The sequence below is a fragment of the Mobula birostris genome, chromosome 3, assembly GCF_030028105.1.
Source record: "Mobula birostris isolate sMobBir1 chromosome 3, sMobBir1.hap1, whole genome shotgun sequence".
Classification (NCBI taxonomy): Eukaryota; Metazoa; Chordata; class Chondrichthyes; order Myliobatiformes; family Myliobatidae; genus Mobula; species Mobula birostris.
In genome coordinates this window covers 216,872,942-217,017,120 of record NC_092372.1, presented here as the reverse complement: position 1 = coordinate 217,017,120, position 144,179 = coordinate 216,872,942, and the positions used below count along the sequence as shown (strand labels likewise).

At 44.7% G+C, this 144,179-nt stretch overlaps 1 protein-coding gene across 1 annotated transcript; it reads right to left on the bottom strand.

Moving 5' to 3' along the window:
- Positions 1–70,046: 70,046 nt before the first annotated feature.
- Positions 70,047–138,595, bottom strand: LOC140195733 (nuclease EXOG, mitochondrial-like). The gene is made up of 6 exons (XM_072254437.1): positions 138,382–138,595; positions 132,342–132,491; positions 130,611–130,750; positions 116,363–116,439; positions 99,549–99,663; positions 70,047–75,334 (listed from the first exon to the last, which is right to left on the bottom strand). The coding sequence occupies exons 1-6, from the start codon at positions 138,593–138,595 to the stop codon at positions 74,873–74,875; spliced, it is 1,158 nt and encodes a 385-aa protein (XP_072110538.1). The 3' UTR covers positions 70,047–74,872.
- Between the last annotated feature and the right edge of the window lie 5,584 nt (positions 138,596–144,179).

The following is a 144,179-nucleotide window of genomic DNA, read 5'->3' as shown; positions in this document are numbered from 1 at the left end:
AATTAGCCCATCAAAGCTGGTTCATCATTCAATCGTGGTTAATGATTGAATGGTTAATTGGACGATGCTGTAGCATAGCAGTTAACGTGATCCTATTACAGCTCAGGGTGTCCCAGAGTTCAGAGTTCAATTCCAGTGCTGTCTACGAGGAGTCTCTGTATGTCTCCCGGTGGAGTACATGGATTTTTCTCCAGGTACTCAAGTCTCCTCCCACAGTCAAAAAGACATACCAGATTAGTTCATTGGTCATTATAAATTGTCCCGTGATTAGGTTAGGGTTAATCGGGTTTGTCGGGGTTGCTGGGCGGTGTGGCTCAAAGAGCCAGCAGGGCCTACTCTATGCTGTATCACTTAATAAATAAATAAATAAATATTTTCAACCCCTATTTTCACTGCTGCACTTCACTGTTCTTAACCCCCTCACTAATCACGGACCCACAACCTCTGCTTTAAATATACCCATTGACCTGGCCCCCACAGCCCTCTCTGGCAACAAACTCCATCAATTCACCACCCTCTGGCTGAAGAAATTCCTCATCTCAGTTTTAAAGAAGCATCCCTTTATTCTGCGGTTGTGCCCTCAGATCTATTGGAAACATCCTTTCCACATCCCCGCTATCCAGGCCTTTCAGAATCTGGTATGTATTGCTTATTACACACAGTGACCTTTCTCCTCCTTGTTTCTCAGATGTCTATCTCCCCTGCTTTAAAAGTCCCTAGTCCAGAACTAGGGGTGGGGCCATGGATGTAGGGTGAGAGAGGAAAGATTTAAAAGGGACCTGAGGGGCAATTATTTCACACAGACGTTGTTGAGTATAGGGAATAAGCCTCCAGAGGAAGTGATTGAAGCAGGTACAATATTATCACCTAAGAAGCTCTTGGATAGGTACAAGGAGGGGTGGGGCTTCAAAGGAAAGGAGCAGAACACTGGACATTGGGACAAGTTGGGTAGGGCGTGTGGTTGGCATGGACTAGTTGGGCCAAAGGGCCTATATGCATGCTGTATTGCTCCCTGGCTCTGTGACAATACTGTTGCTGATCAGTAAGGGTGTCAAAAGTTACAGGGAGAAGGCAGGCCAATCGGATTGAGCCGGGGATAATAAATCAAAGTTCAGAAGTTCAAAGTAAATGATCTAAGTACATATATATCACCATATACATCCCTGAGATTCATTTCCTTGCAGGTGCTCACAGTAAATACAAAGAGAAAAAGAATAATAATAATAAATCACCCCAAAGTCATTACACAATAGCACTAAACAATTAGGCCTACACAACAATATTTATGTAAATCTTCAGAATGCCAGAATACTAAACACCAGCAGCATAGTCCGAAAGTTTCTAGCAATTGAGAAAAGAGTGCGCTTAATTATACCCATCCCTCAGGTTTTGCCAGCTTGAGCTGAGAAAAAAAAACAAGACTAATAATAAATAAGCAATAAATATCAAGAAGATGAGATCAGTCAGCCAAGGTGGTACGGCGGAGCACAGTTCATGAGTCTAATGGCTAATTCTGCTCCCATGTCTCTGTGACCACCTTTACTGAGACCAGCTGAATGAAACAATTGACATTCCATAAAATTTGAACTCAACGCCCTGGATTGTTAATCCGAGCCTTGGCAGTTCTGCCACCAAGGGTTAGTTTAAATAATAAGTTCTTTATAAACCATACCAGATCGATTGGGAGAACGTGGTAAAGGCGCAGCCAGACCGCCAGCCGATCGATCGGCCTCCAGCGCGTGGAGGGCTCGCCCTTTCGGCGCGGGCTTTCGAGTGCGCATGCGCGCGGTTTGGGCGGGCCCGGCCTGGCTCGGCTCGGCTCGGCTCGGCTCGGCTCGCTCACGCTGTGAGTTGCCCAGCCTGTGCTAATACATACCGCTCTGTTGTTGTCCCTCTCCGCGCCTTGAGCGCCCCCCCCCCCCCCCCCCAGTCCGGTAACTTTGTCGTTTCTTTGGCATTGGTCTGTTTTTCACGAGGCTGAATCGCTGCCTCGACGCTCAACCCAGCACGGAGCTTGCAAGAACCGTGGAAGTTCGGTCCGGATGCCATTATACCCCCGGCCGGCACAACATGACTCAGTAAGAACGTTTAATCCATACTACTTCGTGGCATGAATATCGATTTCCCCTCCCGGGAAAAAGTTCCATCCCCCTCCCCTTTCTATTTCCCACTCTGGCCTCTACCCTCTTGTCATTGCCTGTCGCCTCCCCCAGGTCCCCTTCTCATCCCCTTTCTCTCCTCCCCTATCAGATTCCGTCTACTCCAGCCTTTCACCTTTCCCACGCACCTGACTTCACCTATCACCTTCTGGCTGTCCTCCTTTCCCTCTCCCCGCTTTTTTATTCTGGCGTAGTCCCCCCCCCCCCACCCTTCCTTTCCAAGCCTGAAATGTTGACTGTTTATTCATTTCCATAGATACTGCCTGACCTGCTGAGTTCCTCCAGCGTGTTGTGTGTGTTGATTTGGATTTCCAACAGCCTGCAGACCTTCTTGTGCTTATGATACTACTACATTGCTCTTGCTCCGTGCCTGCGTACCACTTCATGCCTGTTGTCTCTGCTCAAGTTCTTGGTCACCAGCCCAAAGTTCAGGGTGAGATCACATCTACGAAATGCTTTGGGTTATTTCACTATATTGAGGGAGCTATATAAATGCAGGCAGTGGCTTAGGTACTGCCACTATCAGGCTGCTCCCCAGATGGTTTATTCTACCCTGTCCACAAGGGGGACTTTTCTTTCTGTCCTCAGTGTGGTGAAATCTCAGCTGAACCTATCTGACCTTACAAAGACATCAAAATCAACTTCATATTGGATGGCATAATTGTTGGCTTTGCGGCCATACGGTATTTGGAGGTGATATGAAGATGAGTGGAGGGGCAGGTAGTTTTAAGGAAGTACAGGGGCTACAGAAGGACTTAGATTTGGAGAATGGGTAAAGAAGTGGCAGGTGGAATACAGTGCCGGGAAGTGGTATGGTCACGCACTTTGGTAGAAGACATAAAAGCGTAAAGTACTTTCTAAAGCGAGAGAAAATTCAAAAATCTGAGGTGGAAAGGGACTTGGAAGTCCTCATTCAGGATTCTCTGAAGGTTAATTTGCAGATTGGGTCTGTAGTGAGGAAGCCAAATGCAATGTTAATATTCATTTTAAGAGGACTAGAATATAAAAGTAAGGAAGTAATATTGAGGCTTTCAATGGCACTGGTGAGATCTCACTTAGAGTACTGTACTGTGAACAGTTTTGGGCCTCGTTAAATGATTCTAAGATTAAAAGGATTATCATATGAGGAGTATTTGATGGCTCTGGGTCTGTACTCACTGAAATTTAGAAGAATGGTGGGGGGTATCTCATTGAAACCAATCAAATGGTGAAAGGCCTCAATAGAGTAGATTAGATGTGGTGAGGATGTTTCCTATGGTGGGAAAGGTTAGGGCCAGAAGACACCGCCTCAGAATAGAGGGGCATCCTTTTAGAACGGAACTGAGGAGGAATTCTGAGGTGGTGGCCATTACAGAGACTTGGATGGCTCAGGGACAGGAATGGTTACGTCAAGTGCCGGGTTTTAGATGTTTTAGAAAGGACAAGGAGGGAGGCAAGAGAGGTGGGGGTGTGGCACTGTTGATCAGAGATAGTGTCACGGCTGCAGAAAAGGTGGACATCATGGAGGGATTGTCTATGGAGTCTCTGTGGGTGGAGATTAGGAACAGGAAGAGGGCAATAACTTTACTGGGTGTTTTTTATAGGCTGCCCAATAACAGGGATACCGAGGAGCAGATAAGGAAACAAATCCTGGAAAGGTGTAATAATCCGAGCGCCTTCGACCTTGCCTCGGCTTTGCTTGTTTCGTCGGCTGGGGCAAGGTCGAAGGTGCTGGGCAGAGGATGGCACGCGGGAGGCTGTATCGGAGGGGCTGGTTGGAGGCTCAAAAGTTTTCGGACGGATGGACTCAGTGTCGGCTGTGGTCGGGTGCTTCCAATGCATTGGCAGTTGTCGGTGCCTGGAGGTTTATGGCAGGGAGTTTCTCCCTTTTGCCGCCTGCTATCGGGGACTCGGGAGTCGATTGGGACTTTGAGACTTCTATTTACCATGCCCATGGTCTGCTCTTTATCAAATTATGGTATTGCTTTGCACTGCTGTAACTATATGTTACAGTTATGTGGTTCTGTCAGTGTTAGTCTTTGGTTTGTCCTGTTTTTCTGTGATATCACTCTGGAGGAACATTGTATTTTTTCTTAATGCATGCATGTACGTTTGTATTTCTAAATGACAATAAACGAGGACTGTGTGTTCTCATAATCTAATCTAATAACAGAGTTGTCGTGATGGGAGATTTTAATTTCCCAAATATCGATTGGCATCTCCCTACAGCAAGGGGTTTAGATGGGGTGGAGTTTGTTAGGTGTGTTCAGGAAGGTTTCTTGACTCAATATGTAGATAAGCCCACAAGAGGAGAGATTGTACTTGATTTCGTATTGGAAAATGAACCTGGTCAGGTGTCAGATCTCACAGTGGGAGAGCATTTTGGAGATAGTGATCATAATTCTATCTCCTTTACAATAGCATTGGAGAGAAATAGGAACAGATAAGTTAGAGAAGTGTTTAATTGGAGTAAGGGGAATTATGAGGCTATCAGGCAGGAAAATGGAAGCTTAAATTGAGAACAGATGTTCTTAGGGAAAAGTACGGAAGGAAGGTGGCAAGTGTTCAGGGAATATCTGTGTGGAGTTCTGCATAGCTACGTTCCAGTGAGATACGGAAGTTATGGTAGGATACGGGAACCGTGGTGTACAAATGCTGTAATAAATCTAGTCAAGAAGAAAAGAAAAGCTTACAAAAGGTTCAGAGAGTTAGGTTATGTTAGGGATCTAGAAGATTATAAGGCTAACAGGAAGGAGCTTAAAAAGGAAATTAAGGGAGCCAGAAGGGGCCATGAGAAGGCCTTGGTGGGCAGGATTAAGGAAAACCCCAAGGCATTCTACAAGTATGTGAAGAGCAAGAGGATAAGATGTGGAAGAATAGGACCTATCAAGGGTGACAGTGGGAAAGTGTGTATGGAACTGGAGGAAATAGCAGAAGTACTTAATGAATACTTCAGTATTCACTATGGAAAAGGATCTTGGTGATTGTAGTGCTGACTTGCAGCAGACTGAAAAGCTTGAGCATGTAGATATTAAGAAAGAGGATGTGCTGGAGCTTTTGGAAAACATCAAATTGGATAAGTTACCGTGACTGGATGAGATGTACTCCAGGCTACTGTGGGAGGCAAGGGAGGAGATTGCTGAGCCTCTGGTGATCTTTGAATCATCAATGGGGACGGGAGAGGTTCCGGAGGATTGCAAGGTTGCAGATGTTGTTCCTTTATTCAAGAAAGGGAGTAGAGATAGCCCAGGAAATTCTAGACCAGTGAGTCTTACTTCTGTGGTTGGTAAGTTGATGGAGAAGATCCTGAGAGGCAGGATTTATGAACATTTGGGTATGATTCAGAATAGTCAGCATGGCTTTGTCAAGGGCAGGTCGTGCCTTACGGGCCTGATTGAATTTTTTGAGGATGTGACTAAACACATTGATGAAGGAAGAGCAGTAGATGTAGTGTATATGGATTTCAGCAAGGCATTTGATAAAGTACCCCATGCAAGGCTTATTGAGAAAGTAAGGAAGCATGGGATCCAAGGGGACATTGCTTTGTGGATCCAGAACTGGCTTGCTCACAGAAGGCAAAGAGTGGTTGTAGACGGGTCATATTCTGCATGGAGGTCGGTGACCAGCGGTGTGCCTCAGGGATCTGTTCTGGGACCTTTACTCTTCGTGATTTTTATAAATGACCTGGATGAGGAAGTGGAGGGATGGGTTTGTAAGTTTGCTGATGACATAAAGGTTGGAGGTGTTGTGGATAGTGTGGAGGGCTGTCAGAAGTTACAGCGGGACATTGACAGGATGCAAAACTGGGCTGAGAATTGGCAAATGGAGTTGAACACAGATAAGTGTGAAGTGGTTTATTTTGGTAGGTCAAATATGATGGCAGAATAGTATTAATGGTAAGACTCTTAGCAGTATGGAGGGTCAGAGGGATCTTGGGGTCCGAGTCTATAGGACACTCAAAGCAGCTGCGCGGGTTGACTCTGTGGTTAAGAAGACGTACGGTGTATTGGCCTTCATTAATCGTGGGATTGAGTTTAAGAGCCGAAAGGTGATGTTGCAGCTATATAGGACCCCTGGTCAAACCCCACTTGGAGTACTGTGCTCAGTGTTGGTCGCCTCACTACGAGAAGGTTGTGGAAGCCATAGAAATGGTGTAGAGGAGATTTACCAGAATGTTGCCTGGATTGGAGAGCATACCTTATGAAAACAGGTTGAATGAACTTGGCCTTTTCTCCTTGGTGCAACGGAGGATGAGAGGTGACCTGATAGAGATGTATAAGATGATGAGAGGCATTGATTGTGTGAATAGTCAGAGGCTTTTTCCCAGGGCTGAAACGGTTGGCACAAGAGGACACAGGTTTAAGGTCTGGGGAGTAGGTACAGAGGTGATGTCAGGGGTAAGGTTTTTTTTTTACTCAGAAAGTAGTGAGTGCGTGGAATGGGCTGCCGGCAACGGTGGTGCAGGCGGATACGATAGGGTCTTTTAAGAGACTTTTGGATAGGTACATGGAGCTTAGAAAAATAGAGGGCTATGGGGAAGTCTAGTAATTTCTAAGGTAGGGGCATGTTCGGCACAACTTCGTGGGCCGAAGGTCCTGTATTGTGCTGTATGTTTTCTATGTTTCTATGAATTTCTTTAGCCATAAAGTGGTGAATCCAGGGCCGGACTTTAGGCGGGGCTAGGCTGGGCTGCAACCAGGGGCCTGAACTGCAGAGGGGCCCAAAATAGGTCGCTATCATCATGGTGGACAAAAAAAACGACAGTGGAGCCCAGAAAAGAAAAAAGAAACAAGAAAAAGAGGACCATGAGAAAAACTTTAAAAAAGACATTGAAAATGACAGAATTTTTTAAACCTGTTCTCGATGATGCAGCAGTACCATTGCTCTTGTCACAGTCTGAGACTGGTGGACAAACAGAGACTTGTTCAACAGCTAGCGCTAGCACCAGCGTTAGCACAGGACCACCGTCCTTGCCACAGTCAGCAGCTAACGTTGAAGAGGCAGGGAGCATGACTTTGGGATTACCAACCACAGAGGCCTCCGAATAACCAAGTCGGGCGCCATTAATGTTAACGTTACCGCTACTGAGGATCCTTACAGCACTGATCCTGCTCGCTGGGGAAAGAAGCGTAAGATGATTCAGTCCAAGCGTACTGGGCTAAGGAAGGGCCGGAGTCCTGCCAGAGTAAGGATGTGGATATCAAAGCTTTGGAATGAGTATACAAACAGCAGAGACTTTTTTCCTCCAAATTTCACTTCAAACGCAAGCTGGTAAATGGTGAGTACATATCAAGGCAATGGCTCTTATATTCCCCTTCCACCGGCCGTGTGTTTTGTTTTGCATGCCGCATCTTCAGTGATGCTAACTGTCAGTCCATCTTCGAAACTGGCTTTAGCGACTGGAAACATGCCGCTGAGCGCATAGGAGAGCATGAAAATAGCAAACACCACAGGAAAATGATACTGACCTACGTTACACTAGCGTCTGACAGCAGAAGAATAGATACAGAACTGCAAAAACAGTTCGAGTCAGAGTGTGTCTACTGGACCGACGTATTGAGAAGAGTGTTGGTGGTTGTGAAGTTTTTGGTCGAGAGGGGACTGGCTAACCGAGGCTCCAGAGACATATTTGGCAGGCCTGATAATGGCAACTACATAGTCTCAGATCCACAATGGGACAGGACAGGCTGAGTCATCTTACTCTGATGACACTTGAAAGTGATCTTGTTTGGAAACTGGATTTCAGTGATCTGATCAAGGACTTTGCTGCGAAGAAATCCAGAAGAACTAGGCTTTAATTTGGAAAAACAAGCACCTGACTTTGTAAATATCTAGGCGTGTGTGTCAGTGCTGTTCCTGTTTTTGTGGCAATAGGCTAATAGTTGACTGTTTACAAACTTAATAAGTATTAAGTGGTCTTTACTCTGCAAGCCACACAGTATAGCAATAGGTTAGTATGTGCTAGATCTCATTCTTCAAAAAGATTGTTGGAGTATTGTCAAGTTTCCTAGTTTGCCATAGTGCCATCTCTCTTGGCCTTTTTGTCTCTCATTTCCATTTTACTTTCTCAGAGCACATGGTTGAGAAAAATACCTAGATAAAAATGCTTTGGCATTGTTTCAGAAATAAGGCCTATGGTATGTGCAGCAATACTAAATAAAGATTTAAGATTGGGTACATCATACTTCGTCTCCCTCATAACTTTACTAAGCCTAGGTCAATTTTTGAGTGCTTTAGATGCTGTCCTTCAAACTAAGAATCTGCATTACTTTCTGTCCCCCCTCTTAAGGCCTGTAAGCTTATAGCCTACGTATTGTACTAAATCAATGTCTTGGTCCACAGCTTTGATATTTAGACCAGTTCGACTTTTGCTCTTGTTCTTGCCTTTTTTTTGCTTGGTACAGCAGCATTTTACGGTGTCGGCAGGGGCCCCGACCCCACTAAATCCGGCCCTGGATGAATCTGTGCAATTCATTGCCACAGGTGGTTGTGGAGACAACTGCGAAGTTTTGTACTTCGGTAGGACTAACCAGGGTAGATCTTGCACAGTGAAGGGTAGAGCGCTGAGGAGTGTGGTAGAACGAAGGGATCTGGGAATAGAGGTCCTTTATTCATTGAAAGTGGCATCACAGGTAGAAAGGACATAAAGCTTTTGGCACATTTACCATCATATATCAATGTATTAAGTACAGAAGATGGGATGTTATATTGAAGTTTTATGAGACATTGGTGAGGCCAAATTTGGAGTATTGTGTGCAGTTTTGATCACCTACCTACAGGAAAGATGTAAACAAGGTTGAAAGAGTGCAGAGAAAATTTACAAGGATGTTGCCAGGTCTGGAGGGCCTGAGCCAGCTGTATTCTTTAGAATGTAGAGGATTGAGAGGAGATTTGATAGAAGTGTACCAAATTATGAGGAGTAGAGATAGGGTAAATGCAAGCAGGCTTTTTCCACTGAAGTTGGGTGGAACTACAACGAGAGGTCATGGGTTAAAGGTGAAAGCTGAGAAGTTTAAGGGGAGCAAAAAGGGAAACTTCACTCAGAGGGTCGTTAGAGTGTGGCATAAGCTGCAAGCACAAGTGGTCCATGCGAGCTTGATTTTAATGTTTAACAGAAGTTTGGGTAGGTACGTCCATGGTAGGGATATGGAGAGCTATGGTCCCGGTTCACATTGATGGGAGTAGGCAGTTTAAATGGTTTTGGCATGAACTAGATGGTCCAAAGGCCTGTTTCTGTACTGAATGTCTCTGACTCTACGGAGGCCATGTCATTAGTTATATTTATGGCAGAGAATGATAGATTCTTGATTAGTCAGGGCATGAAGGGATACAGCGAGAAGGCAGGAGATTGGAGCTGAGAGGGAAATCCATCAATCATGATGAAATGGCAGAGCAGATGTAATAGGCAAGTGGCCTTATTCTGCTATATCATATGGTGTTGCATTCTGCTGGATTCTCATAATCACAACAAGAACGTGCAAACTACATGCAGAGCGGCTAAGAGGCATACATTAGTTTGGGAGCAGAGTCCAAAGCCACAAGGTAATGTTGTAGCTCTATAAAGCACTAGTTAGACCACACTTGGAATATTGTGTTCAGTCATCTCATGATATGAAAGATGGGGAAGCTTTAGTCAGAGGAGATTTACCAGGATGCTGCCCTGGATTGGGAAACATATGAGGATAAGTTGAGCAAGCTAGGGCTTTTCTGGTTGGGTTGAGTTGTTCTCTGATCTTGGCAATCCATTTGCAAATGTCACCATATGAAGAGATATCATAATTTTTGAAAAGTTGCTTCCGTGTAGAAGCTTGTCAGTAGGTGAAGTTCTCCCAACAGCGAACACATCTGAGTGACTGACACCCAAAGTTGTTGGAAGCAACTCGGGGGAATAACTCTGGTGTAGCTTGGGTTGTTGAATTCCCCGATCTTGGCAATCCATTTGCAAACAGTTCATCACCATACGAGGAGGCTTTTCTCTTTGGAGCGAACGGGGATGAGAGGTAAATTGATAGAGGTGTTTAAGATGATTGAATGGGCAGCCATAGACTATTTTCCAGGGTGGAAATGGCTAATATGAGGGGTCAAATTTTAAGAGGGTTGGAGGCAACTACAAGAGGGATGTCAGAGTGGTGGGTATCTGGAATGTGTTACCAGGGCTGGGGATGGAGGCAGATACATTAGGGAAATTAGGAAGAAACTCTAGGACAGGCACATGGATGAAAGAAAAATGGAGGGTACTACAGAATAGAATACTATAGAACATGACAGCACAGTACAGGCCCTTCGGCCCACAATGTTGTGCCGACCTTTTAACCTACTCCAAGATCAATCCACCCATTAAATCCCAGCTGAGATAGATTTGTGTCTTCTGTACAGATCGGGAGTTCACCCAGAAATATGGTACATGGGAGGGAAGTGCTTAGGGGCTCCCAAACTTTGTTATGCCATGGAGCACACCATTAATTGAGGGGTCTATGCAACCCAGTTTGGGAACCCCTGTGTTAGATTGACCTTGAGGTTACAAGATCAGTATAACATTGTGGACTGAAGGGTCTGTAATATTCCATGTTCAGCCAAAACTCAGACATGAAGTTGGAGGATGGTTGAGGTATCAGCCATATTTCTGGGTGAAATCCCGATCTGTAGTCTGTACAGAAGACACAAATCTATCTCAGCTGGGATTCAATGGGTGGATTGATCTTGGAGTAGGTTAAAAGGTCGGCACAACATTGTGGGCCGAAGAGCCTGTACTGCACTGTAATGTTCTATAGTAACTCACCCCAAGCATTGCATCCCCCAGGCCACCTCTTACCCATGGCTGAATGTTAAGAAACTTTGCATATTGCTGGCAAGAACTTGGAAGAAAGAAAGGCAGTTCCCCACCCACCCACCCAGCTTCTCCCTCATCTGGTTTCACCTACCACCTGCCAGCTTGTAATCCTTTCCCTCTCCCCACCTCCTTATTCTGGTTTCTTTCCCCTTCCCTTCCAGTCCTGATGAAGGGTCTTGGCTGAAACGTCAACTGCTTATTCCCTTCCTAGATGTTGGCTGACCTGTGGAGTTCCTCTGCCATTTTGTGTGTGTGGCTCTGGATTTCAGCATCTGCAGGATCTCCTGGGTTTCTGTTTTCCTGATCCTTTAAACTCATCAATTCCCACACTACCTTGAAACTCAGTCGATTCTATTTCCTGTACTCCCTTGAAACTTACTAGATTTGACAGAAAATTAGTTATAGTACTGTGAAATGTCTTTTAAAAAAAGTGAATTAAAAGCATGTTGGAGTATGGAAAAAGATCCAACAGTCCATAATCAGTATCAGGTTTATTATCACTGACATGCTGTACATCGTGTAGTTTGTTGTTTTGTGGCAGCAGTACAGTGGGATACATAAAAATTACTTTAGGTCGCAGGAAGAAATGTACATGCTTGGTGGTGGTTGTCCATTGTGTCCAATGATGACAGGGAATCTGCAGGGGAGGGATATTTCTCAGGTGGAAAAGCTGTTGCATTGAGGCAGTTCCATTCTTGACCTCGGAAGCTTGGGTCCAGTGGTACAAGTGGTCATCACAACTGGGTTCTTCCTTGTTTGCAGTGGATGACCAAGACAACTTCTGTATCTCATCATGCCCTTCGCTGTACACAGAGTGTTACAGAACTGCCTTCCTGGCTGTTAGATCTAACTAGATCTTGTCTGCCGGAGCTGTCTTGACATGCTAGGACAGGCATGTCTCTATCTCTCCAGGTATGAGATTTGCAGGCCACCCTCACCTGGTTTAGCCCTCCTGTTGAAGTAGTATGGCTGTTGTCGCATGCAAACACTCACTCATCTTTGATCCATACTGGACACTCGGGAAAGGAAGCTGTTCCCAAGGCAGAGTGTCTTCAGGCTCCTGATGGTAGTAATGAGAAGAGATATGTCCTGGATGGTGAGGATTCTTAATGATAGATGCCACTTTCTTAAGGCACCACCTTTTGAAGATGTCCTCGATGATAAGGAGGCTCGTGTCCATGATGGAGCTGGCTGACTCTACAACTCTCTGCAGCCTCTTTCATTCCTGAGCATTAGAGCCTCCATACCAGGCAATGATGCATCCTGTCAGAATTTTCAGATTTTAGTTTAAATTACTGCATAAATCAGTTGGACAGCATCTATGGAGGGGAATAAACAGTCAACATTTCAACCCAAATTGTAGCCTGAGTATTCCTCTCCATAGATGCTGCCGGACCTGCTGAGATCTTCCAGCATCACGTAAGATTTTTAGTGTCTGCAGCATCTCGTGTCAATGCCTAATTCAGAGAAATGTCTTCATCTTTGCCTTCTCCAGCACCACACTCCCCAGTGCAGTCTCAACATCAAGTTCCTTTTACTGCCCTTACCACTTACACTCTGAAGGTCATCTCTGAAATTATTGATGCAATTATAAAGAAGGCATGGCAACGGCTACTGTATATTTCATCAGGAGTTTGAGGAGATTTTGTATGTCACCAAAAACTGGCAGATGTCTCGTGAAGAGCATTCTAACTGGTTGCTTCACCACCTGGAATGGAGTGGCCACTGCACAGGATTGGAAAAAGCTGCAGAAAGTTGTAAGCTCAGCCAGCTCCATATGGGGACTAGCTTCCCCAGCATCGAGGACATCTCAAAAGGCAATGCCTCAAAAGACCAGCATCTATCATTAAAGACCTCCATCACCCAGGACATGCCCTCCTCTCAATGCTATCTTAAGGAAGGACGTACAGGAGCCTGAAGACACATACACACGTTTTAGGAACAGTTTCTTTCTCCCCACCCCACCATCAAATTTCTGAATTGAAAATGAACCCATGTGCACTACCTCACTTTTTAAAATTTTTTCTCTTTTTGCACTATATATTTAATTTAGTGTATATATACAGTGGCTTCCTTTTAATTGGGACCAGCATGTTTGGCCCAATTAAGCCGCTGCCCCAATTACCCAAAGTTTCATGGAAATAGTTTAAAAATGTATTTTTAAAAAAAGACAAACTACCATTTAACTGAATAACTATTTCTGTAATAAATAAAATACAGAACAAATTAGAACACTACCAGTACCTCTACAGTACTATAAAGCTGTGTCTTAGCTGTTAATAGTTATTGACAGAGGAATTCATTTGTCATGTTCTTTTGAGTGACAGTAAATGAACAAAATCAGAGCAGACACCTAGTGCTGATAAAAGTCTGCCTTCATGCAATGCTTTAGACGATTGTATTCTCAAATCTTCAATTTAATTGTAACATTCAAGTTGATTGTTGAAACCTTCGTAATCCCTAACTGTTGAAGTAGTGAAATCGTGTTATTTTCACTCCCGGCCATTTCTGGCATCTCCAAGCCTGAATGCCTGAAATCGCGATAAGCAAAACAGTTCCGAATTGCCTTGCTGCTTATTTCTTGCCAACTATCAGTGACTAAAATCACTGCTTTTTCAACACAAACAGGCACAACTGATGCTATTTTTAAAAACTGATTGCTCTAAGTACAGTGTAGTGTCTAACAGCCATGCAATTGCACGTGACTGACACTACTTAGAAACTGTTCGGCAACAGCCTTCTGCCCCAATGAAGTGGCACAGTGTCCCAAATAAACACTGGGAATCGTGGCTATGTTCCTGATTTAGTTTTTGTTCTGTAAGAATTGTCCCAAATAACTGATGGCTCAATTAACTTGAATCCACTGTATTTCTTGTAATGTATTGCACTGTACTGCTCCTGCAAAACAACACATATCATGATGTATGCCAGTGATATTAAACCATATTCTGATTCACTTGCAGGCACCATGTTGGTTTCCATGGGTGTGATTTGAAGTGTGTTAACAGCAATGGCTCAGCCCTTTGGTTGCAAGTCCTTCACCAGCATTGTACCAAACTGCTTGCCCTTCTGAACAAAGCAATTTGAATAAAATTGAAGAGGGCTGATGAATTTTTCAACAGGTGTTTTCCTTATCTCTCGCTGAGATTTTGAACTCCTGCCAAGAGTTTCCCAAGTAAACACCAGCTCCGTGGCAAGGGCTCCCTCTGTTGTTGCCATCCCTGCAACACGAGCAGCACACACCCTCCACCAAACACTTCCATTACCTACTGCCAGATAGATATAGACATACATGTTGCCACTGTAATATATAGCCACTATTGTCACTTCTATTAAAAAAAAATAAAAAAAGGCTTTATTTGCCATATGTACCTCCAAAACATACAGTGAAATGCGTCATTTTGTGTCAGATCAAATCAGCTAGGATTGCACTGGGCAGCTGCAAGTATCACCGCACTTTCAGTACCAGCATGGTTTGCCCACAAATCACTAACTCTAACCATACATCTTTGGAATGTAGGAGGAAATCGGAGCAGACGAAGGAAATCCACATGGTCACGGGGAGAACGTAGAAAACTGCTTACAGACAGCAGTGGGAATCAAATCCCGATCTTACTGCTGGTGCTGTAGAGTGTTGTGATGACCGCTATAAGGAGAGTAGAAGATGGCGGCGTGACACAGCGTGAAGCGGCCACTCAGGTGATGAATATCTGTTATCTGTCAAGTAGGGGGCTGTGCACATTTCTGATTTGATAGAGGTAGACGTGAAATCACGGAGGAACATCTGGTGAAGCTTCTGAAATGCCTGTTTCGCTGCCGCTGCTACTGTGTGATCCGAAATCTCTGGAGGGGAAGGCCCTGAGTCCTCGGCTTTGCTTGTTGCTTGGCGGCCAGGGTGGGGTTAAAGCGCTCGGCAGAGATGGTGCTTGGGGTCGGAGGGCTGGTCGGAGGCTCGAAGTTTTCAGACGGACTCAGAATCGGCTGCGGTCGGGTGCTTCCAGGATGCTGCATTGGCAAGTTTGTGGCGCTGGAGGCTCATGGCAGGGAGAGTTTCTCCCTTCTACCGTCTGCGTGAGATGTTGGGGCTATCGGGACTTTGAGAATTTTTTTTTACCGTGCCCATGGTCTGCTCTTTACCAAATTACGGTATTGCTTTGCACTGTTGTAACTATGTGATATAATTATGTGGTTTTTGTCAGTTTTAGTCTTGATCTGTCCTGTTTCTGTGATATCATTCTGGAGGAACGTTGTATCATTTCTTAATGCATGCATTTCTAAATGACAATAAACAAGGACTGATTGTCCTCATCTAATCTATGCTACTGTGCCACCCCTATATATAATAGAATCAACCAAAAACTACACGCAAAGATGCAGGGTCAGAATTGGATCGATTATCACTGACTTGTGAAATGTGTTGTTTCAGCAGTACACTGCAATACATAAAATATTACTATAGGTTACAATAAGAAATAAATAGATAGGTGACTAGGTGTATGGATAGATAGGGCAAAATAGTGAGGTAATGTTCATGAGTTCTGATTGTGGGGGGGTGGGGGGGGGGGGCGTTCCTGAAATATTGAATGTGAGACTTCAGGCTGCTATATCTCCTCCCTCATGAGCTCCTGGACGGTGAGGGTCCTTAATGATGGGTGTCACCTTCTTGAGGCACCGCCTTTTGAATATGACCTTGATGGTGGGGAGGCTCGTGCCCATGAAACACCAAGGAAAACATCCTATCCAGATGCATCATGGTATCACAGATGCCATATCAAGCTGTTTCAGGTAGATTCGTGTCCAGAAGAAACTGCAGAGTAGTGGACTCAGCCCAATCCGTCACACAGCCATTGACTGTGTACATTGCCCACTACCTTGGGGAACCTGCCAGCATGATCAGATTCACCACCGATCCTGGTCAGAGCTTGAAAGCACACAACACTAGCCTCTCAGTCACACTGCATCTCAAGATTAATGGACTTTTGAATGGATCTTCCACATGATGAAAGATCCACTTTTAATTTCCCAGGCTACCTCATTGTGGCTATTGGCCAACTCAAAGGTGGTAACAAATCAGCATGTAGGAGGGAGATTGGAAATCTGGTTGAATGGTGTCACAATAACAGCCTTTCACTTAACGTCAGCAAAACCAAATAGCTGATTATTGACTACAGGAGGAGGAAACCGAACCAGTCCTAATTGGGGCATCGGAGGTGGAGAGGGTCTGTAACTTCAAACTGCTTGGCATTGCCATATCAGTGGATCTGTCCTGGGACCAACATATAAGTGCTATCACAAGGCAATGCAGCACCTCTATTTTCTTAGAAGTTTGTGTAGATTTACTATATCATCTAAAACTTGACAAACTTCTACAGATACACAGTGGAGAGTAAACGGACTGGTTGTATCACAGCCTGGTATAGAAAAGTCTACAGAAAGTAGACACAGCTCTGTCAATCACAGATAAAGCCCTCCTTACAATTGAGTACATTTTCATGGGAGTGCTGCCACACAAAAGCAGAATCTCTATCAGCACAGGTGCATGACAAGGCTGTGTGCTTAGACTCCTGCTCTACTCGCTTTATACTTATGTCTGTGAGGTTAAGCACAGCTCCAGTGCTGTATTTAAGTTTGCTGATGAGACCACCCTGGTTGGCCAGACCAAAGGTAGTGACAAATCAGCATATAGGAGGGAGGTTGAAAATCTGGCAGAGTGGTGCCATAGCAACAACATCTTACTCAATGTCAGCAAGACTAAGGAGTTGATTTTTGACTTCTGGAGGACGAAACTGGAGGTCCGTGAGCCAGTCCTCACTGGGGGATCAGAGTTGGCGAGGGTCAGCAACTTTAAATTCCTCAGTGTTATTGCAGAGGATTTGTCCCGGGCCCAGCATGCAAGTGCAATTAGGAAGAATGCGCAGTAGCGCCTCAACTTCTTTAGAAGTTTGTGAAGTTTCAGCATGACATCTAAAACTTTGATAAACTTCTTTAGATGTGTGGTGGAGAATACATTGGCTGCATTATAGCCTGGTATGCAAACACCAATGCGCTTGAGTGGAAAATCCTACTAAAAGTAGTGGATACACCCCAGTTCATTTTAAAAACATAGAAAACCTACAGCACAATACAGGCCCTTCGACCCAGTTACAGAGTTGTGCCGAACATGTCCCTACCTTAGAAATTACTAGGCTTATATATAGCCCTCTATTTTACTAAGCTCCATGTCCCTATCTAAAAGTCTCTTAAAAGACCCTATCGTATCCGCCTCCACCACCTTTGCCAGCAGCCCATTCCACGCACTCACCATTCTCTGAGAAAAAAACCTACCCCTGACATCTCTGTACCTACTCCCCAGCATCTTAAACCTGTGTCCTCTTGTTGTAACCGTTTCAGCCCTGGGAAAAAGCCTCTGACTATCCACACGGTCAATGCCTCTCATCATCTTATACACCTCTATCAGGTCAACTGTCATCCTCCATCGCTCCAAGGAGAAAAGGCCGAGTTCACTCAACCTATTCCTGGCCTTTAACATTATCATGGAAAAGGTCAGAATCAGAGAGGACAGGAGAATTTTTAATTGGGGAAGGGCAAATTATGAGGCTATAAGGCTTGAACTTGCGGTTGTGAATTGGGATGATGTTTTTGCAGGGAAATGTACTATGGACATGTGGTCGATGTTTAGGGATCTCTTGCAGGATGTTAGGGATAAATTTATCCCGGTGAGGAAGATAAAGAATGGTAGGGTGAAGGAATCATGGGTGACAATTGAGGTGGAGAATCTCGTCAGGTGGAAGAAGGCAGCATACATGACGTTTAGGAAGGAAGGATCAGATAGGTCTATTGAAGAATATAGGGTAGCAAGAAAGGAGCTTAAGAAGGGGCAGAGGAGAGCAAGAAGGGGGCATGAGAAGGCCTTGGCGAGTAGGGTAAAGGAAAACCCAAAGGCATTCTTCAATTATGTGAAGAACAAAAGGATGACAGGAGGTAGGACCGATCAGAGATAAAGGTGGGAAGATGTGCCTGGAGGCTGTGGAAGTGAGCGAGGTCCTCAATGAATACTTCACTTCGGTATTCACCAATGAGAGGGAACTTGATGACGGTGAGGATAATATGAGTGAGGTTGATGTTCTAGAGCATGTTGATATTAAGGGAGAGGAGGTGTTGGGAGTTGTTAAAATACATTAGGACGGATAAGTCCCCGAGGCCTGACGGAATATTCCCCAGGCTGCTCCACAAGGCGAGGGAAGAGATTGCTGAGCCTCTGGCTAGGATCTTTATGTCCTCGTTGTCTACGGGAATAGTACCGGAGGATTGGAGGGAGGCGAATGTTGTCCCCTTGTTCAAAAAAGGTAGTCAGAAGGCATTGGATCCAGGGAAGTTTGGCCAGGTGGATTCAGAATTGGCTTGCCTGCAGAAGGCAGAGGGTGGTGGTGGAGGGAGTACATTCAGATTGGAGGATTGTGACTAGTGGTGTCTCACAAGGATCGGTTCTGGGACCTCTACTTTTTGTGATTTTTATTAACGACCTGGATGTGGAGGTGGAAGGGTGGGCTGGCAAGTTTACAGATGACACAAAGGTTGGTGGTGGTGTGGATAGTGTAGAGGATTGTCGAAGATTGCAGAGAGACATTGATAAGATGCTGAAGTGGGCTGAGAAGTGGCAGATGGAGTTCAACCCGGAGAAGTGTGAGGTGGTACAGTTTGGAAGGACAAACTCCAAGGCGGAGTACAAAGTAAATGGCAGGATACTTGGTAGTGTGGAGGAGCAGAGGGATCTGGGGTACATGTCCACAGATCCCTAAGAGTTGTCTCATAGTCAGATAGGGTAGTTAAGAAAGCTTAGGGAGTGTTAGCTTCCATAAGTCGAGGGATAGAGTTTAAGAGTTGCGGGGTAATGATGCAGCTCTATAAAACTCTGGTGAGGCCACACTTGGAGTACTGTGTCCATTTCTGGTCGCCTCACTGTAGGAAGGATGTGGAAGCATTGGAAAGGGTACAGAGATTTACCAGGAAGCTGCCTTGTTTAGAGAGTATGCATTATGATCAGAAATTAAGGGAGCTAGGGCTTTACTCTCTAGAGAGAATGAGAATGAGAGAAGACATGATAGAGGTATACTGTACAAGATATTAGGAGGAATAGATAGAGTGGACAGCCAGCGCCTCTTCCCCACGGCACCACTGTTCAATACAAGAGGACATGGCTTTAAGGTAAGGGGTGGGAAGTTCAAGGGGGATATTAGAGGAAGATTTTTTTACTCAGAGAGTGCTTGGTGTGTGGAATGCACTGCCTGAGTCAGTGGTGGAGGCAGATACACTAGTGAAACTTAAGAGACTACTAGACAGGTATATGGAGGAATTTAAGCCGGGGGGGTTATATGGGAGGCAGGGTTTAAGGGTTGGCACAACATTGTGGGCTGAAGGGCCTGTACTGTGCTGTACTATTCTATGTTCTATTCTTATAAGGCATGCTCCCCAATCCAGGCAACATCCTTGTAAATCTCATCTGCACCCTTTCCATGGCTTCCACATCCTTCCTGTAGTGAGGCGACCAGAACTGATCACAGTACTCCCAAGTGTGGTCTGACCAGGGTCCTAAATTCAATCCCACGATTGATGAAGGCCAATACAGCATACGCCTCCTTAACCACAGAGCCAACCTGCGCCGCTTCTTTGAGTGTCCTATGGACTCGGACCCTAAGATCCCTCTGATCCTCCACACTGCCAAGAGTCTTACCATTAATACTATATTCTACTATCATATTTGACCTACCAAAATGAACCACTTCACATTTATCTCGGTTGAACTCCATCTGCCACTTCTCAGCCCAGTTTTGCATCCTATCAATGTCCTGCTGTAAACTCTGACAGCCCTCCATACTATCCACAACACCGCCAACCTTTCTATCATCAGCAAACTTACTAACCCATCCCTCCACTTCCTCATCCAGGTCATTTATAAAAATCCCAAAGAGTAAAGGTCCCAGAACAGATCCCTGAGGCACTCCACTGGTCACCAGCGTCCATGCAGAATATGACCCGTCAACAACCGTTCTTTGCCTTCTGTGGGCAAGCCAGTTCTGGATCCGCAAAGCAGTGTCCCTTTGGATCCCATGCCTCCTTACTTTCTCAATAAGCCTGGCATGGGGTACCTTATCAAATGCCTTGCTGAAATCCATATACACTACATCTACTGCTCTTCCTTCATCAATGTGTTTAGTCACATCCTCAAAAACTTCAATCAGGCCCGTAAGGCATGACCTGCCCTTGACAAAGCCATGCTGACTACTGCTAATCATATTATACCTCTCCAAATGTTCATAAATCCTGCCTCTCGGGATCTTCTCTATCAACTTACCAACCACTGAGGTAAGACTCACTGGTCTGTAATTTCCTGGGCTATCTCTACTCCCTTTCTTGAATAAAGGAACAACATCTGCAATTCTCCAATAATCCAGAACCTCTCTCGTCCACATTGATGTTTCAAAAATCATCACCAGATGCTTAGCAATCTCCTCCCTTGCCTCCCACAGTAGCGTTAAAATAGACACATCTCAAACCTTCAGTCTGAGTGAGTCCCTTCTCTATCACCTGCCTATCCTCCCTCTTGCACTGTCTACAAGCTTTCTCTATGTGTGAGTCAACCTTCTCTTCCCCAGTCTCTTCAGTTCGGTTCCCACCCCCCAACAACCTCCCCGCCAAGATATTGGTCCCTCTGGGACTCAAGTGCAACCAGTCCTTTTTATACAGGTCACACCTGCCCCAGAAGAGGTCCCAGTGATCCAGAAATCTGAATCCCTGCCCCCTGCTCCAATCCCCCAGCCACGCATTTATCCTCCACCTCATTCTATTCCTATACTCACTGTCACAAGGCACAGGAAGAAATCCCGAGATTATTACCTTTGCGGTCCTGCTTCTCAACTTCCTTCCTAACTCCCTGTAGTCTTTTTTCAGGACCTCTTCCCTTTTCCTACCTATGTCATTGGTACCAATATGTACCACGACCTCTGGCAGTTCTCCCTCCCACTGCAGGATATCGTGGACGCGATCTGAAACATCTCGGACCCTGGCACCTGGGAGGCAAACTACCATCCGAGTTTCTTTCCTGCATCCAGAGAATCGCCTGTCTGACCCCCTAACTATAGAGTCCTCTATCACTACTGCCTCCCTCTTCCTTTCCCTACCCTTCTGAGCCACAGGGCCAGACTCTGTGCCAGAGGCATGGCCACTGTTGCTTTCCCCGAGTAGGCTGTCTCCCCACCCAACAGTACTCAAACAGGAGTACTTATTGTCAAGGGGTACAGCCACAGGGGTACTGTCTAGTACCTGACTCTTCCCATTCCTTCTCCTGACTGTGACCCACTTGTCTGTCTCCCGTGGCCCCGGTGTGCCCACCTGCCTATAACTCCTTGCTATCACCTCCTCGCTCTCCCTGACCAGGCGAAGGTCATCGAGCTGCATCTCCAGTTCCCTAACGCGGTCTCAGGAGCTAAGAGGTAAATCCCTCCCCAGCATTGAGCTCATCTATGTGAAATGTTGTTTCAGGAAAGCAGCATGCATTATCAGGGACCCTCACCATCCAGGCCATGCTCCCTTCTCGCTGCTGCCGTCAGGAAGGTGCTACAGGAGCTTCAGGACCTGCACCACCAGGTTCAGAAACAGGTATCACCCCTCACTCAGCAGGCGCTTGAGCCTGTGGAGATAACTTCTCTTGCCCCATCACTGAAATGTTCCCATAGCGTACGGATTCTCTTTCAAGAACTTTTTATATTATGCTCTTGATATTTACTGCTTATTTATTTACTATTATTACTACTTTTGTATTTGCACAGTTTGTGCCTTATGCACACTGGTTACCCATCCTGTTGGGTGCAGTCTTTCATTGATTATTTTATAGCTTTTGGATTTATTGAGTATACCCACAAGAAAACAAATGTCAGGGTTTCGAATGGTGACATATATGCACTTTGATAATAAATTTACTCTGAACTTTGATCCATCATCAAAAATCCCAAAATCCAGACCATGTTCTCTTCTGCTACTACTTCACTGATAAGTTCATCGCCTGGAGGACAGATTCACCCAAATTCTGTGCTTAAAATGATATCCTCACAAGTGTGATTGAGAGGGAATTATTGAGCCATTCCAATGGGATGGTAGCATTGCAGTAGTGTAACACTTTACTGCACCAGTGATCAACGATTGGATCAATTGCAGCCACAGTTTGTTAGGAGTTAACAGCAGATAAGACTGAAGAAACCAAAGTAGAAAGAAACTAAATCTAACCTATCTGCTGGCGAGTTCATCTAACACCCTGCAACACAGAAGTTCAACACAAACCCCATTCAGGCAGCTCATGACATGGTGGCACAGTGATGTGGCGGTTAGCCTAATGCTTTAGGGTGCCAGTGACCACTCTTCAATCCCTGCTGCTGCCTGGAAGGAGTTTGTACGTTCTTTCCATGACCATATGGGTTTCCTCCTGGAGCTCTGGTTTCCTCCTACATTCCAAAGGCGTACGGATATGGGTTACTAAATTGTGGGCAGAGTCGGCTGGTGCCAGAAGCGTGGCAACAGTTGCGAGCTTCCCCCAGCACGTATTTGGACTGTGTTGGTAGTTGACACATTTCACTGTATGTTTCAATGTTTTGATGTACATGTGTCATATAATCTTAAGGCCATAAGACATAGGAGCAGAATTAGGCCCTTCGGCCCATCAAGTCTACTCTGCTACAGATCATAATCTGTAGTGATGTCTTTACGGATAGCATATATTAAAAAAAAATTATGGACCTACTGTGAAGCCTCATTTCTTTATGCCGGCTAATATTCTGAGCCCTTTGTAGCTTGGCTGAGGTTACCGGTAGTTGACGGAGTTAACAGCTGCCCTTAATCAACAGCAGCCAACTCTGCCCCTGACTGATTTATTATATTGCTCTGCCGTGAGTGGTTTGAATTAAAATATTCACAATATTTAATGCCACGGCACTTAGAGCAAGGCCGAGCTTATAAAATCTGCACTGTGTTTACCAGCTTTGACAGGAGCTATGTTGTTCCCAGAGATGAATGCTCACAGTCTGTATGAACAATACACATGCTAACCTAACAAAGAATTTGATACGTTGACGCCTCTGAGAAGGATGTAATTTGGGGAAAATTATCCTGATCCACACCCTAAACTTCAATTGCATGCCCTGCCCATATTGATAAAGTGATAGATCCAGAGAGATACAGCATGGAAACGGGTCCTTTAGCACAAATTGTTCAAGCTGACCAAAATGCCCACCTTCGTTGATCACATATGCCTGTATTTGGGCCCATATCCATGTACATGCGTTAGACGGAGAGCTGCCACAAGAAAGCAGAATGCATCATCCAGACCTTGCTCTCTTCTTGCTACTACCGTTGGGAAGGAGGTACAGGAACCTTGGGTTCACAGCACCAGGTTCAGGAACAGTTATTACCCTTCAACTATCAGGCCTCTGAACTGGCGTGGATAAATTAATTCACCTCTACTCTGAGCTGATTCTACACCTATAGACTCACTTTCAAGGACTCTTTACACAACTCAAGTTCTTGGTATTATTTTTATATGCATAATTTATCTTTTGCACATCGGTTGATTTTTCAGTCCTTGTCTGTTTATGTATAGTTTTTCATTATATTTTGCTGTAATTTTTTCCTGTGACTATTTGCAAAAAACTATCTCAAGGCAAGAATATGGTAACATATATGTACTTTGATAATAAATTTACTTTGTACTTTGTCCAAATATCTTTTAAACATAGTTAGATTAGATTATGAGAACACTCAGTCCTCTTTTATTGTCATTTAGAAATGCATACATGCATTAAGAAATGATACAATGTTTCTCTGGAGTGATAACAGACCAAGACTAACACTGACAGAACCACATAATTATAACATATAGTTACAGCAGTGCAAAACAATACCATAATTTGATAAATAACAGACCATAGGCACAGTAAAAAAAGTTCTCAAAGTCCCGAGTCGATCGACTCCCGAGTCCCTGATAGCAGGCGGCAAAAGGGAGAAACTCCCTGCCATAATCCTCCAGGCACCGTCAACTTGGAAGCATCCGTCTGAAAACTCCGAGCTGTCTCCATCAAATCAGGATTATGTACGGTCCCCTACTTGACAAATAACAGATATTCATCACCGAAGAGGCCGCGGGTGCTGTCGTCGTGCTGCCATCTTCTCCCCCCTCCGTAGCCGCCTCTGCTACCTCTTTTGGCGGCTCGCTCCATATAGCCCCCACCTCCTGAGGGAAAAGCTTGCTCCCCAGGTCTCATTTTAAACTTTCCCCTTTCACCTTAATGAATGGCGGGGTGGAGATACATCTCTATCAAAGGAGGTGCAAGGTGCTCCTTCCCTCCACTAGCCTGCAGGTCACCCTTGGGCAAGGTGTAGGACCTGCTTAGGGCCACGTGAAGCCATGGGAGCAGGTGGTGTATATCACAAATCTTGGTTTTGCAACCACTGATACCAAGCAGACAATCTCAAAAGTGTATTGATAATGGCTGGGGTCACCCATATTGTAAGGAAACTGCCCAGGAGAAGGCAATGGTAAACTAGAAAAATTTGCCAGGAACCATCATGGTCATAGACAGATGGAAGACCACGACCATCAATGTTATACAACATGGCGCATAATGATGTTTTACCTTAAATCTATGCTCTCTAGTTTGGCTTGGAGAAAAAGACTGTGACTATCTCCTCATGTCTCTCGGGATTTTATGTTCTCTGTAATGACACCTATCCGCCTCCTTCACTCTAATTTTGTGGCTCTGGAAGTGTGGTGACACTTGCGGGCTGCCCTGCACAATCCTGGCTGGTTTGATTTGATGCAGCAACACATTTTTCTGTATGTTTTGATGTTTCGATGGGACAAATAAAACTAATCTTTAGTTTAGTCTTGACGAAAGGTCTTGGACCAAATGTCAACTGTTTAGATAGATGCTGAGTTCCTCCAGCATTTTGTACAGTGTGTTTTAAATTATAATCTTTTTAGAAAATAATCCCAGCCTATCCACTTTCTCCTTTTAACTCCAGTCAGGCAACATTCCTGTAAAACTTCTCTGCACCCTCATCAGCTCCGTCACATCCTTCTCATAGCTGGGCGACCAGAATGGCACACAATACTCCAACTGTGGCCCAGCCATCCATTTGTACATTGTAACTTCTGAACCGGTTACCTCTCTCATATCCCCTTTCTGGTGGTGCTGCCATGTTCTTAGACTCTGTTATTTATACTTCTGTTATTTACTGCATTGTTGTCACTTTGGTCTTGGTTTATCCTTGTCATGTGTACCAAGATCAGTGAAAACTTGTCTTGCATACTGTTCATACAGTTCAAATATTACACAGTGCACTGCGGTCGAACATGTTCAATAACAGATTGCAGAATAAAGTGTAACAGCTGTAGAGTAAGTGCAATGCAGGTAAATGATAATGAGGTAGATTGTGCAGTCAAGAGTCTAACCTATTGTACTAGGGAGCCATTCAATGGTCTTATAACGGTGGGATAAAAGCTGTCTTGAGCCTGGTGGTATGTGCTTTCAGGTTTTTGTATCTTCTGCACAATGGGAGAGGGAGGGGTGGGTGGGGTATTTGATTATGATGGCTGCTTCACTAATGCTGTGAGAAGTAGAGACAGTCAGAATCAGAGTCCTTGATTATCGCCAAGTATGTGGACACATACAGGGAATTTGATGCCAGTTTCCCTGAGCTCTCCCGTGCAGAATCAAAAAGCAAACAAAATAATAGTGCAAATAATCGTGAACTATATACAATGAGGTATACCTGTGTATGTACAAGTGGACTTGGTTTATAATAGACTAAAATTCAAGTGTTCATAAGACTGATGGCATACGGAAAGAAACTGTTCTTGTACCTATTTGTCCTGGCATACAGTGATCTAAAGCGCCTACCAGAAGGAAGGAGTTGGAACAGGTGATGTCCAGGGTGTGATGGGTCTACAATGATGCTGCTTGCTTGCTTCCTGACTCTAGATGCATACAAGTCCTAGATCGAGGGCAGCTTCACACCACTAATCCTTTCCTCAGCTCTGACGGTCCTTTGGAGTCTATTCTTGTCTTGTTTGGTAGCTGATCCAAACCAGACAGTGATGGACGAACAGAGAACAGACTGGATTATTCCTGAATAGAATTGAATCAGCAGCTCCTGAGGCAGGTTGTACTTCCTGAGTTGACGTAGGAAATACAACCTCTGGTGAGCCTTTTTGATAAGAGTGTCCGCGTTGGGTGTCCACTTCAGGTCCTGGGGGATTGTGACACCCAGAAACCTGAAGGTCTCCACAGCAGACACAATACTGTTACAGTGAGTATAGTGAGTGGGGGGAGTATTGGGGGGCTCCTCCTGAAGTCCACTGTCATCTCCACAGTCTTGAGCGTATTTAGCTCCAGATTGTTCTGACCACACCAGAGGGCCAGCTGTTCCACCACCCGTCTGTGTGCAGACTCATCACTGTCTATAGAGGGAAGGCTGATTTGCTGAGATATATTCACAACATTCTGCAGTTTCTTGCGTCACGGCAGAGCAATTGTTGTACCAAGCTGTGGAGCATCCAGATAGGATGGTTTCTAAGCTGAGGGATAAAAATCAGTGCGGGTTAACAAGAACATACCAAATTGATTGCCATTCTTGCCCATGCGCCACTGATTGTTAAAACTACACATCACAACCTTCCCTACCTCAGCGACACCTCTTGCCAACCCTGACCAACTTCTCAACCATGTCTCCTTACAAAGAGCCTCACAGACAATATGGAAAATGGTCATCTTAATCAGCAGAGTGAGTAGGGGTGAAGAATTGGATTCCATGACTCTGTGTCTGGGGAAGGAAAGAAGAAAGTATGAATTAGCTGCATATGGTGATAGCACCAAAGAGTCATAGAGTTTTACAGCACAGAAACAGGCCCTTCAGCCCATCTGCCCATGCCAACCGTTCTGCCCATTGTTGGATTAGGGTGTAGAATTGTTATTTTTCTGGCAATTCCCTTCTAGTTTAACTTTCCTATGCTTGTTTCTATTTTTATGTATATACATATGTGTAAATGTTCAGTGTATTTTCCAACTATTACAGTATAGTTGCTTCTGTATTTTTCCAGGAGTTGCTTTGATTTCTGTAGCAGGTGTCATACTGACTATGTTATAGATTAAGTGTTATCACAGGAATTTTTATTAAATCTCGTCTGAGTTTGAGATGACCTCAACAGCTTTTTCCTTTGTCTTTTCTTTATTCTGTCGGCTCTTTCTTTGTTCATTGTTCTTTGTTTTGTAACACTGAATAAATCAGCTGTAAGCAGCAAGTTTTTTGCCTCATTCTTGACTTCCGAAGAAACTTTGAATCACAAAACCATCAGCATCCAACACCATCTACATCATCCCATTTGCCTCTATAGCCGGTCGGAAGGTGAGTGATTATATAACTTGGTATCAGAATCAGGTTTAGTATCTTTGGCATATGTTGTGAAATTTGTTGTCTTTATGGCAGCAGTACATGCAATATATAATAATAGAAAAAAACTGAATTATATTAGGTGTGCGTGTATATATGTATATATATTTTTTAAAGAGTTAAATGAGCAAAAATAGAAATAAAAAAGAAGTGAGGTAGTGTTCATGGGTTCACTGTCTATTCAGAAATTGTATGGCAGAGGAGAGCTGTTCCTGACTCGTTGAGTATGTGCTTTCACGCTTCTATATTTTCGTCCTGATGGTAGCAATGAAAACAAGGCATGACCTGGATGATGGAAAATCTTAATGATGGATGCTGCCTTGTTTAAGGCATCGCTCTTTGAAGATGTCCTCAATACTATGGAGGCTGGTGCCTATGATAGAACTGATCAATCTAGCTTGTTGAGCACATGGATGGATATGACCAAGTAAACGTCATGTGCATATAACTATCATCCAATTTCTACTTTGTCACCCCCCCCCCCCACATCCGTCCTTGCCCTCTTCCTACTTTGAATAGTAAGAGAGAGGGAGTTTGTGCTGCTGTCTGTACCACTGCAGGCCAAGAGCGCCCTCTGTGCCCTAAATCTAGAACTGCCTCAACCTCTCTGTCTTCTCCTCCCCACAGTGCACCTATAAACCTGCCTCTGAGGACCACACTTATGATCCTCTGCTTCAGCATCTTCTTGCATTGCTCAGTGTCAAATTTGGTTTCATAAATTCCTGAGAAGCACTTCATGTGGATTTTCCTCTAATGCTGTTTGTAGTTCGCCTACGCTGAGAAGTGGCAAATGGAGTTCAATCCAGAAAAGTGTGAAGTGATTCACTTTGGAAGATCAAACTTGAAGGCAGAGTGTGGGGTTATTGGCAGAATTCTTAGCAGTGTGGGATCTTGTGGTCCAAGTCCACAGAGCCCTCAAAGTTGCCGTACAAGATGAATTCCTGTGTGAGTGATGATTGAGGCTGCTGTCAGTCGGCATTGACTGTGGACGTTGTGTCCCAGCTGTCTAGATATGCAAGTCTGGGCAGTATGATATGGAGAGCAAGCTGTTGCCTATGTAGCAAGCTCCCCCTCTCCATGCATCGGATGGTCCCAGAGGAACGGAAGAGACCAATACAGTTTGGAACCAGCAGCATTGCAGGAGTTGCCAGTCAGGGGTGAATTGAACATAGGACAGCCTTAGGGACTCCAGCTCCAGAGTTTTCCCTTGGAGTGTAGTTCCGAAGACTTCCTCATGAGTGGGTTTAGCCGCAAGGCAGCAGAGATTTAAGATCAGAGTTTTCCTTCTACAAGATGAGCTGTCAACCATGACTAACAAACCCCACCTGCACGAAATGACTGGTTGTAAGGTGCCAGTAACCCGCCTTTGCCCCTTCTCTTGTCAGTAGAAATAGTTCCACCTGGCTTAGTAGCTAAGCCACACGTAAAGGCCAGGAACTGGACTTGGTTGTATGAGGCTATTTGAAGCGCCATTGGGAGCATTAATAAGTAGCGGGAGCTTGTCCCCATTACCCCCCCCACCCCCGGCTATAACAACCTTAAGGAACTCTCCCGTGTGCAATTCAATCTTATCCATTCGCCGTGCATAAGGGCGGCATTGTGTAGCAGTTAGCGTAATCTCTTTACAGCGTCAACTGTCACCAATTGTGCATCAATTCCTGCCACTGTAAGGCGTTTGTATGTTCTCCCCGTCACCGCTGGCGCTTCAGTTTCCTCCCACACATCAAAGACGTGCTATGTTGGTACTGGAACTGTGGTGACACTTTTGGGCTTTCTTCAGCATAATTGTGTTGGTCCTTGTTGCAGAACGACACATTTTACATGTGATAAAGCTACTCTAGAATTCCAGTGTGAATCCATTCCCATTCTTTCCCAGTATGTGGAACTCCAGTGTGAAATCCCTTCGTGTTGTTTCCCAGTGGGTAAAATTCTAGTGCGTAATTCCATCCTTTTTTTTTACCCAGTAGGTAAAATATCAATGTAAAATCCCTTGCCATTCTTCCCCAGTGTTTGGAATCCCGATGTGAAATCCATTCCTGTTGTTTCCCAGTGGGTAGAATTCCAGTGAGAAATTGCTTCCCAGTCATGCTCTTCAATAAAATCCTAAACCATAAAAACACATAAAAAGACTGCTGTTTTGGAGACTCAAGCTCTCAGTGCAGTAAATTATATTTTGTTCCTCAAGTGTAATGTTGCCCAGAAACCATAGCATTTTCCAGGATCCAATCTATTGGTGTAAAGTAGTTGATAAGAGGTTTCTTCTTGTTTTGATTTAATTGCTGAATGAAGACTGACATTGCTTAGCCCTGAGTTACGGCAATCCTGTTCCAGTTTGTGTGCTGATGAATTAAGGCATGAAGCCAATTTAGGCAATTATGAGGGCTGGATTCTAATAATTTTAATTATTAACTGTACAGGGTGTGATTATAACCAGGAGGAGGTTAATTACACACTTACACAAACTGGTGGAAGTCCGGGAGAAGGGAGGGTTGCGCATAGCACAGTTGATAACTGAACAGAGTCTATGCTTGCAGAGCCTTCCTGTAGCAGTCAGTGTCTGGCTTATTACTCTTAATGGTGTAATCAATAGGTCCCAGGATCCCAGCAAACTCCAAGGCAGCAAGCAAACCTAAATGAGAGAGGGAGAGAGAGGAGCATATAAACTAACGGCAGTTGCAAAGCAATTGATTGCAGGCTTCAGAAAGGGGAAGTCGGGAGAGAATTAGAATCAGAATCAGGTTTAGTATCACTGACATAGGTGCCCTAGATTTTTTTAATGGTTTCATATGGTATGGCCTCCAACATCTTCAAAGCTGTCTGGGGTTATCTGTAGAGACAAAAGCAAGCGAGACAGCCAAAGTCTGCAGAAGAACGGTGGCAAGTTCTCCAAGATGCTTGGGACAACCTACCAGCCAATTTTCTTATAAAATTGCATGAGGGTATATCTAAAAGAGTTGATGCAGTTTTAAAGGCAAAAGGGGGGTCACACCAATTATTGATTTGATTTAGTTTTTTACCGTTTACTGCTCTTTATAATACACTTTTGTGACATTTAGAAACTTATCATTACTTTTGAAAGCATCTTCACTTTACAGATTAATTTTACAAGTGTATAAGACTTATGCACATTACTGTATGTCATGAAATTTGTTTTGCGGCTGCAGTGCAATACATAAAAATCTATAAATTACAATAAGAAATATTAATATATATTTTTTTAAATTGATTAAGACCATAGGATATAGGAGCAGAAGTAGGCCATTCAACCCATTGAGTCTGCTCTGCCATTCAATCATGGGCTGATCCAATTCTTCCAGTCATCCCCACTCCTCTGCTTTCACCCCATACCCTTAGATGCCCTAGCTAATCAAGAACCTATCTATCTCTGCCTTAAATACACCCAATGACTTGGCCTCCACAGCCGCTCATGGCAACAAATTCCACAGATTTACCACCCTCTGACTAAAGTAATTTCTCCGCATCTCAGTTCTAAATGGACATCCTTCAATCCTGAAGTCGTGTCCTCTTGTCCTAGAATCCCCTACCATGGGAAATAACTTTGCCATATCTAATTTGTTCAGGCCTTTTAACATGTTTCTATGAGATCCCCTCCTCATTCTCCTGAACTCCAGGGAATACAGCCCAAGAGCTACCAGGCGTTCCTCATACGGTATCCCTTCCATTCCTGGAATCATTCTTGTGAATCTTCTCTGAACCCTCTCCAATGTCAGTATATCCTTTGTAAAATAAGGAGCCCAGAACTGCACACAATACTCCGTGTGGTCTCACGAGTGCCTTATAGAGCCTCAATATCACATCCCTGCTCTTATATTCTATATCTCTAGAAATGAATGCCAACATTGCATTTGCCTTCTTCACAACTGACTCAACCTGGAGGTTAACCTTTAGGGTATCTTGCACAAGGACTCCTAAGTCCCTTTATATCTCTGCATTTTCGGTTCTCTACCCATCAAAATAATAGTCTGCCTATTTATTTCCTCCATCAAAGTGCATGACCATACACTTTCCAACATTGTATTTTATTTGCCACTTCTTTGCCCATTCCCCTAAACTATCTAAGTCTCTCTGCAGGCTCTCTGTTTCCTCAATAATACCCACTCCTCCACCTACCTTTGTGTCATCGGCAAATTTAGCCACAAATCCATTAATACCGTAGTCCAAATCATTGACGTACATTGTAAAAAGCAGCGGTCCCAACACCGACCCCTGTGGAACTCCACTGGTAACTGGCAGCCAGCCAGAATAGGATCCCTTTATTCCCAATCTCTGTTTTCTGCCAACCAGCCAATGCTCCACCCATGCTATTAACTCCCCTGTAATTTCATGGACTCTTATCTTGCTAAGCAGCCTCATGTGTGGCACTTTATCAAAGGCCTTCTGAAAATCGAAGTACACCACGTCTACTGCATCTCCTTTGTCTACCCTGCTTGTAATTTCATCAAAGAATTGCAGTAGGTTTGAAAGGCAGGATTTTCCTTTCAGGAAACCCTGCTGGCTTTGGCTTATCTTGTCATGTGCCTCCAGGTACTCAGTAATCTCATCCCTAACAATCGATTCCAACAACTTCCCAACCACTGATGTCAGGCTAACAAGTCCATAGTTTCCTTTCTGCTGCCTCCCACCCTTCTTAAATAGCGGAGTAACATTTGCAATTTTCCAGTCATTCAGTGCAATGCCAGAGTCTGTCAGTTCTTGAAAGATCATTGTTAATGCCTCCGCAATCTCTCCAGCTACTTCCTTCAGAACCCAAGGGTGCACGCCATCAGGTCCAGGAGGTTTATCTACCCTCAGACCATTAAGCTTCCTGAGCACCTTCTCAGTTGTAATTTTCCCTGCACAAACTTCACTTCCCTGACACTCTTAAATAACTGGTATACTGTAGGCATCTACCACTGTGAAGACAGATGCAAAATACTCATTCAGTTCCTCTGCCATCTCTGCATCTCTCATTACAATATCTCCAGCGTCATTTTGTATTGGTCCTATATCTACCCTCAACTCTCTTTTACCATTTATATACTTAAAAAAGCTTTTAGTAACACACATAAACATTGCTGGTGAATGCAGCAGGCCAGGCAGCATCTCTAAGAAGAGGTGCAGTCGATGTTTCGGGTCGAGACCCTTCACGAATGCCTGCTGCATTCACCAACAACTTTTACGTGTGTTGCTTGAATTTCCAGCATCTGCAGATTTCCTCGTGTAAAGCTTTTAGTATCTTCTTTGATATTAGTCGCCAGCTTGCTTTCCTTCCTAATGACCACCTTAGTTTCCTTCTGCAAGTTTTTAAAAGCTTCCCAATCCTCTATCTTCCCACTAGCTCTGGCTTCCTTGTATGCCGTCTCTTTTGCTTTTGCTTTGGCTCTAACTTCACTTGTCAGCCACAGTAGTGTCTTTCTTCCCTTTGAAAATTTCTTCTTATTTGGAATATAAGAAGATATAAGTCTTGCACTTCCCTCATTTTTCGCAGAAACTCCAGCCATTGTTGCCCTGCAAATGTCCCTTTCCTGTCAACTTCAGCTAGTTCCCCTCTCATGCCATTGTAATTTCCTTTATTCCACTGAAATACCGACACATTGGCACATTGGATTTTATTTTTTCCCTCTCAAATTTCAATCTGAACTGGATCATATTGTGATCGCTGTTCCCTAAGTGTTCCTTAACCTCTCTTATCACCTCCGGATCATTGTACGACACCCAATCCAGCACAGCCGATCCCCTAGTGGGCTCAACAACAAGCTGTTCTAAAAAGCCATCCTTTACACATTCTACAAATTCTCTCTCTTGAGGTCCAGTACTGACCTGGTTTTCCCAATCTACTTTCATGTTAAAATCCCCAACGATTATCATGACATTGCCCTTCTGACACGCCTTTTATATCTCCTGCTGTAATTTGTAATCCACATCCCAGCTGCTGTTTGGAGGCCCGTATACAATTGCCATTAAGGACCTTTTACCCTTGCCATTCCTTAACTCAACCCATAAAGTACGCCTTCCAATCCTATGTCATCTATTTCTAATGATTTAGTATTATTTCTTATACAGAGAACCACACCACCCCCTCCGCTAACTAACCTATCTTTCCAATATACCGTATATCCTTGGATGTTCAGCTCCCAATGGCAGCCTTCCTTTAGCCAAGTTTCAGAAGTGGCCACAACGTCATATTTGCCAATCTGTAGCTGAATTTCAAGATCGTCCATTTTATTCCTTATGCTGCGTGCATTCAAATATAACACTTCCAGTCCACTATTTGTTGCTTTCTGTTTTAACTGTACCACACCTCTATTGCCCTGTAACTCATGCTACTGGCTGTGATTAAGCCTCAAAAGTTCGTCTGTTTGACGAGGTAAGTAGGTGAGTACACTTATTTTTCCTGTTTCATTCCTGTAGAATTAGATAGCATGCCTGCAGGGTTAGTGCTTTGTTCGGGGTGTCAGATGTGGGAATCCTGGGAGACTTCCAGCCTCCCTGATGGCCGCATCTGCGCCAGGTGCACCGAGTTGCAGCTCCTCAGAGATCGTGTTAGGGATCTGGAGCTGCAGCTTGATGACCTACTGCTTATCAGGGAAAGTGAAGAGGTGATAGACAGGAGCTACAGGGAGGTAGTCATCCCTAGGCTACAGGGGTCAGAAAACTGGGTCACTGTCAAGAGAGGGAAGGGAAATGCCTGGATAGTGGAGAGCACCCCTGTGGCTGTCCCCTTCAGCAACAAATATCTTGTTCTGGATGCTGTTGAGGGGGATGACCTGACGGGGGATGCCCACGGTGACCGGGTCTCTGGCACTGAGCCTAGTGCTGTTGTGCAGGAGAGAAGGAGGGAGAAGAGAAATGCGGTAGTCGTGGGGGATTCCATAGTCAGGGGAACAGACAGGAGATTCTGTGAGCCTGGCAGAGATACCCGCATGGTGTGTTGCCTCCCAGGTGCCAGGGTACGGGATGTCTCGGATTGGGTCCTGAATATTCTAAAGGGGGAGGGTGAGCAGCCAGTTGTCTTGGTACATGTTGGTACCAATGACATAGATAAGACAAAAGAGGAGGTCCTGAAGAGAGATTTCCAGGAGTTAGGAAGGAAGCTGAGAAGCAGGACCTCCAGGGTAGTAATCTCGGGATTGCTACCTGTGCCACGTGCTAGCGAGGGCAAGAGTAGTCGGATCAGGCAGATGAATGCGTGGCTGAGAGGCTGGTGTAGGGGGCAGGGCTTCAGATTCTTGGATAATTGAGATCTCTTCTGGGGGAAGTATGACCTGTTCAAAAAGGACAGGTTACACCTGAACCCGAAGGGGACCAATATCCTAGTGGGAAAGTTTAATAGAGCTGTTACGGAGGGTTTAAACTAATTTGGCAGGGGGTTGGGAACCGGAATGATAGAGCGGAGGAAGGGGAAAACAGAAATAAATCTAAGATAGTGAGCAGTAAAGATGTTAGGAAAGACAGGCAGGTGATGGGGCAAATTTGTAGCCATTGGGATGAGTTGCAGTGCAATAAAGTTGCAGTGAAATCAAAGCAAAAAGTATCAAATACTGGTCTTAAGGTGTTGTAGTTAAATGCACGCAGCATAAGGAATAAGGTGGTTGATCTTGTTGTACAGCTACAGATTGACAGGTATGATATTGTGGCCATCACTGAGACCTGGCTAAAGGATGCATGTCTCTGGGAGCTGAACGTCCAAGGATACACGGTGTATTGGAAGGATAGGAAGGTAGGCAGAGGGGGAGGCGTGGCTTTATTGGTAAGAAATGATATTAAATCATTAGAAAGAGGTGATATAGGATTGGAAGGTGCAGAATCTTTATGGGTTGAGCTAAGAAATAGCAGGGGTAAAAGGACCCTGATGGCAGTTATTTATAGGCCTCTAAACAGCTGCAGGGATGTGGACTACAAATTACAACTGGAAATAGAAAAGCCTTGTCAGAAGGGCAGTGTTATGATAATTGTGGGGGATTTTAACATGCGAGTAGATTGGGAAAATCAGGTCTCAAGAGAGAGAATTTGTAGAATGTCTGCAAGATGGCTTTTTAGAACAGCTTGTTGTTGAGCCTGCTAGGGGATCGGCTGTACTGGATTGGGTATTGTGTAATGAACTGAAGGTGATTGGAGAGATTGAGGTGAAGGAACCCTTAGGAGGCAGTGATCATAACATGATTGAGTTCACTGTGAAATTAGAAAAAGAGAAGCCGAAATCTGATGTGTCGGTATTTCAGTGGAGTAAAGGAAATTACAGTGACATGAGAGAGGAACTAGCCAAAGTTGACTGGAAAGAGACACTGGCGGGAAAGACAGCAGAGCAGCAGTGGCTGGAGTTTATGCGAGAAATGAGGAATGTGCAAGACAGGTATATTCCAAAAAAGAAGAAATTTTCGAGTGGAAAAAGGATGCAACCGTGGTTGACAAGAGAAGTCAAAGCCAAAGTTAAAGCAAAAGAGAGGGCATACAAGGAAGCAAAAATTAGTGGGAAGGGAGAGGATTGGGAAGTTTTTAAAACCTTACAAAAGGAAACCAAGAAGGTCATTAAGAGAGAAAAGATTAACTATGAAAGGAAGCTAGCAAATAATATTGAAGAGGATACTAAAAGCTTTTTCAAGTATATAAAGAGTAAAAGGCAGGTGAGAGTAGATATAGGACCAATAGAAAATGATGCTGGAGAAATTGTAATGGGAGATGAGGAGATGGCAGAGGAACTGAACAAGTATTTTGCATCAGTCTTCACTGAGGAAGACAGCAGGTTACCGGACACTCAGGGGTGGCAGGGAAGAGAAGTGTGCGCCGTCACAATTACGACAGAGAAAGTACTCAGGAAGCTGAATAGGATAAAGGTAGATAAATCTCCTGGACCAGATGGAATGCACCCTCTTGTTCTGAAGGAAGTAGCTGTGGAGATTGCGGAGGCATTAGCGATGATCTTTCAAAAGTTGATAGATTCTGGCGTGGTTCCAGAGGACTGGAAGATTGCAAATGTCACTCCGCTATTTAAGAAGGGGGCAAGGAAGCAAAAAGGAAATTATAGACCTGTTAGCTTGACATCCGTGGTTGAGAAGTTGTTGGAGTCGATTGTCAAGGATGAGGTTACAGAGTACCTGGAGGCATATGACAAGATAGGCAGAACTCAGCATGGATTCCTTAAAGGAAAATCCTGCCTGACAAACCTATTACAATTTTTTGAGGAAATTACCAGTAGGCTAGACAAGGGAGATGCAGTGGATGTTGTATATTTGGATTTTCAGAAGGCCTTTGACAAGGTGCCACACATGAGGCTACTTAACAAGATAAGAGCCCATGGAATTATGGGAAAGTTACATACGTGGATAGAGCGTTGGCTGATTGGCAGGAAACAGAGAGTGGGAATAAAGGGATCCTATTCTGGTTGGCTGCCGGTTACCAGTGATGTTCCGCAGAGATCAGTGTTGGGGCCGCTTCTTTTTACATTGTACATCAACGATTTAGATTATGGAATAGATGGCTTTGTGGCTAAGTTTGCTGACGATACGAAGATAGGTGGAGGGGCCGGTAGTGCTGAGGAAACGGAGAGTCTGCAGAGAGACTTGGATAGATTGGAAGAATGGGCAGAGAAGTGGCAAATGAAGTACAATGTTGGAAAATGTATGGTTATGCACTTTGGCAGAAAAAATAAATGGGGAAAGAATTCAAAGTTCTGAGATGCAACGGGACTTGGGAGTCCTCGTACAGGTTACCCTTAAAGTTAACCTCCAGGTTGAGTCAGTAGTGAAGAAGGCGAATGCAATGTTGGCATTCATTTCTAGAGGAATAGAGTATAGGAGCAGGGATGTGATGTTGAGGCTCTATAAGGCGCTGATGAGACCTCACTTGAAGTGCTGTGGGCAGTTTTGGTCTCCTTATTTAAGAAAAGATGTGCTGACGTTGGAGAGGGTACAGAGAAGATTCACTAGAATGATTCTGGGAATGAGAGGGTTAACATATGAGGAACGTTTGTCTGCTCTTGGACTGTATTCCTTGGAGTTTAGAAGAATGAGGAGAGACCTCATAGAAACATTTCGAATGTTAAAAGGCATGGACAGAGTGGATGTGGCAAAGTTGTTTCCCATGATGGGGGAGTCTAGTACGAGAGGGCATGACTTAAGGATTGAAGGGCGCCCTTTCAGAACAGAAATGCGAAGAAATTTTTTTAGTCAGAGGGTGGTGAATCTATGGAATTTGTTGCCACGGGCAGCAGTGGAGGCCAAGTCATTGGGTGTATTTAAGGCAGAGATTGATAGGTATCTGAGTAGCCAGGGCATCAAAGGTTATGGTGAGAAGGTGGGGGAGTGGGACTAAATAGGAGAAAATGGATCAGCTCATGATAAAATGGCAGAGCAGACTCGATGGGCTGAATGGCCTACTTCTGCTCCTTTGTCTTATGGTCTTATCTCCTGCCTATTCTTTCTACAATCTCTGTTGCACACTATTTTGATTTATTTCTGTTTTCCGTTTCCTCAACCCTATCACTCCGGTTGATGGATGCTACCCTTTCAAGGCATTCACTTTTGAAGATATCATCGAAGTTGGGGAGGCTAGTACCCATAATGGAGTGCCCCGCAGTCCTCATTAAGGGGTCAGCAGTGGGAAGGGTGAGCAGCTTCAAGTTCCTGGGTGTCAACATCTCAGAGGATCTACCCCAGGCCCAATACAATTGCAAGGAAGGCATACCAGCAGCGAGCAGCTAGACTTTCTAGAACAGCGGTCCCCAACCACTGGGCTGCAAAGCATGTGCTACCGGGCCACGAGGAAACAATATGATTTGGCGATATGAAATGATATGAGTCAGCTGCACCTTTCCTCATTCCCTGTCACGCACTGTTGAACTTGTACATAGGGTTGCCAACTGTCCCGTATTTACCGGGACATCCCATATATTGGGCTAAATTGGTTTGTCCCATACGGGGCTGCCCTTGTCCCGTATTTCCCCCGCTAAGGTAGAGCGTTCCTATGAAACCTTTCGTAAGCCAAAAAGGCGTAAAGCGAAGGAGCAATTACCATTAATTTATATGGGAAAAAGTTTTGAGCGTTCCCAGACCCAAAAAATAACTTACCAAATCATACCAAATAACACATAAAACCTAAAATAACACTTAACATATAATAAAAGCAGGAATGATATGATAAACACACAGCCTATATAAAGTAGAAATAATGTATGTACAGTGTAGTCCGGAAGATTAAGCCAAAACCAACTTGTAAAAAAAAAATCGGCACGTACACGTATGCGCACATCACACATGCGCACACAGGTGCCTGCGCAATGCTTCATGGTCATGGTAGTCTTTCTCGGGGTAAACACAAGTGTCCCGTATTTGACTGCTACTTTTGTCCCTTATTTGGGAGTGAGAAAGTTGGCAACTCTACTTGAACACCACCCCCCTCCCCCTGTCGGCCGATCCGCAAGAATATTGTCAATATTAAACTGATCCGCAGTGCAAATAAGGTTGGGGACCCCTGTTTTAGAACACAGTAGATGGCAGGATTTACAGAAGTCATAAAAGGTCATATTTGCAGTGGAAGACCATGACTACTTCTGTGCCTTGTCATGCTCTTCACCCTCCACAAGGCGTTACAGAACCGCCTTCCTGGCCGTTGGATCTCACTGTTGATCGTATCTGCTCGGAGCTGACTTCACATTCAAGGACAGGCAAGTCTCTCTCTCACTGAGGTATATGGCCCTCTCGCCTCATGGTTTAGGGTTTAAGGGTTGTCGGGTGTAAACAGCTACTTGGAGCCACAGGTGAGAGCTGAGCAGGGACCAAAGGAGAGTGAGCTGCCCCACAGTGGATACAAGTCCCTTCACTAGAGGACCTGCCTCTCCCTGGACACCCCATACACCCCTAAGAGACAATTAGGAATGTACTACATTGCCATAAATATTAATCATCAGATTGGTTTCAGTTCAGCTGAAAGAAAAGTCAGCTTGTTTGGACCGATTAAGGATGGTCAGCATGGCTTCGTGCATGGTAGGTCATGCTTAACCAATCTTAGAGTTTTTTTGAGGAAGTTACCAGGAAGGTGGATGAAGGCAAGACAGTGGATGTTGTCTACATGGACTCTAGTAAGGCATTTGACAGGGTCTGGCATGGGAGGCTGGTCAAGATTCAGTCACTCGGCATTCAGGATGAGGTAGTAAATTGGATTAGACTTCGGTTTTGTGGGAGAAGCCAGAGAGTGGTAGTAGAGGGTTACCTCGCTGATTGGAGGCCTTTGACTAGTGGTGTGCGCCAGGGATAGATTTCAAGGGTACATTTAATGTCAGAAATGTATACAATATATATCCTGAAATGCTTTTTCTTCACGACCATCCATGAAATCAGAGTGCCCCCAAAGAATAAATGACAGTTCAATGTTAGAACCCCAAAGTTCCCCCCCAGCTCCCCCATCCCACGCGAAAACAGCACCAAAGCAATGATTCCCCCTCCCCCACCAGCAAAAAAAAAGCACTGACACTTGCCACCAAGCACTCTAGCATGCAGCAAAGACACAGACTTGCAGTACTCCAAAGACTACTCGTTCACTTGGTATTTGACATACCACAGGCTCTCTCTCCCTAATAAGGGAGAAAGGGGTGTCTCTGTTTCACAGTGAGAAGGGAGACATAACAAACAACTCGCTGATTTACAATGTTAAAAGTCCATTGCATCACTCTTTCCAAGCTCTGTGCCCAAAGATTTCTGGTCTCTGGGTGCATGGCCAGAGATCTTCTGTCTCCCACGACACACTGATTTCCTGCCGAGACACTGACCTTCGGTCCGCCCATCTCCAGAGCCATGAGGTCCCGAACTCCGAAGGTGAGCTAATCTCCTAGATCACATCCTTGGCATATTGAATAACGGCCAGTCGTGAAAGCCGGAGAGCTGGTCCCATTCCTGCAAAGAACGGAAGTCAGCATGTAACTCCAGGTCACGGGTCTTCAAAAGAACCCTGAAGGGGAAAAATAGAAATATTAAAGATGGAAATAGAGCTGTTTCCGAAGATGCAAGCAAAGGAGTAGTTGTTAGGCGCCATTGTCTCCCCCTAAGCTCCTCTGGGTCCTTTGTTATCTATATCAATGATCTGGATGATAATGTGGTTAACTGGGTCAGCAAATTTGCATAAGGCACTAAGATTGGGGGTGTGGTGGACAGTAAGGAAATCTGTCATGGCTTGCAGAGGGATTGGAATCAGCTGGAAAGATGGGCTAGAAATTGGCAGATGGAATTTAATGCAGACAAATGTGAGGTTTTGCACTTGGGTGGGTCTTAGACAGTGAAAGGTAGGGCACTGAGGAGTGTGCTAGAACAAAGGGATCTTGGAATACAGGTACATAATTCATTGAAAGTGGCGTCACAGGTAGACAGGGTCGTAAAGAAAGCTCTTGGCACATTCGCCTTCATGTAGCAGTGCATTGAGAACAGAAGATGGGATGAATAAACTCTTCTCAGGCTTCCAGCTGGGTACAGGTATCGATGAGAACCAACATTTCGGTAACAAACCCTGTCATCTTCAGCGATGATGCCTGGGCTTGTATAGTCTAATGGTATTTATAACCCTGTAGTCCTTCCCTCCTGATTGGTTAGTCCTCATCCAATCAGGTTTCCTTTCTCCCCCCTTGTTTACAATCAACTTCCAGTTCTTACTTAGAGCGAGACCTTCGTCTTTGTTAAAATTCTTTTCCTCTAGTTTTATTTCAGTGGCTTCTTTTACCAGGCAGACCTAAAAGCCTTTGGCGCAGCACAGTAGTTTTGTGCCATCAATGTCAACCCTTTGGCCATTGTGAATGCAGTGTTTTGCTACTACCAATTCCTTCAGGTAATGGATACACCTCCTCAGCTCCTTGATGTGGGTTTGCACCATGACTCCCGTCTGGCCGATATACACTGCTCCGCATTCACAGGGAATCCTGTAAACACCAGCTGACCTGAGTCCCAGGTCAGCTTTGACCTGTAGAAGCTGTGATATTATGTTGAAGTTGTGTAAGACGTTGGTGAGGCCTAATTTGGAGTGTTGTGTGCAGTTTTGGTCACCTACCTACAGGAAAGATGTAAACAAGGTTGAAAGAGTGCAGGGAAAATTTATTGAGAGATAGAGTATTGCCGGGTCTGGAGGACCAGAGTTACAGGGAAAGATTGTAAAGGCTAGGACTGTATTCTTTAGAATGTAGAAGATTGTGAGGAGGTTTGATAGAGGTATACAAAATTGAGGGTTTAGATAAGGTAAATGCAAGCAGGCTTTTTCCACTCAGGTTGGGTGGGACTACAACCAGAGATCATGAGTTAGGGGTGAAGTGAAAAGTTGAAGGGGAACATGAGGGAAACTTCTTCACTCAGAGGGTCGTGAGCATGTGGAATGAGCTAGCTAGCTTGATTTCAATGTTTAAGGGAAATTTTGATAGATACATAGATGGTAGGGATAGGTAGGGCTATGGTCCCAGTGCAGGTCGATGGGAGTAGATAGTTTAATTGGTTTCAGCATGGACTAGATAGGCCAAAGGGCTTGTTTCTGTGCTGTACTTCTCTATGACTCTGACTCTAGGATAGAATTTTCCCAGGAGTACTGTGTTTCTGCCTTGAATCTCAGGGTTGTATCTTGTGACATTAATGTTCCTTGTTAATAAATTTACTTTGAACTTGGGGTCTTTTGAGTCCATCTGAGAATGGAGAAGGTGCCTCAGTTCAGTGTCTCGTTATCTGGACTGTACCTCTGTCTACAGAGCACCTCTCTGCTGTGAAGCATTCTTACGCTTGGATGCCAAGAGCCATGTGTATTTTCAATAGAGGATTAAGCATAAACACAAGAGATTCTGATGAAGGGTCTCATCCCAAAACGTTGTCTCTTTATTCCCCTCCATAGATGCTGCCTAACTTGCTGAGTTCCTCCAGCATTTTGTGTGTGGTGTCAGGATGCTGGAGGAACTGAGGATAGGATAGGATAGGGGGACATATCCAGTAAGGAGAGGCTGGACAAACTGGGTTGTTTTCTCTGGAGATTTGGAGGCTGAGGAGAGACCTGATAAAAGTTTATAAAATTATGAGAACAATAAACAGAATGGTTGGCAGTACAGTATTTATTCATTGAGATACTGGTGAAAAAGGCCCTTCTGGCCTTTCAAGCTGTGTCACCCATGCAATCCTATACTAATCACAGGACAATTTACCATGGCCAATTAACCCAATTTTCCTCGGGATCAATAAAGTATATCTATCTATCTATCTATCTATCTACCAACCGGTACAGCTTGTTGGAAGAAACTGGAGCATCGGGAGAAAACCCACACATTCAGAATCAGATTTAATATCACGGCATATGTCATGAAATTTAATTTTACAGTAGTGGTGCAATGAAATACATGATAAATATAGAGGAGAAGTAGTTACATTAAGTGTGTGTATATATGTGTGTGTATATATTTATTTATCTATTAAATAGTTAAGTTAAAATAAGTGGTGCAAATAAAGTGTTCAGTAGTGCTCATGGGTTCAGTGTCCTGGGTGGTGGGGATCCTTAATGCCTTCCTAAGGCACTGCTCCTTGAAGATGGACTGGATACTATGGAGACTAATACCTGTGATGGAGCTGACTAGTATTACAAGTATCTGCAACTTATTTCAGTCTTGTGCACTAGCCCCCGTAGCCCCCCCCCATATCAGAATCAGGTTTATTATCACTGGCATGTGACGTGAAATTTGCTAACTTAGCAGCAGCAGTTCATTGCAATACATTAACCTAGCAGAGAAAAAGTAATAACTTTTTAAGAATAATTAATAAAATAGAAATAATAATAAATCAATCAATTACAGTATACATATATTGAATAGGTTTTTAAAACGTGCAAAAAACAGAAATACTGTATATTTAAAAAAAAAAGTGAGGTAGTGTCCCAAGAGTTCAATGTCCATTTAGGAATCGAATGGCAGAGGGGAAGAAGCTGTTCCTGAATCGCTGAGTGTGTGCCTTCAGGCTTCTGTACTTCCTACCTGATGGTAACAGTGAGAAAAGGGCATGCCCTGGGTGCTGGAGGTCCTTAATAATGGACGCTGCCTTTCTGAGACACCGCTCCCTGAAGATGTCCTGGGTACTTTGTAGGCTAGTACCCAAGATGGAGCTGACTAGATTTACAACCTTCTGCAGCTTCTTTTGGTCCTGTGCAGTAGCCCCCCCACCCCCCCCCCCATACCAGATAGTGATGCAGCCTGTCAGAATGCTCTCCACAGTACAACTATAGAAGTTCTGAGTGTATTTGTTGACATGCCAAATCTCTTCAAACTCTTAATGAAGTATATCTGCTATCTTACATCAATATGTTGGGACCAGGTTAGATCCTCAGAGATCTTGACACCCAGGAACTTGAAACTGCTCACTCTCTCCACTTCTGATCCCTCTATGAGGATTGGTATGAGTTCCTTCATCTTACCTTTCCTGAAGTCCACAATCAGCTCTTTCGTCTTACTGCCATTGAGTACCAGGTTGATGCTGCGGCACCATTCTACTAGTTGGCATATCTCACTCCCGTGTCTCGTCACTACCTGAGATTCTACCAACAATGGTTGTATCGTCAGCAAATTTATAGATGGTGTTTGAGCTATGCCTAGCCACACAGTCATGTGTATATAGAGAGTAGAGCAGTGGTTTAAGCACACACCCCTGAGGTGCCCCAGTGTTGATCGTCAGCGAAGAGGATATGTTATCACCAATCCGCATAGATTGTGGTCTTCTGGTTAGGAAGTCAAGGATCCAATTGTGGAGGGAGGTACAGAGGCTCAGGTTCTGCAACGTCTCAATCGGGATTGTGGGAATGATGGTATTAAATGCTGAGCTACAGTTGATGAACAGTATCCTGATGTATGTGTTTATGTTGTCCAGGTGGTCTAAAGCTGTGTGAAGAGCCATTGAGATTGTGTCTGCCGTTGACCTATTGTGGCAATAGGCAAATTGCAATGGGTCCAGGTCCTTGCTGAGGCAGGAGTTCAGTCTAGTCATGACCAACCTCTCAAAGCGTTTCATCACTAGATGTGAGTGCTACTGGGTGATAGTCATTAAGGCAGCTCACATTATTCTTCTTAGGCACTGGTATAATTGTTGATTTTTTGAAGCAAGTGGGAACTTCCGCCCATAGCAGTGAGAAGTTGAACATGTCTTTGAATACTCCTGCTAGTTGGTCGGCACAGATCTTCAGAGCCTTATCAGGTACACTAGCGGGACCTTCCACCTTGCAAGGGTTCACTCTCTTTAAAGACAGCCTAACATCAGCCTCTGAGATGGAGATCACAGGGTCATCAGATGTAGCAGGGATCTTCAGAGCGGTAGTTGTGTTCTCCCTTTTAAAGTGGGCATAGAAGGTGTTGAGTTCATGTGGTAGTGAAGCATCACTGCCATTCATGCTATTGGGTTTCACTTTGTAGGAGGTAATGTCTTGCAAACCCTACCAGAGTTGCCGTGCATCCGATGTCGCCTCCAACCTCGTTGGAAATTGTCTCTTCGCCCTTCAGATAGCCCTCCACAAATCATACCTGGTTTTCTGGTACAGGCCTGGGTTACCAGACTTGAATGCCACAGATCTAGCCTTCAGCAGGCGACGTATCTCCTGATTCATCCACAGCTTTTGGTTTGGGAATGTACAGTAAGTCTTTGTAGGCACTCACTCATCCACACAGGTTTTAATGAAGCTTAACAACTGCAGCATACTCATCCAGGTTCAAAGATGAATCCTTGAATACAGTCCAGTCCACCAATTCAATGCAGTCCTGTAGGCGCTCCTGTGCTTCCCTTGTCCATACCTTCTTGGTCTTCACTACTGGTGCTGCAGTCTTCAGTCTCTGCCTATACTCAGGGAGCAGAAACACAGCCAGGTGATCAGACTTCCCAAAGTGAGGGCGTGGAATAGCATGGTAGGCATTCTTGATGGTGGTGTAGCAATGGTCCAGCACGTTGTTTCCTGATTGCAAGTGATCTGTTGATGGTAATTGCTTAGGGATTGACCTGGTTAAAATCTCCCAAAACAATGGAAAGCATTAGGGTGCGCTGTTTCATGCATGTTGATCCCATTGCTCAGATCATCTAAAACCTGCTTGACATTGTCCTGAGATGGAATATAAACTGCTACAAAATGACCCTGGAGAACTCCCGTGGTAGGTAAAAAGGACAGCACTTAACTGCTAGATATTCCAGGTCTGGTGAGCAGAGTTGGGACAGCTATGATATATTTGTGCACTAAGAAGAGTTGATCATGAGGCAAACTCCTCCACCTCTGCTTTTGAGAGATTCTGTAGATCTATCCTGACAGTGTATAGTAAACCCATCAATCTGAATCACTGCATCCAGTACAGAAGGGGTTAACCAGGATTCCGTGAAACAAAGGACACATGCGGTCAGACGGTGATGCAGCCAGTCAGAACGCTGTCCACTGTACAGTTGTCGAAGTTTTCGAGTGTTTTAGTTGACAAACCAAATCTCCTCAAACTCCCAATGAAATATAGCCACTGTCTTGCCTTCTTTATAGCTGCATCAATATGTTGCATCCAGGTCAGGTCCTCAGAGATATTGACATCCAGATGCTTGAAGTTTCTCTCTCTCCACTTCTGATCCCTCTTTGAGGATTGTGTTCCCTCGTCTTACCCTTCCTGAAGTTCACAAACAGCTCTTTGGTCTGGCTGATGTTGAGTGCAATATTGTTGCTGCAGCACCACTCCACTAGCTGGCGTATCTCGTTCCTGTACACCCTCTCGTCTCCATCTGAACTTCTGCCAACAATCATCAGCCAACTTATAGATGGCACTCGAGGTGTGCCTAGCCACACAGTCATGGGTGTAGAGAGAGCAGAGCACATATCCCTGAGGTGGTCCAGTGTTCATGTTCACGGGGAGAATGTACAAACTTGCAGGCAGCCGCGGGAATTGAACTGGGGTCACTGGTTGTGTTAACTGCTGTACAGCATTGTGCTAACCACTATGCTACTGTATCTTTTACCCAGGGTAGAAACGCCACATACTAGAGAATGAGTAAGGTGAAAGGGGAAAAATTGAAAGGCAAAGCACAGGGCGGGTTTTTTTTTTTACAGAGTATATTGAGTGCCTGGAATGTACTGTCAGGAGTGATGGTGGAGGCAGATATGATCAAGCAGGGGTTCCCAACCTTTTTTAGGCCATGGACAAATACCTTTAGGCAAGGGGTCTGTGGAGCCCAGGTTGGTAACTCCTGTGATAGAGAAACAGCCACATGAATGTGCAGAGAATGGAAGGTATATGGGCCATGTACAGACAGAAGGGATTAGGGGTCATAAACAGAAAACTGATTCTGCCGATGCTGAAAATGCAAAGCAACACACAAAATGCTGGAGGAACTCAACAGGTCAGGCAGCATCCATGGAAATGAATAAATAGCCCACATTTTGGGCCGGGACCCTTCATCAGGGATTAGGGGTCATTAGTTCAGCAGAACATCATGGGCCAAATGGCCTGTTTGTTTGCTGCACTGTTCTACACTCCTTTGTTTCTGCCTTGGGTCTTTTGTGTCCAGCTGAGAATGAAGTCGGGGCCTCAGTTCGATATCTCATCATGTAGACGGTACCTCTAACAACAGAGCACTCCCGCTGCAGTGAAGCAACGGAAACACTGCCGAGAGCAGTGTGTATTTTCAATAGAGGGTTAAGGATAAACACGAGATTCTGATGGAGGGTATCAACCTGAAACGTTCACTGTTAATTCCCCTACGTAGATGCTGCCTGATCTGCTGAGTTCCTCCAGCATTTTGTGTGTCATGCCCAGTTAAGAGCCTTTTCACAGATGTCCATTGGTCAGTTTTGTCCGTAAGTTGCAAAATACAAAAGATTACTGGATTGATAACCACACAACGATACTCTACAGGTCAGTAAAGAGTCCTCATGAAGGGTCTCAGCCCAAACGTCGACTGTACCCTTTTCCATAGATGCTGCCTGGCCTGCTGAGTTCCTCCAGCATTTTATGTGTGTTGCTCGGATTTCCAGCATCTGCAGATTTTCTTTTGTTAGTATTATTTTTATATGCAGAGTTTATCTTCTTTTGCACATTGATTGTTGTCATTCTTTGTTTATGCATAGTTTTTCATAAAAGTCTATTGTATTTTCCCTGTAAATGCCTGTGAGAAAATGAATCTCTGGGTAGTATTTGGTGCCTGTGACTGCACCTCTTCCAATAGATGCTGCCTAGCCTGCTGCATTCACCAGCAACTTTGATGTGTGTTGCCTGTGAGCATCTGTGCTTTATGTCGATTTATTTTGAGCATCCGTTTGCAAGATGAGTTCTAAGGTATCGGAAAAGCCTGAAAGAGCTCGTAAGGGTGTTACCCAGCGTAAAACTAGACATAATTAGCGTTTCAATCGTGGTGAACGAAGTAAGGACAAAGTAAGTTTGGCTTGTGGAAGTTGACAAAGATGATGTTGAAGAGGTTTTGGCATCCCGTGACCAAGAACTGATAGATGAAGAGCTGATGCAATTGGAAGAGGAAAGGATAACAATTGAAACTGAATGCAGTAGCAAACGGACCGAAAGGAAAGTCATCCAGGAACTGAACGTGAAGCAACTGTGTGAGATTTTCGCTGCAATGATTACAGAAAAGTATGGCTTTAATTTTGAAAGGGTATGTCGGTTTAGGGCATATTTGCAGGATGGTATGAGTGCTTACAAAGAACTGTATGATAGAAAAATGTGCGAGGCTAAACAGTCAAGCATACTGTCATTTTTCAAGCCTTCCACATCAGCCACAGCAGACGACGAACCTCAACCTTCGACAATGAGGCAGGCAGACATAGAAGAAGGTGACCTGCCTGCTCTGATGGAAACAGAGGACGATGAGATGACACCCCAGTGGTCCCAACCTCCGGGCCGCGGACCGATACATTGCTGCGAAGCATACAGTGGTAGCCAGGACGTACCCAGCACACCTTTAAGAAAAAAAGCCCAAATAAACAAGCTAATTCATTAGGTGCTGCCGACAGGTAAACATCGGCCCAGGTCAGAGGTGATTGCCGATTGCATTGCCTCTGATCTGGGCCGACATTTACGTGCTGGGTGGCACCTAATTATTTAGCTTGTTTATTTTGGCTTTTTTCTTAAAGATGTGCTGGGTGCGTCCTGGCTACCGCTGCACCACTGCACCACCCCAACCTCCGATGACTCAGCCTAACACACTATCATCAGTGTGCTCGGTGCTGTCTTCCCGATTCCAGTAAGTGATACTACACTGTACATACATTATTTCTACTTTATATAGGCTGTGTATTTTTATGTGTTATTTGGTATGATTTGGCAGCTTCATAGCTTAAAGGTTACTGGAGAGAGTGTTTCTGCTGAGAGTGCTTGCGCTGTGTTTCTGCTGAAAGCGCTTGTGTGAGATTTTTGCTATGGTGGACAGTGCAGCAATGATTGTAGAAAAGTATTTCTACTTTATATAGGCTGTGTATTTATCATATCATTCCTGCTTTTACTATATATTACTGTTATTTTAGGTTTTATGTGTTACCTGGGATGATTTGGTAGGTTATTTTTTTGGGTCTGCAAACGCTCACAAATTTTTCCCGTATTAATAAATGGTAATTGCTTCTTCACATTACGACATTCCGGCTTACGAACCGTTTCATAGGAATGCTCTACCTTCGGATGGCGGGGGAAACCTGTAATAGATTTTCACATTACAATGGAATACAATTCCATATGACGTAGAAGGAAGCTATTTTGGTTCATCAAGCTGATACTGGCTCACAGCGTAATCCTATTCCCCAGTAATTTTGCCTGAAACTTATTGTTCGCCCATTCCCATCAACTCTTCACATACTTACCACACCATATCCACTCACCTACATGCTCAAGATCATTTTGACCAATAAACCAACCAACACACACATCTGGGATGTGGTCACAAAGAGAATGTGCAAACATCCACACAGACAGCAGCTGAGTTTAAGATTGAGGCTGGATTGTTGAATTTGTGAGATAGCATCTCTGCCTGCTGTGCCACCAATCTACCCTTAAGGATTCCTGCTCAAGAGAGTAGGGAAATAATATTCTCACAGGGTAGTGACAGATTCTCAGGTGTGAAGAAGGGCTGGTTATGTTATACAGTACCAGTCCATAAAGTTATTTTTAAATAATTTGATATAAGTATCATTTTTAATGTATGGCATTTTTCATTCTAACAACTAATCACTCTGTAATGACTTATTAGGTTATGTGGTAATAATCCATCACTCTAGGCTATAATAGTATTTTGATTGGTACTTTAAGAATCTTTCCTTTTCTACTGTAATACAGGTGTCCCCCGCTTTTCGAGCATTTGCTTTACGAAACCTCACTGTTACAAAAGACCTACATTAGTACCCTGTTTCCGCTTTCAGAAGGTGTTTTCACTGTTACGAAAAAAATTCAGCGCGCGATAAAAGGCAGTGCGCGCCCCGAGCAGCTGCTCTTTCTGGATTCGGAACTGCATTCTCGCCGGCATTGCTTAAGCACATGCCTGTGAGCAGCCGTTTGCAAGATGAGTTCTAAGGTATCGGAAAAGCCTAAAAGAGCTCGTAAGGGTGTTACACTTAGCGTAAAACTAGACATAATTAAGCGTTTCAATCGTGGTGAACGAAGTAAGGACTAAGTGAGTTTGGCTTGTGGAAGCAGGCAAAGATGATATTGAAGAGGTTTTGGCATCCCATGACCAAGAACTGATAGGTGAAGAGCTGATGCAATTGGAAGAAAAAAGGATAACAATCGAAACCGAATGAGTAATGATAAAGTACGACTTTAATTTTGAAAGGGTACGTAGATTATGGGGATATTTGCAAGATGGTTTCAGTCCTTACAAAGAACTATATGATAGAAAAATGCGCGAGGCTCAGCAGTCAAGCAAGCCTTCCACATCAGCCACAGCAGACGAACGTCGACCTTCGACATCGAGGAGGGCACTCATAGGAGAGGATGAGCTGCCTGCTCTAATGGAAGCAGACAACGAGATAACACCCCAGTGTCCCACCACTCCAACACCCAGGCCACGGACAGATACTGTACCGATTCGCGGAGAATGCAGCAGTAGCCGGGAGGCACACAGCACATCTTTAAGAAAAAAGCCGAAATAAACATGCTAATTAATTAGGTGCCGCCCCACACGTAAATGTCGACCCAGATCAAAGGCGATGCAATCGGCACTGATCTGGGCCGACAATTATGTGCCGGGCAGCACCTAATTAATTAGCATGTTTATTTCGGCTTTTTTCTTAAAGATATGCTGTGTGCGTCCCGGCTACCGCTGGACCCCTGCATGCCTCGCGGCAATGTATCGCTCGGCAGCCTGGAGGGTGGGGGGCCACTGCACCACCCAAACTCCGACTCAGCCTAACACATCAGTGTGCTCGCTGTTTTCCCAATTCCGGTAAGTGATACTACACTGTACATACATTATTTCTACTTTATATAGGCTGTGTATTTTTACGTGTTATTTGGTATGATTTGGCAGCTTCATAATTTAAAGGTTACTGGAGAGAGTGTTTTTGCCAACAGTGCTTGCGTGAGATTTTCTGCCGATGGCGCTTGCATGAGATTTTCGCTACAGAGAACAGTTCAGTAATGATTGTGGAAAAGTATTTCTACTTTATATAGGCTGTGTATTTATCATATCATTCCTGCTTTTACTATATGTTACTGTTATTTTAGGTTTTATGTGTTATTTGGCATGATTTAGTAGGTTATTTTTGGGTCTGTGAATGCTCACAAAATTTTCCCATATAAATAAATGGTAATTGCTTCCTTACTTTACAACATTTCGGCTTACGAACCGTTTCATAGAAACGCTCTACCTTCGGATGGCAGGGGAAACCTGTAATTCAAAATTATACTGCAATAATCTGTACTGAGAATCCCTCCACAACTCTCATTTCCTTCAACATCCACTCTCTCATTTTCCCATGTAACTTCAGGAGTCATGGAGCTAAACAGCATGAAAGGAGGCCCTTCAGCCCAACTTATCTATGCCGACCAAGCTTTCTACCTCAACTAGTTAGACAACTTGGCAGGAGAACGGGGTTGAGAGGGATAATAAATCAGCCCTGATGGAATGACGGAGCAGACTTAATTGGCCGAATGGCTTAATTCTGCTCCGATGTCTTATGATCTTCTAGTCTAAGTGTTACTGTACCTACTGTCTCCTGGAAGCTGATTCCAAACAACCCTCTGTATGGAAAAAGTTACCCTTTCCCTCACCTTAAACCTCTGCCATCTAGTTTTAAGCTTCCCTGCTCTGGGAAAAAGACTGTGGCTATCCAGCTTATCTAAAATACCTCTAGAAAGAACAAGTTGCTCCTCATCTCAGTTCTAAAAGGCTACCAGACTCTCCTACCAATGGAAACATTCTCTCTACACCACTCCTTTCAGTATGTAGTGGGTTTCAGTAAGATCCCCCATCCTTCTGAACTTGGGCGGCATGGTATCGTAGTGGTTAGCGTTTACAGTGCCAGCAACCTGGATTTATTTCTTGCTGCTATCTGTAAGAAGTCTGCATGTCCTCCCTGTGACTGCATGTGTTTCCTCCCACATTCCAAAGGCTTAGTAGGTTAACTGCTTACATGGGTGTAATTGGGTGGCAATGGACAGGAAGGGCCTGTTACCACATTGTATGTCTAAATAAATAAACTCCATCAAAGACGGGTCAGAGACACCAAAAGTTAAACAAGAATATGGATGGCCAGTATGGATATAGTGGGCAGAAAGGTCTGTTTCTGTTCTCTCTTGTTCTTTCTCTTTTTTGTCTTTAGCTACACAGTGATTTGGCCTAAGAAAACAGAGAGGGCAATGAGCGGTGGGTTGAAATGCTTCTATAAGTTCAGTGGTGGTGTTGGTGACGGAGTAGTTACGTGATTGTCAGATTTGTCTGCTGTGTGGGTGAGGAATGAATGGGAGAGAGGAGGAGAGGGTGTGGGGGATGGGGGGGAAGATTGCTTTCCAAGACACCTGCTGAAACGGCAGGCCAGGGAAGAGTCCACACTTGTCCTGCACAATGCACGCTATGCCAGAGCCAAAGGTCACACAGTCTCAAGGCCTGGCGGAGGCCACGGGTAGGGGTGGCGTGCATTGCAGTGCAGACTCCCAGGCACGTGAGTGTTTGGAGTGGCGTGTGCAGGGGTTTCTGCCTCAGCAGGAATGGTCACTGAGCTTATCACATCATCCGGAAGACTCAGAACCCTCACAAACAAAGGAAGGCAAAACACTGTCTTAATTCACCGTGCTTTAGTTAGGCTGAGAAACATTAATTTACTGCAACACAATAGATTCTACAGATGCTGAAAATCTTGAGCAACACACTGATGAAGGCCCGTTCCATCAACAATTAAATTTCCCTCCATAGATGGTTCCTCGCCTGAAGTCCTCCAGCATTTTTGTGTATTAGTTTACAACTGTTTACTCCCTGAGTTCAAAGTGCGGAAGTGCAGCAATTAGTGCTGCTACCTCACAGATCCAGTGACCCACCTGGTTCCATCTATCACCTTCCAGCCTCTAACCAACACTCTGCTTCCCGTCCTTGTTTGATCTGCCCATCTTTGTCCCTAACCAATTTTTATCTGTTTACCATAGAAAACTTCCAGCGCAGCTGCATCACCGCTAGCAGTGTGATGCATATAGGAAATGAGCTGCCAGAGGAAGTGGTTCAGGCAAGTACAATAACAACATATTAAAAATGTTTGAATAAGTACATTGACAAGTAGAGGTTCAGAATGATATGTGTCAGACATGGGGAAATGAGAACATGAGGAATTCTGCAGATGCTGGAAATTCAAGCAACACACATCAAAGTTGCTGGTGAACGCAGCAGGCCAGGCAGCATCTCTAGGAAGAGGTACAGTCGACGTTTTGGGCTGAGGATGTGCCCTAATGGGCACAGGATCTCCCAGTGGCCACACATTTTAATTCCACATCCCATTCCCATTCTGACATGTCTATCCACGGCCTCCTCTACTGTAAAGATGAAGCCACACTCAGGTTGGAGGAACAACACCTTATATTCCGTCTGGGTAGCCTCCAACCTGATGGCATGAACATTGACTTCTCTAACTTCCGCTAATGCCCCACCTCCCCCTCGTACCCCATCCGTTATTTATATACACACATTCTTTCTCTCTCTCCTTTTTCTCCCTCTGTCCCTCTGACTCTACCCCTTGCCCATCTTCTGGGTTTTTTCCCCTCCTCCCCCTTTTCCTTCTTCCTGGGCCTCCTGTCCCATGATCCTCTCATATCCCTTTTGCCAATCACCTGTCCAGCTCTTGGCTCCATCCCTCCCCCTCCTGTCTTCTCCTATCATTTTGGATCTCCCCCTCCCACTCCCACTTTCAATTCTCCTACTAGCCCTTCCTTCAGTTAGTCCTGATGAAGGGTCTCGGCCCGAAACGTCGACTGTACCTCTTCCTAGAGATGCTGCCTGGCCTGCTGCGTTCACCAGCAACTTTGGTGGGGAAACGAGACTAGTTTAGTCAGCACAGATGAGCTGGGCTGAATGGCCACTTTCCATGCTTGATGGGATTTGAGGTGTCAGATCTCTCAGTGGGAGAGCATTTTGGAGATAGTGATCACCTTTCTATCTCTTTTACCATAGCATTGGAGAGGGATAGGAACAGACAAATTAGGAAAGCGTTTAATTGGAGTAAGGGGAAATATGAGACTATCAGGCAGGAACTTGGAAGCATAAATTGGAAACAGATGTTCTCAGGAAAATGTACGGAAGAATGTGGCAAATGTTTAGGGATATTTGTGTGGGGTTCTGCATAGGTATGTTCCAATGAGACGGAAAGGATGGTAGGGTACAGGAACCATGGTGAACAAAGGCTGTTGTAAGTCTAGTCAAGAAGGAAAGAAGAGCTTACGAAAGGTTCAAAAAACTAGGTAGTGATAGAGATCAAGAAGATTTTAAGGCTAGCAGGAAGGAGCTTAAGAATGAAATTAGGAGAGCCAGAAGGGACCATGAGAAGGCCTTGGTTGACAGGATTAAGGAAAACCCCAAGTATGTGAAGAGCAAGAGGATAAGATGTGAGAGAATAGGTCCAATCAAGTGTGACAATGGAAAAGTGTGTATGGAACTGAAGGAGACAGCAGAGGTAATTAATGAGTACTTTGCTTCAGTATTCATTATGGAAAAGGATCTTGGTGATTGTAGGGATGACTTACGGTGGACTGAAAAGCTTGGACATGTAGATACTAAGGAAGAGGATGTGCTGGAGCTTTTGGAAAGCATCACGTTGGATAAGTCACCTGGACTAGACGAAATGTACCCCAGGCTACTGTGGGAGGAGAGGGAGGAGATTGCAGAGCCTCTAGTGATGATCTTTGCCTGATGAATGGGGACGGGAAAGGTTCCAGAGAATTAGACAGTTGCGAATGTTGTTCCCTTATTCAAGAAAGGGAGTGGAGGTAGCCCAGGAAATTATAGAACAGTGAGCCTTACTTCAGTGGTTGGTAAGTTGATGGAGAAGATCCTGAGAGGCAGGATTTTTGAACATTTGGAGAGGCATAATATGATTAGGAATAGTCAGCATGGCTTTGTCAAAGGCAGGTCGTGCCTTACGAGCCTGATTGAATTTTTTGAGGATGTGACTAAACATATTGAAGGTATAGCAGTAGATATACTATATATGGATTTCAGCAAGGCATTTGATAAGGTACCCCATTGCAAGGCTTATTGAGAAAGTAAGGAAGCGTGGGATCCAAGGGGACATTGCTTTGTGGATCTAGAACTGGCTTGCCCACAGAAGGCAAAGAGTGGTTGTAGACGGGTCATATTCTGCCTGGAGGCCGGTGACCAGTGGTGTTCCTCAGGGATCTGTTCTGGGACCCCTACTCTTCATTATTTTTATGAATGACCTGGATGAGGAAGTGGAGGGATGGGTTAGTAAATATGCTGACGACACGAAGGTTGGAGGTATTGTGGATAGTGTGGAGGGCTGTCAGAGGTTGCAGCGGGACATTGATGGGATGCAAAACTGGGCTGAGAAGTGGCAGGTGGAGTTCAACCCAGAAAAGTATGAGGTGTCTCATTTTGGTAGGTCAAATATGATGGCAGAATATAGTATTAATGGTTAGACTCTTGGCAGTGTGGAGGATCAGAGGGATCTTGGGGTCCGGGTCCATAGGACACTTGAAGCTGCTACACAGGTTGACTCTGTGGATAAGAAGGCATATGGTGCATTAGCCTTCATCAATCGTGGGATTGAGTTTAAGAGCCCAGAGGTAATGTTGCAGCTATATCGGACCCTGGTCAGACCCCACTTGGAGTAGTATGCTCAGTTCTCGTCGCCTCACTACAGGAAGGATGTGGAAATCATAGAAAGGGTGCAGCGGAGATTTACAAGGATGTTGCCTGGATTGGGGAGCATGCCCTATGAGAATAGGTTGAGTGAACTTGGCCATTTCTCCTTGGAGCGATGGAAGATGAGAGGTGACTTGATAGAGGTGTACAAGATGAGGGGCATTGATCGTGTGGATAGTCAGAGGCTTTTTCCCAGGGCTGAAATGGCTAGCACGAGAGGGCACAGTTTTAAGGTACAGAGGAGATGTCAGTGGTAAGTTTTTTTTACGCAGAGAGTGGTAAGAATGTGGAATGGGCTGCCGGCGACAGTGGTGGAGGTGGAAATGATAGGGTCTTTTTAAGAGACTCCTGGATAGGTACATGGAGCTTAGAAAACTAGAGGGTTATGGGTAACCCTAGGTAATTTCTAAGGCACAGACATGTTCGGCACAGCTTTGTGGCCGAAGGACCTGTATTGTGCTGTAGGTTTTCTGTGTTTCTCTGATCTATCTCCTGGTCTCCTAAGCTTGTGAAGTTTAATTGTGGTTGGTAGGCCAACATAAGGTGCATTATCACCACCTACTGAGTTGGACCATGGAACAAAGAGGCAGGAAGTATACCCATGAAATTCTACCCCCTCCCAATAAAAGCTCAAATAAAATCAAAAAGTCTATTCAGAGAATCAAATACACACTTATGTACAGTATTTACATTACGATGGCAATGATATCCTCACAAACTTTCCATATTAACCGGCATTAGCTCCAAAGATCTCAATTTAGCAAATAGATGTTCATTCAACTAATACATGCTGCACCATTTCTTGACAATGCACTCTATAGGTGTCTGTATTATGCATATTAATTCTGAGCAAGGAATTATTCAACCCTGTATGTCCAATATGCAAGTAACTACAACTTCTTCTCTCCTTTTATACCCATCTCCCAGTTGAATTCCATGAAAATGATTCTAGGATTGAAAGGCTTGTCATGCTTGAAGGTTCTAGGCTTGTTCTCACTGGAATTCAGAAGAATGAGGGGTGACCTCATTAAAACCTATTGAATATTCCACACATAATACACACCATACTGTAAAAGGGCTGGATGGTTTAGGGTTTGTAAAATTTGTGCAGGATAGTTTTTTGCAGCAATACATAGAGGTACCAAGAAGGGGCAGTGTTGGATCTCCTGTTCGGGAATGAGATAGGTCAGGTGACGGAGGTATGTGTTGTGGAGCACTTCGGGTCCAGTGATCACAATGCCATTAGTTTCAATATAATTATGGAGAAGAATTGGTCTGGACCCAGGGTTGAGATTTTTGATCGGAAAAAGGCTAACTTTAAGGAGATGCGAAAGGATTTAGAAGGAGTGGATTGGGACAAATTGTTTTATGGGACGGATGTAATAGAGAAATGGAGGTCATTTAAAGGTGAAATTTTGAGGGTACAGAATCTTTATGTTCCTGTTAGGTTGAAAGGAAAGGTTAAAAGTTTGAGAGAGCCATGGTTTTCAAGGGATATTGGAAACTTGGTTCGGAAAAAGAGAGATATCATCTACAATAAATATAGGCAGCATGGAGTAAATGAGGTGTTCGAGGAATAGAAAGAATGTAAAAAGAATCTTAAGAAAGAAATTAGAAAAGCTAAAAGAAGATACAAGGTTACTTTGTTAAGTAAGGTGAAAATAAATCCAAAGGGTTTCTACAGTTATATTAATAGCAAAAGGATAGTGAGGGATAAAATTGGTCCCTTAGAGAATCAGAGTGGATAGCTATCTGTGGAGCCAAAAGAGATGGGGGAGATTTTGAACAATTTATTTTCTTCAGTATTCACTAAGGAGAAGGATATTGAATTGTGTAAGGAAAGGGAAACAGATAGGGAAGTTATGGAAACTATGATGATTAAAGAAGAAGAAGTATTGGTGCTTTTAAAGAATATAAAAGTGGATAAGTCTCCGGGTCCTGACAAGATATTCCCTAGGACCTTGAGGGAAGTTAGTGTAGAAATAGCAGGGGCTCTGACAGAAATATTTCAAATGTCATTAGAAACGGGGATGGTGCTGGAGGATTGGTGTATTGCTCATGTTGTTTCATTGTTCAAAAAGGGTTCTTAAGAGTAAACTTAGCAATTATTGGCCTGTGAGTTTGACGACAGTGGTGGGTAAATTAATGGAAAGTATTCTTAGAGATGGTATATATAATTATCTCGATAGACAGGGTCTGATTAGGAACAATCAACGTAGAATTGTGCGTGGAAGGTCATGTTTGACAAATCTTGTTGAAGTTTTTGAAGAGGTTACTAGGAAAGTTGACGAGGGTAAAGCAGTGGATGTTGTCTATATGGACTTCAGTAAGGCCTTTGACAAAGTTCCACATGGAAGGTTCAATTGTTAAGTATTAATATTGAAGTAGTAAAATGGACTCAACAGTGGCTGGATGGGAGACGCCAGAGAGTAGTGGTGGATAACTGTTTGTCAGGTTGGAGGCCGGTGACTAGTGGTGTGCCTCAGGATCTGTATTGGGTCCATTGTTGTTTGTCATGTATATTAATGATCTGGATGATGGGGTGGTAAATTGGATTAGTAAGTATGCAGATGATACTAAGATAGGTGGCATTGTGGATAATGAAGTAGGCTTTCAAAGCTTGCAGAGAGATTTAGGCCAGTTAGAAGAGTGGGCTGAAAGATGGCAAATGGAGTTTAATGCTGATAAGTGTGAGGTGCTACATTTTGGTAGGACTAATCAAAATAGGACATACATGGTAAATGGTAGGGCATTGAAGAATGCAGTAGAACAGAGGGATCTAGGAATAATGGTGCATAGTTCCCTGAAGGTGGACTCTCATGTGGATAGGGTGGTGAAGAAAGCTTTTGATATGCTGGCCTTTATAAATCAGAGCATTGAGTATAGGAGTTGGAATGTAATGTTAAAATTGTACAAGGCATTGGTAAGGCCAAATTTGGAGTATTGTGTACAGTTCTGGTCACTGATTTATAGGAAAGATATCAACAAAATAGAGAGTACACAGAGAAGATTTACTAGAATGTTACCTGGGTTTCAGCACCTAAGTTACAGGGGAAGGTTGAACAAGTTAAGTCTTTACTCTTTGGAGCGTAGAAGGTTGAGGGGGGACTTGACAGAGGTACTTAAAATTATGGGGGGATAGATAGAGTTGACGTGGATAGGCTTTTTCCATTGAGAGCAGGGGAGATTCAAACAAGAGGGCATGAGTTGAAAGTTAGGGGGCAAAAGTTTAGGGGTAACACAAGGGGAAACTTCTTTACTCAGAGAGTGGTAACTGTGTGGAATGAGCTTTCAGTAGAAGTGGTAGAGGCAGGCTCGATATTGTCATTTAAAGTAAAATTGGATAGCTATATGGACAGGAAAGGAATGGAGGCTTATGGGCTGAGTGCGGGTCGGTGGGACTAGGTGAGAGTAAGCATTCGGCACGGACTAGAAGGGCCAAGATGGCCTGTTTACGTGCTGTAATTGTTATATGGTTATATTGAAAGCCCTCAGTGATGTTTCCTATGGTGGGGGAGTCTAAGACCAGATGACACAGCCTTAGAATAGAGGGATGTATTTTCAGAACGGGGATGAGGAATAATTTCTTTAGCCAGAGACTGGTGATTCTATGGAATGCGTTGCTACACGTGTCTGTTAAGGCCAAGTCATTGAGTATATTTATGGCAGAGGTTGATAGATACTTTGATCCCACAGGAAATTACAGTGCCACAGTAGCATTTCTAGTGCACAGATAAAATATGAGAAAAGAAGTAGAAAGAATAAAAATAAATTACCACAAACAGTCTAACAGGAGGGGGTCGTCACTTCCCCAGCTAAAGGTTGACTCATTATAGAACCTAATGGTCAAAGGTAAGAATGACCCCATATAGCGCTCTTTGGAGCAGTCTTAGTCTATTACTAAAAGTGCTGCTCTGTTCAGCCAAGGTGGCATGCAGACGGTGAGAAGCATTTTCCAAAATTGCCAGGATTTTCTGTGGCATCCTTTGTTCTACACAGCCTCCAGTGTGTCCAGTTTGACAACTATTACAGAGCCAGTCTTTCCAATCAGATTGATATATTGATAGATTCTTGATTATTCAGGGATTGAGGGGATATGAGGAGAAAGCAAGAGTTTGGGACTGAGAGGAAGAATGAATCATCCATGATGAAATGACAGAACAACTCAATCGGCCAAATGGGCTAGTTTTGCTCCAATATCTTATGCACCCAGAGGAAACCTTCCGCAAGCTTTGATGAGGAGATAACAGAAGCCTCAGCTAGGGATCGAAATCCTCAGATACAAAAGCCTGAAAGCACATACCACTAGACTCAAGGGGAGCTTCTATCTTGCTGTTACAAGACTATTAAATGCTCCTCCTTGGACTCCTGCCCTCTCAATATACCTCATTATGACCTTGCCCCATATTGTCTGCCTGCACTGCACTTCCTCTGTAACACTTTATTCTACATCCTGTTACTGTTTTTCCTTGTACGCCCTTGATGTACTGATGTAATGAAATGACCTTGATACATGTGACAATATATCAGTTTACCAAGAGCTGTGTAACTAGGTTTAAAAACTTCAAAGTCAATTTTTTTTATCGAAGTACCTATACTGCATGTTGCCATATACTTTCTTGAGATTTATTTTCTTGTGGGTATTTACAGGAAAATAGTGTTTATGAAGAACTCTCCATAAAAACTGGCAAACATCCAACGTGCAAAAGAGGACAAATCATGCAAATTTTTTTTTTAAATAGTAAATAAATAATACTGAGAACATGAGTTGTGGAGTCCTTGAAAGTGAGTCCATAGGTTGTGGAATCAGGTCAAGGTTGAGGCGAATGAAGTTATCCACACTGGTTCAGGAACCAGTAGGTTGTAGAGTAGAAACTGTTCCTGAACCTGGTGGTGTGGGACCAGAGGAAAGCTGATAGGAAACTCCCAGCATTGCTCACAGCACTGTTGGCAAACTCAACAATTCCTGTCCATTCCCAGCACCCTGATATAATGTGAGTGCCTTGCTAAGCCCCAGTAATGAACTTATCACATTACTAAGGAACTAGAATCATGCATTAGCCAAACTGGAAAGATCAGCTGTTTGCATCCCTGAATAAACTGGTCAATGAGAATAGCTTTTAAACTGTAATTTGTGGCTGCATGTTACTCTACTGTTATCAACTTCATCAATTCTAGAGAGCTTTAAACAGAATTTTAATTTCTCCACCAGCTGCTTCAGGACTTGAACTCCAGTTCTCTGGATTATTAGCACCATAGGACATTGTAGTGTAGCGATGTGCTGCACACAGAGCTAGAAATAACGACGCAGTCTCTAAGTCGCACTCGAGACTCGTTTATTTAAACTTCGTGGCACTGGCTTTTAAGCAGTTCCATTCCAGCCCTCTCCAGGCGGAAATGCCATCAGAGGTGCATTACAAAAGTCTCTCCCCGCGTGTGGGCTATTTTGTGAGCTGGTTCGCTTGTGTAGAAAGTGGATCGCCACATAACCCCGCCCCCCCAGAACCTGCGATACACCCCCAATGTCCATAGTCTGGATCAGTCTCTGTTTGGGCGGTCTACCTCTGCGCCGCGGTGCCTGAACCTCGACCGGCTACGCCAGGTCCACATGGGCCGGTTTGAGTCGGTCCACCGTGAAAACCTCCTCTTTCCCCCCAATGTCCAGAACGTATGTGGACCCGTTGTTACTGATCACCTTGAACGGCCCCTCGTATGGCCGCTGTAGCGGTGCCCGGTGTGCGCCCCTTCGTACGAATACAAACTTACAGTTCTGCAGGTCTTTGGGTACGCAGGTCGGGATCTGTCTGTGCTGTGAAGTTGGTACGGGGGCCAAGTTGCCGAGCCTTTCGCGTAGTCTGTCCAGGACTGCTGCGGGTTCTTCCTCTTGCTCCCTTGAGGCTGGTATGAACTCTCCTGGGACGACCAGGGGCGTGCCGTACACCAGCTCGGCTGACGAGGTGTGCAGATCCTCTTTGGGTGCTGTGCGGATTCCAAGCAGGACCCAGGGAAGCTCGTCCACCCAGTTAGGCCCTTTCAGGCGGGCCATGACAGCCGACTTTAAGTGATGGTGGAAGCGTTCCACTAGTCCGTCCGACTGTGGGTGGTAGGCAGTTGTGTGGTGTAATTGTGTTCCCAACAGGCTGGCCACAGCCGACCACAGGCTGGAGGTGAACTGGGCGCCTCTGTCGGAGGTAATGTGGGCCGGTATCCCCAAGCATGCTACCCAGGTTGCAATCAGCGTTCAGGCACAGGAATCGGTGGTGGTGTCGTTGAGCGGGACCACCTCTGGCCATCTCGTGAATCGGTCTACCATAGTTAGGAGGTACCATGCTCCTCACGACACTGGCGGGGGCCCCACGATATCCACATGAATGTGGTCGAACCTCTGGCGGATGGGTTCGAACTGCTGCAGCGGGGTTTTGGTGTGCCGCTGCACCTTGGCTGTTTGGCACTGCATGCACGTTTTGGCCCATCCGCTGACCTGTTTGCGAAGTCCGTGCCACATGAACTTGCTGGAGACCATCCGGACGGTTGTCCTGATAGATGGGTGCGCCAAGCCGTGTATGGAGTTGAAAACTCACCGCTGCCAGGCTGCCGGGACGATGGGGCGCGGTTGGCCGGTAGCCACGTCACACAGGAGGGTCCTCTCACCTGGGCCTAAGAGGAAGTCTTGCAGCTGCAAACCCAAGACTGCAGTCCTGTAGCTGGGCATCTCGTCGTCTGCCTGCTGCGCCTCTGCCAGTGCTGCATAGTCCACCCCCTGGGACAGGGCCTGGATAGCTGGTCTGGAGAGTGCATCCGCCACGACGTTGTCCTTTCCCGAGACATGCTGGGTGTCCGTCATGTACTCGGAGATATAGGACAGATGTTGCTGCTGGCGGGCCGACCAGGGATCAGATACCTTTGTGAACGCGAAGTTCAATGGTTTGTGGTCCGTGGACGTGGTGAACGGCCTGCCTTCTAAGAAGTACCTGAAATGCCGGATTGCCAGATATAGTGCCAACAGCTCCCGGTCGAGGGCACTGTACTTGAGTTCGGGCGGCCGTAGGTGCCTGCTGAAGAACGCCAGGGGTTGCCAGCACCCCTCGATGAGTTGCTCCAGCACCCCACCGACTGCTGTGTTAGATGCATCCACTGTGAGGGCGGTTGGAACGTCCATTCTGGGGTGCACCAGCATTGCGGCGTCAGCCAAGGCTTCCTTGGCTTTAACGAAAGCGGCCGCAGCCTCTTCGTCCCAAGGAATGTCCTTGCCTTTACCCGACGTCAGGGTGAACAAAGGGCGCATGATACGGGCTGCTGAGGGGAGGAAGCGGTAGTCGAAGTTCACCATACCAACGAACTCCTTCAGGCCTTTGACTGTGTTGGCCGGGCGAAGTGGCGGATCGTGTCTACCTTGGCGGGCAGAGGTGTTGCCCCGTCTTTGGTAATCTTGTTGCCCAGGAAGTCGATGGTGTCGAGTTCGAACTGGCATTTGGCTGGGTTGATCGTGAGGCCGAAATCACTCAGACGGGAGTATAGCTGGTGGAGGTGGGACAGATGCTCCTGACGACTACTGCTGGCTATGAGGATGTCGTCTAAATAGATGAACGCAAAGTCCAGGTCATGTCCCACCGCATCCATTAGCTGCTGGAACGTCTGTGCGGCATTCTTCAGGCCGAACGGCATTCGGAGGAATTCAAACAGGCCAAACAGGGTGATGAGTGCTGTTTTGGGGATGTCTTCAGGGTGTACCGGGATTTGATGGTACCCCCGGACGAGGTCTACTTTGGAAAAGATGCTTGCCCCGTGCAGGTTTGCTACAAAGTCCTGTATGTGCGGCACGGGGTAGCGGTCTGGAGTTGTAGCCTCGTTCAGTCTGTGGTAGTCGTCGCATGGTTTCCAGCCCCCCCCGGCTGCTTTGGGCACCATGTGCAGGGAAGAGGCCTATGGGCTGTCGGACTGTCGTATGATCCCCAATTCTTCCATCCTCTTCAACTCCTCCTTCGCCAGGCAGAGCTTGTCCAGGGGAAGCCTTCGTGTGCGGGCGTGGAGGGATGGTCCCTGGGTCGGAATGTGGTGCTGTACTCCGTGTCTGGGCATGGCTGCCGTGAACTACAGTGCCAGAACCGATGGAAAGTCCGCCAGGATTCTGGTGAATTCGTTGTCAGACAGTGTGATGGAGTCCAGGTGTGGGGCCGACAACTTGGCTTCACCCAGGGAGAACGTCTGGAAAGTCTTGGCATGGACCAGTCTTTTCCCTTGCAAGTCGACCAGCAGACTGTGAGCTCGCAAGAAGTCCACTCCCAGGAGTGGTTGGGCCACGACAGCCAGTGTGAAGTCCCATGTGAACCGGCCGGCGCCGAACTGTACCTGCACTGTGCAGGTGCCGTAGGTCTGTATCGTGCCGCCGTTTGCAGCCCTCAGGGTGGGTCCCGTCTTCTTGTTGCGGGTGTCGTACCCTGTCGGGGGTAAGACGCTGATCTCCGCTCCGGTGTCGACCAAGAAGCGGCGTCCTGACTGTTTGTCCCAGACGTACAGGAGGCTGTCCTGGTGGCCAGCCGCTGTAGCCATTAACGGCGGCTGGCCCTGACATTTCCCGGGAACTTGCAGGGCGGGCGACAACGGCGGGCTTCTGTGCCCCACCACCGGTGGTAGAAACACCACTGTTCATTGGCCTCCTCACTCCTGCCTCTGGGTTGTGTGCGCTCCATTGCCCGGCCTGGTCTGGCCTGCTGTTGGGTGCGTGGCTTAGTAATCTGTCCGGTGGACGCCCCTCCCTCCCTCTTGGCTTTCCACAGCACGTCTGCCCAGGCCTCCACCTTCCAGGGGTCACTGAAATCTGCATCGGCCAGCAGCAGATGTATGTCCTTGGGCAGTTGCTCTAGGAATGCCTGCTCAAACATGAGGCAAGGCTTGTGTCCTTCAGCCAGGGCCAGCATCTCATTCATTAATGCTGACAGCGGCCTGTCTCCCAAACCGTCCAGGTGCAGCAAGCGGGCACCTCGCTCACACCGTGAGATGCCAAAGGTCCCTATGAGCAGCGCTTTGAATGCTGCATATTTGCCGCCTTCGGGGGGTGACTGTATGAAATCCCCAACCTGTGTGGCTGTCTCCTGGTCAAGGGAGCTCACCATGTAATAGTAACGTGGAATCTGAAGATATCTGCCGAATCTGGAACCGGGCTTCTGCTTGGTCAAACCACACGCGTGGTCACTGCGTCCTGAAAGTTGGCAGTTTTATTAAAACTGCGTGAACAGATGAAGAGTCGATCATCTTTGGTCCAAATCCCGTTTGGACCATCGGGGTCACCAATGTAGCGATGTGCTACACACAGAGCTGGAAATAACGACACAGTCTGTAAGTCGCACTCAAGACTCGTTTATTCAAACTTCGCAGCACTGGCTTTTAAGCAGGCCCTCTCCGGGCGGAAATGACGTCAGAGGTGCATTACAAAAGTTTCACCCTGCACTCGGGCTGTTTTGTGAGCTGGTTCGCTTGTGTAGAAAGTGGGTCGCCACAGTAGCAGAACTATGCCATTTGGCCCATCACGGCTGATTTATTATCCCTCTCAACCCCATTCTCCTGCCTTCTCTCCATGTAACCTTTGATGCCCTTACTAATCAAGAACCTATCAATCTCTGCTTTAAATATACCCAATGACTTGACCTTCACAGCTGCCTGTGGCAATGAATTCCATTAATTCACCACACTCTGGCTGAAGAAATTCCTCATCTCTAAAGGGATATCCTCGTATTCCGAGGCTGTACCCCATGATCCCACTACAGGAAACATCCTGAGCTAGGACTGGGACTTTATTGGCTGACTTCCATGCTAAGCACTACATTCATGAAGAGGGTCCAAAGCACTGATTATTTTTAAGCTTTGTCTGAATCCCGAATGCCGTGTGAAGTTCACTTCAGGGGAGGCAGCTGTCACTGCGGAAGGTGTCAGCCAACCAACTCCACGTCGATGATGCAAGTCAGCAGGTTGTATGTGACTCCTGGTTCAGCCTTTCTTGTGCATTCATCAAGTGCCCACCAAAGCTCAAAGTTCATATGCTATGCTGAGATTCATTTTCTTGCAGGCTTTCACAGTAGATACAAAGAAATACAATAGAATCAATGAAAAGCGACACACAAGTGTGGACAAACAACAGTGTGCATAAGAAGACGAGTTGTGCAATTGCAAAAATAATTAACAAAATAATAATAAATAATGTTGAGAACATTAGTTGCAGTCTTGGGAAATGAATCCATAGGTTGTGGAACAGTGTTGAAGTGAGTGAAGTCATCTACTGACCTTAAGAGCTGTTTGCTAATAAGCAAATTATTAACACGAGCTATTATGCGGATGCTGGAAATCCAAAGGTCTTGGCCTGAAATATCGACTATTTATTGCTCTTCATAGATGCTACCTGATTTGCTGAGTTCCTTCAGCATTTTGTTTGTGTTGCTAATAGTGATATGCACTGTATGGAGGACACACACTGGAGTGCTTGTGAGTTCTGTTACCCTCTACCATTTGTCACACAGATCTGCTCATTTCTTTGCAGGACTCCGCCAAGGTACCGTAATTCTGGAGCCGGAGGATTAATTAAATAAGAGAGATCACTTGTATCCAGTGTCAGTTTCAGGGTCTCCACAGTAGCGTATTGGATAATGTGACACTACTATAGCTCAGGGCGTCAGAGTTTGGAGTTCAGTTTCAGCACCGTTTGTGAAGGGTTTGTACGCCCTCCAGGTGACCCAGTTTCCTCCCACAGTCTCAGTGCAAAGGTGTACCAGTTGGTAGGTTAATTAGTCATTGTAAATTAGCCCATAATTAGGCTAGGATTAAATCGGGAGATTGTTGGGCAGTGCAGCTCAAAGGGCTAGAAGGGCCTCCACTGTGCTGTACCTTAAATAAATAATGACTAGGCTCGGGTTAAATAGGTGGGTTACTGGACAGTGCGGCTTGGTGGGCTGGAAGGACCTGTTCTGTGCTGTATCTCTAGATGAGTAAATAAACAAATAAGGGATCTGAGAATGGCAATGCCTTTCACCAGCCGAGATGTGCTGAAGCACAAATGCCTCTGATTCTGTTGAGTGATAGTGAGGTAGAGCATATGAAGAGGTTCTTCAGTCCAGCGAGTATATATGGTACATCAAGCACATTCACTCTCAATGAGGTCCTGATAAAGGGGCTTCATCTGCTTATGTCCCTCCATGGATGCCGCCTGACCCACTGAGTTCCCTCAGCATTTTCCGTGTGTCACAATTTAATGACAAATGACAATAAGTCTGATTCTAACTCTTTATTATGCTCAGTTCTAGCAGCATCATTATAGAAAGGATGTGGAATCTTTAGTGAGGGTGCTGAGGAGATTTACCAGGATGCTGTCTGGATTAGAGAACGTCTTATGAGGAAAGATTGAGCGAGCTAGAGCTTTTCTCTTTGGAGTAGGAGGCAACTTTATAAAGGTGTATGAAGTGATAAGAGATAGAGTGGACAGTCAGTTCCTTTTTTCCCAGAATGGCAAAGGCTAATAACCGAGGACATCTGTTTAAGGTGAGTGGAGGAAAGTTTGAAAGATGTCAGGGGTATATTTTTTTCACACAGTGGTAAGTGCCTGGAATGCACTACTGGGGGTGGTGGGGGGGGGGGGGTGAAGTGGTGGTGAAGAGGCATGGAATTTAAGAGACTGTTAGGCAGATACATGGATGTAATAAAAATGGAGGGAAATTTGCTATCAGGAGGGAAAGGTTTGATTGATCGTGGAGCAGGTTAAAATTTCAGCACAACATCATGGGCTGAAAAGCCCCTACGGTGCTGTACTGCCCTATGGCTCTGTATTGATCTAGATTTCTAGCATCTGTAGTCCCTCATGTCAACATTAATTCTCTTTTTTCTATATATGCTCTCCATATTCCCTTCACATTCCAGGAACTGTACTTCATTAGAAGTTTAAGGAGATTTGATATGTCACCAAAGACTCTTACAAATATCTTTAGATGTACCATGGAGAGCAATGGTATGGAACGCCCAATGCACAGGATTTCAAACTGCTGCCAAGGGTTGTAGACTTGGACAACTCCATCACAAGCACACGCATCAAGAAAACAGCATCCACCACTAAGGACAGTCACTATCCCTCTTCTCATTACTACCATCGAGGAAGAGGTAATGAGCCAGGAGATCCATGCTTAATGATACGGGAACAGTTTCTTCCCCTTCACTGTTATTTTCTCTTGGTAAGTTGTGCTGTAGGACCTTGTGTGTCATCTGAAAGGGTTGGTGGGGTCTTGGCTTAAACCTCATCCGTAAGAAATTGCCCCCCTTATTTACCTTGTCATGTTGCTCAATCTGTACATTGGTTGTACTCTAACTTCTGAGGCTGGATTTGAACTCACAACCCAGACTGGTAAGTAGGCTGGAGAACTACCCATCGAGCCTTGTACCACACAGGCAACTGTTGCAATCCCTTTACATTGATACAGTAATAATCCAGTAACAGCACTGCAGTGGATGATCAGCTCTTGATGGAACTATGAACCAGGGCAGGAGTTTGTTTTAATGTTTCTCGTGAGCAAAAGAACAGAATACTTTGCTTTGTTGCCCCCTCTAGATAAAGTCAAATTCAGGTTTATTGTCAAATGTGCATGTGGGCACAGGTGCAATGAAAATCTTACTTGCAGCAGCATCAGAGGCATATGTGATGTGAGGGGACTCAGGATAGGACAGGTGGTAAAAAAGTAAAGATAGTGTGCAGTGAGACTGTCAGGGAGGGCAGGCTCACAGGGGTCAGTGTTGGGACCACTTCTTTTTATGCTGTATATAAATGAATTAGATGATGGAATAGATGGCTTTGTTGCCAAGTTTGCAGATGATAAAAAGATTGGTGGAGGAAACAGGTAGGATGCGGAAGGACGTAGACAGATTAGGAGAATGGGCAAGAAAGTGGCAAATAAAATATAATGTTGGAAAATGCATGGTAATGCACTTTGGTAGTAGAAATAAGTATGTGGACTATTTTCTAAAAGGGGAGATAATCCAAAAATCTGAGATGCAAAGGGATTTGGGAGACCTTGTGCAGAACACCCTAAAGCTTAACCTGCAGGTCATTGAAACCTTCTGAATGTTGAAAGGCCTGGACAGAGTATATGTGGAAAGGATGTTTCCCATGGTGGGAGAGTCTAGGAGAAGAGGGCACAGCCTCAGGATAGAGGGGCGCCCTTTCAAAACAGAGATGCGGAGAAATTTATTTGGCCCAAGGGTGGTGAATTTGTTGCCATATGCAGCTGTGGAGGCCAGGTTGTTGGGTATATTTAAGGCAGAGATTGATAGTTTCTTGATTGGATATAGCATCAAAGGTTACGGGGAGAAGGCCAGGAACTGGGGTTGAGGAGGAGAGAAAAAAGGATCAGTCATGATTGAATAGTGGAGCAGACTCAATGGGCCAGATGGCCTAATTTTGCTCCTGTGTCTTATGGTCTTAAGCTGTGGCCAAGAAAGTCAGCAGCACCTCGGGAGTGGAGGCTAACGAAATTCGGCATGTCTGCTTTCATCCTTACCAATTTTTATTGATGCATCATTAAAAGCATCTAATCCAGACGCATCAGAGCTTGGTACTGGCAACTGCTCTTCACAGAGTTGCAAGAAACTGCAGAGTTGTGGACATAACTCAGTCCATCACAGAAACCAGCCACCTCTCCAAGGACTCTGTCTACACTCCCCGATGTCTTTGTGAGGCAAACAACATAATCGAAAATGCATTCCATTTCCCCCCCAACATACTCTTCCCTTCGTATAAGACAGAAGATACAGAAGCCTGAATGCACCTATCCCAGGCTCAGAGAGTTTCTATCCTGCTGTTTGTTGAGCCCACCTCTTGTACATTACAAACTCTTGCTGTAACAGTCTACCTCATTGTGGCCTTGCGCCTTATTGTCACTGAACTTTACCTGTAACACTGTATTGTGCCTCCTGTCACTGTTTATCCCCAGTATTACCTCAAAGTACTTATGCCCTGAAATGACCTGCATGGGCTGCATGCAAAACCAAGCTTCTCATGACACCTCAGTAAAATTTCAAATCTTTCCCGCCCCCCTCCCACCTCTAGTTTTGATTCCCTTTCCCTGGGGAAAAAGACCATGCGTATTCATCCTATCTCTATCGCTCGTGATCCTATACACCTCTTTGTGGCTGAGCAAGGGAAACAACAAAACAGAGTGACTAAAAGGTAGTTGTCATCTGCTGAATGAATGTCAGTAAGATGAGCCATTCCCATGAATTTCAAACTCAAAAGTTCAAATGTCCTTTTTAAATCTTTTTATTGAATTAGTACACAAAAGGTAAACCATATAGGCACTGATACACTGTTGCAATATAACTTTACAAGACATATTAATACACAAAAAGAAATCAGTACAAACAGTGCAATTTAAATATAAAATAAGAAGGTAATATAATAGTACCCTAATTTTCATACAAGTGAATAAGGAAAAGAAAAAAAAACAAAAAAAAAACCCTCCAAAAAAACCCACTGTGCAACTAAACTAAAAAGCAAAGCAAAGCAATGGGCTAACTAGGTATCAAGTAGAGTTAAACAACTTAAAACAATCACGTCCTCAAACCCGACCTCCATTAAAAATGGTCAAAAAATCAAGAAGGGAATGTAAATATGGACAGAGAGAGAAGAAAAGTTACATTAAATGAAAATGTTGAATAAAAGATCTCCAGGTCTGTTCAAATTTAACTGAAGAATCATAAAGATTACTTCTAATTTTCTCCAAATTTAAACATAGTATCGTCTGGGAAAACCAAAAGAACGTAGTTGGGGCATTAATCTCCTTCCAATGTTGTAAAATACATCTTTTCGCCATTAAAGTAAGAAATGCAATCAATCTACGGGCTGAAGGGGGAAGATTACTGAAAATTTTAGGTAATCCAAAGATAGCAGTAATAGGATGGGGAGAAATATCTATATTCAATACCTTTGAAATAATATTAAAAATGTCTTTCCAAAAAGTTTCCAGAGTAGGACAGGAGCAAAACATATGAGTTAAGGAAGCAATCTCCCCATGACATCTGTCACAAAGAGAGTTAATATGAGAATAAAAACGGGCTAATTTATCTTTAGATGTATGTGCTCTATGGACAACTTTAAATTGAATTAGGGAGTATTTAGAACAGATAGAGGAAATATTGACTAGTTGTAAAATATGCGCCCAGTCATCAGCCGGGATAGTAAGGCCCAATTCCTTTTCCCAATCTGACCTAATGTTATCGAATGGAGCTTTCCTAAGTTTCATAATAATGTTATAAATAATAGCCGTTACACCTTTCTGACATGGATTAAGGTTGATTATAGTATCTAAAATATATGTAGGAGGTAGCGTCAGAAAGGAAGAGAGTATAGTACTTAGGAAATGTTTAGTTCAAATGTCAAACTGCAGAAAACAAAGGGCACCATAACTTAGGTCAGTAAGGGCAAAATTTATTCTCCTCAGCCTATTCCAAATTTTGAATAATTCATCCAGCACAGTAGACAACATTGGGACATTAGTAAGACATTGCAACACTGCTATTCACAATCCTTTTCGAGTGTCCGTAAGGAGCTGGTGGGTTGTCATCTGGAATTGTTGCAGTTCATTTGATTCTCCATTCACTTTACAGGTTTTCCAAAAGCACTGTTCAAATGGGAGTTTCTGGACTCAGACAGTGACAATGGCCATGTATTCCCAAAATGGGATGATGAGTGACTTGAAACATCTGGAGATCCACCAACAGGAGTGGGCAAAAAATGCAGTGAGTATGAGTTCTTGAAACTGGAAAACTCAATGCTCATCCCATTGGGTTGGTAGTGTACCCAAGTGGAATATGAGTGATTGTTCTTCTAATGTGTGTTTAGCCTTGCTGTGGCAGTGGAGAAGGCCAAAGACAGATCAGTGGGGGAGATGAAATGACATCCAGCCAGAAGCACAAGATAGCCGTTGCAGACAGACTGCAGGTGCAAAATGGTCATCCAGTACATTCTTCTCCATACCCACTCCTCCATCAATTCTAGCTGCCCATTATCCCTCCCTTACCTGGTCCCAGACCTTCCAGCCTTAACTCCCACCTTCTGCCTGGCTCCATCTGGCATCATAGCTCACCTGGTTCCACTTATCACCTATCAGCCATTTTCATCCCACCCTCTCACCTCTTATACTGGCTTTCTCAGTGCTGATGCAGGGTTATCCTTTTGCCTCCAATGTCGTGCAAGAGACTGTTTACTGCTCCAAACTACAGCATCTCCAGTGCTACATTCGTCCACTGTTCTAACACTTTTTGACGATTGATAATCAGAAGGCTGGCTTGAAACTCCCTTTAGAATGTTACATAACAATATCACAAGTTTTTTTTTTGAAAAGGTTGTAAATGTGTACATGTAACTAGTCAATAGCTGTAAAAATATAATTCAAATAATTAAGTAAAATGCTTTCCATTTGATGCATAGATGCACTTGAAGAAAAAGTTTTAATACCATCTTTCTCTGTACATAACCAAATTAACGCAGAACAGGACATAAGCTAGAGCTTCCTGGTACAAATCAGATACAATACTGCACACATTGTACTATAAACAACATATTTAACACCATTTGACAAGCCCTAAAATATATATATATATATATATATATATATATATATATATATATATATATATACAGTGCCTATAAAAATTATTCACCCCTCCCCCCGGAAGTTTTCATGTTTTACAACATTCAATCACAGTGGATTTAATTTGGGATTTTTTGCACTGATCAACAGAAAAAGACATTTTTGTGTCAGTGAAAACAGAACTCTACATAGTGATCTAAATTAATTACAAATATAAAATGCAAAATAATTGATTGCATGAGTATTCACCCCCTTTAACATGACACACCAAATCATCACTGGTGCAGCCAAATGGTTTTAGAAGTCACATAATTAGTTAAATGGAGATCTGTTTTTGGAGACCTGTGTGCAGTAAAGGTGTTTCAATTGATTGTTGTAAAAATACACCTGTATCTGTAAGGTCCAACTGCTGATGAGTCAGTATCTCGGCAAAAACTACACCATGATGACAAAAGAACACTCCAAGCAACTCCATGAAAGAGTTATTGAAAAGCACAAGTCCAGGAGATGGATACAAGAAAATTTCCAAGTCACCTGGAGTACAGTTGTCAATCATCAAGAAGTAGAAAGAATATGACTGTCAAGTCAAACTAGAGTTTCTAGAAAGAAAATAAAATTTAGAAGGAATAGCAAGAATCCACTGATAGAGCGGATGGAACTCACTGCCTGAGTGCTGCCTCTGCCCGGAACATCGGGAGGACCCGGCAGCATCACAGCGGCAGTCTGGGAGCAGCGTTGGAATCTGCGGTAAGATGCTGAACTTTAAATAACTTGAGAGACTGTTTCATAGAAAAGAGCACTGCTGTCACTGAGTTTTGGGTTTGCGCTAGCTTCACGTCAAGACGATCATCGCGCACAGGCGCTTTGGGAAATGGCGTGAGGTTTAAGAAGAGCTTGGGAACCTTCAGGAAGGGTCGCCCGGTTTGAAAACATAACGGTCTATAAGGGAGCGGGGAGTCTGCAGGTCGGGATCCGTCTACGAAGTCCGGAGAGGCAGCCAGTTTTTTCACCTAATGACTAATGGCTAATGGTTGATGGAACTATCAAACTGTCACACTTGCGAAAAATAAAAGGAGGAAAAAGGAAAAGTTGTTTGGTCATTGAGTGGAATCCAGTTAAGAGACCTTCGGGAAGACGCATTCAGTCTCTTTCAAGTGGGGAAGCTGCACATGTTCAAAGAAGAAAAAGGAATTCTTCTTGACAATGACACAGCTGTAAATCTGCCTAGAACAAGCCGTCCTCAAAAACTGACTGACTGTGCAAGAAGGGGACTAGTGAGGGGGGCCACCAAGAGACCCATATCAACTCTGTAGGAGTTACAAGCTTCTGTGGCTGAGATGGGAGAGACTGTGCATACAACTGTTGCCCAGGTGCTTCACCAGGCACAGCTTTATGGGAGAGTGGCAAAGAGAAAGCCACTGTTGAAAAAACTCTCTCAAATCTCAGCTAGTTTGCCAGAAGGCATGTAGGAAACTCTGAAATTGGCTGGAAGAAGGTTCTATGGTCTGATGAAACCAAAATTGAGCTTTTTGGCTATCAGACTAAATGCTATGTTTGGTGTAAGCCGAACACCGCACATCATCAAAAACACACCATCCCTACTGTGAAGCATGGTGGTGGTTGCATCATGCTGTGGGGATGCTTCACTGCAGCAGGACCGGGAAGGCTTGAGAAGGTAGAGGGTAAAGTGAATGCAGGGAAATCCTGATACAGTCTGCAAGAGAACTACGACTTCGGAGATTTGTTTTCTGGCAAGACAATGACCTCGAGCATAAAGCCAAAGATATACAGGAATTGTTTAAAAACAACATAATTAATGTCCTGGAGTGGCTGAGTCAGAGTCCAGACCTCAGACCAATTGAGAATTTGTGGCTGGACTTGAAAAGGGCTGTTCACCAGATCCCCATGCAAACCGATAACAGTCTGAGCAGTTTTTGGGAGAAAGTTGCAATGTCCAAATGTGCAAAGCTAATAGAGACCTATCCACACAGGCTCAAGGCTGTAATTGCCGCCAAAGGTGCATCTACTATATACGGACTTGAAGGAGTTGAGTAGTTATACAATAAATTATTTTGTGTTTAATAATTATAATAAATTTAGACCAATTTGTAGAAATCTGTTTTCACTTTGACACGAAAGAGTTTTTCTGTTGATCAGTGTCAAAAAAGCCAAATTAAATCTATTGTGACACAATGTTATAAAACAATAAAACATGAAAACTTCCTTGGTGGGGGTGAATACTTGTTATAGACACTGTATGTTTTTAAAGAAATATGGAACTCGCTGCTGGGGATATAGTGGATTCAAATATAATTACATAGGAACATAGAAAAAACTACACTCAAGGTATTTAGATGGACAGTTATTGAAGGATATGGGAGCAAATGGGATCATTATGGGTTTGCAAAATGATTCAGCCTGGACGTGATGGGCCAAAGGGTCTGTTTCTGTGTGGTATGACATAAAACACACTCGAGACTTTGACGTGGCTTATCCACCCTTGGCTGCTTGGTTTTCGCTTGGTTCCTTCAGTTCCACCTCCTGCTTTTTCTGCTGGTACAGATCCGCCAGGTATTTGTCCGGCTGAATCCCATTTTCCCGGAGTTCGCCCATGACCGTCTCCAATCTGTGTAAAGTCCTGGCACTTCTAACTTTTCGTGCAGCAACATATAGAGTGAACTCCCTGGCGTCGAGCAACCGGCAAGTGTCTGCTTCACAGAGGTCACAGCACTGGCTGGTCTTGTCCAGGACTGGAAAAAACGTGAGCCCAGCCATTTTCTCCAGCGTCTGTAGATTCACTTGGTACTCAGCCAACTGATGATCAAAGCCGATTGGTTCGTTGGGTACGACAAAGGCTCCCAGTGACAATGGTGCAGATGACGCACTATCCTTTTGTGCGAGGATAACTTTGTAAAGGTGTGTTGGTACAGCAACCTCATTTGACCCGATTACCTGAATTGAGAAAGAGAGAGGGGCAATGATAAGACCAAGCAAACAACCAAAATGAGACATTGCAGATACTTAAGCGGAGGCTGAGATTTCCAGACACTAAGCAGATTGTGACCCCAATGAGCCGCAAATAGTTTAGGCCTGCAGACAGACTGCAAATTCCGAATTTAATTTGTAAACTGAAATTGGAGCAGCTGGTTGGATTTCTAATTGTCAATGAGCTAAAGAAATTTGGCATGTCCCCATTGACCCTTACTACTTTTTATCAATGCACTATAGAAAGCATTCTGTCTGAATGCAGAACGGCTTTGCAAATGACCACAAAAAACTGCAGTGTGGTGGACATGTCTCAGGAACCAGCCTCCCCTCTATGGACTCCGTCTACACTTCTCACCACCTCAGTAAAGCACCATCATAATCAACGATGCTACCCACCCCAGCCATTTTCTCTTCTCCCTCTCCCAACAGGTAAAAGATAAAAAAGACTGAAAGCACTTGACTTCAGGACAGCTTCTGCCCCACTGTTATCAGACTCTTGACTGGACCTCTTGTAAGATAAGATGGATGCTTGGCCTCAATATCTACCTCAATATGATCTTGCACTTTTTCAGTGCCTTAGATGCCTATTCTGTATTGTTATTGTTTTACCTTATTCTAGCTTAATGCACTATGTAATGATTTGATCTGGGAACTGTATGTAAGGCAAGCTCTTCACTTTATTGTAGTACGTGACAGTAATAAACCAATACCAATTACAACAGTCCAGACTGCAATTAAGGCAAGAGTATACAAGAGGAAGAGAAGAGTTAATTATTTCTTTCCTTGTCATCTGCTGGGTAAATGTCATTGCTTTTTTTTTGAGGATTTATATTTTATTTTGCACCATTATTTTTCCTGTATTGCTGAAGGTTGGCCACACTTTGGAATGAAAAGGCCAATTAGGAAATACAAGTTTCACTCTGTGCATTGTAGTTGAATTTTTTGTTTGAGTCTTTAAATTTTGCTTGATACCAGTGGTTTGCTTCTTTGTGATGAAAAAAAAAATCATTTTCTGTATCTATATATAAACACCTGATGTTAGGTCTCTATATAACACAACTACAGTATATAAATCTGTAATTTTTTTTAACAGAATACTTCACACCGAAGATTCAAACTACATTTATTATCGAAGTATGTACAGTGGCATGCAAAAGTTTGGGTACCTCGGTCAAAATTTCTGTACTGTGAATAGCTAAGCGAGTCTCTGTTCATGTGTCCAGTATAAGAAAAACACTGAACAAGAATGCTGCTCATGGAAGGACACTATGGAGGAAACCACTGCTCTCCAAAAATAAAATATTGCTGCATGTCTCAAGTTTGCACCTGAATGTTCCACAATGCTTCCGGGACAATATTTGGACAGATGAGACAAAAGCTGAACTTTTTGGCAGAAATGCACACTGCTATGTGTGGAGGGAAAAGGGCACTGCACAACAACACCAAAACCTCATTCCAGTGGTGAAGCATGGTTGGAAGGAGCATCATGGTTTGGGACTGCTTTGCTGCCTCAGGGCCTGGACAGCTTGCAATTGCTGAGGAAACAACGGATTCAAAATTGTATCAAGACATTTTACAGGAGAATGACAGGGTAGCTGTCCGTCACCTAAAGCATAATAGCAGTTGGGTGATACAACAAGACAATGATCGGAAACACAAGAGTAAATCAACAACAGGATGGTTTAAAAAGAAAAAAATTTGTGTTTTGAAATGGCCAAGTTAGAGTCCAGAGCTTAGATCAATTGAGATGCTGTGGCATGATCTGAAGAGGGCTGTTCATGCAAGGTATCCTAGAAATATTGATGAACTGAAATAGTTTTGTAAAGAGGAATGGCCAAAAATTCCTCCAAGCCGATGTGCAGGACTGATCAACGGTTACCAGAAACGTTTGGTTGAAGCTATTGCTGTACATGGGGGGGGTCACACCAGTCACTGAAAGCAAATGCTCACATACATTTTCCAACAAATATATATTATTGGATCATTCTCCTCAATAAATAAATGAACAAGTATAATGTTTTTGTGCTATTTAATTGGGTTTTTGTTACCTAGATTTAGGACTTGCATGAACATCTGACCACATTTTAGGTTATATTTATGCAGAAATAGAGAAAATTCTATCACCCATGTAGATAGGTAGTTTATTGATCCCAAAGGAAATTACCGTTGCACAGATATACAAGTATTAGGAGAAGTAAGAAAGAATAAAAAATAAGTAACCTCAAACATCTAACAGGAGGGGGTCATAGGTTGACTTATTATAGAGCCTTATAGCCAACAGTAAGAATGACCTCATATAGTGCTCTTTGAAGCAAATGATGTATTTCACTGTATGCTTTGATGTACCCATGACTAATAAAGCTAATCTTTAATTATCATTGAACATGTACATTCTGCATGGTTAAAGTGTTGCCAAAACATAGCTTTAATATAGGCCTATGGAGATTGCTTTTTCTTTATTGATTACAATAAAAATGACCAAGAGTGGGTGTATTGACTGTATTTCCTGCCATCCTGACAGCATTACAGCCTGGTCTGGAGGCTCCAATGCACAGGATTGCAAGAGAAAGAGACTTAGCCAGCTCCATCACAGGCAGTGCCTCAAGAAGGAAGCATCCATCACCAACTATGATCTACGGAAAGTAATCAAGGCGGCAAAATGACAATACAGGGACAAGATCCAGACACAACTCTCCACCAACAGCACATACAGCTTATGGCAAGATCTGCACACCATCGCAGACTTCAAAGCTAAGCACAGGTGCTGCTAACAACACTGCCCCTCTCCCAGATGAGCCAAATCTTTTTTACATTCTTTTCAATATCACCAACACTGAGACCCCAAGAACAGCCTCTGAAGCAACCTGCACCTTGGTCATCTCTGAAGCTGAAGTACGCAGGTGTTTCCAACAAGTGGACAGTCGCAAGGCTGTGGGACCAGTCAGCCTCCCAGAGCGGATACTCAGGATGTGCGCAGCACAAGTGGCAGGTATGTTTACAGACATTTTTAATTTCTCCCTCTCCCAATGTAGAGTACCCTCCTGCTTCAAAACATCCACCATTGTTCTTGCACCTAAAAAGACAAAGGCAATATGTCTGAATAACTGGTGTCCTGTCACACTCACCTCAATAATAAGCAAATGCTTTGAGAGGCTGGTCAAGGACAACATTTGCAGCACGCTACCATCCACACTGGACCTCCTACAATTTGCCTACTGACACAACCGATCGACAGATGATGCAATAGCCACAGCTCTGCACACCGTCCTCACACATCTGGAGAAGAGGGATGCTTATGTGAGAATGCTGTTCAGCATTCAATACCATAATTCCCTCCAGGCTTGACAAGAAACTCAGAGACCTTGGCCTTCACCCTACTTTGTGCGGCTGGATCCTGTACTTCCTGTCAGATCGCCAGCAGGTGATAAGAATGGACTCCCTCACCTCTGCCCCTCAGGGCTGTATACTAAGCCCCCTCATTTACTCTCTCTATACACATCACCAAGGATCTCACATGGTCTGTGCATACTGGCTGTGTGGTGAAAAAGGCACAACAGCGCCTCTTTCACCTCAGACAGTTGACGAAGTTTGGCATGAATCCCCGAATCCTAAGGACTTTCTACAGGGGCACAATTGAGAGCATCCTGACTGGCTGCATCACTGCCTGGTATGGGAACTGTACTTCCCTCAAATCGCAGGACTCTGCAGAGAGTGGTGTGGACAGCCCAGTGCATCTGTAGATGTGAACTTCCCATGATTCAGGGCATTTTCAGAGATAGGTGCATAAAGAGGGCCCAAAGTATCATTGGGGACCTGAGTCACCCCAACCACAAACTGTTCCATCTGGGACAGCATCTTACACCAGGCCATCAGACTGATTAATTCACGCTGATACAACTGTATTTCTATGCTATACTGACTGTCCTGTTGCACATACTATTTATTACAAACTACTATAAATTGCACATTTAGACAGATGTAACGGAAAAATTTTTACTCTTCATGTGAAGGATGTAAGAAATAAAGTCAATTCAATATTTAATTCAATCAAGAACCCTCAGCATCTGGGACATGCTCTCTTCTCATTACTGCCATTGAGAAGTAAGTACAGTAGCCTGAAGACTGACACTCACTGATTCAGGAACAGCTTTTCTCCTCCCCTGCCATCAGATTTTTTTAACAGTCCATGAACATTATCTTGTTATTCCTTTCTCCCCCTACATTATTTTTTGGTCTTGTAACTTATAGCAATTGTATGCCTTTGCACTGTACTGCCACTGCAAAACAACAAATTACATATGATCTACTGTATGTCAGTGATAATAAATTTGATTCTGGTTGCTAGGTTAAGGTGCAGGGCTGTAGCTGCCACTCCAAGATGATGCATGCACCCTGCATAATTTTTACCTCCCTCACACATTAAACATTCATTCTCGGCAGACACTCCCTGTTAACCAGGTCGCTCACTAAACATTAGAATCACCTGGGCAGCCGTGGTCTCACCCTATCAGAGATATTCCCTTTGTACTATATGCCACTCCCTGCTTTCTCTGAAATTTGAAACATTAACTCTTATAATGCCACCTCCTGAGTATTTCACAGCAGGTTTATTATCAAAGTACATACGTATCATTATTTTCTTCGTTCATTTTCTTGCAGACAATCACAGTAGAACAGAAATCTCACTCACTTTCAAGAACTCTACAGCTCACGTTCTCAGTCTATTTATTATTATTGTTAATTGTTCTTTTTGTGCTTGCACAGTTTGCCTTCCTTAGCACACTGGTTGTTTGTCAGTCTTTATGTACAGTTTTCATTAAAAGAATCTCAGGGTAATATGGTAACATTGATTATAAATTTACTTTAAACTAGAATCAATGAAAAGCTACTGACAAACAACCAATGTGCAAAAGAAGGGAAACCGCCGGCCAGCTGGTGGCGCAATGACATCGGTGCCGGACCCGGGAGCGGAGGTTCCCGGGTTCAAAACCAGTCGGGTCCGCTCCCGAGTACGCTTTCCATCCGTGCTGGGTTGAGTGTCTAGACCGCAACTCGAACTCGTAAAATAAAGGGAAAAATACTGCGAAAAAGTCTGTGTGAGGAGTGGTGCGCCACACAGTCTCTCTCTCTCTCTCTCTCTCTCTCAGCACCTTTTAAAAAAGCCATGAAAAATCCATCATGGATGCACGCATTGATACGCACACCCACACGCACAGGCACACGCCAAAAAGGGAAACTGCAAATTTTAAAATATAAGTAAATACAAACTGTGCAAAAGTCTTAAGGTACAGATGTATACCGTAGCTAGCGTGCATGAGAATTTTGCACAGTACTGTGGTAATTTTATTGTACTGCTGCCACAAAAGGAAGAACAAATTTCATGACATATGTGAGTGATGATAAACCTGATTCTGATTTGTGTCTCTATTGTCGACTGAGAGTGGGAAGGGGTAGGGAGAAGGGAATCATGGTTGGGAAAAGAGGAAAGCACCAGAGAGACATCCTGTAATGATCAATAAACCAATTGTTTGGAATCAAGTGACCTTGCCTGGTGTCTCAGGGCTGGGTGTGTCTGCACCCACACCACCCACCACGCGTCACTCATCTCTCACACCACTCCTGCGACACTCCACTCTCGCCTTTCCCAACATACTTCATCCCATCAGATTTACAGGCTTGCTCTCCGCTCCACATTGACAAGTACTGTGCAAAAGTCTTAGCACCTTAGTTATTTATATATGTATCAAAGACTTGCACAGTACTGTAAATAATACTGAGAATATGGGTTGTAGAGTCCTTGAAAGTAAGTCCATGGGTTGCGGAATCAGTTCAGATTTAAGGTGAGTAAAGTTATCCCCACTAGTTCAGGAGCCTTAGAAGGGTAGCTGTTACCGAACCTGGCAGCGTGGGACTTTGGGCTCCTGTGCCTTCTGTCTGATGGCAGCAGCGAGAAGAGAGCATTACCTAGAAAAACTTCCATTTCAGATTTCCAGCATCTACAGAGTTTTTTTCTAATTTTGAAATCTATGTAACTTTGGTTTCACAAAGAGATTGGGGTCCTATCCAAGTGTTAAAAGTCCTTAAAACACTACACTATAATCTGTCCTTTTTCAAAAAAAATCTTATTCTACAGAAACTTTCTATTTTAATATTAAGTGGACCAGTTACAATAAACTCACTGCTTTCTGATGCCGCTACACTTGAAATCTGAGTTGATCTGAATGACAGCTAAATAGCATTTGATAATTGGATCACTTGTCCTGTGGTGAGGGGTGGCCAAAGCTGGTAATATCATCTTTACATCAGTCTAAAAGGCATTTCAATGTTGTATGGTCACAGGAGATGGCGACAGGTGGCCTCCAGAAGAGTTGTCCTCTGCTGGTGCAGAAACCAACTGCAACATCAATCATCATCAAGCTGTCAGAGCTGACACAATCTTCGTTCAACACCGTGGACTCAATACATGGCTCTTTTCAAAACACAGACAGCACAGTACAGGAGGGAAGGATACAGTTACAATGCCAGGATCTCATATGTAAAAGTCTGATGTAACCAGCTTGTCTTGATGAAAGAAAAGGATTGACACAATCCAGCATCACTATGGGTTACTGTCCACTACTACTGCAGCCCATTTACCACCAGGTTTACAAACTTGCTCTCCACGCCACATTGACAAATATATTATTGTGCAAAAGGCTAAGGCACCCTAGCTTAAGATCCCTGCCTAAGACTTTTGCACAATAATTTTTATATATAGTAACCTGTAAATTTTTTTTGTATTGCATTGCACTGTACTGCTGCCATAGAATAAACAAATTCCATGACATATGCCAGTGATATTAAACCTGATTCTGTTTGTACTAGGCTCAGTGTATCTATGTAATACACACAAATGGTGGGAGAAACTCAGCAGGTCAGGCAGCATCTATGGAAATGAATAAATAGTCAACATGTTGAACCAAGACCCTTCTTCAGGACTTCAAAGTACCTGTGTGCTGAAATGATCTATATGGGCGCACGCAAAGCAAAGTTTTTCCACGGTACTTCAGTACATGTTACAATAATAAATCAATTCTAATTATTAAATGAATTCCAAGAAGTAGTAGATGTTGTCAGACTGGATGGGTTAGGACCAGTAGAAAGACTAGGCACAGTGGATGCTATTTCTCTGAATTAAAGACTAAGGGATCAGATGGAAATCTTTAAGATTTCAGAAATGATTCATACAGCTAGTGTTTCTATTTGGGAAGGCACCAGGTCATAAATATAAAATAGCCACTAAAATAAATGTAAGGAATTGGAAAGCTCCTTTCCCCAGGGCGGAGTTTCAGAATGGATCTCACCAATGTAAAGATTTGAGAACAACATCAGCAGCATTAGAGGGAAGGTTAAACTAACATATTGGGGTTGCGCAGGGGCCTAGAACACAACAGTAGCATAGATGAAAGAGTCTGTTTCTGCTCTGGAAATGCTGAGGCTTTATAATTCATTGGTCGGACCACATTTAGAGCATTGTGAACAGTTTTGCACCCCATATCTAAGAAACAATGTACAGATAGTGGACAGGGTCCAGTGGGGGTTTATGAGAATAATCCTGGAAATTAAAGGGTTAATATTCTGAGGAACATTTGATGGATCTGCAGCTGTACTCACTGGTGTTTAGAAGAATGAGGGAGGATTTAATTAAAATACCAAATACCAAAAAGCCTACATAGAGAGGATGTCCCCCTAGAACAGATATGAGAAAGAATTTCTTTAGCCAGAGAGTGGTGAATTTGTTGAATTCATTGCCACGGCTGTGAATTTAAAGCGAAGGTTGATAGATTCTTGATTAGTAAAGGCGTCAAAGGTTACAGGGAGAAGTGAGGAGGATGGGGTTGAGAGATAATAAATGAGCCATGATCAAACGGCGAAGCAGACTGCACAGACGGCATCTAAGGTCAAGATCAAACCAGGAGCTGTGAGGTGGAAGCCCTAATAACAACTCTATTTTGTTAGCTATAAATTGTGTTGGGGGACACTGAAGTCTGAACAACACCACAGTAATGCAACTTTCTTTCGATATAGCCCACTCTAACATCTCAGGAACTGCTCTTTGCTCTTCTGCAGGAATGGCAGCGAATTACTGCACACATTAAAAATTTTAAACAGTGGAAACAGAATTTCCTTTTTCCAAAGTTGGAATGGGGGGTCCACCAGGAATGTGCTGATAGACGCAGGGGATTCCCCCCCCCCATATAGGAAACTTGAAAGTCATTCATAAAGCAGATGAAACTGGCAATCAAGTAGCCAGACATGCAAATACCATTTGCCTTCACAAGTATAGCAACAGAGCAAGTGTGCTTCAGTTGTGATTTGTGTGCAATACATTAAGTACTATTTTAGAGCTTGCAAGCTATTTTGAATGAACATTTGTTGCTGCGAAACATTCAAACCATGTTGAAAAAAAAGTTTAAAACAAATCCAGCATCTGACAAGAGGAGCAATTAAAACTACAAAACATAGGGCAAAACAACACAAATCTTTTAACACAAGAACTTCTGCATATCCTGGAAATCCAGAGCAATGCGCACAAAATGCTGGAGGAAATCAGCAGGTCAGGCAGAATCCATGTAAATGAATGAACAGTCAATGTTTCAGGCTGAGACCCTTCTTCAGTACTGGAAAGGAAGGGGGAAGATGACAGAATAAAAGCTGGGGGAAGGGAAGAGGGATAGCTGGAAGGTGATAGGTGAAGCCAGGTGGGTGGGAAAGATGAAGGAATCTGACAAGAGAGGGACTGTACACCTTTTAAGACACTTCACAGCAGAATGTGACTTTGACCCACTGGGCTGGATTGCACTCGATCTGAAAGACTTCCTCACTCTCTCAAGATGGCCCCACAGCCAAATGAACCCTTTGCCTCCACCTGACACCTAACCACCTCCAGGGCTTGGTTCTACTGCCGCCTAGTGGCTGGGAGGATAACAAGACCTCTGGATGACCAGTGAAAATCAAAGAAACTGCAGATGCTGGAAATTTGAAATAAAAATACAAAATGCAAAAGAAATGAAAGGGCTAACTCTTGAGGAGTATTTGATGGCTTTGGGCATATTCACTGGAATTTAGAAAAATGGTGGTTGGGGGGGGGGTTGGAGAATCTCATTGAAATCTGTCCCAAATATTGAAAGGCCTAGATAGAGTAAATGTGCAGAGGATGTTTACTATAGTAGGAGAGTCTAGGACCAGAGGGCACAACCTCAGAAAAGAGATGAGGAGGAAGTTCTTTAGCCATAGGGTGGTGAATCTTTGGAATTCATAGCTACAGATGGCTGTAGAGGCCAAGTCATTGGGTATATGTAAGGTGGCGGCTGGTAGGTTCTTCATTTGAAAGGATGTCAAAGGTTACAAGGCAGGACAATGCAGTTGAGAGAGAAGATAAATCAGCCATGATCAAATGGTGAAGCACACTTGATAGGCCAAATAGCTAATTCTGCTCCTATGTCTTATGGTCTAAACTCAACCAATTAGACAGACAGCAGTTAACTAACTGGTAGGTTCTCTCCAACCTTCTCATCGTTCCACTGAATAGTTGCAGAGTCAGTCGTACAGCACAGATAAAGGCCATTCATTCCCACTTGCCCATACCAACCAAATTGTCTAACTAACCAGTTGAGATTTGTAACTCAAAATATTCATTGTTTCTCTTTCCACAGATGCTGCCCGACCCACCAGGTATTTCCTGCATTTTCTGTTTTTACTCTGGATGTCACCATGTCCCTAACGATTGATTACTTGTGCCTTCAAAGGCCTGTCACACTATTTTTAAATGTCTCTGCTAATCAGAGGCATTTAAAAATTAGGAACTTAAAAAGAAATTTTAAAATAATTCAACTATTTAAAAACACATCAATGTATAAGATGTATTTTAAATGACAGGCAAGTGACTTTCTAGTGCTATTCACAATATAACTACAAAATCCATATATCCAAAGGAACAGAACGATGGATCATCTTAAGATAATGGCGGAAACTTAAACCTCGGTTAGACCACATCTGCAGTATTACGTTATTTCTGGTCATCTCATTGTAGAGCATAAGATATAGGAGCAGAAATAGGCTATTCAACCAATCAAGTCTGCTCTGCCATTTCATCATGGCTGATTTATTATCCCTCTTAATCCCATTTCCCTCACTCCTCCCCATAACCTTTGACAACCTGACAAACTAAGAACCTATCAACCTCCACTTTAAATATACTCATTGGCTTGACCTCCACAGCAGTCTATGGCAATGAATTAAACAGATTCACCACCCTCTGGCTAAAGAAATTCCTTCTCATCTCAGTTTTAAATGGGCATTCCTCTATTGAGGCTGTGCTCTCTGTCCTAGACTCACCCATTATTATTCATCCGCTGCACATCCACTCTATCTAGACCTTCCAATAATTAATAGGTTTCACTGAGATCTCCCCTCATTCTTCTAAACCAGGGGTCCCCAACCTCTTTTGCGCTGCGGACCGGTTTATTATTGACAATATTCTTACGGACCGGCTGACCCCCGGGGCGAGGGGGGTGGTGGTGAGGTGGGATTGCCAACGGACAAGAGTAGCAGTCAAATACGTTGTGTTTACCCAGAGAGACTACAATGACCATGAAGCCTTGCGCTGGCACCAGTGCACATGCGTGTACTTGCCGATTTTTTTTTCTACAAATCGTTTTTGGTGATTCTGTTCGGGGGCAGGGGTGTTAATCACGACCGGAATATCAGTGATAAGTGGCTAATACACTTCAATTTCATTTCTAAAAGGGTTTATCTAACGAATTTAATATTAAACATACAGTGCATATTTTCCTCACATTAATATACTGATAAGTCAATTATCAGAGGAGGACAGGGGAGATTGAAGAAAGTGTTGAACGAACTTCCAGTAGAAGTGGTAGAGGCAGGTTCGATATTATCATTTAAAGAAAAATTGGATAGGTATATGGACAGGAAAGGAATGGAGGGTTATGGGCTGAGTGCAGGTCGGTGGGACTAGGTGAGAGTAGCGTTCGGCACGGACTAGAAGGGCAGAGATGGCCTGTTTCCGTGCTGTAATTGTTAAGTGGTTATATAAATCACTTATAAGCCAATAGCATCATAACATTTTAAGTAACATTTGGATATTAAACACAGAGCACATATTTTCCCCATATAAACATATAAAATAATTGCATCACACCAATATCACTGAATCAGTGGGAGCCCTGGGCTTGTTTCCCTGCAACAACAACAAGGGGTGATGGGAGACAGCAATACTGGAAGGGGGTTCCTTATGTCCAGTCTATTCAGCAATTTAGTTTTCATTGCGTTCATTGCAGAGATGTGTTGGAAATGGAAGCAACGTTTTCAGTGCTTTCATGGCTATCTCAGGATATTTAGCCTTGACTTTAATCCAGAATGCCAGCAGAGATGTTATGTCAAACATACTTTTCAGCCCGCTGTCATTTGCAAGCTCGAGGAGTTGATCTCCTTCCCGCGCTGACATGGATGACGTGCGGGTAATGACCTCGCGTGCGTTCAAGCTCAACAGTGCGTGACAAGGAAAGGAGCAGCTGACTCATATCGTTTCATATTGCCGAATCATATTGTTTCCTCGCGGCCCGGTGGTTGGGGACTGCTGTTCTAAACTCCAGAGCCATCAAACACTCATGTTAACCCTTTCATTCCCAGAATCATTCTTGCGAACGTCCTCCAGACTCTCTCCAATGCTTGCACATTTTTTTCTTAAATAAGGGGCCCTAAACAGCTCACAATACTCCGAGTGTGGTCTGACCAAGGCCTTATGAAGCCTCCGCATCACATCCTTGCTCTTATATTCTAGTCCTCTCAAAATGAATGCTAATGTTGCATTTGCTTTCCTCACCACTGACTCAACTTGCAAGTTAACCTTTGGGGAATCCTGATTTTTGAATTTTCTGCCCATTTAGAACATAGTCTATGCCTTTATGTCTTCTACCATACACTTCCTGACACAATATTCTATCCGCCATCTTTTGCTCATTGCTCCTTTTGCAGACTCCCTGCTTCCTCAACACTACCTGTCCACCCACCCATCTTTGTACTGCCAGCAAACTTGGCCACAAAGCCATCAAATCCATCTTCCAAACCATTGACCATAATGTGAAAAAAGACTCCTGCAGAACACAAGGCACCAGCAGCCAACCAGAAAAGGCCCCCTTTATTCCCACTCTGCCTCCTGTCACTCAGAGAATCTTCTATCCATGCTAGTATCTTTCTTGTAATAAGACGGGCTCTTATTTTGTTAAGCAGCCTCATGTGCAGCACATTCACTCACTCTCCTTTGTCTATCCTGTCTGCTATTTCCTCAAAGAATTCTAACAGATTTATCAGGCACATGCTGGAAATCCAAAGCAACACACAAAATGCTGAAGGAACTCAGCAGGTCAGGCAGAATCCATGGAAATGAATGAACAGTCAATGTTTTGGGCTGAGGCCCTTCTTCAGAACTGGAAAGAAAGGGGAAAGACGCCAGAATAAAAGCTGGGGGTGGGGGGAGGGAAGAGGGATAGCTAGAGGGTGAGAGGTGAAGCCAGGTGAATAGGAAAGACGAAGGGCTGGAGAGGAAGGAATCTAATAGGAGAGGAGAGGATACCATGGGAGAAAGGGAAGGAGGAGGGAACCCAGGGGAGGTGAGAAGAGGTAAGAGGCCAGAGCAGGGAATAGAAGGGGGGGGGGAATTTTTTTTTTTACCAGAAGGAGAAATGCAGATGGAATATAATGTGTTGCTTTCATGCCATCAGGTCAGAGGTAACCCGAATGTGTTGGCTGCTCTAAGACATCCTGGACCCTAGCACCTAGGAGGCAACGCACCACCCAGGTGTCTCTTTTGCAGCCACAAAATCTGATACCCATCTCCCTTAACTACCGCATCTCCTATCATTACCGCTCCGCCAGATTTTACCCATCCCTGCTGAGCCTCAGAGTTGGCCAAAGTGCCAATGGCCTGGTTACTGATCTTGCATCGCAAATGGCCATCCATCCAGCAGGATCTAGAGGGGTACACTTGTCGCTGAGGGAAATATCCACATGGAAAGCCTGCACTGACCGCTTACTCCCCTTACTTTTCCCGGTGGTCACCCACCTACCGTCTGAAACCTGCACTTTGAGTGTGACCACCTCAGTTAACATCTCACCAATGAGGTTTTCAGCCTCCTGGATGATTCAGTTCCAATTCCTTGACCTCGTCAGTCAGCATGCACTTCCCACAGATATAGTCATCAGGAAGACTGCTTGCTATCCTGAAATCCCACACCTCACTGGAGGCGCATTCCACGCTGCCTGAACTATCCAGAGACCGACACTTGTTACACTGCTAACTTCTCAAGTTTAAGTTCTAGCCTGTAGGCTAATAAAGGAAAGATGTTGAAGCTTTATATGTGAAGAGACTGACCAGGATACTGCCTGGAGGTACAGTAGCATAGTGGTTAGCACAATGCTTTATAGTACAAGCGACCTGGGTTCAATTCCCGCCACTGCCTGCCTGTAAGGAGTTTGTACATTCTTCCACCGTGACCGCACGCATTTTCTCCGGATGCTCTGGTTTCCTCTCGCAGTCCAAAGGCGTACCAGTTGATAGGTTAATTGGTCATCGTAAACTGTCTGTGACTAGGCTTGGGGGTTGCTAGGTGGCACCACTCAAAGGGCTGAAAGGACCTACTCTGCGCTGTATCTCAATCAATCAATCAATAAGAGGATGTCTTAAAAGGAAAGCTTGAGCCAGCTAGGACTTTTCTCTGTGGAGTGAATGATCAGAGGTGATTTGATTGAGGTGTATAGATTACGAGTCATAGATAGAGCAGACAGTCAGAACTTCTTGCCCCAGAGTATAATAGCAGAGGACATCTGTTTAAGGTGAATGAAGGAAGTTTAAGGGAGATATCAAAGGTAATTTTTTTTTTTTTTACATAGTAATTGGTAGGTACCTGGAACTCATTACTAGGGTAGTGGTAGAAGCTGGTACAGTAGAGAATCTTAAGATAGGCACGTGGATGTGAGGAAAAAATGAAGGGTTATGTGCTATGTAAGAGGAAAGGGTTAGATTGATGGTCAATTAGATTCATATAGGTTGGCACAACATTGTGGGCTGAAGTGACCACATTGTGCTGTACTTTTCTGTGTTAACAATGCTAATGCAGCTCTACTGTGCTATGAAGTGCATTGGTAGCAACTGAGGTAAGCATGAAGTGACTAAACTCTTCTCCAAAGCAGTACTCTCTGTAAATACAGCTGGGTCTTCTGAGAGAAAATATCTCTCCTCCAAACATAAATATCACACCCTCTAAACTCTTAGTCTGAGACCCATTGTCTAAGATGGCACAAAGTCATCTGATCAGCGTAGCCACTGGGTTCTAACAAGAGTGGCTACTGACGCTAGATCTACAAGAATAAAGGGTGATCTTACTGAAACACAAGACCTGGGGCATAATGGAGCAGATGTTGAGATGCTTCCACTCATGAGAGAACCTTGAATGAAGGGTCACAATTATTGCATAAACCATGGTCATTAGCGTAACTGTTAGACCTGGGTTCAATTTTCAATTCCCATTACTGCCTGTAGTGAGTTTGTACGCCCTCCCCATGGCCATGTGGGTTACTCCGGCTGCTCTGGTTTCTCCTGCAGTCTAAGTACGTACAGGCCAGTAAATTAATTGGTCACATGGATGCAACTGGGCATGCAAGAACTTGGATATTCTGTTTGGTAGCCTCCAGCCTGATGGCATGATCATCGATTTCTCAAACTCCTGGTAATGCCCCCCACCCCCCTCTCCTTCTCCAGTTCCCATCCCCTTTTCCCTCTCTCACCTTATCTCCTTGCCTGACCATCGCCTCCCTCTGGTGCTCCTTCCCCCTTTTCTTTCTTCCCGTGGTCTTCTTTCACCAATCAACTTCCTAGCTCTTTTCTTTATCCCTCCCCCTCCAAGTTTCACCTATTATCCGGGGGTGTTCCTCTCTCCCCTCTCCCCAACCTTTAAATTTAGTCCTCAGCTTTTTTTTCCTCCAGTCCTGCCAAAGGGTTTCGTCCCGAAACGCCTTTTCCATAGATGCTGCCTGACCTGCTGAGCTCCTCCAGCATTTTGTGTGTGTGGCTTGGACCAGAAGGGCCTGTTACTGTGCTCCATCTCTAAAAACAAAACTGAGGCACAAAGGGACATCTCACATGGGGTGGAGAGTCTCTAAAACTCTCCATCCTGGAGAGTTTGGCAGCCTAGATAATTGGCAATATTTAAAGTACATACAGTTTTGAAAGATCAAGGATTGAGAGTCATGAGAAATTAAGAGAAAAGATAGGCTGTGGTTACACTGAATAGTGGGACAGGCTTGAGAGGCTGGGAGGCCTACTCCTGTTCTCTTTTTTATATTCAATCACAGCTCAGTCTGATAGATACACACGGCTGGATTACAGGCTGAAAACACAACTGGTGCTATTCTTCCTCAGTACAAGGGGAGAGGCTTGCCATGGATCCCTGTCACTCCAGATGGAAGGTGCTGAGTAAATTTACAGCATCGGGCTCAGCTGTGATGTTTAAATAGCCTTGGTGTATTAGCAGTGGGGGAGTGGAAATCAGGGGAGGCCGTGTATTTTTTTATATTTGAAAGTGGTCCCCTTGGTAGGTTTGGGGCTCTTGCACTGACTTCGTTGCGAGTCAAGAACAAAATGCAGTCCAATTTATATTCCCATGACAGAAAAAAAATAAGATTTCATTTTGCTGGCTGCTGCCAATTATTCTGTTTGATCCTTTAAACAGTAAAATCATAAGAGATAGATGTAGGTTTAAGCCATTCGGCCTATTGAATCGCCTCCGCCATTTCATCATGGCCGATCTATCTTACCTCTCAACCACGTTCTCCTGCCTTCTCCCCATGACTAATCAATAACCTATCAACCTCTGCCTTAAATACACCTCATGACTTGGCCACCACAGCTGCCTGTGGTAGCAAATTCCACAGATTCACCATCCTCTGGCTAAAGAAATTCCTCCCCATCTGCTTTCTAAATGGAGATCCCTCAATCCTGAGGCTCTGCCCTCTGGTCCTAGACTCCCCTACTAAAGGAAACATCCTCTCCACATCCACTCTATCTAGGCCTTTCAATATTCAATAGCTTTCAGTGAAATCCACCCTCTTTCTTCTAAATTCCAGTAAGTACAGGCCCAGAGCCAAACTCTCCTCATACAATAACCCTTTCAATCCTGGAATCATTCTCATCAACCTCCTCTGAACCCTCCCCAATGTCAGCACACCCTTTCTTAGATAAGGGTCACAAACTGCTCACAACACTCCAAGTGAGGCCTCACCAGCCTTAGCATTACATCCTTGCTTTTATATTCTAGTCCTCTTGAAATGAATGCTGACATTGTATTTGCCTTCCTCACCACAGACTCAACCTGCAAGCTGCACGAGAGCTCCCAAGTCCCTGAGCACCTCGAATTTCTTTTCGAATTTTCTGCCCACTTCGAAAGTAGTCTACCAAAGTGCATGACCATACACATCCCAACACTGTATTCCATCTGCCACTTCTTTGCCCATTTTCTTATCACTTGGAAATTTGGCCACAGAGATATCAATTCCGTCATCCAAATAATTGACATACAACATATTAAATTAGAATTACTGGGGAGTGGGAACTGAACTGAAGTGACGGAGGAAAGGGAGGTTGGCTCACAAATAGAAAAGCTTGGAGACAGTGCGAAAGGGAGGATAGGCAGGTGATAGAAAAGGGACGCACTCAGACCGATGGTTTGTGATGTGTCTATTTTAATGCGAGGAGTATTACGAATAAAGCGGATGAGCTTAGAGCGTGGATCAGCACTTGGAGTTATGTTGTTGTAGCCATTACACAGACTTGGATAGTGCAGGGGCAGGAAGGGCTACTTCAAGTGCCATGTTTCATGTTTTTAGATGTTTCAGAAAGGACAGGGAGGGAGGCAAAAGAGGTGGGGGCATGGAACTGTTGATCAGAGATAATGTCATGGCTGCAGAAAAGGAGCAAGTCATGGAGGGGTTGTCTGCAGAGTCTCTGTGGGTGGAAGTTAGGAATAGGAAGGGGTCAATAACTCTACTGGGTGTTTTTTATAGACCACCCAAGAGTAACAGGGACATTGAGGAGCAGATAGGGAGACAGATTCTGGAAAGGAGTAACAATAACAGGGTTGTTGTGGTGGGAGATTTAAATTTCCAAAATATTGATTGGCATCTCCCTAGAGTGAGGGGTTTAGATGGGGTGGAGTTTGTTAGGTGTGTTCAGAAAGATTTCTTGACACAATATGTAGATAAGCCTACAAAGAGGAGAGGCTGTGCTTGATCTGGTATTGAGAATTGAACCTGGTCAGGTGTCGGGTCTCTCAGTGGGAGAGCATTTTGGAGAGAGTGATCACCTTTCTATCTCCTTTATCATAGCATTGGAGAGGGATAGGAACAGACAAGTTAGGGCTGACAAAGGAAGTCAAAGCTGATGTGAAAACAAAAGAGAAGGCATACAACAAAGCAAAAATTAGTGGGAAGATAGAGGATTGGGAAGTTTTTAAAAACATACAGGGAGTAACTAAAAGAATCAATAGAAGGGAAGAGATGAAATATGAAAGCAAGCTGACCTCCGTGGTTGGGAAGATGTTAGAGTCAATTGTTAAGGATGAGGTGATGCAGTGCTTCGTGACACAGGACAAGATAGGACAAAGTCAGCATGGTTTCCATAAGGGAAAATCCTGCCTGACGAACCTGTTGGAATTCTTTGAGGAGATTACAAATAGGATAGATAAAGGGGATGCAGTGGATGTTGTATATTTGGACTTTCAGAAAGTCTTTGACAAGGTGCCACACGAGGCTGCTTACCGTGTTAAGAACCCGTGGTATTACAGGAAAGTTACTAACATGGTTAGAGCATTGGCTGATTGGAAGAAAGCAGCGAGTGGGAATGAAAGGATCCTTGTCTGGTTGGCTGCCAGTGACTAGTGGTGTTCCGCAAGGGTCGTGTTGGGATCATTTCTTTTTATGCTGTATATAAATGATTTAGATGATGGAATAGATGGCTTTGTTGCCAAGTTTGCAGATGATACAAAGATTGGTGGAGGGGTAGGTAGTGTTGAGGAAACAGGTAAGATGCAGAAGGAGTTAGACAGATTAGGAGAATGGGCAAGGAAGTGGCAAATGAAATATAATGTTGGAAAATGAATGGTCACGCACATTGGTAGTAGAAATAAATGTGCGGACTATTTTCCAAATGGGGAGAAAATCCAAAAATCCTGAGATGCAAAGGCACTTGGGAGTCCTTGTGCAGAACACCCTAAAGATTAACTTGCAGGTTGAGTTGGTGGTGAGGAAGGCAAATGCAATGTTAGCATTCATTTCAAGAGGTCCAGAATACAAGAGCAGGGATGTGATGCTGAGGCTTTATAAGGCACTGGTGAGGCTTCACCTTGAGTATTGTGTACAATCTTGGCCTCCTCATCTTAGAAGAGATGTGCTGGCATTGGACAGGAAGTTCACATGGATGATTCCAGGAATGAAAAGGTTATGATACGAGGAATGTTTGATGGCTCTGGGTCTGTACTCGCAGGAATTCAGAAGGATTGGGGGGGTGGGGGGGAATCTCATTGAAACCTTTCGAATATTGAAAGGCCTAGACAGAGTAGATGTGGAAAGGATGTTTCCCATAGTGGGGGAGTCTAGGACAAAGAGGGCACAGCCTCAGGATAGAGAGGTGTCCATTCAAAACAGAGATACGGAGAAATTTCTTTAGCCAGAGTGTGGTGAATTTGTGGAATTTGTTGCCATGTGCAGCTGTGGAGGCCAGGTCACCGTGTGTATTTAAGGCAGAGATCGATAGGTTCTTGATTGGACATGGCATCAAGGTTACGGGGAGAAGGCTGGGAAATGGGGTTGAGGAGGAGAGAAAAAAAAGGATCAGCCATGATTGAATGGCAAAGCAGACTCAATGGGCCAAAAGACTTACTTCTGTTCCTGTGTCTTATTGTAAACACCCCTCTCAGTAACTGGACCTTGGACTTCTTAATGGAAAGACCCAAATCAGTCTGAGTTGGCAGCAATCCATCACACTGAGCACTGATGCACTTCAGGGTTGTGTGCTTAGTCCACTGTTCACGCTGCTGACTCACAAATGCACTGCGAATTTCAGCTCAAACCGCATCATCTTCACTAATGACACCACAGTGGTTGGCCTCATCAGCAACAATAGTGATTCAGCATACAGAGAGGAGGTAGAGAAGTTTGTCAAATGTTGTGAGACAAAGACCTGAGTCTGAAAGTGGACAAAAGAGATGATTGTGGACTTCAGGAAGGCACAGGTTGACCACTCTCCATTGAACGTTAATGGCTCTGCCATGGAGAGAGTGAAGAGCACAACATTCCTTGAGTGCGCATATAACAGATGATCTAACCTGGATCCACAGCACTCCTCGTAGTCAAGGAGGCACAGCAGAGTCTACACTTCAGAGGAGATTGAGGCATGCAAGCTTCCCTGCCCTCATTCTAACAACTTTCTATAGGAGCACCATCAAGAGAATCCATCTGGCTGCATCACTGAGGTAAGGAAGCTGTAAGATCCTACAACAAAGATGCATACAATGTCATCAAGACCAAGGAGTGGATTATAGACTTCAGGAGAAGGAAACCAAAGGTTCATCAGCCAGTCCTTATTGGAGAATCAGAGGTGGAAAAAGGTAGCAATTTTAAATTCCTGGGTGTTATTTTTTCCAGAGCATCTATCGTGGGCGCAGCACGCAAATGCAATTACAAAGAAAGCACAGCAGCATTTCTACTTCATTAGGAGTTTGCAGAGATTTGGCGTGACATCTAAAACTTTGACAAACTTCTATAGATGTGTAGTGGAGAGTATATTGACTGGCTGCATCACAGCCTGGTATGAAAATACTAATGCTCTTGAACTGAAAATCCTACAAAAAGTAATGGATACAGCCCAGTCCATCATGGGTAAAGCCCACCCCACCATAGAGCACATCTGCATGAAACACTGTCACAGGAAAACAGCATCCATCATCAGGGACCCCACCACCCAGGACATGCTCTCCTCTCAGAAAGAAGGTACAAGAGGCTCAGGACTCACACTACCAAGTTCAGGAACAGTTATTACTCCTCAGCCATCAGGCTCTTGAAACAAAGGGGATAACATCACTCAACTTCATTGTTCCTACAACCGATGGGCACACTCTCAAGGACTCTTTGTTTCATGTTCTGGATATTTATTGTTTATTTATTTATTATCATTGTTTCCTCTTTTGTATTTGCACAATTGGTTATCTTCAACTGCAGTCTAGTTGAATGCCCTAGTTAGGCGCCCTAGGTTGATTCTGTTATAGTTATTATTCTATTGATTTGTTGAGTATACCCACAAGAAAATGAATCTCAAGGTTATATATGGTAACAAAGATGTACTTTGATAATAAAATTTACCTTGAATTGTGAACATGGTCAAGAGGTTCAGATCAAACATCAGAATAGGAAAGAAATGTAATCTAAGCGACTTTGACCTTGAAATAATAACTCAATAGGTTTGAGCATCTCAGAAACTGCTGATCTCCTGGGATTTTAATGCACAATGGTCTCTAGAATTTACAGAGAATAGTGTGAAAACAACAAAAAAAAATCAAGTGAGTGGCAGTTCTATGGGTGAAAGCACCTTGTTAATGAGAGAGTTCAGAGGAGAATGGCCAGACTGGTTCATGCTAACAGGAAGGCGACAGTAACTCAACTACATGTTACATCAGTGGTGGGCAGAAGAACATTTCTGAATGCACAATATGTTGAATCTTGAACTGGATGGAGCTGGATACAGCAGCAGGAGACCGCACTAGGTTCCACCCACGTACCTAATAAAGTGGCCACTGAGTGTTCCTTCACCGTCACTGGGCCAAAGTCCAGGCTGGCACAATAGTATAGTGGTTAGCACAACGCTTTACATTACAGGTGATCCAGGTTCACTTCCTACCACTGCCTGGAAATTGTTAGTATGTTCTCCCCTCGACCATGTGGGTTTCCTCCAGGTACTTCTCAGTTCTTAGATTAATTGGTCATTGTAAACTGTCCCACCATGAGGCTAGGATTAAATCAGGTGATTGCAGGGCAGTGTGGCAGGAAGGGCCTATTCTGTGCTGTATCTCAATAAACAAAAATCCTGGAGCTTTGTCCCTCACAGCACTCTGGATATACCCACACCTTAAAGACTGCAGTTAAAGAAGGCAGCCCACCACCACCTTCTCAAGGCCATCTACGGACAGCTCATCTAATGCTGGCCTTGCAGTCACATCTTAAAATAGAATTTTTTTTGGTATTTAAAAAAATATTATTAGAGTATTTATTAGAGGGCATCAAAGGTTATAGTGAGAAGGCAGGGGAGTGGGACTAAATGGGAGAATGGATCAGCTCATGATAAAATGGCGGAGCAGACTCAATGGGCCAAATGGCCGACTTCCGCTCCTTTGTCTTATGGTCTTATGGTCTTATTTGTGTATATTCCCCAGTTGCTGCTGTAGAATTTGAGTAGTTTTCTTTAGGGAAAGTTGGCATGGCTTTGCGAGGGGCAGTCAGGTTCATGAACCTGAGTGATTTTTTTTGAGGAAGTGACAAAACAAATTGATGAAGCTACAGCAGCAGGTGTGGTGTTCGTTGTTTTTACATTAAGTGTTTGACAAGGTTCCCCATGGAAGGCTCATCCTGAAAACCACGAGACATGGGATCTATGGAAACTTGGCAGAGTGGATTCGTAATTGGCTAGCCGTTGACTAGTCGTGTTTCAAAGGGATCTGTTCTGGGACACCTGCTCATTGTGATTTTTATAAATGACCTGGATGAGGAAATGGAAGAGTGAGTTAGTAAGTTTGCAGATGACACAAAAATTTGATGGTGTTGTCGTAGGTTACAACAGAACATTGTCAGGATGCAGAGCTGAGCTGAGAAATGTGTAAAGTGATACATTTAGAAGGTCAAACTTGAAGGCACAGTACAAGGTTAATGGCAGGATCCTTAGCAGTGTGGAGGACCAGAGGGATTTTGTGATCCACATTCATAGTTCCCTCAAAGTTGATATGGTGATTAAGAAGGCATACATACGTGTGATGTCTTTCAATGGTTAAGGAATTGAGTTCAAGAGCTGTGACATAACGTTGCAGCTCTATAAGACTGGTTGGACCACACCTGAAGTCCGGTCATCTCCTTATAGGAAAGATTTGGAAGCTTTAGAGAGGCGCAGAGGAGATTTACCAGCACATAGCCTGGATTAGAGAGCATGTCTTAGCAAGCAAGGGCTATTCTCTTTGGAGCAAAGGAGGATGAGAGTCGACTTGATTGAGGTATATAAGATTATAAGAGATACAGGTAGAGGGGACAACCAGTGTCTTTTTCCCCAAGGCGCCAATAGCTAATACTAATAACCATCTTTTTAAAGCTGAGTGGAAGAAAGTATAGGGGTGATATCACAGGTAGTTTTTTTTAAACTTTTTTTTTTTATTAACACAGAGGTGGTACGTATTTGGAATGCCCTGCCTGTGTTAGTAAAGGTAGATACATTAGGGACATTTAAGAGGCCCATAGATAGGTACGTGGATGAAAAAAAATGGAGGGCTATGTGGGAGGGAAGGGTTAGATTGTTCTTGGAGTAGGTTAACAGGTCAGCACAATATTCTGGGCCAAATGGAGCATACTGTGCTGTACAGTCCCATGAACCCACCCAACATTACTCTTCCCTCTAAGCTGTACGGGTGCATGGCCACGCAGTTAACTGAAACACTCCCGCACATGCTACCTTTGTTGATGTGCAGCTGGAATTTTCTTTTATAATGTTAATATAATACTAAAATCTATGTTAGCATAATTGTGAAATACCTTGTAATTAATGTTAATGAATATAATCCATAAATTTTATAAATGAACACACAACCTTTACTTTGAAACATTTTAGAGCTTCACTGTATTTATATTGTCAGTGTTTCAAGTTACAACAATGTTACAAATTGTAACAGTAAACACAGAATGGAAGTCGGTAGCTCATTGTTAATAAACCGTGGCCCATATCTTTCATCTGGATATAAAATCATAGACAGTGCTTATAGACAATATACAGCATTTGCAGTGTTTATAGATTTGTGATAAAGACAGATGAGGAAAAACCTTAGGAAACATAAAAGATTCTTTGTTATACTGTATTTCATTACACCCAATTAATAAATAAAATCAAAAGTATGCAATTTGTAAATTACAAAAAAAAATATAAAGTGCCTTGCAGTTTTCAGGCCATGTAAAAATTTCCTGCTCTGAGCACAGCTGTTAAAAAAGAATGTTACCCATCACCAACCCAGACCTCTGGGTACAAATGCAGGAACCTAACCAGAACCAAGAGTGAGACAAACAAAAAGCAATGGTTGAAAAGAAAAATCATAAATAATTAAGATAGAGTACAAAATGATGCAGTGATGGATCCTGCGGTCAGAAGTGACTTGGGCTTTAAAATAATCGTTTTAGGTTCGATGAACGTGCACTTATCTTCGATGATTGAAAAGTGGCCAGTAATGTGACATCTGTGAGGAAAAATTAGCGAATATGGATAATTCCAAGTCAATTAGCTTAACATTTGCAGAGGGGAAAATTATTCATCAGTTAATTGAAAGTGAAATGAGCAAGTGCCTGACAAAAGAACAGGTGCAGAAAATCTCGAAAAGGACAATCTCGCTTGAGAAGCAGTGTAGACCGTAACAAGACACATAAAAGGCAAAGAATAAATAATTTGTTGAAACAATCTGAGAATGGCACAAGACAGAACTATCTGGCTCAGGTTAAATAGATGGGTGGCCTGGCATCGCGGCTCATTGAGCTGGAAGGGCCTGTTCTGCACCAATTTTGAAATAAATAAATAAATCTGGAAGAGGTTTTAATGTATTTTAGTTCAATATCTTTGACAATATCAGGCTACTTTCATTCTCTTTATGCCTTCAATAGTGCCTCAAAACCCTACCCTAATTGAATTAATGCTCAAGGCTCTGGTCTCTAATTTCTCTTTTCCCATGATTATTTATCTCTCAGAAGGGGTGACTCCTCTGTTTTCTGAGTGGTAGTGAGGAAAATATTCACAAAGCTGTTATACATAGATTCTCTCGTCTCATCTCACCTCATAGGTAACGGTTTTCTTTCCATCAGCTCCTGTTGTTGGTAGAGTCAGAGGGCCTGAAATGACCCAAATGTCTTTGTACCGCTGGGTCAAATCTCGGCAGTATATCTCCAACCTGCCGAAAACAATGTGAATACCTTGCTTTAATTAATAGCTTCACGGGTTTTCTTTACTAAGTCATTGCTGGCCATGCCATTGGCTGGCTAGGTCCTCAGCTCCAACCACTGTGGCTTGTCAAAGTTCACAAGCCGTTCTACCTCCTTTCTGTATGAAAACTCATCATTGTCGTTGATGAGACCATCCACTGTTGTATCATTTGCATACTTAATGATGTGGCTTAGAGCTGAATACAGCAGTAGAGTTGTGCGTCAGCAGTGGACTGAGGATGCAGCTCTGAACAGCACCACTGCTCAGTGTGAAGGAGCTAGACATGTTGCCTCCAAAATGGATGTCTGAGATCTCTCTGTCAAGAAGTCCAAGATCCAGTTACAGAGGGGAGTACTGAGACCCAACAAGGACAGCTTGCACACAAGCTTGAAAGTGAAACTTCAAAGTTCTCAACAAACCTCTCAGCATACCATGCAAGGTCATTTATTCATTCTTTCTCAAAATGCCCAGGCTAGGATCAGAGCTGAAGGAGCACCCATGCTTAACAAATAGCTAACCAGCATATCCATGTGACCAGTCTATACTGGATAACCAAACTTTTAGCATGCGGAAATCATGTAAATGATGACTTATTATCAGTCACCCGATGTAGCTAAGCACTAACAGTTTATTGATATTGCTTCCACACGGTATTAAGGATTCAAATTTATCACATGTACATTGAAACATACAGTGGAGTGCATCATCTGTGTTAACAACCAACACACTCAAGGATGCGCTGGGACAGCCTACAAGTGTTGCCACACATTCCAGCTCTAACACGGAATGGCCACAATGTTCAGCAGAACAACACAACAAGACAATAACAGCAATACAAGCCCCTTCCCCATCCCACACATCCACCCACATGTGGAGAGAGGCCTCTAACCCCAGGATAGGCATTATGTTATACAAATGCAAACTGTTCTACTTCTGCAGATTCTTTTTTCTCTTTCCGACTTTCTCATATTTCCATTAGCCTTCAATGGAGTAATTTCACAGGGGCAAGCAGGTAACTCAACTAAGTGTCCATCCTACATGTGAGACCCATGTAATATTCTTCAGAATCAGAATTACTCTCACTGACATACATCATGAAATTTGTTGCTTTGTGGCAGCAATACAGTACAAGACAAAAATAACTACAAGTTACAATAAAAAATAAATAGTGCAATTCAATATTCCTGCACTTGACCATAGAAACCATAGAAAAACTACAGCACAGAAACAGGCCTTTTGGCCCTTCTTGGCTGTGCCGAACCATTTTCTGCCTAGTCCCACTGACCTGCACACGGACCATATCCCTCCATACACCTCCCATCCATGTATCTGTCCAATTTATTCTTAAATGTTAAAAAAGAACCCGCATTTTCCACCTCGTCTGGCAGCTCATTCCATACTCCCACCACTCTCTGTGTGAAGAAGCCCCCCTTAATGTTCCCTTTAAACTTTTCCCCCCTCACCCTTAACCCATGTCCTCTGGTTTTTTTCTCCCCTTGCCTCAGTGGAAAAAGCCTGCTTGCATTCACTCTATCTATACCCATCATAATTTTATATACCTCTATCAAATCTCCCCTCATTCTTCTACGCTCCAGGGAATAAAGTCCTAACCTATTCAACCTTTCTCTGTAACTGAGTTTCTCAAGTCCCGGCAACATCCTTGTAAACTTTCTCTGCACTCTTTCAACCTTATTTATGTCCTTCCTGTAATTTGGTGACCAAAACTGAACACAATGCTCCAGATTCAGCCTCACCAATGCCTTATACAACCTCATCATAACATTCCAGATCTTATACTCAATACTTTGATTAATAAAGGCCAATGTACCAAAAGCTCTCTTTACGACCCTATCTACCTGTGACGCCACTCTTAGGGAATTTTGTATCTGTATTCCCAGATCCCTCTGTTCTACTGCACTCCTCAGTGCCTTACCATTAACCCTGTATGTTCTACCCTGGTTTGTCCTTCCAACGTGCAATACCTCACACTTGTCAGTATTAAACTCCATCTGCCATTTTTCAGCCCATTTTTCCAGCTGGTCCAAGTCCCTCTGAAGGCTCTGAAAACCTTCTTCACTGTCTACTACACCTCCAATCTTTGTATCATCAGCAAATTTGCTGATCCAATTTACCACATTATCATCCAGATCATTGATATAGATGACAAATAACAATGGACCCAACACTGATCCCTGTGGCACACCACTAGTCACAGGCCTCCACTCGGAGAAGCAATTCTCTACTACCACTCTTCGGCTTCTACCATTGAGCCAATGTCTAATCCAATTTACCACCTCTCCATGTACACCTAGCGACTGAATTTTCCTAACCTCCCATGTGGGACCTTGTCAAAGGCCTTACTGAAGTCCATGTAGACAATATCCACTGCCTTCCCTTGATTCACTTTCCTGGTAACCTCCGCGAAAAACTCCAATAGATTGGTCAAACATGACCTACCACGCACAAAGCCATGTTAACTCTCCCTAATAAGTCCCTGTCTATCCAAAGGCTTGTAGATTCTGTCTCTTAGTACTCCCTCCAATAACTTACCTACTACCAACGTTAAACTTACCGGTCCATAATTTCCCAGGTTACTTTTCGATCCTTTTTTAAACAACGGAACAACATGAGCCACTCTCCAATCCTCCGGCACCTCACCTGTAGACAGTGACATTTGAAATATTTCTGCCAGGGCCCCTGCAATTTCAACACTAGTCTCCTTCAAGGTCCGAGGGAACACCCTGTCAGGTCCCGGGGATTTATCCACTTTAATTTTCCTCAAGACAGCAAGCACCTCCTCCTTTTCAATCTGTACAGTTTCCATGATCTCATTACTTGTTTCCCTTAACTCCATAGACTTCATGCCAGTTTCCTTAGTAAATACAGACGCAAAAAATCTCCCCCATTTCCTTTGGTTCCGCACATAGCCGACCACTCTGATCTTCAAGAGGACCAATTTTATCCCTTACAATTCTTCTGCTCTTAATATACCTGTAAAAGCTCTTTGGATTATTCTTCACTTTGACTGCCAAGGCAACCTCATGTCTTCTTTTAGCCCTCCTGATTTCTTTCTTAAGTATTTTCTTGCACTTCTTATACTCCTCAAGCACCTTATTTACTCCCTGTTTCCTATACATGTCATATAACTCCCTCTTCTTCTTTATCAGAGTTGCAATATCCCTTGAGAACCAAGGTTCCTTATTCCTATTCACCTTGCCTTTAATCCTGACAGGAACATACAAACTCTGCACTCTCAAAATTTCTCCTTTGAAGGCTTCCCATCTACCAATCACACCTTTGCCAGAGAACAACCTGTCCCAATCCACGCTTTTTAGATCCTTTCTCATTTCTTCAAATTTGGCCTTCTTCCAGTTCAGAACCTCAACCCTAGAACCAGATCTATCCGTGTCCGTGATCAAGTTGAAACTAATGGTGTTATGATCACTGGAACCAAAGTGCTCCCCTACACAGACTTCCGTCACTTGTTCTAACTCATTTCCTAACAGGAGATCCAATATTGCATCCCCTGTAGTTGGTCCCTCTATATATTGATTTAGAAAACTTTCCTGAACACATTTTACAAACTCTAAACCATCTAGACCCCTAACAGTATGGGAGTCCCAATCAATATATGGAAAATTAAAATCCCCTACCACCACAACTTTATGTTTCCTGCAGTTGCCTGCTACCTCTCTGCAGATTTGCTCTTCCAATTCTCGTTGACTATTGGGTGGTCTGTAATACAATCCCACTAATGTGGCCATACCTTTCCTGTTTCTCAGCTCCACCCATAAGGACTCAGTAGACAAGCCCTCTAATCTGTCCTGCCTGAGCACTGCTGTAATATTTTCCCTAACAAGCAATGCTACTCCCCCATCTTTCATTCCTCTGCCTCGATCACATCTGAAACATCGGAACCCTGGAATATTAAGCTGCCAGTCCTGCCCCTCCTGTAGCCAAGTTTCACTAATTGCTATAACGTCATAATTCCACGTGTCAATCCACGCCCTCAACTCACCCGCCTTCCCCGCAATACTCCTAGCATTGAAATATATACACCTCAGAAGATTTTTACCACCACTCACAACCTTTCTATTAGCAGATTTGCTTGAACTTTTAACATCATTTATTTTCACCCCAGCCACACTGTCAGCTCTGGCACTCTGTTTCCCATCCCCCTGCAAATCTAGTTTAAAGCCTCCCCAATAGCACTAACAAACCTCCTTGAAAGGATATTGGTCCCCCTGTAGTTCAAGTGTAACCCGTCTCTCTTGTACAGGTCCCACCTGCCCCAGAAAAGGTCCCAAATATAGAGAGCTGAAAGAGAGATTAGCTTTATTTGCCATATACACTAAAACAATCAAATACGTCATTTTGCATCAATGACTAACACATTCCGAGGGTCGTGCTGGGGGCAGCTTGCAAGTGTCGCCACACTCCAGCACCAAAGTAGCATGCCCACAATTCACTAACCCTATGTGAGAGCACCAGGAGGTCCACACACTCACAGACAGAACGTACAATCTCCTTACAGACAGCGGCAGAAATTGAACCTTCATTTGTGCTGGCTGGCACTGTAAAGTGATTGTGCTGAACACTCAGCTACCGTATTGCAATACAGCAAGATGTGAATGCTGAAAATATGAAATGCCGTAAATGCTTCAGCTCACATAGCAACAATGCAGAGAGGTAAAGTGAACTACCCAGATCCCACTGGAAAATGCTGGCAGTGTACTACCTATTTAATTGCAGGCGTGTCACATCTAAACTCCTCTTGGCTGCATTGGTCTATCACACCCTCCTGCCTTACCCCCTCCCTCACCTCTTTATCTGGCTCCCTTGGCGCTCTTAATCCCAATGAAGGGGCTCGGCCTGAAATACCAACAATCCCTATGCTTCCACATACACAGCCTGACCTGCTGAGTTTCTTTAGCATCATGCTTTTGGCTCCAGACCCCAGCACCTGCAGTCTCTCGTGGCTCAGGCCCAGACCTTCCACACCTGCCCGACCAAACCTATCAGTTTACTGCACAGCAGAGTTCCTCAGATGCAGTGCTTCCCAAAGCAGAGTTGCAAGAGAGTCCTGCAAACAGAATACACAAATGCTGGAATCTTGAGCAATGTACACAAAATGCTAGAGGAACTCAGCAGGTCAGGTAGTGTCTACAGAGGTAAATAAATGATCAATGTTTCATAAAACCATAACACATACATATAGGCATCCGTTAGTCTCGTGAGACCATGGATTTGCGCCTTGGAAGGTTTCCAGGGCGCAGGCCTGGGCAAGGTTATATGGAAGACCGGCAGTTGCCCATACTGCAAGTCTCCCCTCTCCACGCCACTGATGTTGTCCAGGGGAAGGGCATTAGGACCCATACAGCTTAGCACTGGTGTCGTCGCACAGCAATGTGTGGTTAAGTGCCTTGCTCAAGGACACACACACTGCCTCAGCCAAGGCTCGAACTAGCAACCTTCAGATCACTAACCACTTGGCCACGCGCCAACACCATAACACATAAAACCATAATTAAACCAGTCAGCCCATTGAGTCTGCTCCATCATGGCAGATTTATGATTCCTCTCAACCTCATACGCTTGCCTTCTCCCTATAACCTATGATGCCCTGACTAATCAAGACCCTATCAATCCTCGCTTTAAATATACACAATGGCCTGGCCTCACAGCCATCTGTGCCAATGAATTCCAGCCTCTGGCTGAAGAAATTCCTCAACTCTGTTCTAAAGGGACATCCTTGTAATCTGAGGCTGGTCCTAGACTACCCAGTTTAAGGAAATATTCTCTCCACATATTTGACAGGTTTCACTGAGATTTCTCTCCTCCACCCCCCAGTTCTTCTAAACCCCAGTGTGTACAGTCCCAGAGCCATCAAACACCTTTTCATTTATTGGATTATATGGGTGCTTCTGCTTGCTGTAAATTCCCAGCACTGAGACTGAGGAATTGCTTTTACTGTCTTGCATCAGATCATTTCCCAATGACACATCACAGCATTGTAGCACAGGAAGCCACTTGAGAATGTGCAAGTTCCACAGAGTAATCAGCTGAGAATGGGGTCACTGAAGCTGTGACATAGCAGCTCTAATCACTGCACCACCCACAGATCTACACTCAGTAGCCACTTTATTAGGTACACCTGCACACTTACTCATTAATGCATGTATCTAATTAGCCAATTATGTGGCAGCACCTCAATGCATAAAAGCATTCAGACATGTTCAAGAGGTTCAGACCAAACATCATAATAGGAAAGAAATGTGATCTAAGTGACATTGATCATAAAATAACTGTTGGTGCCAGATGGGGTGGTCTGAGTATCTCAGAAACTGCTGATCTCCTCAGATTTTCATGAACAACAGTCTTTAGAGTTACACAGAACAGTGTGAAAACCATAAAATATCCAGTGAGTGGCAGTTTTGTGGGCAAAAAACGCCTTGCTAATGAAAGAGATCAGTGGAGAATGGCCAGACTGGTTCAAGCTGACAGGAAAGTGACAGTAACTCAAGTAACGACACATTACAACAGTGATGTGCAGAAGAGCATTTCTGAATACATAACACGTTGAACCGTGAAGTGGATGGGCTACAGTAGCAGAATACCACACCAGGTTCCTCTCCCGGACCTAATAAGGTGCCGTTTCAAGGGCCAATAAAGAGAGGATGGAGATGGTTGTCTTTCTATCATGTACTTCAAATCAAATTAAAATTAACCCATGCAGGAAATGGTATAAAAACCTTCGCTATATAAAGGTACCCAAGACTTTTGTACAATACAATATTTGTGGAAGAATCTAGAATTGTGAATAAACATTCATTCATTCATTCTGATTATAGGGATTGCAAGCTACTAATTAACATTTTAGTTATTAATTACTAAATAGCCTACCAAGGGTGGTAGTGGGGTTGCTGATGGATACACGAGGGACATTTTAAAAACTCTTAGATAGGCACATGGATGAAAGAAAAATGGAGGGCTATGTAGGAGGGACGGGGTAGATTGATCTTGGAATAGATTAAAAATAGGTTAGACGGTTAGAATAGGTTAAAACTGGTTGCATCAGTGTCTGGTATGGAGGGGCCACTGCACAGGATAGGAAACAACTGCAGAGGGTTGCAAACTCAGCCATCTCCATCATGAGCACTGGCTTCCCCAATATCAAGGACATCTTCAAAAGGTGATGTCTCAAAAAGGCAGCATTCATCATTAAGGGCCCTCAGTACCCAGGATATACCCTCTTCTGCCATCAAGGTGGTACAGGAGCCTGAAGACACACACTCACCATTCTAGGAACAGCTTCTTTCTCTCCACCATCAGATTGAATCCATGTTGACCACCTCAATATCTTTTGTGCTTTTTGCATGACATCTCATTGCTAGCAGCGAGGAGGTTTGGGAGCCCAAAGACACACACTCAATGTTTTAGGAACAGCTTCGGCAGTTTGAACGGGGCACGACTGCGCAAGCGCGTGGAGGTCAGCCAGGGAGAACAGCATCAAGAATTTAAAAGGAAGTCAGATTTACAGAGGGCGTCAGAGTAAAGGGAGACAGAGTAGGAAGGCTTTGGTGATAGAGGGTCGAGGCCAGGTAGGTTATCTCCTTAAAATAAAGACAGAGAGTATGTGTGTAAGGCCGGTTTTCTGTGCTCGGTGTCAGATGTGGGAAGTCCTAGAGACTCCCGGCCTCCCGGATGACCACATCTGCACCAGGTGTGTCGAGCTGCAGCTCCTTAGAGACCGCATTAGGGAAATAGAGCTGCAGCTCGATGACCTTCGTCTGGTCAGGGAGAGTGAGGAGGTGATAGAGAGGAGTTATAGGCAGGTAGTCACCCCGGGACCACAGGAGACAAAGAAGTAGGTCACAGTCAGGAGAGGGAAGGGCAAGAAGCAGGTGCCAGAGAGTACCCCAGTGGCTGTCCCCCTTAACAATAAGTATTCCTATTTGAATACTGCTGGGAGGGAGATGGCCTACCTGGGGGAAGCAACAGTGGCTGTACCTCTGGCACAGAGTCTGGTCCTGTGGCTCAGATGGGTAGGGAAAGGAGGAGGATGGCAGCAGTGATAGGGGACTCTATAGTTAGGGGGTCAGACAGGTGATTCTGTGGACGCAGGGAAGAAACGCGGATGCTAGTTTGTCTCCCAGGTACCAGGGTCCAGGATGTTTCTGATCGCATCCACAATATCTTGAAGTGGGATGAAGAACAGCCAGAGGTCGTGGTACATATTGGTACCAACAACGTAAGTAGGAAAAGGGAGGAGGTCCTGAAAAAAGACTACAGGGAGTTAGGAAAGTTGAGAAGCAGGACCTTAAAGGTAGTAATCTTGGGATTACTGCCTGTGCAACGTGACAGTGAGGAATAGAATGAGGTGGATGATAAATGTGTGGCTGAGGGATTGGAGCAGGGGCAGGGATTCAGATTTCTGGATCATTGGGACCTCTTCTGGGGCAGGTGTGACTCGTACAAAAAGGACGGGTTGCACTTGAATCTGAGGGGGACGAATATCCTGGCGGGAAGGTTTGCTAAGGCTATTGGGGAGAGTTTAATCTAGAATTGCTAGGGGATGGGAACCGAACTGAAGTGGCGGAGGAAAGGAAGGTTGGCTCACAAATAGACAAAGTTTGGAGACAGTACGAAGGGAGGTTAGGCAGGTGATAGAGAAGGGACACGTTCAGTCCAATGGTTTGAGATGTGTCTATTTTAATACGAGGAGTATCATGAATAAAGCGGATGAGCTTAAGAGTGTGGATCAGCACTTGGAGCTATGACGTTGTGGCCATTACAGAGACTTGGATGGTGCAAGGGCAGGAATGGCTACTTCAAGTGCCAGGCTTTAGATGTTTCAGAAAGGATAGGGAGGAAGGCAAAAGAGGTGGGGGCGTGACACTGTTGATCAGAGATAGTGTCACGGCTGCAGAAAAGGAGGAAGTCATGGAAGGGTTGTCCACGGAGTCTCTGTGGGTGGAAGTTAGGAATAGGAAGGGGTCAATAACTCCACTGGGTGTTTTTTTATAGACCACCCAATAGTAACAGGGACATTGAGGAGCAGATAGGGAGACAGATTCTGGAAAGGAGTAATAATAATAGGGTTGTTGCAGTAGCAGATTTTAATTTCCCAAATATTGATTGGCATCTCCCTAGAGTGAGGGGTTTAGATGGGCTGGCACTTGTTAGGTGTGTTCAGGAAGGTTTCTTAACACAATATGTAGATAAGCCTACAAGAGGAGAGGCTGTACTGGATCTGGTATTTGGAAATTAACTGGTCAGGTGTCAGATCTCTCAGTGGGAGAGCATTTTGGAGATAGTGATCACAATTCTATCTCCTTTACCATAACATTGGAGAGGGAAAGGAACAGACAAGTTAGGGAAATGTTTAATTGGAGTAAGAGGAAATATGAGGCTATCAGGCAGGAACTTGGAAGCATAAATTAGAAAGATGTTCTCAGGGAAATGTACCGAAGAAATGTGGCAAATGTTCAGGGGATACTTGCGTGGGGTTCTGAGTAGGTACGTTCCAATAAAACATGGAAAGGGTGGTAGGGTACAAGATCCGTGGTGCTGTTGTAAATCTAGTCAAGTAGAAAAGAAGAGCTTACGAAAGGTTCAATAAACTAGGTAATGATATGAATCTAGAAGAGTATAAGGCTAGCAGGAAGGAGCTTAAGAATGAAATTAGGAGAGCCAGAAGGAGCCATGAGAAGGCCTTGGCAGACAGGATTAAGGAAAACCACAAGGCATTCTACAAGGATGTGAAAAGCAAGAGGATAAGACATGAGAGAATAGGACCAATCAAGTGTGACAATGGAAAAGTGTGTATGGAACCGGAGGAAATAGCAGAGGTACTTAATGAATACTTTGCTTCAGTATTCACTACGGAAAAGGATCTTGGCGATTGTAGGGATGACTTGCGGTGGACTGAAAAGCTTGAGCATGTAGATATTAAGAAAGAGGATGTGCTGGAGCTTTTGGAAAGCATCAAGTTGGATAAGTCACCGGGACTGGACGGGATGTACCCCAGGCTACTGTGGGAAGCGAGGGAGGAGATTGCTAAGCCTCTGGCAACGATCTTTGCATCATCAATGAGGACGGGAGAGGTTCCGGAGAATTGGAGGGTTGCGGATGTTGTTCCCTTATTCAAGAAAAGGAGTAGGGATATCCCAGGAAATTATACACCAGTAAGTCTTACTTCAGTGGTTGGTAAGCTGATGGAGAAGATCCTGATAGGCAGGATTTATGAACATTTCGAGAGGCATAATATGATTAGGAATGGTCAGCATGGCCTTGTCAGAGGCAGGTTGTGCCTTACGAGCCTGATTAAATTTTTTGAGGATGTGACTAAGCACATTGATGAAGGTAAAGCCATAGATTTAGTGTATATGGATTTTAGCAAGGCATTTGATAAGGCACCCCATGCAAGGCTTATTGAGAAAGTAAGGAAGCATGGGATCCAAGGGGACATTGCTTTGTGGATCCAGAACTGGCTTGCCCATAGAAGGCAAAGAGTGGTTGTCGACAGGTCATATTCTGCATGGAGGCTGGTGACCAGTGGTGTGACTCAGGGGTCTCTTCTGGGACCCCTACTCATTTATAAATGACCTGGATGAGGAAATGGAGGGATGGGTTAGTAAGTTTGCTGATGACACAAGGTTGGGGGTGTTGTGGATAGTGTGGAGGGCTGTCAGAGGTTACAGCGGGACATTGATAGGATGCAAAACTGGGCTGAGAAGTGGCAGATGGAGTTCAACCCAGGTAAGTGTGAGGTGGTTCAATGGCAAAATATACTATTAATGGTAAGACTCTTGGCAGTGTGGAGGATCAGAGGGATCTTGGGGTCCGTGTCCATAGGACACTCAAAGCTGCTACGCAGGTTGACTCTGTGGTTAACAAGGTATTCGATGCATTGGCCTTCATCAGTCGTAGGATTGAGTTTAAGAGCTGAGAGGTAATGTTGCAGCTATACAGGACCCTGGTCAGACCCCACTTGGAGTATTGTGCTCATTTCTGGTTGCCTCACTACAGGAAGGACATGGAAACCATAGAAAGGGTGCAGAGGAGATTTACAAGGATGTCGCTTGGACTGGGGAGCATGCCGTATGAGAATACGTTGACTGAAGTCGGCCTCTTCTCCTTGGAGCCACAGAGAATGAGAGGTGACTTGATAGGTCTACAAGATAATGAGAGGCATTGATCATGTGGATAGTCAGAGGTTTTTCCCCAGGGTTGAAATGGCTAGCACGAGAGGGCATAGTTTTAAGGTAGGTACAGAGGAAATGTCAGGGGTAAGTTTTTTTTTTATTAACGCAGAGAGTGGTGAGTGTGTGGAATGGGCTGCCGGCGGCGGTGGAGGCGGAAACGATAGGGTCTTTTTAGAGACTCCAGGATGGCTACATGGAGCTTAGAAAGATAGAGGGCTATGGGTAAAGCCTAGGTAGTTCTAAGGTAAGGACATGTTCGGCACAGCTTTGTGGGCCGAAGGGCCTGTATTGTGCTGTAGGTTTTCTATGTTTCTAGCTTCTTCCCCTCCACCATCAGATTTCTGAATGGACAGTGAACTCTACCTCACTACTTCTTGCACTACTTATTTAATATATTTCTTATTTAATGTATATGTCATTATTTTTAAACATTTATTTTTTAATTAACCTGCTGCTCAAAAAACAAATTTCACAACATATGTCAGTAATATTAAAACTGATCCTGATAAGGTTGGCACCACAGAGGGCCAACTAGCCTACACTGCGCTGTAATGTTCCATGATACTGTTAAAAGAAGGAATGAATGGGTTCTCTTTAGTTACAAGAGCATAGTTTAAAAAAACAAATCCAGACATGATCTTGGGATTTTCCAGGCCAATGTGATTCATGATTTGGTGCCATATCAGTCCAATCTTATTTTTCCTGTCCTGATAACAAAAAAAAATGGCCCCATTCCTTCATTTAGCAGTGTGGTGTGCAAATTAGTAGCTTGCAGTCCCTATTATCAGTAAGACTGAATTAACTCAGTTATATTTGTGTTAACTAACCATTGCCCCTGTAAAAGTTGGGACAACGCACCTGACTCAAGCTGAAATAGTTTCATTTCTTATTAACCGTTCTCTTGGCCTCTGTGAAAGTGTGATGACCTTGGGGCGTCAGCATCAGACTTGCCTGAGATGCCCTGTCAGGTCAAAGGGGCTGCTGACGGTCAAGGCCCAGGCCGAATAGGGCTACAGTGTTGAAAAGCAGGTCCCCATCACTCAGGATGCAACTGTTGTGATGAGAAATACAGAATGGAGCTGACATTTAACTGTCATCTCCTTGCAATGACTTTTCCTGAGGCAGAAAGAGACCCTCTGTAGTTGTAGCAATCTGACTTGTCATCTTTTTGGGATACCTCAGAAGATTCCTGGCACATCCTCCACCTTTCAGATGTGAGAAACGAGGCTACTGAATGCATACAATTCTTAAGTGGCTTGACATGGTAAATGTAGCGTTAATGCTTCTCCACGTCTGAGTTCTGAGGGTACCAGTGAAGGGATGCTAATCCAGCTGGGTGTCCGTGACCAGTGGTATTCCTGGGGCTTCTGTTGTTTGTGATTTATACACTCAGTGGCCACTTTATTAGTTACACCTGTATACTTGCTCATTAATACAAATATCTAATCAGTCAATCATGTGGCAGCACCTCAATGCATAAAAGCATGCAGACATGGTCAAGAGGTTCGGTTGCTGTTCAGACCAAACAGCAGAATGAGGAAGAAATGTGATCTAAGTAACTTTGACTGTAGAATGATAGTTGGTGCCAGACGGGGTGGTTTGAGTATATCAGAAACTACTGATTTCCTGGGATTTTCACAACAGTCTCTAGAATTTATAGAGAATGGTGTGGTAAGCAAAAAATATCCATGACCAACAGTTCTTCGGGCAAAAATACCTTGATAATGAAACAGGAGCAGTAGACTACAGTGGATTCCATTCCTGTACCTAATTAAGTGGCCACTGTTTTAATAATTGGATGAAAATATAGATGGGTGTGTTAGCATATCAGTTAGCATGTTTGTATGACTAGTGGAATTGTGAAGAGTTAAGAAGATTGTCGCAGGATACAGCAAAATACAGGATATGGGCAGATAAATGACAGATGAAATTACCCTGAGCAAGTGCGAAGGGCAACGGGAAAGTCTACAGTTAACGGCAGGAGCCTAAAAGGGCAGGGGCTCCCTTACTTTTTTAAGCCATGGACCAACACCATTAAGCAAGAGTTCCGTGGACCCCAGGTTGAGACCCCTGGTGTAGAGTGATCTTGGGGTCCAAGTCCACAGCTCCCCAAAAGTGGCCACGTAGGTAGACAGGGTAGTAAACAATGCCTGCCTTCATTGCTTTGAATGTAAGAATAAGGGAGACATGTTGCACTGAGATAAAACTTTGGTTAGATCACAGTTGGGAGTATTGTGTGCAATTCTGGTCACCCATTACAGGAAGGACTTTAGAAAGGGTGCAGAGGATATTTATCAGGATGCTGCCTCGATCAGAGTATGAGCTATAAGGAGAGGTTAGGCAAACCTGGGTTACTTCCTCTGGAACAGCAGAAGCCAAAGGGAAACCTGATGGCAGTACATACAATTATAAGAGGTGTACATAGGGTAGACAAAATTTTTCTCCTTGGGGGAAATGTCACATGCTCTTGAGGATTCGCATTTAATGTGAGAGGAGGAACACTTAAATGAAGTGTGCAGGGCAGGTTTTCTTTACGTAGAAGCCAGTGGGTGCCTGGATATGATAATGGCATTTGATAGGCACATATCAATATGCAGAGAACAGAGCATGTAAAGGCAGAAGTGTTTAGCATTGTATTTGGTGCAGACATTGTGGGCTGAAGGACCTATTGCTTTTCAGTTTTGCTCCATGTTCTGTATGTATCCAGAATCTAGGTTACAGTCTTAAAATGAAGGGCTGATCATTAATAAGGGAGTGACATGAAGAAGCTTCACTTTATTCTTCCAATATGCAACTAGAGGTTCCTTAGAGACCTTGCTCTGTGAAGCCTGTGTGGTAGCTGGTGGACAACGACTACCCCGGGTTAAGAGAGACAACTACCACTCCTAAGGGTTGGTTAATGGGATTATTATGGATAGATAGGCGTTGACCTGGAGGATTTATGGAGATGCTTCTGTGCTGTGTGACCGTATTTCTCTTTGAGCCCAACACACAAGCAGAGCTGGAGCCAGGAACATACGGTGCTGTGTGGATGGAGGATTGGGCCCAGTAATAGGGCCCGATATGTGGCAGGGCTCAGGAGCTGGGGGCTGGATGAGAAGAAAGGAGGGAAGCAATGGGCAAGGAGTATGTACCCTAGCCCATGCGAGTGAATTTGCACTTGCCAAGGGGCACCTGTGTGTATACACACGAATGGTTATGTGCGAGCATTAATAACCACGCAGCAGTATTCACCAGTAAATATGTTACCATTGCCACTGGACAGCAACCTTGATCTGTGAAGGCTGCAATGCCTACCCCATTTTAAAAGATCAGCAACTTCTACGGCTCAACATGAAGATAGGGATCTGGAATGGCAGGGCCTTCATAGACAATCCTGTTGGGGCAGATCTGAATACCACTCTGCTATGACAGCCTGAGAAATTGGAAGCTTTGACTGACACTGTCACACTGAATGAGGAATGCTGAGCAGCAGATTGCCAGTTTAATGAGCAAGCCTATGCAGCATCAATCCCGAATGATCGATTCCCCCAGCGGAATTAGCAAATGGCTCACGACCCTTCAGCTTACTAACACGGAACCAGTTTGCCATCATGATCAATGGAAGTTTCAGATGTGGCAAAGGATGTCTATATTAAAGAAGACTGAAAGATTGCAAAGAAAATTTACAAGGATGTTGCCAGGAATTTAGGACGTAAGTTATAGTGAAAGACTGAATAGGTTAGGACTTTATTCCCTGGAGTTCAAGAGAATGGGGGGGGGGGGGGTCTTCAAAATTATGAGGGTTATAGTTAGGATGAACGCACACCAGCTTTTCCCACTCAGATTGGGTGAGAAGAGTACTACAGGTCATAGGTTTAGGGTGAAAGATGAAATATTTAAGGGGAATCTGAGGAGAAACTTCTTCACACAGAAGGTGGGGCAAGTGTGAAATAAGCAGCAGCTGTAGTGGTGGATGTGGGTTCAATTATAACATTAAGAAAAGTTTGGATATGTACGTGGATGAGATGGACCGGGTGCAGGTAGATGGGATGATCAAGATCTTCATTTTTCACTTTATGCAGTATTTTTCTATTTTTTAAATTTTCTGGTCATATCTCAGAACCGTCTGCAATGCAGAGAGACCTGTGCATCTTTTGAAATTTTCATTTGTGACATCGTATAGTCAAAAAAAAAATGTGGATTTTGGAGATTTTCGGATAAGGGGTACTCAACCTGTACTATGACTATAGCACAAGTGATTCCCTTCATGTTGCGCACCATCAATTTGGAAACATCATCATTCCTTCAAATCCTGGAACTCTCTACCCGATAGCACTGCGGCAATACCTTCACCAGAAAAACTGCAACAGTTCGAGGCAGAGGGTCACCACCAGCTTCTCAAAGGCAGTTAGGAGTGGCCAACAAATGCCTTCCCAGTGATGCACATATCACACAAAAAAATCCATGTCACTCTCGTACTCAACATCAGCTTCCCGAAACAATCACTTCTCTTGAGTTCTGTTACAACAAGACAAAAAGAATGCAGGAGTTGGGACCTCATGTTGAAGTTATATCAGACGTTGGTGAGGCTGAATTTGGAGTACTGTGAGCAGTTCTGGTCACCTACCGACAGGAAAGGTATCAATAAAATTGAAAGAGAATATTTACAAGGATGTTACTGGGACTTAAGGACCTGAGTTATAGGGAAAGTTTGAATAGGTTAGATCTTTATTCTCTGAAGCACAAAGGAATGAGAGGAGACTTTATAAATGTATACAAAATCTTGAGGCGTATAGATAGGATAAAAGCAAGCAGGCTTTTTCCCCTGAGGTTGGGTGTGAGTATAACTAGAAATCATAGAGGAAGGGTGAAAGGTAAAAGTTTTAAGGGGAACCTGCGGAGGAATTTATTCACTCAGCAGGTGGTGCAAATGTGGAACAAGCTGCTCGTGGAAACGACGGTTATGGGTTCGATTGCAACATTTAGGAGAAGTTTGGATAGAGAATGAATGGGTAGGATATGGAGGGCTATAGTCCAGGTACATGTCGATGGGACTAGGCAGAACAACAGTTTGGCATGGATTAAATGGACTAAGAGGTCTATTTCTGAATTGTAGTCTCTATAACTCTATGATGTTACCAAATCCTCCTTGAAGTGGAACACCCTGATTAACTTGTGGGAGATCCTGGCATATGATCAGTCAGTATGGAAAAGCATATTCAGGGTGGCACCGAGAAAGCTGGATATTATTGGGAGGAGAAGGAAGTCCAACACTAACAGAACAGATTCTCCTCCTTTCTAATTATCCACCCCTCTTCCCAGATTATCAAGCAACTCCTGTCACACTTGCAGTAGAAGCACCAATGTTGCATCACTGCAGAACTGGAGAGGAAGCAAGTGACCCTTAAACCAAAGGTCTACCTAAGAAAATAATGGTCACATGATTGAAGTATAAATTTAGGAAATTTTGATGCTCACCGGTTCCAGAAGCCAGCATTGTTTTCATAATTTTGAGGTACAATGTTGGACAGATAGAAGGTTTCTGCCATAGCTTTCTGCAAAGGAGAACAAAACACGCCACAGATTCAGCTAACATAATTAATCTTTGTAATCAAAATGGCAAAGCAATGATAATGTGAGACTACCATTGTACATTCTTTCTAACGTGCACATGCTGAACTTTAGCCATTGTTTGCACATTAAATGTAGATATATTTTAAATCAACAAGTACTGATTGTATCAAGACTCACTCTTCAATACCATATACAAATTTCAATCTGACACTAAATATGGTCTGTAATATCCATTCAGTAAATCAATCAAGTCCAGGCACTAACTCTCTTTGAGTTGTGGACATGCAGAGAAAGACACAAACGTAACATGTAGCCCTCGTCAATCTTAATCTCTGATTGCCAAGGGAAGGCTCAAGATTTCGGAATTTATTCCCTGGAACATGAGGAAATGCGGAGAGATTTGATACAGGTATTCAAAATGATGTGGGGCATAGATAGGGTAAATGCAAGTAGGCTTTTTTCCCCTCAGTTAAGGCCAGATTAGAACTAGACGTTATACGTTAAGGGTGAAAAGTGAAATATTTAAGAGGAAGCTGGGGGGAACTTCTTCACTCAGATGGTGTGAGTGTGAATCGAGCGGCAATGGAAATTGTAGATGCTGGTTCAACTGGACCATTTGAGGGAAGTTTGGAGAGGTGTATGGATGAGAGGAGTACGAAGAGCATTGGTCTGGGTGCGGGTCTATGGGACTAGCTAGAATAACAGTTCTTCTGAACTAGATGGGCTGAAGGGCCAGTTTCTGTTCTGTACTGGTCTGTGACTCTAAGATTTTTAAAAGTCATCTTTCAATACCATGCTTGCGAATTCAATGTGCTATAAGTGTTTTATTGGTGAAGAAGGTCTCCCCAACATCAGGCTGTTTCAGTATAAATCTGTACCTTACCTAACAAAGTACTCTACATGTCTTTTTTAGGAGCACTGTCCTTGCAGAGCCATTAACATTGTCAATGATCCTTCACAACTGTCCAACAATCTCTTTGACCCCCTAAAATATATTAATTTATGCATTTTGTGTGTGAGTTATGTATATGTACTGTGTTGTGCACCTTAGTTCGGAAGAACACCGCTCCATTTGGCGGTATATATATGCATAGTTGAATGACAATAAACTTGAACTTTTTCAGAACCCCATACACTTGTCCCACTACTTCAAGTACTCCAAGGTCTCGCTTCCTGTTCACTGCTCAATATTCTCCAACGTAATGTATGTTGCCTTACCTTGCTGCGTCATCCCAAAAGGATCACCTGCTTTCTAGTTACCTGTCATTTTATCCCATTACCTACGTCAAACATTCTGCAGGATATGGTGGAAAGGCAGGTAGCAGGGAGTCTACAGAAGTGCTTGGACAGATTAGGAGAATGGGCAAAGAAGTGGCAGATTGAATACAATGTTGGGAAGTGTATGGTCATGCACTTTGGGAGGAAGAATAATGGCATAGACTATCTTTTCAATGGGGAGCAAATTCAGAAATCAGAGGTGCAAGGGGACTTTGGAGTCTAGTGCAGGATTCACTAAAAGGTTAACTTGCAGATTGAGTTGGTAGTAAGGATGGCAAATGTAATGCTAGCATTTGCTTTGAGAGGACTAGAATATAAAAGCAACAATATAATGCTGCAGCTTTATAAGGTGAACGACAGTCCAAATTTGGAGAATTGTGAGCAGTTTTGAGCCCCATATCTAAGGAGGAATCTAAGGAGATGGTCCAGAAGAGGTTTACAAGTATGATCCCAGGAATGAAAGGGTTAACATATGAGGAGTGTTTTATAGCACTGGGCTTTTTCTCACTTGAGTTTAGAAGAATGAGGGAGTTCTCACTGAAACCAAATGAATTTTAAAAGACCTGGATGAAATGGAAATGGAGAACATGTTTTCAATAGTAGGAGAGTCCAGGTCCAGAGGGCACTAGAACACTAGAACACCACAGCACAGTACAGGCCCTTCGGCCCTCGATGTTGTGCCGACCCATATATTCCTTACGTAACCCACACTATCCTGTAACCCTCATCCATGTGCCTGTCCAAGAGGCTCTTAAATACTTAAATATTTTAGCCTCCACCACCATCCCTGGCAAGTCATTCCAGGCACTCACAACCCTCTGTGTAAAAAACTTACTCCTGATGTCTCCCCTAAACTTCCCTCCCTTGACTTTGTACATATGCCCTCTGGTGTCTGCTATTCATGCCCTGGGAAATGGTACTGGCTATCCACCCCTCTATGCCTCTCATAATCTTGTAGACCTCTATCAAGTCCCTTCTCATCCTTCTACGCTCCAAAGAGAAAAGTTGCAGCTCTGCTAACCTTGCCTCCTAAGACTTGTTTTCCAATCCGGGCAACATCCTGGTAAATCTCCTCTGCACTCTCTCCATAGCTTCCACATCCTTCCTATAATGAGGTACCCAGAAATGAACACAATACAGACGTCCCCCGCTTTTTGAACGTTCGCTTTACGACACCTCACTGTTACAAAAGACCTACATTAGTTACCCATTTTTGCTAACAAAAGGTGTTTTCACTGTTATGAAAAAAGGCAGCGCGCGCCCCGAGCAGCCGAGCTCCTCCCCCGGAACCGCATTCTAGCTGGCATTGCTTAAGCACGTGCCTGTGAGCATCTGTGCTTTATGTCAATTTATTTTGAGCATCCCTTCGCAAGACGAGTTCTAAGGTATCCGAAAAGCTTAGAAGAGCTTGTAAGGGTGTTACACTTAGCGTTAAACTAGACATAATTAAGCATTTCGATTGTGGTGAACGAAGTAAGGACAAAGTGAGTTTGGCTTGTGGAAGCTGACAAAGATGATGTTGAAGAGGTTTTGGCGTCCCATGACCAAGAACTGACAGATGAAGAGCTGATGCAATTGGAAGAGGAAAGGGTAACAATCAAAACTGAATGCAGTAGCGAACGGACCGAAAGTGAAGTCGTCCAGCAACTGAACATGAAGCAACTGCATGAGATTTTCACTGCAATTGCCAACAATGATTGCAGAAAAGTACGACTTTAATTTTGAAAGGGTACGTAGATTTAGGGTATACTTGCAGGATGGTTTGAGTGCTTACAAAGAACTGTATGATAGAAAAATGCGCGAGGCTAAGCAGTCAAGCATACTGTCGTTTTTCAAGCCTTCCACATCAGCCACAGCAAACGACGAACCTCGACCTTCAACATCAAGGCAGGCAGACATAGAAGATGACTTGCCTGTCCTGATAGAAACAGATGACGATGAGATGACACCCCAGTGTCCCACCACCCCAACTCCAACGACTCAGCCTAACACACCATCATCAGTGTGCTCGCTGTCTTCCCGATTCCAGTAAGTGATACTACACTGTACATACATTATTTCCACTTTATATAGGCTGTGTATTTTTATGTGTTATTTGGTATGATTTGGCAGCTTCATAGCTTAAAGGTTACTGGAGAGAGTGTTTCTGCTGAGAGTGCTTGCGCTGTGTTTCTGCCGAGAGCACTTGCGTAAGATTTTCGCTACGGTGGACAGTGCAGCAATGATTGCAGAAAAGAATTTCTACTTTATATAGGCTGTGTATTTATCATATCATTCCTGCTTTTACTATATGTTACTGTTATTTTAGGTTTTATATGTTACCTGGGATGATTTGGTAGGTTATTTTTTGGGTCTGCGAACGCTCACAAATTTTTCCCATATAAATAAATGGTAATTGCTTCTTCACTTTACGACATTCCGGCTTACGAACCATTTCATAGGAACGCTGTACCTTCAGATGGCGGGGAAAACCTATACTCTAAGTGTGGTCTCACCAGAGATTTGTAGAGTTGCAACATGACCTCTCTACTCTTGAACTCAATCCCCCTGTTAATGAAGCCTAGCATCCCACAGGCCTTCTTAACTATCCTTCAACCTGTGCAGCAACCATGAGGGATGTATGGATTTGAACCCAAGGTCCTTCTGTTCATCCACACTCTTAAGTAACCGAGATTAACAGAGATTAACTCTGTACTCAGCCTTCTGGTTTTCCTTCCAAAATGCATCACCTCACACTTATCCAGATTGAACTCCATCTGCCACTTTTCTGCCCAACTCTGCATCCTGTCTATATCCTCTTGTAACCTTTGACAACCGACAGCTCCATCCACAACCCCTCCAATCTTCATGTCATCCACAAACTTACTCACCCATCCTTCTGCCTCTTCATCCAGTCATTTATAAAGATCACAAAGAGCAGGGGTCCACTCCACTAGTCACCGACCTCCAAGCAGAATACTTTCCTTCCACTACTACCCTCTGCTTTCTTCCTGCAAACCAATTTTTTATCCAAACAGCTAAAGTTCCACTGATCCCATGCCTCATGACTTTCTGGTTGAGTTTCTCATGGGGGATCTTGTCAAATGCCTTGCTAAAATCCATGTAGACCACATCTACTGCCTTACCCTCATCAATTTCTTTTGTTACCTCTTCAAAAAACTCAATTAGGTTCGTGAGGCACGACCTTCCCTTCACAAAGCTATGTTGACTATCCTTGAGTAGACTGTACTTCTCCAAATGTTCGTAGATCCTATCCTTAAGAATCCTTTCCAATAGTTTGCAGACCACTGATGTAAGACTCACCGGTCTATAGTTTCCAGGATTCTCCCTATTACCTTTTTTAAACAAAGGAACTACATTTGCCATTCTCCAATCCTCCAGCACCTCCCCTGCAGTCAAAGAGGATTCAAAGATCATAGCTACTGCTCCAGCGATCTCTTCTCTCACTTCCCACAGCAACCTGGGGGTATATCACGTCCGGCCCTGGGGACTTATCAATCTTGACGTTTTTAAGAAGATCCAACACTTCTTCCTTAATCTCCACATTGTCCAGCACACAGGCCTGTTCTATTTCGACCTCATCCTGATCAAGGTCCTTTTCTCTTGTGAATACTGAAGCAAAGTATTCATTTAGGACCTCCCCAACCTCCTCCGCCTCCAGGCACATGTTGCCTTCTTTATCCTTTAGTGGCCCCACCTTCATTCTTGTCATCCTTCTGTTCTTCACATACGCATAGAACGCCTTGGGCTTCTCCTTAATCCTACATGCCAAGGCCTTCTCATGCCCCCTTCGAGCTCTCCTAAGTCCTTTCTTAAGCTCCTTCCTGGCTACCCTATAATTCTCATGAGACCCTCCTGCACAGCCTCAGAATCATAGGGTTTCCCCTTAGAATAGAGGTGAGGAGGAATCTCTTTAGTCAGAGGGTGGTGAATATGTGGAATTCATTACCAAAGATGGCTGTGGAGGCCAAATCATTGGTTATATTTAAAGCAGAGGTCGATATATTCTCTATTAGTAAGGACATCAAAGATTACGGGAAGAAAGCCGAAGAATAGAAGGTTGAAGAGGGAAAATAAATCAGCCATGATTGATGGGCAGAATGCCTATTTCTGGTTTTTTGGGTCTTTATCCAAGGGTATAGGAAACCAAAAAAGCAAACGGGGGGAGCAGAGGTATAGGGTGAGAGGGGAAAGGTTTAAAGGGGTCTCGGGGCAACTTCTTCATACAGAGTGGTGAGCATCTGGGATGAGTAAGCGGTTGAGCAGATACAATAGCATCATTTGACAAGAACTTCAATAGATACTTGGAGGAGAGCAGCTGGAGGGAAATGAGCAGAAATTAGTCAGCATGGACTCATTGAGTTGAAGAGCTTGTATCGTACTTTATTGCTCTATGACTACATGAGGGATTAGCCTGAAACACAGGGAACCAATACAGCAATATTAAACCCATGCACACATGTCCTATCTCTCAAAGTGCCCGGTTTCAATGAGACACACTTTAGGCAGTCAAACTACTGAGTGTGTTGGAATGGTAGAATCACCTGTGCTTAACTGTACAACACTGCCATCTTCTGGCTATTAAGTGGAGCAACATCTCACAATCTCAGTCCATGATAAAGGCATAGAAGTACCTGGCATAAACAAATTATATCTCAAAGCACATTACAGCCAATTAATAATTTTTTTCATAAGTAGTCCTTCAAATAATATAACAAATGTAAATTTTAACACCAGTGCTGATTGAATTATTTTTAAGTCAATGGGGTAGGTAAGTACTGACGACTACAAGGATAACATTTTAAACTTGTGGTCCATAAAAGCCAAGTGGAATTGTGAGTTGTGCGGAGGCAGCAAAGAGGCTTCAGACATTTAGACAATTTGAGTGAGTGAGCAGCAAGTACACAACCCTGTCATGGGCGGTCCCCAGCCCGACTGCGAAAGGAGGAGGGTTGGGCTTGGGTCTAGCAACCCCATCCCATTAAAAACCCAGAGCTACAGAAATGCCAACGGAAGCTCCAAAGAGCTCATCCCTGGGAGAAGAAGGATCTCCAACGATGGGCTACACTGGGGGCAACTAAAAAGACTGGCCCAGCATAGAGGGCAGTGATGACCTGCTGTCGGCAGCCTATGCCACAGTAGGGGTGATGGGCTTGCGAAGTGAGGGAAGTAGATACAGTACAATGGGAATAAATTATAACCTTTTGGTAGGAGAAACAGAAAGGCAGAAAACGATGTACAAAGTGATCAGGTTGGCAGGGGGAGTCCTCAAACACCTGTCCCTCAAAGCCAATACGCGGACAGAGTAGCAGTTAAGGTAACATACGGTGTATTGGTTTCTACTGCAAGAAGTTTTGAACACAGCCACAAGGATTTTAGTTCTACTAAAAGTTGTGTGCAGTATTTGGCAAGCACTGCAAGCAATTTTTAGAAACATAGAAAACTTACAGCACAATACAGGCCCTTCGGCCCTCAAAGTTGTGCCGAACATGTCCCTACCTTAGAAATTACTAGGCTTACCCATAGCCTTCTATTTTTCTAAGCTCCATGTACCGATCTAAAAGTCTCTTAAAAGACCCTATCATGTCCACCTCCACCACTGTTGCCAGCAGCCCATTCCACACACTCACCACTCTCTGAGTAAAAAACTTACCCCTGACATCTCCTCTGTACCTACTCCCCAGCACCTTAAACCTGTGTCCTCTTATGGCAACCATTTCAGCCCTGCGAAAAAGCCTCTGACTATCCACACGATCAATGCCTCTCATCATCTTATACATCTATATCAGGTCACCTCTCATTCTCTGCTGCTCCAAGGAGAAAAGACTAAGTTCACTCAACCTATTCTCATAAGGCATGCTGCCCAATCCAGGCAACATCCTTGTAAATCTCCTCTGCACTCTTACTATGGCTTCCACATCCTTCCTGTAGTGAGGCGACCAGAACTGAGCACAGTACTCCAAGTGGGGTCTGATCAGGGTCCTATATAGCTGCAACATTACCTCTCGGCTCCTAAATTTAATTCCACGATTAATGAAGGCCTATACACCGTAATCCTTCTTAACCACAGAGTCAACTGTGCAGCTGCTTTGAGCGTCCTATGGTCTCAGACCCCAAGATCCCTCTGATCCTCCACACTGCCAAGAGTCTTACCATTAAATACTATATTCTGCCATCATATTTGACCTATCAAAATGAACCACCTCACACTTACCTGGGTTGAACTCCATCTGCCACTTCTCAGCCCAGTTTTGCATCCTATCAATGTCCCGCTGTAACCTCTGACAGTCCTCCACACTATCCACAACACCCCCAACCTTTGTGTCACCAGCAAACTTACTAACCCATCCCCCCCACTTCCTCATCCAGGTCATTTATAAAAATCACAAAGAGTAAGGGTCCCGGAACAGATCCCTGAGGCACAGCACTGGTCACCGGCCTCCATGCAGAATATGACCCGTCCACAACCACTCTTTGCCTTCTGTGGGCAAGCCAGTTCTGGATCCACAAAGCAATGTCCCCTTGGATCTCATGCCTCCTTACTTTCTCAATAAGCTTTGCATGGGGTACCTTATCAAATGCCTTGCTGAAATCAATATACACTACACCCACTGCTCTTCCTTCATCAATGTGTTTAGTCACATCCTCAAAAAATTCAATCAGGCTTGTAAGGCAGAACCTGCCCTTGACAAAGCCATGCTGACTATTCCTAATCATATTATACTTCTCCAAATGTTCATAAATCCTGCCTCTCAGGATCTTCTCCATCAACTTACCAACCACTGAGGTAAGACTCACTGGTCTATAATTTCCTGGGCTATCTCCACTCCCTTTCTTGAATAAAGGAACAACATCCGCAACCCTCCAATCCTCCAGAACCTCTCCTATCCCCAATAATGATTCAAAGATCATTGCCAGAGGCTCAGCAACCTCCTCCTTCCCTACCCACAGTAGCCTGGGGTACATCTCGTCGGGTCTCGGCGACTTGTCCAACTTGATGCTTTCCAAAAGCTCCAGCACATCCTCTTTCTTAATATCTACATGCTCAAGCTTTTCAGTCTGCTGCAAGTCAACACTACAATCACCAAGATCCTTTTCCATAGTGAATACTGAAGTCAAGTATTCATTAAGTACCTCTGCTATTTCCTCTGGTTCCATACACACTTTCCCACTATCACACTTGATAGGTCCTATTCTTTCATGCCTTATCCTCCTGCTCTTCACATACTTGTAGAATGCCTTGGTTTTCTTTAATCCTGCCTGCCAAGGCCTTCTCATGGCCCCTTCTGGCTCTCCTAATTTCATTCTTAAGCTCCTTCCTGTTAGCCTTATAATCTTCTAGATCTCTAACATTACCCAGCTCTCTGAACCTCTTGTAAGCTTTTCTTTTCTTCTTGACTAGATTTATTACAGCCTTTGTACACCACGGTTCCCGTATCCTACCATAACTTCCCTATCTCATTGGAACATACCTATGCAAACTCCACACAAATATCTCCTGAACATTTGCCACATTTCTTCCGTACTTCTGAGAACATCTGTTCCCAATTTAAGCTGCCAATTTCCTGCCTGATAGCCTCATAATTCCCCTTACTCCAATTAAACGCTTTCCTAACTTGTCTGTTCCTATCTCTCTCCAATACTATTGTAAAGGAGATAGAATTATAATCACTATCTCCAAAAAGCTCTCCCTCTGAGAGACCTGACACCTGACCAGGTTCATTTCCCAATACCAGATCAAGTACAGTCTCTCCTCTTGTGGGCTTATCTGCATATTGTGTCAAGAAACCCTCCTGAACACACCTAACAAACTCCACCCCATCTAAACCCCTTCCTCTAGGGAGATGCCAATCGATATTTGGGAAATTAAAATCTCCCATCACGACAACTCCGTTATTATTACACCTTTCCAGGATCTGTTTCTCTATCTGCTCCTCGGTATCCCAGTTACTATTGGGCGGCCTATAAAAAACACCCAGTAAAGTTATTGACCCCTTCCTGTTCCTAACCTCCACCCACAGAGACTCCGTAGACAATCCCTCCATGATGTCCACCTTTTCTGCAGCTGTGACGCTATCTCTGATCAACAGTGCCACGCCCCCACCTCTTTTGCCTCCCTCCCTGTCCTTTCTGAAACATCTAAAACCCGGCACTTGAAGTAACCATTCCTGTCCCTGAGCCAACTAAGTCTCTGTAATGGCCACCACATCATAGCTCCAAGTACTGATCCACGCTCTAAGTTCATCCGCTTTGTTCACAATACTCCTTGCGTTAAGATAGACACATCTCAAGCCATCCGTCTGAGCGCATCCCTGCTCTATCACCTGCCTATCCTCCCTCACACACCATCTCCAAGCTTTCTCTATTTGTGAGTCAACCGCCTCTTCCCCAGTCTCTTCAGTTCGGTTCCCACCCCCCAACAATTCTAGTTTAAACTCCCCCCAGTAGCCTTAGCAAACCTCTCCGCCAGGATATTGGTCCCCCCGGGATTCAAGTGCAACCCGTCCTTTTTGTACAGGTCACACCTGCCCCAAAAGAGGTCCCAATGATCCAGAAATCTGAATCCTTGCCCCCGCTCCAATCCCTCAGCCACGCATTTATCCTCCACCTCATTCTATTCCTATACTCACTGTCACGAGGCACAGGCAGTAATCCCGAGATTACTACCTTTGCGGTCCTGCTTCTCAACTTCCTTCCTAACTCCCTGTAGTCTTTTTTCAGGACCTCTTCCCTTTTCCTACCTATGTCATTGGTACCAATATGTACCACGACCTCTGGCCGCTCTCCATCCCACTGCAGGATATCTTTGACGCGATCTGAAACATCCCGGACCCTGGCACCTGGGAGGCAAACCGCCATCTGAGTTTCCTTCCTGCGTCCACAGAATCGCCTGTCTGACCCCCTAACTACAGAGTCCCCTATCACTACTGCCATCCCCTTCCTTTCCCTACCTTTCTGAGCCACAGGGCCAGACTTTGTGCCATAGGCACAGCCACTGTTGCTTCCCCCAGGTCAACTGTCCCCACAACAGTACTCAAACAGGAGTACTTATTGTCAAGGGGTACAGCCGCAGGGGTACTCTCTAGTACCTGACCCTTCCCCTTCCCCCTCCTGTTACCCACTTGTCTGTCTCCTGTGGCCCCGGTGTGACCACCTGCCTATAACTCCTTGCTATCACCTCCTCGCTCTCCCTGATCAAACAAAGGTCATCGAGCTGCAACTCCAGTTCCCTAACGTGGTCCCTTAGGAGCTGCAGCTCGACACACCGGGTGCAGATATGGCCGTCCAGGAGGCTGGGAGACTCCAGGACCTCCCACATCTGACACCGAGCGCAGGAAACCGGCCTCACACACATACTACTTCCTTTCTGCAATTAACACAGGTAAACCTACCTCGCCTCGTAATCGCCTAAACCGGTGGAGCCAAAGCCCTATCACTCTGCCACCTCTCACTCCGTGGCCCGCTGGATATGGCAGTCTTCTTTTTAAACTTTTTCTGCTCTACTGGCTGACGTCATGCGCCTGCGCCTCCTTACTCATGAAAGGAGATTTCTGCCATAGAGAAAAGTTCGCAGCAAAAATTCAGGATGGTTGCAAGAGGAGAGATTTGGTTGATGGCGACTGAATTCATTAGCTTATAAGATTTAGGGATGTCATTGAAATGCACAAAATTCTTACAGGGTTCAGCAGATGGGATGCAAGATGGATGTGTTCTTTGGCTGGAGGAGGCGCCGGAAACGGGCATCACAGTCTAGAGGGGCAAAGTACCTAGGACAGAAATGCCCTTGCAGAGAGTGGGAAGCCTGCGGAATGCTCACCACATATGCTGTGAAGACCAGATCATAGAACACGCAGCTCAAAATAGGCCCTTCGGCTCACTATGTCTGTGCCAAAGATGATGCCAATTTAAAACTAACCTCATCAGCTATATAGCCCCATTCCCATATTACTGAAAACATTTTAGAAGGGGCAGATAACTCAGCACAAAATGTTTGTGGAACATAGGGTGAGGTAGTAAGCTGTAAGCTTTGGAACCCTTTTTGTTTACCAGTGGGAGGTGCTACGACAGTTTAACATCTGGTTTAAAAGGCAGCACCTCTGGCAGTTATTCACATATCTTGTGTGCCTCTCTTCCATAACTTTGGGACTAAATCCATTACAATACACAGTTTTGGGAATGCTGGCTATACAGCTTAATGGTAAATCGGCTTATTATTATTACATATACTGAGGTATAGTGAAAACTTCTTATTTTGTATGTCATCCATATAGATTAATCCATCAGATCAGTACATTAGAGGTAGTACCAGGGAAAACAATAACAATGCAGAATACAGTGTTACGGTAATGGAGAAAGTGCAGTGCAGGCAAAGGTCATGGTGAGGTAGAGTGCGAGGTCAAGAGTCCATCTTAACGTACAATGGGGCTGTTCAACAGTCTTGTTACAGTGGAACAGAAGCTGTCCTTGAGCTGGGTGATACGTGCTTTCAGGCATAGAGACTACCCACTGAGTACAGGACCCGGGATCATTTCCCTCATCCATCGTTGTTCAAACAAGTCCTTGTACCCTGCTTCCTCTAGATCACATCCATTCACAGTGACAGACCACAACATTCTCATACAAGGTAAGTCAAAAGCTGTCTTTCTCCTCTAGTTGTTCCTCATCTCCAAGCTTTGTTGTCACTTTTTTTTCCTGTGGGCACGTGGCCAACTGGTTAAGGTATTGGACTAGCTACCTGAAGGTCGTGAGTTTGAGCCCCAGCCGAGGGAACGTATTGTGTCCCTGAGCAAAACACTTAAACACACATTGCTCTGCGACGACACTGGTGCCAAGCTGTATGGGTCCTAATGCCCTTCCCTTGGACAACATTGGTGTCGTGGAGAGGGGAGACTTGCAGCATGGGCAACTGCTGGTCTTCCATACAATCTTGCCCAGGCCTGCGCCCTGGAGAGTGAAGACTTTCCAGGCTCAGATCCATGGTCTCGCAAGACTAACAGATTCTTTATTTATTTATCTATCTATCTATGTAACTTTTTTCTAGTACACATCATCATTAGGCACAGACACAAACATCAGAAGATCTGCAGATGCTGGAAATAGTCTTCTACCCTCTATCAGATTCCCCCTCCTCAGCCCTTTATCTCTTTCACTAATCAACCTCCCAGCTCTTTACTTCACCCCCTGCCCATCTCCCACTCCCGGTTTCACCTATCACCTACCACTTGTACTTCTTCCTCCCCTCCCACCTTCTTACTGTGACTTCTCATTTTGTTTTTCCAGTCCTAATGAAGGGTCTCGGCCCAAAACATTGTTTATCCCTATCCATAGATGCTGCCTGGCTTGCTGAGTTCCTCCAGCATTTTGCATGTGCTATATTAAGGTACAGTCGGCTTTCAAGTTACACTGGCTTCAAATTGAGGCTACGTATTCCCTGGGTGGGAGACATCCTAAAAACCCTTAGCAAACATCTGCACACAAAAATGAGAGTGGCTATAAGTGACTTCTCGCTGTGGTTTAGTGAAATCTGCCGCTAAACCAGACCTTTCTCGACTTTACAATGCCACTTTTCTCACATGCACAGAAAACATGGGCAAGAGTAGGCTACCAAACATCTCAACCCTGCCTCTCCATTCAAGCTATCAGGACCAATATATGCTGGCCTCAGCTTCTCACAAGCCTCAATTCCTCAATCTCTCAAATACTGAACTGTAACATCTTAAATATTTCTAATGATTTGGCCTTTGTGACCCCTGAGGTCAGAGAATTCCAGAGGTTCACTACCATTGGATGAAATTTTTAGACGTGTATAAAATTATGATAGGTGTAGATAAGGTGCATGGCCAGTCTCTTCCCCAGGGTAAGGGAGTCTAAAACTAGAGGGTGAGAGGGGAAAGGTTTAAAGGGTCCCAAAGGGAAACTTGTTCACTAGAGAGGATGGCGGATATATGGAATGAATTATCACAGGAAACTGTAGAGGCAGTTACAATAACAATATTTAAAAGGCATTTAGATAGATAAGGTTTTGAGGGATAAGGTTCGTAGGCAGGCAAATAAGACTAGCTCAGGTTGCCATCTTGGTTCACATGGATGATTTAAGTCAAAAGTCTAAGAAAAGTTTTTATGTTACCCTACACTACCTTAAGATTCCTGGTTCAGACACAAGAACTCCCAAGTCCCTTTGCATTTCTGATTTCTGAATTTTCTCCCCATTTAGAAAATAGTCTATGCCTTTATTCCTTCTAGCAAGGATCATACACTTCCCTACACTGTATTCTATCTGACACTTCTTTGCTCATTTTCCCAACCTGTCCAAGATTCCATACTTCCACAACACTGCCTGCTCTTCCACTTATCTTCATATTGCCTGAAAACTTGGCCACAAAGCCATTAATTCTGTCATCCAGATCATTTAGCATATAACGTGAAAAGCAGCAGACCCAACACAGTCCCTATGGAACACCACTAGTCACCAGCAGCCAACTAGGACCCCACCCCCCTTTAATGTCAGTTACTATCTACCTTATCTGTGCCTCTCATAGTTTTAAACATTTTTGTAAGATCGCCCCTCATTCTCCTACATTTCAAAGTGATTATCTTGACCAGAGCCACTTTATGTCTGATGATGTGGAACCTAAGGCTTTTGCAGTACAAGTTTCCATGCAGTACAAGTCTATCACCACAGTTGTAAATGACTGGCCCTTCGTTTTTTTTAAACTACATCCTCTTGTATGAGACTTTTGTGTTAGTGAAGATACTCCAACAGCTACCCTGTCAGGACCTCCTTTGGATAAGTTTACTCGTCATTCTTCTAAACTTCAAGGAAGACACATGCACGTGCACACACACATAAAACAGTATGCAGATTGCTCCGTACCAGTGAGTACTTGTTGTCTCCTGCTGGAACCATGTGTCCACGGCTCCAGCCGCTGTTGAAATAGTCCTGATTGGTGGCGCTGAAACAGGGTGACACAGTAGGGTCCGGTTTAAACTTGCAGTGTTTCCGATCAGCTGTTCCTGTTCAAAACCACAGTTCAATATCAATATATTTCCATGGTGAATTCTGGTCTTTCAGCTTATTCAGGCTAATGATTCCATCCGTTACTAGAAAGGAAACTAAGCATTCATTTGTTGAACAATCATTCGGTTTCTCTTCTCCACAGATGCTGCCTGACCTGCTGAGTTCCTCCAGCACTCTGTGTGCGATACACTGGATTTCCAGCAACTGCAGAATCTCTTGTGCTTACGATTATTGAACATGCTACTTACCCTAATGCTGGAATTCTTCAAAAAGAAAGGGGAGGATTTTTGATGACCAGACACACAGAATCTGGGTAATTTAAAAATGCTTCTTCTCTCTCTCTTTTTTTCAAAACACAAGTAGTCGGAATGAGAGGATGGCAAATACAGACACAACAGCAACCTTTCAAAAAGAGTAGTATTCAAAGAAGAAAATTCCTCCCAGAAATGAGCAGAGGACTGATTGGACTGCTCTTTGAAAGAGCCAGCATATAAACTCAACAGACAAAACAGTTGCAGGAGAGGTTCTGTGGTTTAACAAGAGTGTTAATCTAGAGCCTTTCTCTGGACACCTGCAGTGAGGAGTTCCCATAGGTCCTCTCTCTCTCTCCTCTTTTAACTATTTGCAAACTTGATCAGACCCCTTGGGGTTTTGTCCTAACCTTGGGACAAGTCAAATCAGGGTAGGACTTTGACAGTGAATGGTAGGGTCCTGGGGAGTACTTAGAACAGAGGGACTTGGGGGTACAAGAATATTGTTCCTTTGCAGCAACAATCATAGGTAGACAAGGTGGTGAAGAAGGCATTTGGCTCACTGGCCTTCATCAGTCAGGGCACTGAGCATAGGAGTTGGGGAAGTTATGTTATATTCACATACCCACCAATAGAGAGCAAATAAATCCATGAACGGGTAGTCTTTGGCAGTGGTCCCCAACCTCCAGGCTGCGGACCAATACCGGGCTGCAAAGCGTGCAGGGGTGCAGCGGTAGCCGGGACGCACCCAGCACATCTTTAAGAAAAAAGCCAAAATAAACAGGCTAATTAATTAGGCGCCGCCCGGCACGAAAATGTCAGCGCAGATGATCTGGTATCGGTCCGAGGCCCAGAGGCTGATGACCACTGGTCTTTGGGGTACTGCAAGTCTGTGTCATTATTTATTGATGCTTTGCTGCACGCTTGAGTGCTCAGTGGGGGGTGCTGATGCTTTTTTGCTGGTGGGGGAGGGGGATGGGCATTGCTTTGCTGCTGCTTATGCGTAGGAGGGGGAAACTGGGGGGAGGGGCTTTGGAGTTCTAATATTTAACAGTCATTCATTCTTTAGAGCACCTCTGTTTTCGTGGATGTTTGCAAAGAAAAAGAATTTCAGGATGTATATTCTATACATTTCTCTGACATTAAATGTACCTATTGAATGCTTCTGTCTTTTATAGATCATTGAGGTCAATCTACATACCCATTCCTTTAAGTTTATAACACCCATAAGGATGGATTATGGCAATTGGTGAGAAATCATCACAGGTGCAGGGCAAGGGTCAGCTCAATGCTAGATCCTTGAAGGCCTCAGTTTCACTTAACCAGTTTAATGTACCTTGCACTTTTTCTTTTGTGATGTGCTCGAGAACCCATCTGGGTGTCCTCTTGGCTTGATCATACGAGGAGATGTGATTGGTGCAATAACGGACGTCTGAACCAAGCAGTGGCAGGCCAAACTTTTCCAGCAGGTTGTCCTCCAAGAGCTCTACAGAGAAAAATCAAAGTCGAGGTCATTGTCATATGGGGAAGTCCATGTATGCACAGGGCCACTGGAAAACTTACTTGCAGCAACAGCAAACACAATATCATGTAGAATCATTCACAAGAAAAAAAAACACAAGTGACTTGCTTTCCATAGCTGCCTGTGGCAACAAATTCCACAGATTTACCACTTCCTGGCTGAATAAATTCCTCCTCATCTCCATGTTCTAAATGGACATCCCTCTAATCTGAGGCTGTGTCCTCCGGTCTTAGACTCACTCACCATAGAAAACATATTCTCTGCATACACTCCATCGAGGCCTTTCAATTTTCAATAGGTTTCAATGAGACTTCCACCCCCCCCCACCACCTCCAACTCGCATTCTTCTGAATTCCAATGAGTACAGGCCCAAAGCCATCAATTGGTCCTCATATGGTAACCCTTTCATTCCCCGAATGAAGCCCTCTAAACCCGCTCCAAGACTCAGCACATCCTTTCTTAGACAAGGGGTCCAATCTGCTGACAATACTCCAAGTGAGGCCTTACCAGTACCTCATAAAGCTTCAACATTACATTCTTGCTTTTATATTCTAGTTCTCACAAAACAAATGCTAACAGCACAGTTGCCCTCCTCACCACAGACTCAACCAGCAAATTAACCTTTAGGGAATCCTGCATGAGAACTCCCAAGTCCCTTGCATTATAGATTTTTGATTTTTTTTCCCCCATTTAGAAAATAGTCAACCCTTTCATTTCTCCTACCAAAGTGCATGAACATACACTTCCTGACAGTGTATTCCATCTGCCACTTCTTTACCCATTCTCCTAATCCCCAAGTCCTTCTGTAGCCTCTCTACTTCCTCAAAACTACCTACCCCTCCATCTATCTTTGTATTGTCCAGAAACTTGGCCACAAAGCCTTCAATTCATAGAACATAGAATAGTACAGCACATTACAGGCCCTTCGGCCCACAATGTTGTGCCAACCCTCAAACCCTGCCTCCCATATAACCTCCCAGCTTAAATTCCTCCATATACCTGTCTAGTAGTCTCTTAAATTTCACTAGTGTATCTGCCTCCACCACTGACTCAGGCAGTGCATTCCACGCACTAACCACTCTCTGAGTAAAAAACCTCCCTCTAATATCCCCCTTGAACTTCCCACCCTTTATCTTAAAGCCATGTCCTCTTGTACTGAGCAGTGGTGCACTGGGGAAGAGGCAATGACTGTCCACTCTATCTATTCCTCTTAATATCCTGTATACCTCTATCACGTCTCCTCTCATCTTCCTTCTCTCCAAAGAGTAAAGCCCTAGCTTCCTTAATCTCTGATCATAATGCATACTCTCTAAACCAGACAGCATCCTGGTAAATCTCCTCTGTACCCTTTCCAATGCTTCCACATCCTTCCTTTAGTGAGGCGACCAGAACTGGACACAGTACTCCAAGTGTGGCCTAACCAGTTTTATAGAGCTGCATCATTACCTCATGACTCTTAAACTCTATCCCTTGACTTATGAAAGCTAACACTTCATAAGCTTTCTTAACTACCCTATCCACCTGTGAGGCAACTTTCAGGGATCTGTGGACATGTACCCCCAGATTCCTCTGCTCCTCCACACTACCAATTATACTGCCATTTACTTTGTACTCTGCCGTGGAGTTTGTCCTTCCAAAGTGTACCACCTCACACTTCTCCGGGTTGAACTCCATCTGCCACTTCTCAGCCCACTTCTGCATCCTATCAATGTCTCTCTGCAATCTTTGACAATCCTCTACACTATCCACAACACCACCAACCTTTGTGTCATCTGCAAACTTGCCAACCCACCCTTCTACCCCCATATCCAGGTCATTAATAAAAATCACGAAAAGTAGAGGTCCCAGAACTGATCCTTGTGGGGCACCACTAGTCAGAACCCTCCAATCTGAATGTACTCCCTCCACCACCACCCTCTGCCTTCTGCAGGCAAGCCAATTCTGAATCCACCTGGCCAAACTTCCCTGGATCCCATGCCTTCTGACTTTCTGAATAAGTCTACCATGTGGAACCTTGTCAAATGCCTTACTAAAACCCATATAGATCACATCTGCACTACGCTCATCTATATGCCTGGTCACCTCCTCAAAGAACTCAATCAGGCTTGTTAGACATGATCTGCCCTTCACAAAGCCATGCTGACTGTCCCTGATCAGACCATGATTCTCTAAATCCCCATGATCTTATCTCTGAGAATCTTTTCCAACAGCTTTCTCACCACAGACTTAAGGCTCACTGGTCTATAATTACCCGGACTATCCCTACTACCTTTTTTCAACAAGGGGACAACATTCACCTCCCTCCAATCCTCCGGTACCATTCCCGTGGACAACGAGGACATATAGATGCTAGCCAGAGGCTCAGCAATCTCTTCCCTTGCCTCGTGGAGCAGCCTGGGGAATATCCTGTCAGGCCCGGGGACTTATCCGTCCTAATGTATTTTAACAACTCCAACACCTCCTCTCCCTTAATATCAACATGCTCCAGAACATCAACCTCACTCATATTGTCCTCACCGTCATCAAGTTCCCTCTCATTGCTGAATACCAAAGAGAAGTATTCACTGAGGACCTCGCTCACTTCCACAGCCTCCAGGCACATCTTCCCACCTTTATCTCTAATCGGTCCTACCTTCACTCCTGTCATTCTTTTGTTCTTCACATAATTGAAGAATGCCTTGGTGTTTTCCTTTACCCTACTCGCCAAGGCCTTCTCATGCCCCCTTCTCGTTCTTCTCAGCCCCTTCTTAAGCTCCTTTCTTGCTTCCCTATATTCCTTAATACATCTGATCCTTGCTTCCTAATCCTCATGTATGCTGCCTTCTTCCACCTGACTAGATTTTCCACCTCACTTGTCACCCATGGTTCCTTCACCCTATCATTCTTTATCTTCCTCACCGGGACAAATTTATCCCTAACATCCTGCAAGAGATCCCTAAACATTGACCACATGTCCATAGTACATTTCCCTGCAAAAACAGCATCCCAGTTCACACTCGCAAGTTCTAGCCTTATAGCCTCATAATTTGCCCTTCCCCAATTAAAAATTTTCCTGTCCTCTCTAATTCTATCCTTTTCCATGATAATGCTAAAGGCCAGGGAGCGGTGGTCACTGTCCCCCAGATGCTCACCCACTGAGAGATCTGTGACCTGACCCAGTTCATTACCTAATACTAGATCTAGTATGGCATTCCCCCTAGTTGGCCTGTCAACATACTGTGACAGGAATCCGTCCTGGACACAATTAACAAACTCTGCCCCGTCTGAACCACTGGAACTAATCAGGTGCCAATCAATATTAGGGAAGTTGTTTTCCTGTTCTTGCCACTAAAGTGGATAACCTCACATTTATCCACATTAAATTGCATCTGCCATGAATTTGCCCACTCACCTAACCTATCCAAGTCACCCTGCATCCTCTTAGCATCCTCCTCACAGCTAACACTGCTGCCCAGCTTCATGTCATCCGCAGACTTGGAGATGCTGCATTTAATTCCCTCGTCTAAGTCATTAATATATATTGTAATCAACTGGGGTCCCAGCACTGAGCCTTGCGGTACCCCACTAGTCACTGTGATTGATAATGCAATTTGGTAAAAGTAACAATAGTACAGACTATATCTAAATGGGGAGAAGGTTCAAACATCAGAGGTGCAGAGGGACTTAGGAGTCCTCATGCAAGACTCCCAGAAGGTTAATTTACAGGTTGACTCTGTGGTAAAGAAGGCAAATGCAATGTTGGCATTTATTTCAAGGGGAATAGACTATAAAAGCAAGGAAATAATGCTGAGGCTTTATAAGACACTAGTCAGGCTGTACTTGGAGTATTGTCAAAGTTGCTGGTGAACGCAGCAGGCCAGGCAGCATCTCTAGGAAGAGGTACAGTCGACGTTTCAGGCTGAGACCCTTCATCAGGACGAAGGGTCTCGGCCTGAAACGTCGACTGTACCTCTTCCTAGAGATGTTGCCTGGCCTGCTGCATTCACCAGCAACTTTGATGTGTGTTGCTTGAATTTCCAGCATCTGCAGAATTCCTGTTGTTGGAGTATTGTCAACAGTTTTGGGCCCCATATCTCAGAAAGGATGTGTTGTCATTGGAGAGAGTCCAGAGGTTCATGAGCAGGATTCCGGGAATGAAGGGGTTAACATTTGAGGAGCATTTAGCAGCTTTGGACCTGTGCTCACTGGAATTTAGAAGAATGCAGATCTCATTGAAACCTACCCAATGTTGAAAGGATTGGATAAGGTGGATGTGGAGAGGATGTTTCCTCCGGTGGGGGTATCCAGAACTAGAGGGTACAGCCTCAAAATTGAGGGGTGACCCTTTAGAACAGAGGTAAAGAGGAATTTTTTTAGCCAGAGAGTAGTGAATCTGTGGAATGCTCTGCCACAGACAGCTGTGGAGGCCAAATCTGTGGCTATATTTAAGGTGGAAATTGATTTGTTTCCTGATCAGTCAGGGCATCAAAGGGTATGGCAAGAAGGCAGGTGTGTGGGGTTGAGCAGAATCTGGGATGAGCAGACTCAAAGGGCTGAATGGCCTAATTCTGCTCCTATAATACCTCCTTGTGCAACTAGATCCTCAGTTTCCTTATTTGCAAATGCCAGTCAGTTCAGATTGGCAACATCTCCTCCACAGTCACCATCGGCACAGGTGTGCCACGAGGCTGTACGCTTAGCCCCCTGCTCAATCTGTTTTATACTTCTGACTATATTCCAACGGATTTGACTGCTACTCTTGTTCGTTGGCAACCCTACCACCCCCACCCCCCACCCCGGTCGGCCGGTCTGCAAGAATATTATCAAATTGAAACCGGTCCGCGGTGCGAAAAAGGTTGGGGACCCCTGCTGTAATGCACTGAGATATTGTCGTTATATTAATTCATCACACTCATTAGTTTGATGAAGTTATGGTATAATTACAATAAAGTCACTTGGTGATTAATAATGCTGATATTGTGACTTTGCTTTGGCAATGTTGCTTCTTTCCTCTTCTTTGGCAGGGTCGTGTGGTCAAGGGTGGTGTCAGTCTATTTGAATTCTGCAGGAACCTGATGTGACTATCAAGAAGGACAATAGGCTGGGCCTGTTTGAGCTGGAGTTTAGAAGAATGAGGGAGGGATCTCATTGAAACCTATGAAATATTGAAAGGCTTGGATAGAGTGAATGTGGAGAGGATGTTTCCTATAGTACATAAGTCTAGGACCAGAGGGCAAAGCCTCAGGATAGAGGGATGTCCGTGTAGGTAGACGGTAGTGAATCTGTAGAATTCATTGTAATAGATGGATGTGGAGGCCAAGACATTGGCAAACATCCTACCTCTCCCAGAAATTCCAGGAGTCTCCCGCATATTGATAGTGGCTCCCTGATGCCCGCAAATTATACACAATGTCCCGAAATCAATTTTTTTGAAAGAGAGGGAGAATGAGAATGAATAATGACAGTGTTGCAAGCTGCACTGTTTGCAACAGTGACTTTTCTATTGCCCATGGTGGGTTAAGACTGTTAAATACATGTTGAGGTGAGTTTAACAGGCGTCATTCGTTCATTAACACCGCCCTCCCCCCCCCCCCGAACAGAATCGCCAAAATGGATCTGTAGGGCCAGGGGAAAAAAATTGGCGCGTACACGCATGCGCACTGGTGCCCGCGCAAGGCTTCATGGTCATTGTAGTCTTTCTTGGGGTACACCCGAAGTAGGCTACTCTCGTCCATTGGGAACCCTACCCCCCCCCCCCCCCGCCAGTCAGCCGGTCCGCAAGAATATTGTCAATATGAATCCGGTCCGCAGTACAAAAAACGGTGGGGACCCCTGCCTTACAGTCCCACCTCCCTCACACTCCGCCTCGCCTCACCTCCCTCAGCCTTCTCCTCGTCCTGTGGCCGGCGAGTCCAGTGCACAATTAGTGCGCAGCCGAAGGAGCCCAGGACCGACCCACACACAAAGCCGGCCCCGAAGGGTCGCCGAGATGGCGAGGGCGCGGATACCCCGGCGTTGGCATTACCGCCGCCGCTGCCGCTCCAATTCAGAGCTCGCAGCACCGACCGAAACGCGCCCCTCCGCGCCATTTCAGCCAAGACGTCCCTGCAGGCAGCCCCGTCGTGCTGGACCGCCCGCCCCCTCCACGCCCCCCCATCCGTCCGTCCGACCACCCCCTCCACGCCCCCCCATCCCTCCTCCCGCCCCCTCCACGCCCCCCCATCCGTCCGTCCGCCCGCCCCCTCCACGCCCCCCCATCCCTCCTCCCGCCCCCTCCACGCCCCCCCATCCGTCCGTCCGCCCGCCCCCTCCACGCCCCCCCATCCGTCCGTCCGCCCGCCCCCTCCACGCCCCCCCATCCCTCCTCCCGCCCCCTCCACGCCCCCCCATCCGTCCGTCCGCCCGCCCCCTCCACGCCCCCCCATCCGTCCGTCCGCCCGCCCCCTCCACGCCCCCCCCATCCCTCCTCCCGCCCCCTCCACGCCCCCCCATCCGTCCGTCCGCCCGCCCCCTCCACGCCCCCCCATCCGTCCGTCCGCCCGCCCCCTCCACGCCCCCCCATCCCTCCTCCCGCCCCCTCCACGCCCCCCCATCCGTCCGTCCGCCCGCCCCCTCCACGCCCCCCCATCCGTCCGTCCGCCCCCTCCACGCCCCCCCCATCCCTCCTCCCGCCCCCTCCACGCCCCCCCATCCGTCCGTCCGCCCGCCCCCTCCACGCCCCCCCCATCCGTCCGTCCGCCCGCCCCCTCCACGCCCCCCCCATCCGTCCGCCGCACCGCCCACCCCCTCCACGCCCCACCCATCCGTCCGCCGCACCGCCCACCCCCTCCACGCCCCCCCATCCGACCGTCCGCCCGCCCCCTCCACGCCCCCCCATCCGTCCGTCCGCCCGCCCCCTCCACGCCCCCCCCATCCGTCCGCCCGCCCGCCCCCTCCACGCCCCCCCCATCTGACTGCCCCCCCGCCCCCTCCACGCCCCCCCCATCTGACTGCCCCCCCCACGCCCCCCCATCCGTCCTCCGGACCGCCCGCCCCCTCCACGCCCCCCGTCCCTCCGCCCGCCCGCCCCCTCCCATCCGACCGTCCTCCCGCCCCCCCACGCCCCCCCATCCGTCCGTCCGCCCCCTCCACGCCCCCCCCATCCGTCCGTCCGCCCGCCCCCCCCACGCCCCCCCCCATCCGACCGTCCTCACGCCCCCCCCATCCGTCCTCCGGACCGCCCACCCCCTCCACGCGCCCCCATCCCTCCACCCACCCCCTCCACGCCCCCCCCATCCGTCCGCCCGCCCCCCCCATGCCCCCCCATCCGACCGTCCTCCCGCCCCCTCCACGCCCCCCCATCCGTCCTCCGGACCGCCCGCCCCCTCCACGCCCCCCCATCCGTCCTCCGGACCGCCCGCCCCCTCCACGCCCCCCCATCCGTCCGTCCACCCGCCCCCTCCACGCCCCCCCATCCGTCCGCCCGCCCCCCCATGCCCCCCCCATCCGACCGTCCTCCCGCCCCCTCCACGCCCCCCCATCCGTCCTCCGGACCGCCCACCCCCTCCACGCCCCCCCATCCGTCCGCCCACCCCCTCCACGCCTCCCCATCCGTCCGCCGGACCGCCCACCCACTCGGCGGACCTCCACCTACCGCTCCCTCTCCCGCTCGGTGGACCAATGGCTCACTCGGCCCGTCGAGTCCGGTTCCCTCTTGCGCTGAGATTATAGAACATAGAAAACCTACAGCACAATACAGGCCCTTCGGCCCATAAGGCTGTGCTGAACATGTTCCTACCTTAGAAATTACCCAGGGTTACCCATAGCCCTCTATTTGTCTAAGCTCCAAACAACATGGTCTGCATTGACCTGAACTGAATATACCAAACTGGTTTGATAATTTGTGGTTTGGTAATTTTTATTCTGTGTTTTTGGCTTGTTTATTTTGTCATTTGCACAATTTGTTCTTTTTTTTTGCAGTTTGGGTTTGATGTTTTTTTTCTTTGAACGGGTTCTACGATTTTTCTTTCTTTGTTTTGTGGCCGGCCGTGAGAAACAGAATCTCAGGGTTATAGAAAGATACTTTGAATCTGTGCTTCCCCACAGCTTCACCACTGATCTTAAAGTGGCTTTTGCATTCACTTTCATTTAAAACTCTGTTAGCCCAGTTTTAAACTTATTTTAATACACACACAAACAGGTAAAAATTTATGTAAAGTTTCCTGAACGGGGAAAAAAACACACACCCCTCTAACGACCTAAAAAGTCAGTAACTACCTTTCACAACTGGTAACCCTGACTCACCAAACTATACAATACAGTCTGATAGCTGACCCCTTACACAAACACCACACTTTTATATCTACCAGTTCAGCTCTCTGCCATGTTATTGTGATCCCATGGTCTTTGACCTGGACAGATCTGAGTGTGGGGTGCTACTTTTAAAAATACTCAGTTTGAGTACTTTCAGGGTTAGCACACATAGCAAATAACTTCATCGACGAATCTCCAGATCTGAGTATAGACTGAAAATTAAATTTAAAATGCAGTTCTGAACAATGGGATTATGGATTATCTTTGATCAGCACTATTTTCCTGCTCCAACCTCTTAGCTATCGGCTCTATTGATACCCACCAGCTGCAACGAGATCTCACCAGCAGGCAAAAGTTCCCCATTTCGGCAGAGACCACTCCCTGCCCCATTCATCCGTCCACTACTCCTCCTCCTCCTCTCACCAGCAACCACTCCCTCCACAACCCCCTGTCCACTCATCTCTCCATCTACCCTCTCCCCTTCCCCGTACATCGAGATAGAAACTTGACTCTGGTGCTACACAGAAAATTCTGGAGGAATTCAACAGGCCAGGCAGCATCTATGGAAAAGAGTGAACAGTTGACATTTCAGGCCAAGACCCTTCATTAGGATTGGAGAAAAAAGGTGGGAAGTCAGACGAAGAAGGTGGGGGAGGGAGGAAATAGTACAAGGAGGGGGGAGGGTAAAGTAAAGAGCTGGGAAGTTGATTGGTGAAAGAGATAAGGGGCTGGAGAAGGGGGAGAGGACAGAAGGCCTTGGAAGAAAGGGAAGGAGAGGAGCATCAGAAGGTAATGGGAAAGTAATGAGATAAGGGCAATGGGAATGGGGAATGGTGGGGGAGGGTGTGAAGAAAGAGAAATCAATGTTCATGTCGTCAGACTCGAGGCTATCCAGACGGAACACAAGGTGTTGCTCCTCCAGCCTGAGTGTGGCCTGTTCGCAGCCTACTCTCCATTTTCTGCTTTCTGCAGGGATCACTCCCTACGCAACTCCCTTGTCCATTCATCCATCCCCACTGATCTTCCTCCTGGCACTTATCCTTGCAAGCAAAACAAGTGCTACACCTCCTCGCTCACTGCCATTCAGGGGCCCAAACAGTCCTTCCAGGTGTGCAGTTTTGGGCTCCTTATTTTAGAAAGGATATACTGTACTGACATTGGAGAGGGTTCAGAAAAGATTCACAAGAATGATTCCAAGAATGAAAGGGTTACTGTATGAGGAACATTTGGCAGCTCTTGGGCTGTATTCCCTGGAGTTCAGGAGAATGAGGGGGGGATCTCATCGAAACATTCCAAATGTTAAAAGGCCTGAACAGATTAGATATGGCAAAGTTATTTCCAATGGTAGGGGATTCTAGGACAAGAGGGCATGATTTCAGGATTGAAGGACGTCCGTTTAGAACTGAGATACGGAGAAATTACTTTAGTCAGAGGGCGGTAAATCTGTGGAATTTGTTGCCATGAGCAGTTGTGGAGCCCAAGTAATTGGGTGCATTTAGGGCAGAGATAGATAGGTTCTTGATTAGCCAGGGTATCAAAGGGTATAGGGTGAAAGCAGGGGAGTGGGGATGACTGGAAGAATTGGATCAGCCCACGATAGAATGGCAGAGCGGGCTTGATGGGCTGAATGGCCTACTTCTGCTCCTATATCTTATGGTCTTAAGGTGAGGCGACACTTCACCTGAGAGTCTGTTGGAGTCATATACTGTGTCTGATGTGGCCTCCTGTATATCAGTGAGACCGGATGTAGATTGGGAGACCACTTCACTGAGCACCTACACTCCGTCCACCAGAAAAAGCAGCTCCCAGTGGCTACCCATTTGTCCCGAAACATTGACTGCTTACTCTTTTCCATAGACGCCGCCTGAACTGCTAGGTCCCTCCAGCATTTCGTGTGTGTTGCTTTGGATTTTCAGCATCTGCAGATTTTCTCTTGTCTGTGACCCCTCACACTCGTCTGTATTAAATTGCATTTGCCATTTGCGGCCCATTTTTCCAGCTGGTCCAGGTCCCGCTGCAAGCTTTGATAGACTTCCTCACTGTCTACTCTGCTCCCAATCTTAGTGCAATCTGTAAATATATATTTTTATATTTCTTGTAAATTATACAGTACTTTTTATGTATTGCACATTACTGCTGCTGCAAAACAGCACAAGTCGGTGATAACGAAGCCGATTCTGATTAGCTGTTCAATTGGTCAAGGCAATGGCAGGTGGAATTTAATCCTGGTAATGTGCCGATGCTTTTTTTGGGAGGAATCAGATAAAAGGACATATGTACTCCATGAATGAAAGGTTCCTAGAGAGCAAGACCATAAGACCATTCGACATAGGAGCAGAATTAGGCCATTCAGCCCATCGAGTCTGAGCCACCATTCCATTATGGCTGATCTCAGATCCCACTCAACCTCATACACCTGCCTTCTCACCATAACCTTCGATGCCCTGACCAATCAGGAAACTATCAATTTTTACTTTAAATATACCTATGCTGTCTGTGGCAGAGCATTCCACACATTTACTACTCTGACTTAAAAAAAAAATTCCTCCTTACCTGTTCTGAAGCGTCATCCCTCAATTCTGAGGCTGTGCCTTCTAGTTCTGCCCTCTCCGCATCCACGTTATCTAGTCCTTTCAACATTCGGTAGGTTTCAACGAGATCCCCCCCCCCCCCCCACGTTCTTCCAAATTCCAGTGAGTACAGGCCCAAAGATGCAAAATGCTCCTCATATGGTAACCCCTTTATTCCCAGAATCATTCTCGTGAACCTCCTCTGGACTCTCTCCAATGACAACACATCCCTTCTGAGGTATGAGGCCCAAAACTGTTGACAGTACTCCAAGTGCGGCCTGACTAGAGTCTTATAAAGACTCAGCATTATCACCTTGTTTTTATATTCTATTCCCCCTTGAAATGAATGCCAACACTGCACTGGCCTTCTTTACCGCAGTGCTGAGGAACTAACGGACCTTAGTGTACAAGTCCAGAGATTTCTGAGTGTTATGACTGTTGCTGCCTTCCGTGAAGAGTGTCTTCATCTCTTCTGTAATGGGGTAGCTCCATCACCGTTACTGTATTGTCGTGCAGTCCTGCTGACTCCATTATAGGAAAGAAGTAGAGGCTTTGCACCTCAAGGAGACCACAACCTTATCATTGGGTTTGGAGGCATGCATGCCTCAATGACCCAGAGCGCTATGTTGGCTGGAGTCAGGGTCTTGTGCTTTGGGTCTCTGTAGGGTCACCCATGACAAACAGGTCAAAGGGTAGAGGATAGAAAGAGTAGTCCACTGGTTCTCTAGGTTTGGGGGTTCAGCTCAGGGCCAACAACCCTGACAGGTAAAACAAATGATGTTGTATCTGTTAAGTAGGGGCCGTGGACAAT

What these genes read in the sequence shown, in the direction of transcription:
- LOC140195733 (XM_072254437.1), bottom strand. Translation starts at nt 138,595, where the DNA reads ATGGCGCGGAGGGGCGCGTTTCGGTCGGTGCTGCGAGCTCTGAATTGG. An exon ending in CGAGGAGAAGGCTGAGGGAG is followed by an intron (nt 132,492 to 138,381) that starts GTGAGGCGAGGC and finishes TTTTCTCTGTAG; the next exon opens with AGCTCTTGGAGGACAACCTG. An exon ending in CACAAAAGAAAAAGTGCAAG is followed by an intron (nt 130,751 to 132,341) that starts GTACATTAAACT and finishes GGTTTTGAACAG; the next exon opens with GAACAGCTGATCGGAAACAC.